This window comes from Trifolium pratense, linkage group LG6 (genome assembly GCF_020283565.1).
Source record: "Trifolium pratense cultivar HEN17-A07 linkage group LG6, ARS_RC_1.1, whole genome shotgun sequence".
Classification (NCBI taxonomy): domain Eukaryota; kingdom Viridiplantae; phylum Streptophyta; class Magnoliopsida; order Fabales; family Fabaceae; genus Trifolium; species Trifolium pratense.
Window position 1 is genome coordinate 23905779 of NC_060064.1, and position 144179 is coordinate 24049957.

Sequence of the window (144179 nt, forward strand, 5' to 3'; positions counted from 1 at the left end):
TTGACATGCTCCACTGGTGCTTTTTCTCTCAACTTTGTCACCAGCATAATCAGCATCACAAAATGCTTTTAACTCAAAATGTGATTTATTTTGGTACCAAAGACCAACATCTGGTGTACCAACTAGATATCTGAAGATCCTTTTTACTACAGTTAGGTGAGATTCCTTTGGTGATGTTTGAAATCTAGCACATAGACCTACTGAGAAGACAATGTCTGGTCTACTTGCAGTTAAATATAGGAGTGATCCAATCATTCCCCTATATTCCTTTTCAGATACATCTTTTCCCTTTTCATCTTTGTCCAAGCTTGTTGATGGATGCATTGGTGTTGACATTATCTTGGCCTCATTCATCTTATATTTCTTGAGAAGATCCTTTATATATTTTTCTTGACTGATGAAAATTCCATTTTCATGTTGCTTGACTTGCAAGCCAAGAAAGAAACTAAGTTCTCCCATCATGCTCATCTCAAATTCACTTTGCATAAGTTCAGAAAATTCTTCACATAACTTTTCATTAGTAGCACCAAATATAATATCATCAACATATACTTGTACAATAAGTAAATCATGTTTATCAATTTTTCTAAAAAGTGTAGTGTCAATTTTTCCTCTAGAAAAACCATTTTTAAGTAAGAATGAGCTTAATCTTTCATACAAGCTCTTGGAGCTTGTTTTAGTCCATAAAGAGCTTTGGTTAATTTAAAAACATGATTAGGTTTTTGTTGATCAATAAACCCAGGAGGTTGATGTACATAAACTTCTTCATTTAAAAAACCATTTAGAAAAGCACTTTTCACATCCATTTGAAAAAGTTTAAAACATTTATGTGAAGCATATGCAAGTAAAATTCTAATGGCTTCTAATCTAGCCACTGGAGCAAAAGTCTCATCATAATCAATACCTTCTTGTTGATTATATCCTTGAGCTACAAGTCTTGCTTTATTCCTTATTACCTTACCATTTTCATCAAGTTTGTTTCTGAAGACCCACCTTGTTCCAATGATTGAGTGATTTTGTGGAAGTGGTACTAGATTCCAAACTTCATTCTTTTCAAATTGCAGGAGTTCTTCTTTCATGGCTTCAGTCCAAGATTCATCAGTGATAGCTTCATTTATTGATCTTGGTTCTATCTGAGAGATCATTGCCAGATTATTCTCCTTGTTTAGTAAAGCTCTTCTAGTTCTTACACCATCTTCAGTATTTCCTATAATTTGTTCTGGTGGATGATAACCAACAGTTCTCCAAGTCTTTGGAGGTCCTTGAGCTGTAGGTTCTTGATTCTCATCATTTCTTTGTTCATTTCTTACTTCTTCCTCATCATTAAAGATATTGGTATATGATATATCTTCATATTCATCAAACTTGACATGCATGCTTTCTTCTAGAGCTTGTGTTTTCAAATTGTATATTCTATAAGCTTTTGAGGTTAGAGAGTAACCTAAGAATATTCCCTTATCTGATTTTGAATCAAACTTACCTAAGTTGTCTCTGATATTCAAAATATAACAATAACATCCAAAGATATGAAAGTAGGAAATATTTGGTTTAATTCCTTTCCAAAGTTCATAGGGTGTCTTATTTAAAATTTTTCTTATGGTAACCCTGTTCAAGATGTAGCAAGAAGTATTGATGGCTTCAGCCCAAAAATATTTTTCAACATTTGATTCATTTATCATAGTTCTTGCCATTTCTTGCAAAGTTCTATTTTTCCTTTCAACAACTCCATTTTGTTGAGGAGTTCTTGGACAAGAAAAATTATGAGATATACCATTATTGTTTAGGAATGACTCAAAGTGAGAGTTTTCAAATTCTCCTCCATGATCACTTCTTATAGAGACAATATTGGTACTTTTCTCATTTTGAACTTGTAAACAGAATGTTTTAAAAGCTTCAAAAGATTCATCTTTATGTTTTAAAAATAACACCCACGTAAACCTTGAAAAGTCATCAACTATGACAAAACCATAATTTTTGCCACCAAGACTAGTAGTTTTGACTGGTCCAAATAAATCTATGTGAAGTAGTTCAAGAGGTCTTTTTGTTGAAACAAAATCTTTAGGTTTAAAACTACTTTTAACTTGTTTACCTTTTGCACAAGATTCACATACTTTATCTAGGTCAAAATTAATGTCAGGTAAGCCTCTAACTAGATCAAGTTTAGAAAGTTTTGACATAGTCTTCATACTTATATGTCCAGCCCTTTTATGCCAAATCCATTTGTCTCTTTCAAGGGAAACAAAGCAGGATTCAGTAGGTAGTTCATCTAAGTATATGACATATACATTCTTTATTCTTGATCCATAGAAAAGAGTTTTGTCAGATTGTTTTATTTCACATGTATGAGATCTAAAAATAACTTCAAGGCCATTGTCACATAATTGACTAATGCTAATTAAGTTATGTTTAAGTCCTTCTACATAGTGAACATTTTCAATTTTTGCAAAGTTATTCTTACCAATAGTACCTTTACCTTTTATACTAGCTTTTTCATTGTTTCCAAAGGTAACTGTTCCTCCTTCCTTCTCTTCAAATGAGAGAAAGCTTTGTCTATCTCCTGTCATATGTCTTGAGCAACCACTGTCCAAGTACCAAGGCTTTTTCTTCATTGCTAGATGACATTCCTACATTTGAATTTAACAAATTCTTAGGTACCCATAATTTTTTGGGTCCTTGAAGGTTAGTACTCTTATAAGGCATCTTCTTATATTGATAAGATGATCTCTTATAAGGAGGTGTTGAATAAAAATTTCTTTTTAGATTGTTCTGAGAATGTTCTGATCTGTAGAGAGATTTCTTTTTAAAACAAAATGGTTCAAGATGTCCATCCTTGTGACAAAATGTGCATTTATATTTTTGAAATCTTTTTTCTTTATGAGGAACAAAAACATTTTCAATCAGTTTTTTATTTTGAAGAGGTTTGTATCCCAATCCATTTCTACTATATGAATTAACTTGTGATCCTAATATATTTTCAAAAGTTTCTGTGGTACTGACAAACTTAGTTAAGTCTTTTTCAAGTTTAGACACTTTTTGTTTTAAAATGATATTCTCTTTTTGAATCATAGAATATTCTTTCATTTTCTGATTGTCTCTAAGTTCTTTAATTTGCTTAGAGAGTCCTTCATGTGCAAGTTGCATATTTTTAATCATTTCCTTCATTATATTATTATCAGACTTATATTCATCTCTTTCTTTGGTTAACTTAGTGACTTCATCTCTAAGTTGACCATTTTTAGAATTTAGAATTTGAGAGTCATATAGAAGATTATCAAAGAGATGTTCAGTTTTTTGACATGATGAGCAAGGATCTAGAGTTACCTCTTCAATGTTTGCATTTGTCATGAGACACACATTAGCTTCTTGTTCTTCTTCTGCTTCTTGTACTTCATCCAACTCATCCCAGGTTACCATCATGGATTTGTAAGGAGAGTTCTTTTGTTTAGGACATTCATTCTTGTAGTGTCCAAATTGGTTACATCCATAGCATTGTATTTTGCTGATATCCACTTCTGGTTTAGGTCCATTTCTTCTTGGTGGAAAGTTCTTCTTAATCTGATTTCTTCTCATCATTAGCTTTTGTATCCTTCTAGATAAAAATGCTAACTCTTCTTCATCATCTTCTTGAAGAAACTTGTTGTCTTCCTCCACTGCTTCTTTGTTCTTAGAACGTTCTTTAGTCTGTGAGTCTAATGCAATCATCTTGTTTTTCATAGGTTTGTGTTCCTGAAGAATGGACTCATGAGCTTTTAAAGATCCAATGAGATCTTCTAATTTAACCTCAGTGAGATCTTTTGTTTTGACTCTGTGATTGCTGTTACTATGTGTCTCCAACTCTTTGGTAAACATCTAAGCACTTTTCTCACTCTTTCATGTATAGAGAATTTCTTCCCTAACGAGTTAAGTTCATTTATGATGATTGTGAATCTTCCATACATTTGATCAATTGATTCATCTTCCTTCATTTCAAATAGCTCAAATTTTCTAACACCAATGTCAATTCTTGTTTCCTTGACACGACTTGTACCTTCATGGTGAGTTTGGAGTGTTGTCCACATTTCTTTGGCCGTTTTGCATTCCATGATCCTGTCATATTCTTCCCTACACAAAGCACTTTTAATAAATAATTGAGCTTTAGTGTTTAGAAGTACCCTATCTGCTTCTTGAGTTGTCATTTCATCTTTTGTCTTTGGAGTAGTAGAGTCTTTTACTAATGGAGTGTAATCACCAACTTCAATCACTGTCCACATGTGTGTATCTTGTGATCTAAGAAATAGTTCCATCTTGTCTTTCCAATAGTAGTAGTCATCTCCTTCAAATAGTGGTGGCCTATGTGAAGATCCTCCCTCTGATATAAACTTTGCGCTTTTATTCATTACTTCCTTCCTGAATCTTTTCCTCTAGCACTTGTTAGATGCTCAACCTTAGAGGCAGAGCTCTGATGCCAATTGAAGTAGCAAAGTTTTTCACAAGAAAGGGGGGTTTGAATTGTGAACCTTTAAAAATTGTCCTTTTAAAAATTAGATATCAAAACATATGTTAGAATGATCTCAGAATAAATAGTATAAGTTAAGAGAATGATCTTAGAATGATCTCTGAGCTGCAAACAAAACAATAAGTGATTTGTGTGTGTTTGTGTTTGCATAAAATTGATATGAGTTTAAGGGAGAGAGAAGAGGCACAATAATTTTATCCTGGTTCACCCCTTAATAGTATGGGCTACTCCAGTCCCCACGCTCCTGTGAGATTGTCCACTAAGAGATTCTACCGATCTCAAGATACACTTCTTCTTTGATCTAATCCAAGATCACAATCTTCCAAGCTTCACTTGCTTGATCTACCTAAGTCTATCCTAGACTTTATGAGGTGTCACTCAATCAATAGTTACGTATTGAATTGAGCCAATCTTTTACAACTTTGATAATGGTTTGGATCTAAAGCTTTCTCACTTGAACTAAGTTAAAAAGCTAGTTACAATAAAATCTCTCTTTGTTCACTCAAAATGGATATTGATCCTAGTATGATATTACAATATATGGAGTGAAAGAGATCTTTAAAGAAGAGCTTAAAAAATCTTGTGTCACAAAGACAAGTAGATTGATTGTTGTAAATTGAACTCTTGCTCTTCAATGTTGCCAAAGCCTTCCTTTTATAGTTGAACCTTGAGTCTTCAGTTCCTTGGTCCCAAAGGAAGTTCTCCAACGGCTAGTTGATTCAAAATAGACAGCTCATGCTGAATTGTTGAGTGGATAAGCTCAAACTGATCTTTCTCAGAACGTTCTCCCTGCTGTTCTTCATATTTCCACTTAAAAGGGCCAAAATGACAGCTTGCAATGGGCTGTAGATAGTTGTTCATTGCTTCCTCACCAAGTATATCCGTTATAGATCATTTAGGCACGTTTTGGCCAGCTGTAGATGAGCTTGCAACTTCAAAAGCAAAGGACAGTCATTCTCAGCATCATTCTGAGATCGTTCTCCAATCTGGGCGATTTTTGCACTTGATCTTCAAATGTAGAATGATGCAGACCTGTGGCCAGCTGTAGTGTGAAGGGAATGCAGCTGTGATGTCCTTGCATAACTATTCACTTGTCCTTTCCATGTACTTCCTTTTCTTGATTAAGAATTAATCTCTTGGAGAATGTTCATTAAATAATGACATTGAAGGTACATGACAACTATGAGTTGAATGTGTGTTGTCTCATCCTTATTGGTCTATGTAATTCTTGTCCAAATATTCTTGATACACCTGATTAGATGATGCCTTGAGAAATTACCATGTTGCACATGCTTGATCATTAACTTTGTCCAAAGAGGAAAGTCACTTTCTTTCCAACTTATTCCTTGCCTTAAATGTTCATGAACTGTTGTGATCTTGTGAGTTAAAACCAAGATAAAGTGCTTCTTTGTCTTGTATATGGTTGACTTAATGATATAAGTGCTTTTGCATGTATTCTTGTTCATGAGGAGAATGTTGCACTTAAACCAGAGATCATTCTCAGACTGATCCTGAAGCTTCTCTTTTTGCCAAAACATAATGAATATCATTGAGATTAGAAGCTTAATTGTTCCTGACTAATTAAAACACTCAAGAGCACTTGTTAGATAACAATGAGATCAGAATTACATTTAAAATATAATTAAGATGTTTGTTATCTTTAAAACATCAAATTGGGATTTTGCATTTTGCCTCAACAATTATTGCTTGGCTCAGGATGCCAATTGCTTTTGTTATTTTTCTTAGGAGTATTCTTAGGAGTATCCCATGTTATTAGAAGTTGTAAAAGTGGGATTAGTGGTTTCCTATTTTCTAGTATTCTATTTGATTGCTTTTGTATTTAATCAATTTCAAGTCAATACATTAGTTTTAACTTTGCAGCAAATATTTTCTTATACATCTACAACAGAAAGCTACTGTTAAAATTTTAGACCTGCAACTACTATTATTAAAGAATAGTGTGTACTGTGTTGCATGTTAATGTCAGTAAATTGAAGCATATAAAGTGATGTCTTCCTGTTATGTTATAATGGTAAATTGAAGCATATAAAATGATGTCTTCCTGTAAAAAGGGATGTTGTTGTTGTTGTGGTGTAAGGTGGAAGATGAATTTTTTTGGTAAATACGGTGTGGAAGATGAATGTGGTGAGAGGAAAATATAGAATTAATTAATAAATGCAAGTGGCCAAGTGGGGGTGAGAAGTGGTGACACATCATTGACAGATCATTCGCTATAATTTCCGTGAGAAAATTTTCGCTAGAAGAAGCATTTCCCTTATGATAATAATAAGAACTGGTGCAATCATTTTAAAAACTTATGCAAAGAAGCCTGCTATGACAAAGATGGCGAGACAATGAAACGGCGACACAATTTGACAATGAGGTGGTGTGTGGCGGTGTATGGAGAAGAAGAGAGGAAAACCTCCGTCGTTGTAAAGAAAAACAAGCTCGTGTTTGTTGTAGCAGGCTTCATGTTGTTGTTATTTTTATTATTTTATTATTACAATTACTTATGCATGTTATTTGAAGTTTGATTCTTAACTGCTCATATGTATGAAAAAGTTCGGTTCTGAGAGATTAACTCACATGTTCCACGACAAAGATTAGTCACCAGTGTCGATAGTGAAAACTTCATACTTATAAAATAACACGTTGACAAAAAGAGTAACTAAAGAGCCTAATAAAAATATTTTGGAGGCATGAAATGATTAACTAAACATAAAATATAAATGTAGTAACAAAATTATATAAATATGCCGACCTTATTTTACAAGTGTAAATTGGAACCTAAAATGATCAATGATTTGGTCTTGAACAACAAAGACAAATAATGTTAATAGAAATAGAACTTAAATTGTATAAAAGTGATTTGGGTGGATGGGGGATGATGGGTTTGACACAGTTTCAAATAAGATTTATGATTTATGCGGGTTAAATTGTGTAGAGTAATGTACCGGTACTATTATTTTGATCAACTTTTAAAATATAATATATAAACGATGACATGGACAAAACTTACTTTCCTATTGGTTAAATCTTTTATAATACCAAATACATTAATTTTTGACGTGAGTACAGTAGAATTTTCCTTGTGTGGATTTGACAATTAATACTACAGCTGCTATTTCTAGCGAATTTTAATTTCGCGAAGCATCACGACAGTGTTACTTAAAATTCAGAAACTGCTTTACCATACACATGTGGGGTAGGTTTGAAAAGTCAAGCCAATGAAATTACAACATGTATTGTTCGTGATGGTTTCGGGACAAAATCTTTCGCTTTAACTAGCATTTCTCTTAATACTATTGATGAGATTTTATTCAATTGATAACATGCAAATTTATTTGCTCTCTCTCTCTCATAATGAGTAATTTGTTCGACTACACAAATATGGCTAGACGAAACGAAAAAACAGCGAGAGAATGAGGTGGTGCATGTCGGTGTGTGGAGAAAAGCGAGGAAAATTGCCGCAGTTGTAAATAAAAACAAGTCCGTATTTGTTGCAATAAGTTTCGTCGTTGGTGTTATTATTATTATTATTATTACTAATGTTGTTGCTGTTACTATTACTCTCAATATTGCTATTACTATAATTGTTATCGTTGCTCTTTGCATGTTGCATGTTGCTATATACTTTTATTTTATTATTATTATTATTATTATTATTATTGTTATTATTATTATTATTATTATTATTATTATTATTATTATTATTAGTGTCGGTATATTGGAAGCTATTGTTTGTTCATCGATATTTTAGATCTGCAATTACCATTATTAAAGAATAGTATGTAAATACTGAAACACATAAAAATTTGTCTTCTTGTTATGTTATCCTGTTGCTTGTGGCCTGTTCACTACATTTTTTCAATTATAACATTTTCAACTATTTTCTACTTTTCAATTCTAATATAAATTATGGACAAAACTTACATGCATTTCTATACATGCATTTCTTACTTTTCCTCTCACAAAGAGGTAGTTTTTTTTTTATTAAAAAATAATTTTCTTTTATTTTTTCAAAATGAAAAAACACAAATAACCACCTCTTTGTGAGTGGAAAAGTAAGAAATGCATGTATGGAAATGCATGTAAGTTTAGGAAGCAGAAGTTGACAACAGTTGACAACAAAAGAGGCTGAGGCTGGGGTCAGAGGAGAAATGTATGTTTTGTGAACCATCTTTATTTGTAATTGCTTTTCATTCAATGCAATTTGCTTTCCAATATTTTTCTTTTTCAATCCAAAGGGCATCACCACCCACTCATAGGTGCCTAAAGCACCAGGGCAACGAAATGCGGTTTTTGGCACATCATCTTCATCAATAAAGATTTGATTATAACCTGAATAGCCATCTAACATGCTTAAATATTCATGTCCTGCTGCTGAGTCAACTAGCATTTCGGCTACAGGCATGAATAATGTCTTCTACAAAAAGAAAGTTATAATTAAATTAAGGAGATATCTTTTATATTATAAGCTTGTATACACAACCAAACTAATTGTAATTAAAATTATGTGCAATAATTGATAAGCACCATAAATTTTAAAAGTATATCATATCAAAATTATTGTTGACTATATTATTCATCACGAAATATTTTTATGCCTTTCCTGATCAATGATTTTTTTCTACTGGATCATAAATTTAGAGAATAATTATCATGTGAGATTTGGAAAGTTATTATCACGTGTGATTTGGAAAGTTATTATCAAATTCAATTCTGCTAAATCAATTTTTTTTTGCAATACAACCAAACACAACCATAGTCATGTCACTAATCACATTCATTATTTTGATTTTAACATTGCAAATTTAATATTAACTGATGATCAATTGATACAATATGCACTAGCAGATATTAAGATGATGTTACGTAGTTGTGGGAAGAGTTTAAAAGATTATCCTCCAATGTCTAGAGCAGACACATCATTAGTTCCTGATATACAAAATAGTTTAATACACGATGAATTGAATTATAACAGACAATCATTAGTTGAGGAACATGTTAGATTGATGTCAACTATGACTTCAGAGCAACGTAAACTATATGACACAATCATGGCAAGAGCTAACGAAAACAAACCTGGTGTATTTTTTATTTATGGTTATGGCGGTACAGGGAAGACATTTATCTGGAGGGCCATGTCAGCCGCATTACGCTCAAAAGGTGAGATAGTTTTAACAGTTGCCTCAAGTGGGATCGTTGCATTGCTTATACCTGGCGGTAGAACAACACATTCAAGGTTTTGTATTCCTATAAATGTTGACGAGTTTTCAACATGTACCATAGTTTCTAAAAGCGCCCTTTGACGCTATTAATACAAAAAGCAAAGCTCATCATATGGGATGAAGCACCAATGATTAACAAACACTATTTCGAAACTGTTGATCGAACTTTAAAAGATATTCTCAAGTCTGTTGATGAAAAAATAAACACATTCCATTCGGTGGAAAAGTTGTTGTTTTTGGTGGAGATTTTAGACAAATTCTACCAGTAATACCCAAAGGTACAAGGTCATAAGTTGTTCATGCTACTATTAATTCTTCGGTTCTTTTGAATTTTTGTGAAGTTTTAACATTTAGTAAAAACATGAGGCTTCTCGGTGGTGCTTCGAGTGCAGACGTTGAACAACGAAGATTGTTTTATGAATGGGTTTTGGGTGTTGGCGATGGAGAAATTGGAGATGACAACGACGATGATTTAGAACTTGACATTCCATCAGATTTATTGATTCCAAATTCAGGTGATCCTCTTGCTTCTATCGTTGAAAGCACATATCCCCAACTTTTACAAAACATGAACGATATAACGTATTTCCAAAAGGACTAAACTTATGTACAGTGCTTTAGACACAGTTTTTACTGTGCTAGATACAAGGAGGTGGTTATTATTATTAAAAAACAGTTTTCCTTTATTTTTTTTAAATTAAAAAATGTAAATAACTAACTTTTTGTGAGAGGCACAGTAAAAACTGCACCTAAAGAAAAGTATATAAGTTTTGTCCTTTCCAAAATAGAGCTATACTAGCTCCTAAAAATTCAATATTTGACACAATAAATGATTATATGTTGGATTTAATTTCTGGTGAAGAAAAAACATATTTGAGTTATGATACTCCACTCACACAAAATGTAGACGGTCAAACAGTAGATGATGTTCATACTCCTGATTTTTTGAACACGATTTCTACGTCGGGACTTCCAAATCTCAAGTTGAGACTTAAAGTTGGAGTTCCAGTTATGCTATTAAGGAATTTGAATCAAAAATTAGAATTATGCAATGGAACAAGACTTATTATTACGAAATTGGGAAAATGTGCTCTTGAAGGAAAAATTATTTCAGGAAGTAATATTGGTGATCAGGTTTTCATACCTAGATTTTCTCTAACACCATCTAACGTGAGAATTCCTTTTAAATTTCAACGGAGACAATTTCCTATAATGATTTCTTTTGCGATGACTATTAATAAGAGTCAGGGACAATCTTTAAAGCATGTTGGGATATATCTTCTGTCGCCAGTGTTTTCACATGGTCAGTTGTATGTTGCAATTTCAAGAGTTACTTCTTGAAAATGATTAAAAATATTGATCATCGATGATAACGGTGAAGATACGACTAAGAATTCGAATGTGGTCTATAAGGAAGTCTTCCGTAATATAACATAATTTTCTTTGTATGAATATTTATCCAAAATTATTGTTGAACTATCGTTTAATGTTACTCAACTTTTTTCATATACCTTACATTATCGAAATTATCATATCTTATTTAATCATTATATATCTTACAACTAATCAGACCCGTGCACCGCACGAGTCGATGTTCTAGTTATAATAGAATAGACCAAAATTGTACCATATTGTGTATGTGAAAATGAATCTGTCATTAGCAACTGAGTAGTGTAATTGTCAGTCTCAAATATATTAGTAAGAGAAGAACCCATAAATTATAGTGGAAACGATACAGAGAAGATTAGCATCACTCATGCGCAAGGATGACACACACAAATCGAGAAAGGGAAGTAGTTACTGCTATTTCATCTTTTATCTCTGTTTTTATTTAATAATAATAAAAAAAAACCATAAAAATAGTAATAATAATCATAATAATAAGTCATTGTGAGCTTAACTCAGTTGACAGCAGGGACATTGCACTTTATGTACATGAGTCGGAGTTCGAACTCCGGATACCCCACTAATTCACCTTTAAGGTGAATTTTCAAGCCATTTGCATATTTTTTGTTGTTGGCTGCTTTTTTTTTTGTTTACAATGAGCTGGAGATTGAACTCATGACCTATAGCGTACTACCTAAACCCCTCATCACTAGAAGTTGTTGGCTACTTTGTATAAAAACAATGATTAAAATAAAAAAAATAAAAGTCTTAAGAAAAATAAAATGAAAATAATAGTTAAGAAATTCAAAAAAAAAAAAGAAAAAAAAAAGACCTCAATGGGATTTGAACCTGAAACCCAAAAAGTTATGAGCGTTTGTTGCCCATTTCCACTACCAAAGGGGCTACATAAATATATGAATGAAGATATGACCCAATGAATAGAGAAGTTTAATTAGATGAAGTGAAGGGTAAATTTGGAAATATTATATTCATTGTTTGTTAAATTCGGTCATTAAGCTTGTCTGATTAATATTAGTTTGTGCGCCGGTCACAATTTGAGTTGGGTCGTGACAACTTATTTAAATATATTCATATAAAATAAACTTTTAATCATGCTAACAATCGTTATTAGGTTCCTTAAAATGTCAGACTCAAACCTAAAAAATAATCTTATGACATTCTACAAGTCAGACTTAGTCCTTAAATTTTTTTGACATATTAGACTCAGACCTTGCTAATTCTACCTTGACCCAGCCTATTTCCACCCCTAAGCCTACCATATTACTGATGATACTTTAAAACACGATTCTTCAAAGTGTTGTTTTAATTATTAAAAAAAAAAATCTATATTTGAAACTAAAGTTTTCAATGCCACTAACCATTTACCAAAATAAAGTTATGACCTCCTTTCAAGTTTATCCACAGATCGACACAAGTCTTGGTTGATTTTCTTAGTTTGAAAATATCCAATCCATATTAAAGGTATGGCCCAAAAAAGATGTAATGTGATGTGATGCAAGCTCTGCAATTTGAGGTATGAACTCATGTGTGCATGGATCCGAAGACTTTACTTGCAAGTGGTGCTTCCTGCATGCACTCTACATTAATGCTTATATCTGCTTATTTTGGTGTATTTATTATTCTTTCAAGAAAGGGGACAGATTCAAGTGGGATAAGGTTTTATTTTTGGAATGATGAAATAAATTTATATGATGTTATTAGTAGTATTTTAGTATAGTTTTTAGTAGTTTTAGTAGCAATTGAAGACCAAATGCAAGCAAATACTTAGAGTTACGAATTTATTTGACCAAGAAGAAAAAAAAAAGGAAAATGCAAAAAAAAAAAGGGCAAAAAAATGAAGAAAAGCGTGTACATATCGTACCCACAATGGAAGTCATCGCAGCACGATACATTTGTTTTATTTTTGAAGAAAATCTGCAACAAATCAAGTCATCGTACCACGATAAGACCCATGGTGACCACTGACCACGATGTGGCTGTTCCATCGTGGCAACGATGGATAGGATGAGGCGCGATAAAAGCTCAAGCCTGATAAGAAAACTATAAATAGAGTCATCCTCATTCACAATTATTCATTCCAAAACATTCAGAGCAACAAGCAAGAGTTATGAGAACTCTATGGAGGAGGCAAGGAGGGCTAAGGAACTCCAAAGACATAAGGTTATTCTCCTTCTTATTGTCTTTAGTAGTTAAATACTTCTAGGTTAGGTCAAGTAAATGAATTCGCTTATGAATGTTTGAGTCCATGTAATTGATTCGAAAAAGATCATATTCAATTATTATTCAGTTATTATCTATTATTATCTTGTTTTAATGCTTTGTTCTTAATATTGATCACATTATAGAATGAACTCATAAGAATTAGTTGATCTCGTGACAACATACTAGATCCTGACAATAAGGATAATATAACTAACCAAGATTTAGGACCATTAAATTTAGTACCTAAGGTTAGGGGTTATTAGGATTAAGAATCACACATAGTTAAATTTTGCATGATTACAATTAGGCAAACAAGGTAGGGATAATACGTGACGACTTGTTAAGGTAGAAAACGTGACAAACAAGAGTTACCTTACCGGGGATTGACCATAGCTTCCTCACTTGCAATAGGGTAAGGAATAATAACTCTCAACTTATCTAAGAGAAATTCATCCGTGAGATAATAAAGGAATAGTAAGCATGTATAACGTCTGTTACCAAGCAGGAATAAGGGAGGAATTCGAAAGGAATTAACCACCCGTTCTCATTTATTCGCACATCTTTTATTTAATTGTTATTTACTTTTGATTGTCAAAACATTTTCAAACAAACAAAGCGAATGCAACACACTTTTATTTACTTATTTAATTGTCTAAATTTCTAAGCGAAACTAGTAGCTTTGACACGATTCTTGTGGATACAAACTCATTTTAAACACTAGAGTGTGAATTATTATTCGACGATAGATAATTGGTCCACCTTTTTAAGCCGAATAAGTGTAGTGTTTGAGGTTTGAATCTCAATTTTTGCGACGTTCCAACCTACCAACTGAGTTAAATTAACGAAAAATAATTTTATTGTAGATTTTAATTTGGTCTTTTATGTAATTTTTCCCTTAATTAACCTTGTAACGGTGTGTATTTTATCCAAATTTGCAAATTGTTCTTCTACCTGGAAAATGATCAACTATTTTTTGTATCTCTATGTGATGTTTCATTTTAGTATATGTAATATTAATATTTCTTTCAAAAAGGTCCCTATTCTAAAAAGTTGAAAGAGTTGAAGTGTAAGCTTGTTAAGTCAAATTATCACGGGACGGCCAAGCAACTAAACTAAGGTTTTAAATTTCAATATTGTGTTATCAGGTTTCAACGTGCATTTTTTTTATTTTCCCCTCTCTCGGTCGACCCTAATTTTCTTTTCTTCAAGTCTCCTTCTTCTTCCTTGAGTGGTGCATTTTATTTTCATCTCGTTTAATCTAAATAAATGATTTTCACATAATCAAGTTTTTGAGTTTTTCTTTTGTTGTGATTTTAGTCGTCTAAGTCCAGCAGTGTGTTGGTCGTCGTCCGATTGGTGCGGCGTTTTGGATTATCCGTCGTGTTACGATGTTTGTTTAGTTCATATTGAAAGATCAACTTCAATCAATTGCAGATTCAATCAATGATTTGGACGTCAACGTTGCAGATCCGGAAGCATGGACACTCTGGTGACTTTAATTTTATCATATTACTTGTATGCATTTTGCTGTTGTGTGCTATTAACTTGGATGATGTGAGTTTGTTCGCAGATTCATTCTTTTCGTTTTTAGCGAAATTGAATTTGTATTTACATCTGATGTATTCTATCAATTATTGGAATGAATGAACATCTTATTTTTAGTAAAAAAAAATTCAAAATTTTAGGGGAAATTTTTTTTAAGAAAACTAATTTAACTAGCTATAGATTTTTTTTTTATATAAGCAAACAATGAAGAAGGTTAACGAAGATTTTTTATTTTATAGACTTATTTGGGTTGGTCTAGTGGTATTGGTTTGGGACCTGAGAGTATATACCCTCCTTAAGGTCTGAGCTAATTTAGTTTCTTAAAAAAAAAAATTTATTTTATAAGTCTTGCGTTATTTTATTTTAAAAAGTTTTACCATTGAAAAAAAAGTATGCCTCTAAACATGCATGGGTTTGCTCTAGAGACTAGAAAGCCAATGAAGATATTTTTAAAAATATGTGATGCAAATCCATACAAAGACCAAATTTTAGCACTATCTTAAACAATATGTACTTGTAACACATTCCGTTTTATAATTGTTGGAGTAAGCCAAAAGCCAAAAAATTGCTTTAGGGATAATTAAACCCCCAAAACCTCTATTCACGATATTTAATATGTATGAGTTTCATCATTAGACTATATAAAACAAAAAAGATAAAGTCATTGAATTTGATCTAATGATAAGAAATTTGAGTAATATGCTAGATCTCTTGAGTTCGATCATCAGCTCTATTATAAAAAAATAGAAAAAATTGGTAAAAGATGGCAATTTATGATAGAAGCATACTAGCAAGAGCCTCGACACCTTAGAAGAGAAACATTGTCAAAATATTTGTAACATATTGGACAAAGTGACAAAAGTAAAGTAAAAAATAAACATAAAGGATCTATCAACAATGTTCCAACATTTGCATTATACTACCTCCATTCCAAATTGAGTGACACAGTTGACTATATTGCATTATTCATACACATTGTTTTAATCATATTTTTCTACTAATAAATAAAAATAAATATTAGTATATAAATGTTGTTGGATTCGTATTTTCAAAATATCAAATTTTTATAATTTTTATTATAATATAATTAAAAATATTAATCGTCAAAATTATGCATTGACATGCGTGAAAAAATCAATTGTGTCACTCAATTTGAAACGGAACAAGGATAATTAGGAGAACAATTTTCCATATACAACAAAATACGTTAGTCATTCTATAGAAAGAACAACTAAACTTTTATATTTAATGTTAGGGATACAGGACAAAATACATGTCGTTACGAGGTTAGTTATAGAAAGAATGATATTGTCCCTATCCTACCACTATCATATCCTATTCTTATCCGGTTTCTTATCATATCATATCCTAATCCTATCTTGCGTATCAAACGGACCCTAAACGTTTATGAAAAATGCCTAGTATCTCTAGTTAATAATGTTAGGGATATTTTAGAACGAATAACACACATATATATATATATATATATATATATATATATAAATTAGACAAAATGGTCCTTTATTAATATTATATGGAAGTTTTTTTTTTGGGGTCGGGGGAGGAAGTATTTAATTAGACGGATTTATTATTAGTAATATTATATTCCTTGAAATAGTATTTACTATAACCATGGTGTAAAGTCAAAAAGGAAAAGTATATTATTACAACCATAATGTAACTGTTAATTAATTAATTACATCTCTAAAGTTGGTTTCTTTTTGAACATTGACATTTGCCAACCGAGAAAAAACAGAAAACAAACGAAACCAACCAAGATACAGACAAGAAACAAATGCAAAATTTCAACCTTAATTGTCTCAACATGAAACCAACTTTTCCATTCCCTTCTTCCATTTTCCTGTTTGTTCCAACTCCTTATATCTTTCTCCCATCATTTCCATTTTCTCTCTAGCCTCTCATTCCCTCTGCTTCATCCTCTTGAATTCCAACCCATTATTGTTTCCTCCACAAAGATTTCATTTTTCTTCTTTTTCTAGCGTTTTCTCTTTCAAATATTATCTGGGTCACCTTTAGAATTTTCTGGGGTGCCCTTGTTTTCTTGTTTGTTTATCTTAGATTGTTTGTTGTTGTTTTTGACTTATAATAAAAACATGGGTGGCTGTTGCAGCCACGATGTTTCTGTTCGAGGCAGAGTGGAAAGTGAGGTTGATTCTGGAGATTATGAGGATTATGAGGATATTAATGATGTCATGTATGAAAATGATGGAGCAATTGTTAGGTTAAGAGGATTTTCTAAGTCTGTATCAATGTATACACAACAGGGTAAGAAAGGTGTTAACCAAGATTCAATGACTGTTTGGGAGGTAATTAATATTCTTAATCTTCATTTTTTTTTACTTTTTATGATTTAATTATTTCCAGTAATTTTTTCATTATTTTTATTTAATTATTTGGGATTTTTGTTCTATTTCAATTTCATTAATGTTGAATTTATAGGATAATATTTTTATTAGAGCATTGAATTTTTTCTTAATTATTAGTTCATGCAATTATGATTTGTTCATCATAGCTTTAATATTTATTTGCCTTTCAGATAAGGATTTGAAGAATTTATGAATTAGATCCTTCTTTTCACATTTGTTCATCATAGCTTTATTATTTATTTTGTAATTTTAGAAAATGTTCTATGGCAAATTGGCAATATTGGCCTTTATTTTAATATTATAGCATGATGAATTTTGTTAATTGATGGAATGAAACATGAGGCTATGACTATTAATGTTTGATATGCTATATTCTTCTCAGGACTATACCGGAGAACAAGGCGTGATCTTTTGCGGTGTGTTCGATGGTCATGGTCCTCTAGGACACAAAGTTTCGCAATTTATCCGTGACAATCTACCCTCAAAACTATCTGAAGCAATCAAAATGGCACAACAGAAGTCGTCCATGAAATACTATGATGCCAATGATGCAGATACCGAAACTTTCCACGATGCCTACAATGATAGTAACCGCCATAACAACATATCCCTTGCTTCATGGGAAGGATGTTTTCTGAAATCCTTCGATGAAATGGATGATCATCTTGCTCAGGAAGTTAACACTGATAGCTATTGCAGTGGTTGCACAGCTGTAACTCTAATTAAACAGGTATAACCATGTAACTAGATATTCACAATTACATAAGTTTCGTAATTATGATCACATCATGATTTTGATATTAGGGAGAATCATAGTTAAATGCAGCCTATCTAGCCTCGATCGCAGTCATAGACGCATCAAAAACATTGATGTCGCGACCCAAATCGCGCTCACAAACATTTTTTATAACTAGACTAATCGCTTTTACTCTATAAATTTCAGGGGGACCAGTTGATAGTCGGAAATTTGGGCGATTCTCGTGCAGTTCTTTGCATGAAGGATAGAGATCACCTTATTTCTGTTCAGCTTACCGTAGACTTGAAACCGGATATTCCAAGTAAGTATTGGTATTAGCATGAGTTCTCAAGTCTTATAAGCCTATAATAAATCTAAGTGTAAATTGGTTTTCATCTTCAATGTTTTTTAGGTGAAGCGTCAAGAATCTTTAACTGTGAAGGTAGAGTTTTCGCTGCAGAAGAAGAACCGGATGTATACAGAATATGGATGCCTGATGATGACTGTCCTGGACTAGCTATGTCAAGAGCCTTTGGAGACTTTTGCCTAAAAGATTATGGCCTCATTGCATCTCCAGATGTGTTTTATCGAAAAATTACCGAACAAGATGAATTTGTTGTTTTGGCAACTGATGGGGTAAGCATTATTAGAATCTCTACATTTGTATCCTTGATCTGTATTTCTAAGGTTGAAGTTTAACAATATTAGTAAGTTCGTAGTTATGTTAGTTTTCAGGATTTAAGCCCTTGCAATGCAACCTCTTTTTTAAAACACATTCGATGTTCCTTATCTCACCAACCTGTGTCATTTTCTTGACAGATATGGGATGTGCTGACAAACGATGAAGTAGTAAACATAGTTGCATCAGCGCCAAAAAAGTCAACAGCAGCAAAATTATTAGTAAAGCGCGCGGTTAGAGCCTGGAGATACAAGTATCCCGGCTCAAAGATCGACGATTGTGCAGCTATATGCTTATTTCTTGACGATCAACCCGTTCTGTCACATTCTCAATCCATGAATATGAGAAGAAGTCGAAATCATCGCAGCAAACACTCAGGAAGCAAGCACTCAAGATCACGTAGAAAAAGTGAAGATAATGAAACTGTGGCTGGAAAAGTTGGAGTTCAATTGGATGAAGAATGGAAAGCACTTGGAGGGTTAGCTAGAGCAAATTCAATATCAAAACTTCCAAGACTTGCTAGAAATATGAGTAAAAGACAATCATCTAAACGCCTTAATGGAAGTTAAGGCCTTTTGTTATAAGCTCTAATAAGTGGTAATATTTTTTGAGCTAAAAATTTGTATTAGGTGAAAGGAAAAAAAAAAAGGAGGCTGAAGAATTTAGAACTTATTATTAGTGTTGCCTTAAAAAGTGGAGTGAAAATATTTAGAACTAATCTAGTTTTACACTCAAACTTTTAGGGGATACCAAATATATTTGCTTATAGCTCAAATGATGTAATTGTTGTGCATGCCTTCTTATAAACTATATAAGACTATGAAAAGGGCTGCCATTAACTAATTATTTATCAAATAGCAATATTTATGGCTTATCTTTTTTTTTTGGTCAAATTTATGACTTATCTTTTATATAGATTGATTGATGGTTTACTTGGAAGGGTGATTTTCAAGATAAGTTCAAATAGCAATAATATGTGTGCTTGGATGAGATATCTAGAAATTTTAGAGAATTTAAATTTTTCGGAAATTTAAATGATCAATTGAATCTCTACATTTTTAAATGTTTTTGTTTGAATAGAGTAATAAAAATAAAAAACTATTGTTAGTATTTTTGGCTAATTTTATAAATTTTAAAAGTTGAGTCAAATTTGATAAAAACTCAAAGGGCCCGCCCGTTTTGCAACTAGGCTGATCGAGTTCACTTGCCACTTTTTCAGGTCGGGTTGAGGTTTTCGGCTTGATACCTTCAGGTGGCCCGTCTCATCTAACTTGCTTAAAAAATAGGCATTGGCGGGACGCGTTTTGCCCGCGGGCTTTTTTTTTTTTTACTTAAAATGAAAATTGGGTAATGCATTGAGGAGTTCAATTCACTATTTTTTTTTTCTTCTCTTTATTAATGAAAAATTGATCTTTTCCTCTTCCTTATATTACATGTATTCCGTATACTTCTAAAACTAGATTTCCTTACCTTTGAACCAAGTGGATTAGTTTAGTGTTTTAATGTGTATTTGTTTTCAGTTTTTGGTATTATAGTTAAGGTTTTTCGTTTACGTTGAAGTTCTATTATGCGTTGTTAAAAATATATTTAGCCGACTTCTTTAGTAATGCTTAATGATTTTGTAAATTATGTAGTAAATCAAACCGTAAAAAAAAATATTCGATAGATCGGCACGCCAACTCGCCAATAAACGGGACAAACTTGAATTTTGAGTTCGGACGCCTAAGTTGGCCAACCCCGCCCCACTTTTGGACGGGCTTAAACGGGGAGGAGCGGCCCACTTTGCCACCCCTAATGAATCAACTTTAATCACTCTTTCAAATCATAATCATTTTTAATGCTAATATGCAACGGACAAGTAATGAAGCAACTACAACAATTTATGCATTAGAGATAATGTGGTTACTTGCTACAGAGTTACTAGTTACTGGGGTTGCCTGCTATAGGCGCAGTTTTACGTAGTAGCCAATCTCAATCATTAAAAAGTGATTAGACGGCTACGATTTATTCAATACAGTTTCACACAGTTTTGATCTTAACTGTTTTTTTTTTATCGAACGGTCTATAACTATTACTGCGTTAATGCAGTAACTGCGTATAATCCGTTTCCCTTGCACCTTGATGTATACAAGCTAGTTTAACTCTTTTTTAATAAACTGCTAGTACATTAATCTAATACAACTAAGTGGCTTGAAAAAAACAAACAAAATAAACAATGTAGCTTGATGTAAATGTTGTCTAATCTTCATGATCCCAGATATCTTCTACACTCTTGAATGGCCCTTCACTCTGGTTCACAAACAGTTCTTCACCATCCAGAACTCTTCTCTGCATGTATCAATAACCAATGAAAGTGATGATTCACTCGAATAATGTGTTCCGATTAGTATTTTTCTACAATCGCAAATTGGTCCTCGAAATTTTACGATGTCGCACTGAATATATGATACTTCATATTGAACACGCATTAATGTGATTACACTATAAACTAACGTGCCTATGAAATTTAGGTCTCTTATGGACTAATTTGTCGGTAATTAATCCCTGGACAAACATAAATGTAAACACCGACAAATTTGTCTTTTGAGAGGACCTGAATTTCATACACAAGTTAGTCTCTAGTAGACTGACAATAATGTGGAATCAACATAAAATATAACATGTGGTTAACGTGTCACGTCATAGCTCTAATAGTAGAAATCAAGAGTTGGACCATTCTGAATGAATTTTACGATTTCAAATATCTATTTTTCTAATAATTTTTTCTACAAAACTAATGTGTTCCAATTGTCATGATGAGGTTGTCGAGGAGTGCTAGCAACACACTCTTTAATAAACACACTTTAACACACTCTTTTCTATTGGTTAAAATTTATATGGGTCCCATAAAAGTTATATGGGTCCATATTTTTTTGTGGGACCCATGTGAACTTCAACCAATAAAAGAGAGTGTGCTGAAGTGTGTTTGTTAAAGAGTGTGTTGCTAGCATTATTCTTGTCATGATTCATGAATACGTAATTGATGTTGCTATGGCATACCTGATCTGGTATGTTACTAAGGTTTTTGAAATCTTGTTGTGGAACTTCCCAATTGAAAACAGCAACATTCTCTCTGATCCTATTTGGATTGGTTGATTTAGGGATGACACTTGTCCCTCTCTGAATGGCCCATTTCACCAACACCTGCCCTGGACTCTTGTTCAATTTCTTGGCTATCCTATCAACCGTTTGATCATGGATCAAATCTCTCCCACCTTCTGCTGATCCCAGTGGTGAATAGGCCTAGATATAGCAGCAACTATAACATTAATTCCAATCAATATCCTCTATCACAATGTGACAAAACAATAAAGACTAATGAAGAAACAATCGTTAGTCGGTTCAGTGGTGATTGACGCTAAACTTAGTAGGGAGGACCACAGTTCGATCCCCCGCAACTGCGATCGGGAGGGGCCTGAAACCACTTGATACCTTCGAACCAGATTAGGCGGTCCAATGAACCAGATACTGGTGGTGAAAACAAAATAAAAAATAAAATAAATAATGACTAATGAAGAAAATTAAAATAGCATGTTGCTAAATCCACAACACGCGCATCAAGCCGCATTTGGCCGTGATCTTATCAAAGATCACACCACAACCATTGCCGCGGTTGTTATTTAAAACCTTGATGTTAATTACCGTAATATGGATGCCATTATTCTTGCAAGCCTCAAGCATCTTGTCATTTCTCCATCCAGGATGCATCTCCATCTATCACAAAACATCATATACACAAGTTAAGCAGAATTAAACAAGATTAATCATTAATGTAACTAATTAGTACTGAGGTACGAACACGTGTCAGACACCAGACACGCCTTCCGTCTGAAATATAATTTGACCTGGCATACAGAAGGCTTTATTTGAGCAATTTTGAGTAGCTTGTTAAGTTTAGTAAGAGTGAAGTTGCATATTCCAATGTCTTTGACAAGATTTTCCTGAACAAGCTTCTCCATTTCTCTCCAAACTCCTTCCATGTCAAGCTCCAAAACTTCTCCTGCTTTAGGAGGCCGGCTTGCCCCATCTTTCAGTTGAAATGGCCAGTGAACCTACATTATATATCTATTATTAGCCCCAATTTTTTTGTTCCCACATCAAACCATCACATCACATGCATCATGAATGAGAGAAGTGGAAAAAGAAAGTTTATTAATTACCAAGTAAAGATCAAGGTAGTCAAGTTGGAGTTCTTGAAGGGTTTTGTTGAGGGCAGGTCTTACCCTTTCAGGGGTCAAGTCAGTGCACCTAGAAGACATAAAATTTCACACCAAACAAAGTCAATTGAATCAACATTGAGTATAGGTTTTTTTTTATGATAATAAAAAATTGAATTATAAGGAGTGTTGGGATACTCAACCCTTACCGTTAAAGAGACCGCCATTAGTTTCTCCGAAGACAAACTAATGGGTCATTACACCAATCAACATAGAGTATAGGTATTAACATGTATCTATATATTATGTTACATTATTACCATATCTTGGAGGTGATAAATAGATCCTTCCTTTCAACTCCTGCTTGCATGGCTGATTGAAGTGCATGTCCAACCTATTCAGTTGTACATGTAAGAAGTGTTACATTAGTTATTAGTTATTTAATCAATTGAGTATATAGATTGTTATTTATATGCATTAATAGAGAGTAGTTTGTAAAGAGGTAGGTTCTCTTGGCAATGCCTGATTTTTATCTTATAGCTTATAATTTCATATGAAAAAAAGACTCGTTAGATAACATATTTCTCTCACGAGCTTATAGCTTATTTTGATAAGTTAATTCAATACCTATCACTTTTCTCTCAATTTTAACCCATCATCTTTTATCCTTTTTTTTTTGTCAAGTAGTCCGGTGACCAGAATTTCACCTCTTGAGGTGAATAAGTAGAAAATTCTGAGTTCGAACATTGGCCCCTATTGGCCCTGTATATTGCAATGTTAATTAAAAAAAATATGTTATTTTATATTTTTAAACTAATTCAATCATTAATTTTACCAAATACCACAAATTCATATAGCTAACTCATTCAATACAAATTGTAAACTAACTTGAAACATATTCGTTATAATCTTGTACCGGCCCGGAAATGCCACCTTTTCCTGGCTTTCCAAACAAAGCTCAAGTCCAGTCCATCTAATTTATTTTTTTGCCATTCCAGGATGGCCCAGGCCGCTATCCGAGTGCAATCGGCAAAAGCAAGTTTACCTTACTAGTTCTACTGTCAAAAGTAGGGGAAAGTGTCTGATCCTTTCGTTCAGGCGAGAGGCAGTTAATGCATTAATTCAGATTAATTTAAATTTATATCTAGACTCAACAAATTAAAAACTTATAGCAAACAGAGAGAGATCATCATATATAACATACCTCTTCTTGAACTCCATACTGAGCAGCAGTGTCAATGTGTCTGTAGCCATTCTGCATCAAAATAAATCATCAGAAATTTCATTTTCTACAAAAACTATATAATAGTCATTGATTCATGAATAATAATTATTATAATATAATGAAAATTAGTTACATCAACAATGGCTGTTTTCACAGAATCAATGGCTTGTGAACCAGATTTCCATGTCCCTAATCCAATAGCTGGTATACTATGTCCACTCAACAGATCAAATGACTGTGTCTTTGGTTCATGTGGCAACATAACTTTTTGCGCCATCTTTAATTAATTCAATGATTTCTTTCAACTGAAATTTTGTTAATTCATTTGTTTCTTGTGATTCATATTATGATATAATTATAACTAAAGACTTATTCTAGAATATGCGGACATGTAGGAGTTTATTGAGATACTTTACATCTAGAGATAGACATTAGACACGTTCATTCCCATTTTTGGCTCCGTGTTCTCTTCCTAATTATTTTTGTCTAATATATAAAATTGTACACATCAATTTCACCAAGTCATGAAACATTTCAGAAGTCTTTCTATGGTATACAAGTTGTTATGTTATTAAGACCCATCAAAATTAACAGTTTATGGGTTTTTATTAAATATCATTAATCTTGATCGGTCCCAATAATATATCAAATGATTTTCAATTTCTTTAAAATTATTAGCGATGATCTATATGATATAAATTTTCAATCCAACGATAAATTTTATAAAATTCGTATTCGTTATAATAATATTGCCAACTTATGCACCATAGAAGACTTGGTGAAGTATTCCATGTTAGACAAAACCTATTTTTTTAAGAACAAAAGTAGGCCTCGCAAACACCACTATTATTCCCCCACCTCTCCCTCTCGTATTTGGATCATCTCCTTCACTCTCCTTTGCATCTCTCTCTTTCCTCTCTATGTCTCTCTTAATATCAATCTCTCTTCAATAAAAAGTTTTAAAATAATAATGAGAGAGAGAGTGAGATTAACAGAGAAATAGAGAGGAAGGAGAGGATATAGTAAAGGAGATGATCCAATCTCCTCCCCCTCTCTCTCTCTCGATAAAACACTAACTCCAATTTTCTCAAAAATAATATAATCTCTCAATAAGAATCTAAATTGTTATCTAACTCTTCTTTTCTAATCTCTATATAGTTTTGTTACCTATCCAAAAAAAAAAAAAAAAGCGGAATTGTGGGTCAGAGGAAGAATGAAAAGAAAACAAGAAGCAAAGAGAAAAAAAAAGGGTAAAACACACTAACACTGGAGGCTACTTGCCGGAGCTTAGGTAACCTTGAACGGTCACCTTTAATCCTTGTTTGGAGGCCGGAGCTAGCATTGTTGATTCAATATAATTAGGTTTGTTATTTTGTACCAATACAATGTTGAACCGGTACAAGGTTCTCCTGAGAATCTTAAACCGGTGCACAAACCTGCATAAGCCGGTGCAAAACTCTTCGTCAAAAATTTGAAGGAATTTTGTACAGGTACATAATCATTTTATACCGATACAAGATAATCCTGGAATCTTTGTACCGGTGCATCTACTCAGATGAACAGGTAAAAAACTATTAGATACTTCTCGGTAAGATTTGGGAAGGCATTTGGGGATTGATCTTTCTCAGTAAGAGACTCTGGCATATCAGCAACTTTCTTCATATAGTGTGTATGAGATAAAACATCTTGCAATTGTTAAAGCTCTTCTCATTTTTAAGATCAACATTTAATTTAATGAAAATCTGTGTTAGAGTCACACTCACACCATATGGAAAAATGACTTTCTTGATTCCAGATGCAGCAATCGTCATCATATGTTGGATGATGATGTTAGGAAGGTTTAATTTTATACCTATGATTAGATGATACATAATCATCAAATCAAATTCATGCACTTTTCCTTTGACTCCCATTCTTGGAAAGATGTATGTGAATGATGTGAAAGATTACGTAATGTTCCTTTTTTTAGGAGAGATGCAAGCGGTTGAACTGATTTATTTCCTTCAGCAGTGAAAAGTTCTTGAATCAAATCATCTCTTTTGACTTGAGCTTTAGTATATCAGTTGTCTCCATACAACATGAACCCATCAGTAGGTAGTCTTATGATTTTTCCAATAATTTTTTGAGTTACTTTTACTTCAACTCCTTTGAGGTTCGACACTATGAGGTTCTTTTCATTATCAACCTTGGCATTGAAGTAAAAAGCTTGCACTAGCCTATGATACACAGTTTCTCTTATCCTAAAGAAGTGAGTCCAACCCCACTTTTCAGTGAGTTTCATGACTTTATTCCTCCATTCTTGAGATCTTTTTAGTAAAATATCCTTCCACTTGGAACAGGTTTGAGTGTCCAAACTCGATCAAACTATTCCTTGCTTGCTTGAAGGATCCCATTGGAGCAAAACACGAAGAGTACCTAATAGATACTAGTTCTACAATAAAAAGTGGTACCTATTTTATTTTTGTGGGTCCCATTTATAATGATGCATAGTTATTGGTGGAATGTGTTATTGGTGGGACCTATTTAAAACTTTTTAAGATATTTGGGTTGGAGGGATTGAGTAGTTATTTGTTACTACTATTAAAAAATTATAAATAAGCGATGTGTACACGTGGGGTCCAGTTAAGTACTAAAAAATGAGTATTTCCATTGTGGATGTTCTTATTATGTTTTTTAGTCTAGTGATGTACTTAGGCTTTTATGTAATCTTCTATGAAAAGATAGTTCTATTGACAAAAGGAGTTAAGACAGACCACTGGACTAAGTTGAAGAAAGCCTCAGAGCTAATGAATGATAATCAGAGTCGAGACATCCTGAGTCCGTACAATTTGATGACTGGAGTCAAAAGCATGAGTCAAACTTGTTTATTTTCTAGTGTAGGAAAGAACGCGTAGCTACACAACGGAGGAAAGACAGCCCGACTATTTTCTAGTGTAGTACAATACATGTTTCTTGCTTTCCATATGTGATAACAAAGCGCACATATTAGCTCCAAGCTTTCCATATGCGCGTGCAAGATAATGCCTTGTAGCCAGTCACTAAGAGTTTGGTTCTGAGATTCTTCAAATTTGACACTGAGCTGAGATGCAAACCACACTTGTTTAGCCAAGGTGCATCCTTGAAAAACATGACTGATGTCTTCGATTTGTTTTTTACATCTAGGGCCAAAAGGGCTATAGTTTATACCTCTGACATTGAGATTATTATGAATTGGGAGAGTGATAACTCCGTTATTTCACACTAAAAGTAACTAAATTTAAGCGTTTAAGGTGGATTTTTAGAGGTTTGACCCTTAGAAAAGGAGAAAATTACATGAGTATTGAAGTTACTTGAAAAGGAAGTAAGAAGGTAAATTTTTGGATAAAAAATCTTGAAATTTTTCACCAAACGGAAGAATATGTGCTTGGGGCGAAAATCTGAAGACCTGAATATGACTTGTTGCCGATTTGTTTGTCGGTTGGAAAGCATGACGATTAGAGTGAGTTTCGGAAAATCAGGGGAGAGATTAACCGAAATAGGAGAAGAGTGTTATAACGTGGTATTGCGGCAATGGTGATGACAACGTAAATCAACCATTTGTGTATCGGTACATAAACTTATGTTGTATAACGCAAACGCCTCTCTCATATTTTTATGAAATACACTTTGATCGACATGCTTCAGCCAAAGTGACAATCTAACCAACAACATATTCAAGTCACCCACTTCAAGGCCAATCAATTGGAGTGTTTTGCATTCATCAAACTTAAGTCATTTACCATAAACGCCATCATCAGAGAAATTATATGACTTGAAATCAATCATTCTTTCAAATTAAAATTACTTTCATATTTTCTTATTGTTTGATAACAGTGTTGCAATGAGCTTATCATCATCTTCTCACTTTTGAATAAGCTGCTAATTGAATAGGAATTATAAAGATTAATCCAATGTATATATAAACATTGGCAGAAAATTATAATATGGACCACCTACTGGCTACTGCATATGTCTGAATTACGATGACCTGTCCTGAATTGTCAAAAGCTACACAACTTCTATAAAATCACAAGAAGTACAAGTTAATGTTCATTTTTACTGTAATACTTGCTCATATCTCATCTGGCAACATTTCCACCAAACTTATAAGATTATCAAGGCATAGTGAATATGCAATTCAAAATGCTTAAACTTTGTAAGAGAATTTTTTTTTCAGACACAAATTTCTACACAGATATTAATGATAGTATGAATATGAGAACAGACATTGCACATTGTACAATCGTCCTTGGCAGATGAGGTTGTCTGTTACATGGGAAAATAAAGTGAACTCAACACACTACCTCTTGTTCCTACACTCCAAACCAGGAAACAAAATCCTGCACTTTATATTTTCACATGATCATTTTATCACACAAATTCAATAATATCTCACAAAACTCATCACAAGTCACAACACTCAAACTAATTGCTTTTTCTTCTTCATTGAATTGATCATGCACCATTTCTCACTTCTTTACTAATACACCACTAAATACCTTTTAAAACTAGATTAAATCAAAAGTTAACATCACAAACAAGCAAAAAAAACAACAAACATAATAGTGTTGCTGTTGTGACCACTATTTGAGGCTTAATTGCATATCAGATGGTGTATTGTTGTTGTATTTGCGGACAGAATAGCGATAAGCAGCAACTTTTTTCTTCCTAGAAGCAGAATTATCAACTGAGAGTACTATTATGCCTGCTTCTTTTGATGTGAATGAATTCTGAATTGCTTCTTCTGATGCATCAACTTTTCTTGCTTTTTCAACTTCAATAGTGTAGCTACTTTCTGCATTTGGTACAAATTCAGCACTGTATTCCAAATCCCAGCCTCCAACTACAATCTCCCACTTTATTATTGCACCACTCTAATCAACAAATACCAACTGATTAACAAAAAATATATAACTCATCTAGCAAATTGCTTTATAACTTCAAAAAATCTCGACACAATATTTTAAATGGTTAATGGCGCAGTTCACATATGTCGTTAACATAGTCTAATGAGGGAAAAGGATTTCCCACTGTAACAGCAGGACGTAGTAATAAATCTGAACTGTCGTATGTTGAGATTATTTTCACTAAAAAACACAGTTTTCAATTTAAACCGTCCAATCTAAGATCGATGACTGAGATTGAAAACTATCTATTAATTACTTGATCCGTCTAATGAGTGGTTAATGAGTATGATCATATCAAAATTGAATAACTCATTAATCACCTAATGGATTTTATTAACTAGAAATTTCAACGTTTTTAACTACAATTTCATGTGTTCGAACTTCATATAGATTGAAACACCTAATATCATGGTTAATCACATTCAAATGTGGTTAGTTAGTTAATAGTATAATCGTAGTTCACACACTAACCATTTAAAATGTTATCAAATTTTGGTATCCCAAAGTTCAAACTCAAAACCTTAAACTATAAGTAGACACTATAATCTCTCATTAGACACTATAAGTAGACACTATAAACCTTAAATTTTGGTAATTCATTGTTACCTCAATTCCTTCTATTTGTATGTTTACTTTTTCTCCTCCTTTAACAGTGAACTCAGAAGCTGTTTTTGGGGGACCATTTTGAAAATCATTAGGTCGACTCAATCCTCCATATTGAACAGGAATATTCTCAGGCCTTATAAATCTGAACAAAAAAAGACAACAACCTCAATTCAAACATAAAAACACAACAATAATAAAAGAAAAAATTTGAGGTGAAGAGTCATTTTCTTTGATACATTTTAGCAAAACTAAAGCCTGGAAAGGACAACTTGAACTTTAATTACAAATAAAGTTAATGACAAAACCACAAAAGAGTAAGTTCAGAATCTCAGAACCATTTTGAATTCCTTTTTTAGATAAAAGTTAACTTAAATTTTCTAAACTTGTATCTTTATCTTTACATATAGAAGAACATGAATATCATTGGTTTATTAAACTTACTTATAGAGTGTTTCTGCAGAATTTCCTTCTTTAGAGATCACAAACTTGCTCTTAGTTCTTTGAGTCAGAAATGGACTGAACATTGAATATACCATGCTGAAATACCATGGCACATTGATGAAAATCTGAAACCAACAAAATATAATAACATAAGCAAATAAACAACACCAAAATACAAAAGAATCCAATGTAATTACTTTTTCCCAAATAGTAAAGACAACATAAGCACACAACAAAAATTATTACATAACGATATAAACCAGATACATTAGTTATTCAATGATACCTTCCGAGCAACCATTTCAGGATAATTATCTTGAAACAAAGAAAGGATTTGATTTGAGACAGCCCTTAACTCTCTCTTAGGCATGTCCTTAAGATCAGTGATTTGAATCAAAGAATTAACACCACCAGGCTTAAAATGTAAAAGCTTGATTCCTTTCTCAAGAACTTGAACCCTCCACCTCAAAAACTTGTTCAACTTCTCTTCATCACCAAAAATCCTCTCATACATATCCTTATCTTTGAACATACCATAATGATTGTAACACACAGGGTGTCCCTCTCTATCAAAGCCATGAGTAAAAGCTACAACACCTTCAAGCTCTTTAAATCCCAAATCTTCATCCACAACATTTTCAGCACCAAATTCTTTTCTCCACACAAGACATTTCACAAGCATGTTGAATGCATCATTGACTTTAAAGTCTCTAGCTCTAAGGAACTTCAAAAGTAACACATCAGCAATATCATCACCATTAAGCAAAGAAACACCCCACATGGAAGCATTTTGGTTGGTTTGATCTGAAGATAAAAGCTTTTTCTTGAACTCTTGCAATGCTTTTTTCTCTGAAGATTTGAGATGGGAAATGTAATAAGTGTCTTCTTTGAAAGAAGAGGATGTGAAAGTTGCAGCTTCCATTAATGTTGTGACTATGGTTCTTTTGTGTTGTGGTTTAGGGGAAGGTTGATATTTTGGAGTTTGTATTAAGGGTGTGCTGAGGTATGACATGGAAGATGAAGAGTGATTTTCATCTTCCATTGATGGTGAATGAGGGATTTGAGAGAGACCCAGATGAAATTTTGGCATGATTTGGAAATGAGGTTGTTGATAATCAGAGAAAGTGCAGAGCTTTTTTTCTCTGTTTGTGTGATACAGTTGAAGTGAAGAGTGTGGTTAGGAGAGAGAAAAAGAGTAAAGAGACAAAGAAAAGAAGAAATAGAGGAAGGGGAGAAAAGACAAGACACACATGAAAACTATTATTGTTATTTTTTGCATTATTTAGTAAAATGGTACTTAACGATATTTTTGGTTTTAGGTTGTTCCCTTAAAAAAAATTCGAATAGGTTTCTTAAAGAAAAAAATATTTGAATAGGTTTCTTAAAAATATCTCCGTTAATCAGTTTGATCCCTAAAAAAATGTCTGAATATGACCAAACTGATTAACGAATATGTTTTTAAGGGACCTATTCAAACTTTTTTTCTTTAAGAGACCTATTCGGACCTTTTTTTTCTTTAAAGGATCAATCTAAAACCAAAAATATCTTTAAGGGACCATTTTACTAATTAAGTCTTATTTTTTTCTCTGTCGGGGAATTTGTGTCCCAACCGAATTTTCTCGGTATGCATCAACCAAAAATCGAATTTCTCACCATATGTTTAAGGCGACCAAAACACTTACCACTTGGACCAATTTATCATTGTTATTATTAAATGGGTTATGCTAACCGGTGCCTCCGGGGCACTGGTTAAGGAAACTAAAAAAGAAAATTTTTAAATTGAAAATAACACTTTTTAGACTTTCGAGACGTTGACTACACAAAGTTCAATGTCATATTACTATATTTGATTCCTTAAACAGTGCCCCGGGCACTGTTTAGCATTTTTCTTATTAAATTATTATCTAAATTATTACTGGTACTAGTATTAATTTTATATTATTGATGTAATAATGCAATGGTTTGAAAAAGTTGGCGTGTTGTCTTTTGCAGTTCAAGTTCAAGTCAAGCTCAAGGTGTGAAAGCAGATTTGAAACAGGTGAGAGAAAGTGACAGCATGTTTTTATAGGATTTAAATCCTCTCTAATTTTTTTCTTTATGATATCTCTAGTTTGTAAATGAGAAAGACCAAAAAAGATAATAATGTGTGTTTGGTTTCAATTCTACACGTCTTAGAATGAGTTTTATTTTAATCTTGAAAATGAAGAAAAAAAATATGTTTGGCTATTCTTTAAAATCAATTCTATGGTCAGTAGAATCAATTCTGATTGAAGTCACAATTTCTAGCTTTTATGATGGGAGAATTAATTCTACATTTATGACATACAAACTCCTCTATTATTTCCTTAATTGTCCTTTTTAATTTATTTTCAACGTTTTTTATTTCATCAACATCAATACTCCTGTCTTTCTTTTTTACCATCGAAAACTCTCTTCACTGCCCTCTATTGATTTTTTTTCATAAATATTGTGAATCAAACAAATCTCATATATGCAAGTTTTTTTGCTTTAAATTTATCATCAATTACTCCTTTCATTTCTAACTAGACTTTGACTCGTGCGATGCATGGGTTTTTTATTACGTCGTATATATAAAATTCAAATTAGTAAATGTAGAATTTACAAACAAACATTTAACACAATCACTTAAATCCAAAATCTTTCTCGGCTTAAATGTGAAAAATATTTCAATATATAAATAGCATAGTGTTATTATAATATTTTTTCCATACATACATTAACAATGTTGTTACCCAAATAATACAATAACCAAGTGTTTCAAACACTATTGTCAGAAAAAAAAAAAAAAAATAGTTTTATAAAGAATCTTCATGTGTGTGTGTGTTTTAAGGATATGATTTGTTAATTATATCTTTCGTCAATTATTGTTAGCTTTTTCAATATATTTTTTATATATATTTGAAAAACTAAAGTTTTTTTTAAAAAAAAGAAAGTTTGTTCTTTTTTTTATGATATGAAAGTTTGTTGCTTCCTTATTATATTCAGATTTAAACAGAATTTATTACCTATAATAATGTTCATTGAAGATTTAGATGAGGGTATAATAGGAAGATGAGGTGCAAAAATTCACTTTCTTAATTTTGTGTTATCATTATAACTGGAAACTTATACGAAAACGGAGGAGTACTATTAAAAATTGTAAATAAATCATATGTATGTGTATGCAAAAATGAAGAGATCCATGATCAAGTAGACAGATTGAATTAATTAATTAATTAGTATATGTTTAGATTGGGAAATGTTTCCCACGAGTCTGAAATTCATGTACAATGAAAATCACCACCTTTTTTTTTTTCGGCTTTTCACCACCAGTTGAATCTGGTTCGGGGGTTCCAGCCCCCTCCCGATCGCAGTTGTGGGGGATCGAACCGTGGTCCTCCCTACCAAGTTCAGCACCAATCACCACTGAACCAACTAACAATTGGTGAAAATCACCACCTTTGAATTGAACTTCATCATCCCCGTGTTTTAAATTTGGCTTAACTACACATTTAATCGCTTATGTTTATTTTAGGTTTAAATTTGGTATCTTGTATTTAAAAAGTATCAATTTGGTCTCTTACGTTTATTTTAGGTTTCAAGTTAGTCCTTTCTGTCAATTTTGTCGCTAACACCGTTTGAACAGTACACATGTCAGTGTGCCCAAGTGCCACGTGTCAATCCACATATGCAAATTGGCTATCACGTGTGACAAAATTGACGGAAATGACTAACTTGAAACCTAAAATAAACGTAATGGACCAAATTGATACTTTTTAAACTTAAGAGACCAAATTAAAACCTAAAATAAACGTAAGGACCAAATATGTAATTAACCCTTTAAATTTTTATCTTTCAATCAAAGCCTAGATTTCACGAAAGAGAATCCAATCTTGTTTAGATTAGGGGTAACATTATCAAAATTAGGTTCGAATCGAAATTTTGTCAAAATTGTGGCAAATTCATTGCGATCCTTACCATGTTTGGAATTGTGTCTCCTTTCTACAATCTTGTGTCCCAATGCACATCAACACAAAAGCTACAATGTTGATCTTCAAATTCATTGTGCGTCGGAGTATTTTTACGTGCAAACAAACAATAGCTTTGTCAAATTGTAAATTTATTTTTTTGACAGACAAAATGTAAATTTCTAACATTTTATACATTGACTGAACTATTATTTATAAACACGCTAAATTTGCAGTCAAATGACACTTAAAAAGAAATGGATGAAGTAACATTTTTGGCTTCGTAAAAAAAAATTGCCTTATCAGCTGAGCTAGGTCTTGAGGACAAGATATAGTTAGACTCGCGTACCTTACATATGTCTTTGATAACCTCCAAGTGAACTATACGAGATGAAGTTATTTGAATTTTTTTTGTCAAGTAATTAATAACTAAAAAATCGATCCTTAAGGTAAATAAATGAGGTGTCCGAGATTCGAACCACGACCTCTATAAATATAATGCGATGTCCCTACTAACTTAATTAAGTTCACGAGGACGAAGTTATTTTGATTTTATTTATGATTATATATTTATTTATTTTTACTCAATTTTTATTTATTTATTTTTTACAGAGAATTTTATTTACATTTATTAAAAGATAGTATACAATAATTGACTTACCATCAAGGGGACCATGCCCTCTACAGGATGGCATTTAATTATGTGGGCACCCTTTCCCCCAAATGCTCGGGGAACTCATTACTTTTATTTTAAAAATTTCCATTTTTATTTTGAAAGTGTAATAAAATTTTAACTCAAATATAAAATGTAATTTAACAAAAATATCCAATTTCCAAAATATAAAATCTAAATAAATTATGTCTAAAAGAAAAATCTAAATAAAATACAGTATCACATGATATTGCCACACCGCCACAAAACTTTTGCAAATTTTGTCGTTCCAAAATTAATTAAAGGAAGGGAACACAACCTATAGTTGTCGTATTTTGAGGGAGCAATTTCGTCCCATAATTTGGTTGGCATTATATAGCATGGTTATGCATAATTTCTTTATCATGGAGTTGAATTGCAGTTGATGCACATGTCACTTTCTAAGATAATTATTATATCATGGATTGGTGTTTAGATTTTAGGCGCTGGCTAGCATGGGAAAGGGTGGTAGGTCTCCCACTATGGGAAACTACCTTTTACCCTTAGATCATGAAGGTCTACCATAAACCATAATAAAGTGTCCATACCATATTTTATCCTCTTTCACCAAAATATTTTTTGTATCATTATCAAAATCATCTTTTAATTTATATATTATTATTAAATTAACTATATGTTATTATTGATTCAAAAAAACTATATGTTATTATTAAATTAATTTTTATATACCAAAATTTATTTTAATGTAATATATATTTTAATATGTTATTATTAAATTATATGTTATTATAAAACTATATGTTATTATTAAACTATATGTTATTATTAAATTTATTTTATATACCATATAATTAATTTAATAATAATATATAAATTAAAAGATGATTTTGGTAATGATAAAAAAATATTTTAGTGAAAGACGATATAATATGGTGTGAACACTTTATTATGACTTATGATAGACCTTCATGATCTAAGAGTAAAGGGTAGTTTCCCATGGTGGGAGACCTACCACCCTTTCCCATGCTAGCTAGCGCCTAGATTTTAAATGTCGAAGTTGGGGATATGGTCATGTTCAAGAAAAATAATGGGTTTGATATGTTAATCTGAATATGCTCTAGATAGTAGGTAGTTAAATGGATTGATCCACAAACTATAACAAAAGATGACTTTTATATTAATAATAAAAAAAATTAAAGGCAAAGAGCTTATTTCATTTATTGATACATATTTGAGTATCGATAAAAATGTCGAAACTAGTTAAAAGATGGAATGATCCTAATAAAACTATGAGCAACTTTATGGTTTATCTCTAATAAACTTAACATAAAAGTTCATAAGATTAGTAGTTAACAAATGTATACAATCGTTAATGATGGCTCCGAGATCTTAGACATAAGTTTTTTTCCTGTAAAACCTATCCACCACCTATTTGTTTACAATCCATATTCGTAATTTAAATAATTAACCAAATTAAGTAAATCAATTGACTGATAGCTTCACCGACTTCAACACCTAGAATAGGTGTATTCAGTTTGTCTTTGCTAACACAAACCAACCTTGATAATCTCTTATAAAAATACCAATTTTCACTTCGTTAAGAACATTTGAAAATGAAGCATCAACATTACATTTGTACCTACCTAAATTTGGTTTCGACCGTGTCAGAGACGGAGGGTCCAACAACATTGGGATGATTAACTTTCGTAGTTATTGAACATTCCTCCAACTCGTGAGCAAATTGATAGCTCTGTCACACAAAATCTGACTCGTTTCAGCAGTATGTTTCCAAACTATATTGTTTTGTCGCTTCCAAATACTCCATAGCATGACACTAAATAATTCTTGTGGTTTATCAAGATTTTGCATAATAGAAAATAGTTGTCTGCTATTATTAGAATTTGAGAGGCATATACTCAACCACAAAAGCTAGCTTGAGAGTTGAGGTTTGCACTACACTTATAAAGGCTATCTATGCCATATCTCTAGCCAATGTGGGACTTCTAACACACCCCCTCACGTCCAGAACTGAACAAGCTGGAACGTGGAATCAACAACAACGGGTGACCCAAATATGGGAGGTCTCCACAACAAACAACAAATGGATCTAGGATAGGCTCTGATACCATATTAGAATTTAGATGTCTATACTCAACCACAAAAGCTAGCTTGAGAGTTGAGGTTTGCACTATACTTATAAAAGCTATCTATGTCATATCTCTAGCTAATGTGAGACTTCTAACAGCTATAGTAGCAGTTGGATCGAAAAATTCTCTTTCCCTTCTTTCCAACACTCTTTTATCCTCCTAAATTTAAAATTTTGCCCTTGTAAATAAAGTTCGGAACATATTTTTCCAATTTTTCCTAGTTTAAATATCATTTTTAATGTCAAAAATAGTAGGAAAAATTCTTTCCAAACTTTATTCGTAAGGGCAAAAATATAAATCCATCAGGATAAAATAGTGTTGAGGGAGAGGGGAAGAGAATTTTTTCAGTAGGATCTAGTCTAGCCCTTCAAGGATCAAAGGCCATAGGCCTAAATGGGGTAAACTCAAATGTCAAATTCGACACGGAGGAGACTATCTAATAATAGTAGGTCATGCTAACTGAAGGGAGTAAGTTAACAAGATATAGTTTAATTTGTCTAAACAAATATTTTCAAAATATAAAATTTTCACAAATTTTAATAATAGATAATTAAGAATATTAGAAATCAAAGTTATACATTAAGGCAGAGAGTATAATTTACCGTCACATGTTTGAATTCACTACTGAAAGGTAAAACAAATTTTAATATTTAGCCAAAAATATATATTGGACAACTTTCTTTTACATAAATATATAATTTTTGTTAAAAAAAAAAAAAATTTAACCTCAATTCATTATTAAGCTCTTTTACATAAGTATATTATTTTAAGCTCAACTCATTATTAAGCATCATAATGGGCATGTCAATGAGTTTTGCACGTATATATCTGCATAATTACAGTCTTTCATATTTCACGATGACCTGAAATTATATCAAGGGTTGAACTTTTCTCACACCAAAACCATTTTGTCTTTTGATAGTATATTTTCAAGTAAAAACAGGTTTTATCTCCATAGCCCCAGTAGTTCGGCTCGGCCTATTTCCACACTTAGGTATCAGCAAAATCACAACCAAGAATCAAAATTTGGAAAACATGTCGCACCTTGAATTCTTAAAGCTTAAATTATTATAACAATACATATAATGATGATGGAATCACAGACAAAATCATCAAATGACAACGACAAGTAGGTTTCAAAAAACAAAAATCATCACATTTCTTTCACTACTATGATTCTCCATGTCACATGAATTGCACATTCTGCAACAAAGATTGTGAAATATCATTAGCCCAGGATTTGCACCAATATATCATTAACATCGCATCTTACGACCAAAACAAAGCAAATGAAAAAAAACATATGAAAATTACTTACATATTTTATTGAAGGCAACAATGTCACAACTCTGAACATACTCATTGATGGGCTCAACGGTAAGATAATCCTCAACCATGTTGTCAACAGAAACCAAATCATCGACAATAGTAAGCATGATTTGCAGTTTCTTGATACCGTATCCAACAGGAACAAGTTTGGCTATGACAGGAATAAACTAATATCAGAACCACAGAAGATAGCTAGTATAGATAAATAAAAACAAACAAATAAAATTAACAGTAAAGATGACAATAACTTCTCTACAAAACCAGGACTAGTGTTATATATTATTACACATTTGAAAAGAGCTTTTATTGTACTATTGAAAATGGACAGTTCTATGGTGCACAAGTGAGATGAGTGTTGTCTTATACACAAGTTTGTTTCCAAAATTGGATCACTAAATCCCACATCGGTGGAAAACAAATGTGTGAATGGTATAACACTATATTAGTTGTGCACCTTACTCCCTCCGTCCCAAAATAGACGACCCGGATGGAATAAAAACATGTCCCAAAACACTTGACCTACTCAACTTCCAATACAATACAAGTATTATACAACTATACTCTCTAATCAATACTACTTTCAATGCAATACGAGTATTTTACAACTATATTCTCTAAATCATTACTACTTTCACGATACTTTATAAGGCCATTTAAGCAAAAGTCCACATCTCTATTTAATTATTACACTTTTCTTAAACTGTGTAAAACGGTCAAACAGATCATCTAATATGGGACGAGGGAGGGAATATACAACAAACTGAAACTAGTCATTCAGAATCATATCATATATTATACAAAATATATCAGAATGAAAACAATCAACAATGTTCAAATATAAATATAAATAGACAGGAAAAAAAACGTAAAGAGAAAAATAACATACATGCACCCCAAAACAACCCTTCCAACTTAACAGATCTCACTGCTTCTTCAAGCTTTTTCATGTCGGTTTCATCATCCCATGGCTTCACATCCAACAAAACAGATGATTTTCCACCTGAAATTGTCAACAGAAAACCAATACCATAAATTGATATCCGACCAGATTTCAAATGATTGAATACATGATACGACAGAAACTTACTCTCTTTCTTTTTGCTAGATGCTTTCACGGCGGCTGCCCGTTCCGCAGCTGCCTTCTTCTCTTCCTCGGTCTCTTCACCAAACAAATCAACATCGTCATCATCATCATCCTCGGCTTCGGTGGCCTAATCAACATTATACAATTTTACAATCAGTCATAAATCAACCAACAACTAGAGTTAAAACTCTCTAAGACAAAAACATAACATCAACGACAATTTATCAAGTATCAATCAATCGTTTATAAAATACTTGCCTTTGTGTCAGCAGCCGGAGGAGTGGCAACAGCCTCTTCAGCAACAAGAGAAGATTCCACGGTAACACCAGATCCCTCACCAGAAACACCGCTAACAAAGACACAAAATTCACTTCAAATTATAAAGATATAAACAAAAATGAATGCATAAAGAATACACATAATTTGAACTACTAAATCATCATAAAACACCAAACATATTATAATTTTCAATATATAATAATAATTGACTTACGAAATTCTCAACAAAGCATCAATGTGCTTGTACCACCTAGCCACATTAACAAATTCAACTGATGGAACAGATGGCAAAGCTGAATAGACAGTGATATCATCCTTTGAAGCTTGGTAACTAGAAATCAAATCAAATCAAAAAACAATTTCATAAGAAACAAAAATAAATCAAATAAATTTTTTTAAAAAGTAACATAACATACCCAGTGATGTAACTGCGTGTAAGAAGGTACTCATTGAGCTTCTTCAAACCAGATTCAGATTTAAGGTTATAGAATGTGACTGCCATTTTTGTTTATTGAACTTCTACAAAACAATCATAACAATAACAATAACAATTACTTACAATACTAATAACCCAACAACATGAATAAACAAAAAATTCAATTTTTTCAACATTCAAATAAAACCCTACACATGCAGTTAAAACTAAAAGACAATACTTGCACGTTAACAGAACACAGTACACAAAAAAAAAAAAACAAAGAAAGTGAGTAAGAAGAAGAATAAGAGACCTTGTTAGGAAAGACAGTGAGATGGAGTTGCAGCGGCAGAGACGAGAAACAGAAAATAGGGTTCGAAAGTTGAGATTTTTTTAGAGAGACGTATTAATTAATTAATTAATTAATTGCTTCTTTTTTGGTTAATGGGCTTTGGTTTTTTTTTTTGAGTTTTACTTTTTTCCACCCCCTAAAAATCCCTACGCAACCCCTCACTTTTTAGGAAGTGGACTCCATTCGCACTCTGGTTTGAATTAGATAGAGGGGAGGTGAGGGAATATTTTTAATAAAGGGTAATTTTGGAAAAAACTCTCAAATATCTCAAATATTATATTATTTTTTTTTTAAACCCTAAGGATTTACAAAAAAAATAAATTTATTTGAGATATTTGAGAGTTTCTAAAAAAACAATATTTGAGAGAGTTTAAAAAAAAGAGTATATATAATATTTGAGAGAGTTTCTACAAAAATAAAAAATAAAAATAATTGAGATAAAGTTTCTACCAAAATTATCCTTTATTAAAAATATTATCTCACCTCCCCTCCCCTCCATCTGCTTCGAACCAAACCGACTCTAAGGGCCCGTTTGGCCTAGCTTTTTTTAGGAGTAGAAGCTCTTTTAATCATAAAGCTAGAAATAATAACTTTTTAACCAAAGTTAAAGTTGTTTGGTAAATTTTAATTTTTTTTGTAAAAAAATATTTAAAAGTTGTTATAATATGGTTAAAACTTAAAAGATATATTTGATAATATATTATTATATTTTTATTTTTATTTTTTGGTTTATAACCCTCTGGTTTCTAGGGGAAAGGGGCCTTAGTAGTTCATAGGTCGGCCGCGAGGTAAGTAAAGTCTGGCCAAGAAATTGTTCCACCCAGGAATCGAACCCGGGTTTTCCCGAAATCCGTCCTTTTTGGTGAAGCTCATTAACCACTTGAGCCTAGAAACTTTTTTTTTTTTTTACTATAGCTTTTAGAAATTGTTGTTTGGCCTAACTTCTTACTTTTAAGTAAAAAGAAGAGGAAAAAAAGTTAGGCCAAACGGACCCTAAGTAGCGAGTGACAATATTTTTTACTCAAACCCAATGTTTGCGCCCCCTTGCATGAAAAAATTATGAACCTTATAAAAATTTAGCCACTGTCCAATACCATATTTTATTTGGCCACTTGAGGGGTTACGACATTATCCATCAATCACAGACACACACTGTATAATTCTATAAATTGATTTTTTTTTAATCACTCGCAGTGTTACATTCGAAATCTTTGAGGTGAATGCTAATGTGTGCTGATTACGTTGCTTCACTTGGTCATCATGCTGACTTTTCTTGCAATATTTTTTATTCTACATCTCCTTTGTTATGTTACTTGACACTGATAGATGTACAAATATTTATGTTAGTCAATTGATTTCCGTTTAAAATTGTGTTAAAACTTTGTTGAGTTGCGAGGGCCGAGGGGAAGAGGAATCTGATGATCATCACATTAGGCTATAAGTGGTTTGAACACCACATCATCACCCAAAACTTTAAGACAATAGCTACACATATCATCTCACTTATATGTTGCTCAACACCTACTTTTTCATCTAATGTGAAACTTTTAACTCACTTGACAAATCGACAAACTGTATTTTCTGCTGTTTTCTGGGAGAGAGAGGGCAAAGCTTCTTGTTTTCCTTTTCTTGTATGAATAAACACAGCAAGCAACTGATGAAAGAACATGTAATTGTGATAGTATAGATAGCATTGAAGGTTAAAGTTTCAGCTTCGTCAGAAAAAATAAATAAATAAATTACACAAGTAAACAGATTTTGAAGTTGCTGTGCTGAAATATTACAAAGTTATGATTCCTAAGGAAAACAAGACCTGTGTTATAAGTTAAATGCATGTATCCAAATTTTGGCTTAAAAGGTTTAGAGGCAAACTAATGAAACTGAGTGAAAAATGTTGAAGTGAAAAATGTTCACAATTAAAAAACAGGAAGGAAAATTATGCATGTGCCTGTTCACAAAATTTTGGTTTCAAAGCTGAGTGCAATGTTCACAACAGAAAATCTGATCAGAGTTTCTTCATTTTTAAGAACTCCTACCTACAACTGAAAATCACCAGTTACCGTACTAAACTCAATTTATTCTCTCATTCCGATAAGACAAATGTGCTTTTTATCCGTTCAGATCCTGATCAGACTATGTAATGTTATGCTGCAATAAACCAAAGCATCTGCAACATGTCAGATTGAGATTGAACTGTAAGTTGGTTCGTACACTTAGGGAGGGCAATGCTTGTGAAACTTTTTGGTCGGAAAAAGGTAACATGATTGTTTGAAGAGTTTTGAGACTCCTCCTCATGGACTAAGCTGTCATTTTCAAGCTGATGCTAGAGAGATGCAATTCATGCGAGTATACGATGTTCTGTTTCTTTTTCCTTTTGTTTCCTTTCCACGCTGTAGTGATGGTTTAATGTGTAATTTTCCACCGTCACCACGAGCCTAAGTACGTGTTTATTCACGGTCGAGTAGTGGTAGATGCACGTACAATTCAAACTACAGTTTGTACCATCTTACACTTCACAGTGAAAGAACTCAAATCATGTGGTGGAAGTGATTGAACACAATTCCAAACTATGACTAATATTAAAAGTAGAGATGGCTTCTGTGGCGGCAATGCATTGAGACACAAGAAATTGGCATCTCGCCGAAGTTCCAATCAGACATGACAATTGTGGCTAGTTATCACAAAGTGATTGATGGATTGAACTTGGTGTAGAAAAGTTCATCTCTTGGCTTCACAGTTAAAGAGTCAAAGGACTTTTTGTCAGAAACTAGTTGTTGATACATGCACAACACATTCTTTATAAAAACCACAATGCATGTTTTCATTCAGCACAGTGACATCGCTCCGAGTATCTTCATAATCTTTAACAAAATTAATCTCAAACTTACTCTCTTTCAACTCTATTCCTAATGTCACATTTTATCATAACATGCATTATCAGCCATGGATAGGGATTAATGACCAAGCTTCATTGTTATCTTGTAAAATCCAATGATTTACCACCACTTGAAGTACAAGCAGAAATCCATTTCCTTCTATCCTGACTGGCTTTATCATCCATGTCATCACCCTCATCAACTGTTGACAAGGTTAGATGTTCAGATGAGGTGTGCTTCCTCACATTGCTTTGTAACTTGTGAAGAACCCTCCATGTCACACAATCAGGGATCACTCCATTCCTATTCATCTCTCTAACAATTTGGTAAGCTTCTCTTTTCAAACCTAAATTGCAAGCACAGTTGATCAGAATATTATAGCTATATATATTTGGAAAGACCCCAAAATCTACTAATTCATACAAGAAATGACAAGCCTCGTTAAATTTGCCAGAACCACATAGCCCTTTCAGAATGGCTGCATAAACAAAATTATCATGGATCCCTGAAGGCCATATAACACTCTGCCAAAAATTCTTTGCCTCTTCTATTTGATCACATTCACATAGGCCTTCTACCATAACTGTATAAGTGGTACTATCTGGAGTAATGCCGTCACCAGCCATGTTATTAAAAATCCTGAATGCATCATTTGGTCTTTTAAGTTTGTATAGGCATCTGATAAGAACATTATATGTTACAACACCAGGCTTCAAACCATTTTCAGGCATCACTTTATTGAACAGATCAAAAGCTTCATCGACTTTTTCAGCATCCAATAGACCTGAAATCAATGTAGTGAAGGTCACAACATCAGGTGCACAAAATTTACCCAATAACATGTCATCCAATACTTTTAAAGCTTCATCAACCCTCCCCATCTTGCAAAAACCATTGATAACTGTGTTGAGGGTAATCACATCGGTCTCACACTGGCTCTCAAGCATAAACACAAGCACATTCAAAAGCTCTGTTGGATTGTTCACAAGACAGAGAGCTCTCAAATAGATGTTGTAAATCCTAGTCTTGTCAACACCTTTCTTAGACAACATGAGTTTAAGAACTTCCCTTGCCTTGTCCACATCTAATACACGACACAGAGCTTCCACCAATACCATGTAAGTATGCTCGCACAGCGAGAATCCAAATTCAGCTCCTTCCTCTAACAACTGATAACCTCTCATACAATCACCATCCTTGCTTAGTCCATGTATGATAAAATTGTACGACACGTCACTCGGAATAAACCCTCTCTTCCTCATCAAATAAACAATCCTAGCTGCTCCATGATACCTTCCAACTTTGCAGAATGAATCAATCATCTGCCCATAAACCACCTCCCCCGACAAACTACTACCACACGGCATCTCTTCTGCAATCTCAAAAACTTCATTAAAAAACCCTTCTTTACACAAAGAATCAATCAAATTTGCAAAAGCAGCAACCTTCACACCCAACTCAACTTCCAAATTCATCCTCTCCCACAACTTGCACATCAACTCTCTCCCACTTTCCAAATCCCTCTCCCGAAGAAACCCGCGAATCAATACACTATAAGTCATCGAATTCGGCACTAAACCACTTTCAAGCATTTCATCAAACACCTTAATTGCATCCCTTATTCCACCAACTGAACAATACCCATTAATCAAAGTGGTATAAGTAACAACATTGGGACAATGCCCACGATTCTTCATGTCGAAAAACAATCTATGAGCATCAAACGGTCGATGAATCAAACAAAACTGGTCCATCAAACGGTTGTAGTTAACCAAAGAAGGAACAAAACCAGGTTTGGTTTGGATCAAGGATTTGACTAGAGTCCATGTTTGAAGTGGGGTTTTGGAACGGAGTAACCGAGCAAGGAGGAGGTTACATGTTCGGTGATCGGGAATTGAACCGGAGGAGAGGAAAAGGGAGAAACGTTGATGGGCTTCGGTGAAACGATTGGAGTCACAGAGAGTGTGGATGATGGTGGCAATGGTGTGTTGTGTTGGTTGAAATGAGAGAGATGAAGGAATGGTTGAAAATGGGAGAGTGAGTAGAATGAAGGGTTTGTGGGGAAGAATGAGAAAAGTGAGTAATTTTTTCTTCCATTGATAACATCTTGTTAAGGTTGTTGTTTGCATGGTCGGGAATACAAAGCGAAGACACCTCTGTCACTTGCATTACTATGTTTCATTTGAAGGCAAGTAAACTTATGATTTTTCATTAGTAGCAATAAATTGATTTTTTTTCTCCTGTACCCCTCTTTTTCTGCTAAATTTGAGTAATATCCCTGTTTTTAAAAAAATTTGCGTAATACCCCTATTTTGGAAGGAATGTTGCCGGAACAGTGTAAAGCACATGGCGGAAACGGGAAATGTGCCATGCAGGGGGTGATGGCGGAAACGGGAAACGTGCCATGCAGGGGTGATGGCGGAAACGGGAAATCCGCCATTGACCGGCCTAGATCAGCGCGCGTCAGTCCGCGTCAGTCCTTGCTGCAGTTTATGCAGTTTATGTTTTTTTTTTTTTGTCTTTTGCTGTTTTTTTTTTTTCGTTTACATTAAAAAAAAATACTTAAAAATGTTTTTTTTTTAAAAGAAATTAATAATAATAATTTATAAAAATAAAAATTATTATGATTGAAAATGATTAAGAAAATATAAAATTATTGTATCTGGTTTATTTTTCATATTATGTCAATATTTTATGTTTTATGTTTGTGTAATTCTATTAATGATGTAATCCTAAATTTACTAATTTTAGTTTATTTTTTGATATCGTATGAATGTGGACAATAATATGTGTTATTTAAAATATGATATTAATTTATTGATAACATAATAGAAACACGTACGGAAGAAATTACATTAAAAAAAATTACTTTTAATTTGAGGGTCCGGCTGCATTAGGACATTCATGACACTTATGACCCGGCACCCGACATAAGCCACAACGATTCTCTCTTTTTTCGAACTCGTCCATTTCAGTTCTAATACGAGAATTTTTTGGACGTCCTCTCTTAGTTCTTTTCATATCGAGGCGGGGGCAAACAACGTCACCTAAATAATCAGGCCACAAACCCTGGTTTCGAACTGCTGGGAAGGGTCTGTCATACACAGCAAATACAGTGGCAGCTTTGTAGACATCATCAATGAATGGTTCATAGGAAAGGTTAGCATGAGAACAAGCAGCAATAACATGCGAACAAGGCAAATGTAAAGCCTGGAACTTTCCACAGTCGCACATTTTTTCTTTCAACTCTACTTTAAAAATATCCATTGGTCGGCCTTCATGGGGATCCTCAGTTTCCTCCACTATAAATGTATAATTTTGCCGATCAAACTGGTTGACTACATGTGAGTTTGACTTATGCACTGCCTCTGAAATCCTTTCCTGACACGCTTCAGTATACTGTTGACCAGAAGCAAACACAGCTGCTGACTGCTTTCCTCGTGTTACAAAAAGTTTTGCCATCCTATAATATGTTGCTTGGACCAAAGCTGTGATTGGTAGCCCGCGGATATCCTTGAACACTGAGTTCATTGCCTCAGCCAGATTACTTGTCATGTGACCCCACCGGATACCTCCATCATATGCTTGCGTCCATTTTGGTTTCGGGAGATCATCAACCCACGCCAAAGCCGTTGGACTTTTTTTCGCAATCTTATGCCGCCAGTACATGAATGTAGGCTCGCTTGGTGCATACCCTATAGAGTCGAAAAAATATGTTTAATTTAATATAGTACGAGCAACTAAAATTGTATAAAACTTTACATAATTGTAGATATTTACCCATGTTAACAGCATATTTCCGAAGTTTTCTGTTTTTGATTGCCCTCATAAAGTTCTGCGCGATGTGTCGAATGCAATACACATGCGACGAAGAGTGGTTCCATCCATTTGAAGGGTTTTCAAAAGCACTTTTAATAGATGCATGCCTATCAAGGAGATCCAGCACACAATTTAGTTGCCGCTAATATTATGCTTGATCATATAGAGCCATCTGGGGTAATATATATATATATATATATATATTATCTTCTTTCTTTTATTATTTTTATACTAAACTCATACACTATTAAATCTCTAATATATATTTTTTAACCTCGCAGTTTATTTGGACTCCTTACGATATTTCTCAAACGTTGTATCCAGTGGACGTAGAATGTTGGTCGGCAACCACATATCTCATTAATTTTGGGATTGTTGAGTACCACCAAACTGACAGAGTCCGATTACAATTTGGACTTAATCATGTCGCAAGGGACGACGCGCAAATCATGGAACATTACCATGAGATAGACATGCGCAAAAATGTTCATGATTGGGCCGCCAAATTTCATGCTGAAATCCAACACTGGAATCATCGAAATATTCGTGCTCTACAAGGAGATCTTGCCGATGTTGTACCACTGATGCATTCAAACGAGTATTTGCATCAATATACAAGAGACTACATGCCATATGTCTCTGACAATTATTATTTGAACGACCCACGTCCACGTCCTGATATGCCGCCACAATATGCCAATAGCCCACATTCTTATACCCAACAACAACAACAATACACCAACATCCCATATACCCAACAACAACAACAACAACAAGAAACTTGTATCCCAGATCCACCACCATTCACCCAACAACAACATCCATTTACCCAACATACCATGTCATTTACTGAATCCGATTTTATGACCCCACAGCAACTAACGCGGAATTTCTTCGGATACGACCGCGCCGACTTCGAATCACCGGGAACTCGACAATTCAATGAGAATTACTCAAATTATTTTCCACCTGGTGAATTCACACAACCCCAACAAACCCAACAAGTCTCTCAAGATTTACCGTGGACAGAATTATCAGGCAATTATTTAAACTCAACGTGGACTCAAGGTCAAGGTTCAACGTCGGCTTTCGGTCAACCCGCTCCACGCAATGAAGGTATAAATTTTCTTGGAGTTCCAGATAATAATCCAAACGAGGACGGCGGTGATGTAGAAATATTTGGAGTTGGACTTCGTGCTCGTACTCGTCCCCCTTGTGGCACCGGTGGATGCCTATAGTGTTTTAGTTTGTATTATTAGTACTATTGTAATAAAAAATATTTCGCAATATATATTAAGTTTGTATCATAATATTTTATTGTGTTAAATTATATTAAGTTTTTTTAATAATAATTTTAAGATTTAAAAAAAAAAGAGTTTTTTTTTTAATGTAAACGAAAAAAAAACAGCAAAAGACAAAAAAAAAAAACATAAACTGCATAAACAGCAGCAAGGACTGACGCGGACTGACGCGCGCGCTGATCTAGGCCGGTCAATGGCGGATTTCCCGTTTCCGCCATCACCCCTGCATGGCACGTTTCCCGTTTCCGCCATCACCCCCTGCATGGCACATTTCCCGTTTCCGCCATGTGCTTTACACGGTTCCGGCAACATTCCTTCCAAAATAGGGGTATTACGCAAATTTTTTTAAAAACAAGGGTATTTACTCAAATTTAGCAGAAAAAGAGGGGTACAGGAGAAAAAAAATCCAATAAATTGGGAATATAATCTATATAACAATATATAAAAAGGATGGGTGAGTTTGGGATGGACTTTTCAACATACCTATTTTACCCTTGACTTAGTTTCACAACTTCCATTAACTAATCAATTTAAAAAAATAAAATATAAATTCAAATCATAAAAATGTGAATAAGTGGCAAATAGGTTGCCAATACATGGATGATTACCAACTTAATACTACATCTATACTATATAAAAAGAGAATACAAATATTTTTTGTGTCAATTTTTCATAATACCAACAATATCCTTATTTTTTTAGCAATAAAAATCTTTTATTAACAAACTCATCATAACATAAAATATTTTTTTAGACATAAGTTAGACACAGGCAGACGCGGAACACGCCTGTCTGGCCCGCTAGTTAAACATAATGCGAGAAGTATGAGATGAAACTGCTCTTGCTAAAGCATGAGCGTTACCATACTCCGAATGGTTTGTCTTTGGAACTATTGATGTCGTCCACCATCGTCTTGCAATCCGGTTCAAAAATCACATTTCGATAGTCAAGCATCCACATGATGCCTTGTTGTAGCGACCAAGCCTCTGCTGGTGTCATAATATGAGTTGACATTGTTGTGATGAATTGTCCTTCATTGCGCATACAAGCTCTCATCCTAGTTTTCTTTTTCGGCAAAAAATTTGGCAGCATCAATGTTACATTTCACATAATCTGCTGGCGGTGAATATCAAATAGCATGCTGCACTTGAGTTGTAGCTGTCGATGTCCTACTGTAACCATCTTGTGTGCATTGCCACGCACGAGCACTCCTTGTGCTTGAGCAATGACCTGGTCTGATGTCTGGTTCTTGCCTTCCCAAAGTTGCAAATTCCGTTTATACCACATACTCCATGTTGTCATAGCAAAACTCACCCGTTGGCATTGATCAAGATTGCTCCAAAGCTTGACAAAAAAAGTCCTTAAAGTCTGCCACTTGCTTCATAATATTTCCAAGCTTATTTCACAAATTTATCTTTCTCCAACAAGTTTCATTGTCAACACAAGATAGAAAAATATGTCAATTATCCTCAAGATAGTCATTACAAACTACACGATTGGATTGACAATCAACCCCCTTACATAATGATTTTTGTCTATTTGGAAGAAAATTCTCCTAAGCCTCCACATAAAATATTTTACCATGTTGTGTCAAAAAATAATGTTTTACCAATTGAGTCCTCCACTAACCATGTATCATGCTGGTTGGTGATTACTAGGAGTTGTTATATATGGATTTCTCTCATCTCTAAGCCACATACTATTCCAAATTGGTACTAAAGATTCATCACAAAGTGTCCACCGATAACCTTCTTTCAACACTATTAAGGGAGACTAGAGTTTACACCATACATAACTAGAATTATGTCCTAAGGATGATGAGGATCCCAAAAAATTTCCCTTTGAAACGCGACACCATAACATCTATTAAATAACTAATATATTTAGTTTATATTATAAATCCGTATATCAGCTATTTAGTCGGAAAAAAATAGTGAATTATTTTTTATAAGAAAGACAAGATGGAATATAAGAGAAAAATTTATTTTTTAGATACATTAAAAAAATGATTTTTCTCTCTTATATTAAAATCAAATAGAGTAAATAAAAGAAATGAAATGGTGATTTTACCTATTCTTACCATATTAATTATCGGTATATTTTTACTGTAATAATAAATATAAAGTGAATGTATATGTAAAAATAAAGTGAAGAGTGATCAATCTGGTAAGAGTTTTGGTTCCCTTAAGTATGTGGTCAAGAGTTCGATTTATGAATCATGCATATGAAAAAAAATTCGGCGGAAAGGAGAGAACATTCATCTTGTGTGCCCCACGAACAATGAAAAATAACCAATTAATTGGGGACAAATTTTTTTTTACAAATTTAATTATGGACAAAAAAGATGGATATCTATGTTTTTAATTAAAAAAAAATCAAGAAAAATAAGATGCACCCTATAATTTCAATTCAAGAGGCTCAGAGTCAGACTCTCCTGGTTGAGTTAATGGACTTTCTATCTATTACCCGTTGTGATGTATGAGTAGTGTTTGGAATAAATTGTAAGATGACAGCAAATCATCATAATTTTTTATTTTTTTTACCCTTCAAATTATAGTGACTTGTCCTAAATTTGTCAAGGGGTGGAAAGGATGAACTTTGGCCCCTCCCTCCCACCCCTAATGTTGTATATACTATATATTTAAAGTTGTTATTTTACACATAATTATTATTAATAGACTATAATTTTTATGTATAATTATAGTGTAAATTAATTCTGATAAATAAATCAATGTAAAATAATTTTATATCGGTATAATTTGATTCCTATTTATATAAATTACAATTAAATTTTATGTAATATTTATTAAAAAAATGGTCAGCCCCCCGTTTGGTTAGTTTCAGGATCCGTCCCTGTGTGTCCCATAAGTTTCCCGACGGAGATTAGTCATCACTAACAACGATGAAAAATTCGTCCTAATATCATGGTAAAAAAAAATATATAATAAATATTTTTGGTATAATATCCATGTCAACGACAAATACACCATATCATATATGAAAGAGGAGTGCTAGCAACACACTCTTTAACAAACACACTCTAACACACTCTTTTCTATTGGTTAAAATTTATATGGGTCCCATAAAAGTTATATGGGTCCACATTTTTTATGGGACCCATGTGAATTTCAACCAATAAAAGAAAGTGTGTTGGAGTGTGTTTGTTAAAGAGTGTGTTGCTAGCATTATTCTATATGAAAACATATATAGATGGGTTGAGCAGAAAAAACACAACTCCATCTCTTTCTAATTCTATAGCATCCTTAATTTTATGTAAGTAGATGCTTCATGCTTATTAAGACCTCAAAAGAAGAAAAACCAAAGTACATAATTAAGACAGCAAAATAATACTTATCTCAAATGCATAGTAGCATATATAGCATAGCATGATCAATTAATAATGTAACACATAAATATTGTACTCAACTATAGCATCATTTGTCTTGGATGAAAACCAATGAGTTCTAAGCTGAGCATATCCTCTAGCAAATCTGAAAAGACCACTTCCACCAATTATAGGCATTTCCCTAACCTTGTCATAAACAGGGTTCCTCCCCAAAATAGTGATGGTGCTACCATTGTACTTCCCTTCAATGATAGCAAAATTCATGGCCATGATAAGGTCTACCTCACTTTGTGATGTTGATGCATAGAATCCTTGTGCTTTTCCAACCAACTTAGAGCTTAATTGAGGTCCTAAGGTTAAAGGGTTCTCAATCATGTTAACTAAACCAAAGGCAGTGGTTGAGTTTTTCAAAGGTGGTGGAACAATTACCATTGAAGAAGGGTTGTTTCCACTAACTATGTCATGCCAATAGAACTTTAAATGGCTTAGCTTCTCTTGTTTATTTTCTAAATTTAATTCTTTGAGGTCTAATGAATGCACGAAATTGTTGTTGTCTTGTTTTGCTTTGATTAAAGATGTAAAGGGAGTAGTGAAGAGGAGAAAGAGGATGGAGAATTGGATGAACATGTTGGTTGTGGAGGAATGTGATTCTTTTGTGATGTATTTTAACATTGATGATTGATCTATGATGAATGGAAGGAACCAAATAAAATAAAATCATGAGTAGTGTGGGTGTGGTGTAATCATTCATAGGTTAGAAAGAATTTGTATCTGACATAGGCTTTTGCACCTTTTTTAGGTAAAATGTCCACTCTTATCAAATTGGACAAAGGAATCCTATCTCATCAATGGTAACCGGGGCTAATGCTACGGTGGACTACCTTCACAAGTGGTTTATCGTGGATAAGTGATCTACCGAATATGAATTTTACAAAATTTACTATTGGATTGAAAGTTTATATCGTATAGATCATCCATAAATTTTTTAATTTTTTTTTAAAATCATTTGATGTGTTATTGAGACCCATCAAAATTTACGGTATTTAATAAACTGTTAATCTTGATGTGTCTCAATAACATATCAAATGATTTTTAATTTTTCTAAATTTTTCTATGGATGATTTATATGATCTAAAATTTCAATCCAACGATGAATTTTGTAAAATTTGTATTCGTTATAATGTTATTCGTGACTGGTCCACCATGGACCACTTGATGAAATGGTCATATTAAAATTTACCTGGTAACTTGTGTAGTTCTTTTTTAAATTGCGATAGTTAAGATAAATTTTATTTCAAACTCAACACACACATAAATATGTCATAATTGTTCTCTTGAAAATTTCAATACTCCATAGGGTATTTTAAAATATGAAAGATCAAAATAAACTTTATAAATATACATAAGTAAGCAAAGTCTATGGTGCACAAGTCTCGCATCATGCACAAGTCATCGATAACAAATACAAATTTTATAAAATCTACTGTTTGATTGAAAATTTATATCGTACAAATTATCCATAATTTTTTTAAAAAAATTTGAAAATAATTCGATATGTTATTGAGACCCATCAAAATTAACGGTTTATGGATTTTATTGAATACCGTTAATTTTGATGGATCTCAATAACATATCAAATGATTTTCAAAAAAATTTATGGATGATCTAAACGATATAAATTTTCCATCCAACGATAAATTTTGTAAAATTCGTATTCGTTATGAAAATATCAAAAACTTATGCATCATGCACCACTTAATCAAGTGGTGCATGTTAGACAAAGTCTTGTTATAATATTATTCATGACTTGTGCACCATGCAACACTTATGGTCTGTTTGTTTTATGTAAAGAAAGTGAGAGGAAAGAAAATTACGCAAATCGATGCATAAACTTGGACAAAAGATAGTTTAAATTCATGCATTGATCTGCAAAATTTTTTTTCCTTCTATTTTTCTTCCATAGAACCAAACGGACCTTTAAACTACTCCTTCATACTCCTCCCTCCGTCCCAAAATAATTATCGCCTTTAGAGTATTAAATAAATGATTAGATATACATACCCTGAACTTATGTGTTAGGCCTCTTTACATAAAAAGAGAGAAAGGATGTACGTCTTATCATATATCAAGTGTGTGAAATGAAGGTACAATGAAAAATAGTGCGTGTGTGTGTGTTCTTTTGCATGTTGGTTGATGAGGTGTGGCGTGGTGCAGTGGATGAGACAAAAAGAGGGAGAGTTGTTGGTATGTGCAGAGATGTAGTGGCTCAAGATCACATATATGTTGTGTTGTGTTGTGTGGGAAGAAATGGAAAATAGACCATATACAAGGAAAGACCACTTGGCATCATACTTAAACTAGCTCTTTTTTGTTTTTGTGTGTGTTTTAAATTAAATTGCTAAAAAAAATGGTTAAGTAATTTATTTTATTTTCTTAAAATTAAAGCATCATTTTTTCGTAATTTATAGAGACTAATCATTCAGAGTTATGGAAATCAATTTAAGAGGTTAATTTTTTCTGATTTTTTTTTCTTTATGCCCCAAATGTGTATCGAACTATGAACCAAATAGATTTTTTTTTTTACGAATATGAACCAAATAGTTGAATGACATAAAATATTTATCATTTATGTTGCATGTTGCTAGTAGATGAATTTTTTTTTTTTGTTTAATAATTTAATGGCTAGACTTGACTCACATTATAAGTGTGTGAAGAAGTGAAGAATATGAAGTTTGTACTTTAATTCCTTCAATAATGTTTTTAGTAAGTAACTATCATTTGACTCGTACGGAATGATAAACTGAATATATTAATCAAAGAAAGAAAGATAAAACAAATAATATAAGAGGATTATTCTAATTTGGAACAAAAATCATATTCTTTATTGTATACTACTAACATTTTTCTGTAGGAATTTATGGTGGAAAAATAAGATTGGAAATTGGACCCCGATGAAAGGATATTCAGTTAAAGGGCTCAGGTGGAGTTTGATGACCATTTTGATAGGGGTGATCGTATCCGAACCAATCCAAAAGTAAAATCGCAAATCGAACCAAACCAAACCGAAAATCGCAAAAACCGCATTTGGTTTGGATGTATTTGGATGGCTTTCTTACTGAACCGCAAACCGCAAAACTGCAAACCGCAAAAACCGCAAAAACCGCGGATAACCGCAAAAACCGCATTAAGTTACTATTATATATTTATATTCCAATATCGTAAAAGAAAATATATTTATATTCCAATATACATGCCCAATTACCAAGTCAGTCGACCAAATTAATCGAACTTCAAGTTGTTTTTATTTTTTGTACTGAAATTTTATTTTGGTGTTGTAATGTTATTTTAAATAAACAAATTTTATCGGTACCGTGATGTTATTTTAAAAATTCAATTTTTTTATATATTTAAAATTGTAAGTTATTATAATGTTATTTTGGATAAATAATTTTTGTTGGTACTACAATGTTATTTTGGAACTTCAATTTTTTATTTTTTTTTTATGCTTAAAATTGTTCGGTACAATCGTTATGTTTTAAACCGCACCAACCGAACCGATCCAAACCGCATTGGTTTGGTTTGGATGACTTTTTAAAAATCAACCGAACCAAACCGAACCGCATGCATTTTTATCTCGCGGTTAGGATGACTTTTATGCTCAAAACCGAACCAAACCGCATCGCGATCACCACTACATTTTGACATAAAGCTATGTTGAAGGAGTCTCTTTTCGAATATTAAGATTCCAACTAAGGATAATCTGAAACTAATATCTACTATTTTAAAAATTGAACCTGTATCGATTGAATGGATAATCGATCTGAATAATTTCTAAAAAATTAGAGGGATTAGATCGTAACTGTATTAAATTTAAATAATAATATTTAAAAATAATAATATTTAATATGAAAAAAGGGTAGGAAAGTCACATAATTTTATATGTTTGAAGGCTTATTGTAGAAACAATATAAGAACACACTATATATTTTGTCAAAATAAAAATACTATATAAATAGTACCCCGTATGAATTACTTAAAAAAAAATCCTTACCGTGTCAAACAAAAAATAAGAATCAATCGTTAGTTGGTTCAGTGGTGATTGACGCTGAACTTGGTAGGGAGGACCGCGGTTCGATTTCCCACAACTACGATTCGGAGGGGACTGGAACCACTTGATGTCAAAACTGACCTCCGAACCAGATTCAACCGGTGGTGAAAAACCAAAATAAAAAAGAGAAGAAATCCTTATTAATAGTCTAAATTATTCTTTTGTTCATTAACTAAATTGTTGGTTTGATTTTGATTCCTTAACTAATTTTGTTCCTCTTATGTCTTTGTCAGTCAAGTTAGTCCATTCCGTTAATTTTTTAACCTAAAATGTATAACATAGATTAAAATTGCTGGTGGCGATGTACAGAAAAAATAAAATTGTTGGTGGTCCACCATATACCTCAACAATTTTTTTAATTTTCTTTCATAATTTTTTTTTTTACAATGGAACAGATAATCAAACTTATAATCTCATGCATATTACCCAAATTTCTCACCACTAAACCAAACTCGGTGGTTTTTTTTTTATTTTAATTTTAACCATTTGATCTTCTTTCAAGAAAAAGACCATTAGATTTTGGAGGTCTACTCGACCTTAACAATACATCATCACCAACTAATTTTATACTGTTTCTTCATCTTCTTCCCTACCTTCTTCCTCATCTTCATCTCTATGAACTTCATCAAAAAGTCATGCACTAGAATAATATATTAATTTTAATTTACAAATTATTTGAAATGATAATATTTCAAATATGAAAATTAATATTTGAGTTTGAATTATTATTTTTAAATAGGCCAATTAAATGTATGGTGCATTATGGTGAGTGTCATGTGTACTGTGTACATGAGCAATAAATAAAGCTTAGAAAATAATCTTAAAATATATAGTATATAGATATTGATATAAATTAAATATTCCATAATTTTTAAATATATAGTATATAATAGCTATTTTTTAAAAAAATAGCTATTATATAATAGCTTTATAAAAAAAAACTATTATCCATATATAGTTTATTTTCTAATTAATTGTGAATCTCCTTGCTCCATCACTTTATTTCTCAAAACACTACCTCGATAACTCCTCGGATGAAGATGTTTGGATCACAAAGAAGGTAAATAAATATTTAATGGTATATGTTATTAGTAGTGCAAATTGCCAAATAGGTTTATTTTCTAACTCTAATGCTAATATGAGCTAGATCATAAATAGATCTATTTTCTTTTTGATGAAAATTGGTATTGTTTAATTAAATACTATAGTCTCCCTCCTATTTTGTTAAAATATAGACATTAAGCGAATGATTGGTAACGTCAGAAAATAATTGACTTACGTCTCACAATTTCAATTACATGTTACTTTAACCTATTTGGTGTCCATTTAGATCTCGATAAAAAAAACATTTACTCAATTTCAAGATTTTTAATTGGGCGGAGATCGATTCTCCCCAACTCCACCATACACCACCAAATCAAGGACTGATTTGCCCTCCATAACTAGGTGGTAAACATTATTGGCTGCTTCTCATATTTCCTTCACCCATATTAACTATCATTCTGCCCTACACCATCAGGCCGTCGATTATTTTGCCCTATATATCTAATTTGAAAAGGTTATTGATTCTCCTCACTCCGTCACTTTACTTCTCATCAATTCTACCTCGATAACACCTCGATTGAAGATGTTTGGATCGCAAAGAAGGTAAATAAATAAATATTTAATGATATATTTTATTAGTAATGCAAATTAAATTGCTAAATAGGTCTACGTACTTTCTAGCTCCAATCCAATGTTAAGCTGAGCTAGATCGTAAATATATCTATTTTTTGTTGTTGATGAAATTGATATTGTTTTATTAAATATTAGGCTAAATTGCACTTTTGGCCCCTTAAGTTTCAGAAACTTGCAATTTTGACCCCTTATGTTTCAAAATAGCACTTTTGACCCCCTAAATTTCAAAAAGTTGCGATTTTGACCCCTTATGTTTTAAAATAGCATTTTTGGCCCCCTAAGTTTCAGAAAGTTGCAATTTTGACCCCCTATGTTTCAAAATAGCACTTTTGACCCTCTATCTTTACCCTTTTTGCAAAAAGTCAATTTTGACCAAGTCAAAGTTGATGTGGCATAATAATATATAAACCTGTTAAGCATAAACTGCAGAGGCAAAATAACATAATTAAAATGACATAACAAGTCAAACTTATTACATATAAGAAATTACATTCAAAATAGAAGTTCAAGACACTTTTCTAAATCAAAATGACATAACAAATCAAGTCATTACATATAAGAAGTCATTACATAATCAAAATAACATAATCAAAATGACATAATAAAAAGCACGAAGGGTTTCCAATTTCCATTGTTTCCTATTTTTGGATTTGGGATTAGGGTTTTTTTTTTACGTATAGTGAGAAATCCTTTTGAATAAACGTCACGAAGGATTAGGTTAATTATTTAGGATTTGAGATTATATATGTGTTAGTGAAAAAATAAAATTAATGCACGTGACTTCTTCCTTTTATTTTTTTATTCTTAGTTTTTTTAATTATAAGATGACAAAAAAATGCTGATGTGGCAGCTGAGTCACTTAAGTGACTTGCCACATCAACTTTGACTCGATCAAAATTGATCTTTTGCAAAAGGGGTAAAGATAGGGGGTCAAAAGTGCTATTTTGAAACATAGGTGGCCAAAATCGCAACTACTGAAACTTAGGGGGGCCAAAATTGCTATTTTGAAACATAGGGGGACAAAATCGCAACTTTCTGAAACTTAAGGGGCTAGAAGTGCTATTTTGAAACATAAGGGACCAAAATTACAAGTTTCTGAAACTTAGGGAGCCAAAACTGCAATTTAACCTAAATATTATTACAGTCTCCCTCCTACTATTATCAATGTCATATTTTGTTAAATACACACACATTAAGTGTATACTTGGTAATGTTGAGATATTGTTGACTTGCGTGTTACAATTTCAATCCCATATATGTTACTTTAACTACCAAGATAAAAATTTGGGAGTCCCCTCCTAAAGCTTTAAAGAGCATTCTTCTGTCTGATGCTTTAAGGATGGTCCACCCTAGAACTTAGTTTTCTTTTGTCTTTTTTCTTTTTAGCCAATGTACCAAAAAAAAACTTTAACCTATCTGATGTTCATTTAGATGTCAACCAAAAAACATTTACTCAATATTGAAATCAATTATCACCTGAAGAAGATGCTTAAAACTTTTGAATTTGGGTGTGATTAATTCTCCCCACCTCCACTATACACCTCCAGATCGTCGACTATTTTGCCCTCCATAACTAGTTGATAAAAGTTAGTTATTGGTGGCTTCTCATATTTCCTGCACCCATATAACTATCATTCTCCCTACCTCCACCTTATACCACCAGATAGACATGACAATATAACCCATAACCGTGGGTACCTGTCCGTCCGACCTCGATTTTGATGGGGAAAAATCTAATTGACTGAGTTTGGGTTTTCCCGATTTTAAAAGACATGTGTGGGGTGGGTAATCGGACCATTGATACCCACCTTGAACTCATCCCGCTTATATCTAATTACATTTTACCTCTCTCAAACTATATATAAACCCTTAAATAAAGTCTTAAACTATTCATCTCTTTGTTTTTATTTTTAAGTTCAGTATTAAACAACGTTGTTTTTCCTATATACATTCTTTGTTTAAAAAAAATCATATTGTCGAAACAAATTAGTTTTCGACTTTTGCCCCTTTTTCAATAAAAGAAAGTACCAAAACTCAACCAAAATTCATATAGAGGTGTGGTAGAATGAGGATATCCGAACCCCGTTGGATATGAGTTTGGGGTTTTACTTTTCACCCCCGTTAAAAATTGAGACGAATTATGGGATACCCGAACTTTATAGGTACGAGCTTGAGAAATGCAATATACGTCTCCGCCTCATTGTCATGCCTACCACCAGATCGTCGACTGTTTTGTCCTATATAACTAATTTGTAAAGGTTATTGGTTAGTTCTCATACTTGTTTCACTCATACTACACTATGATTCTTCTCACTATGCCATTTTACTTCTCATCAGTTCTACCTCGATAACACTCCTCTTGCATCTCATCAACTTTACGTCAACATTTTTTTTCTTCTTATTTAGCTCGTAAAGAAAGTAAATTTAATATTTAATTATATATTAATATACTATTAGTCGTACAAATTACTACCAAATAGGTTTGGATTTGGATCCTCTCCTTCACTCTCCTCTCAATCTCTCTTCATCCTCTATATCTCTCTCTTAATCTCACTCTCTCTCACTATTATTTTAAAACTTTTTATTTAAGAGAGAGATTAAAATTAAGAGAGAAATAGAGAGGATTGAGAGAAATGGAGAGGGGAGTGAATGAGAGGATCGAATCATAATAGGTTTACCCATATAATCATTAGAGTCTTCCTCTTACTCCTACTTGCCAATGTCACCTCACCTTTTGTCATCTATTTATTACTCAATTTTACTTTACCGTAAAAAAAATCTATTTATTACTCAGTTTTATTAAATAAATTAATTTTATCAAACAGTATAGCATAGCTGCATTACCATTGACCATTGTGGCAAATGCAAAGAAAAGAAACTAATAACGAATTGTTCTAACTCATAAGAGAATTTATGTGATCAAAAAAGGTTGATCATTCACATTTAATTTACATATGAAACAATTTTAGGAAAAAATTTATTTAAAAAGAAAGAATTCATCTTTGAGACTTCATTTTTTTTTCTTTTCAATAGAGATTATTAACCTTTAAATAGCTGTGTATATGCCCAATGCCCATAAACATTTTTCATAGAGTAAGGGTGTCTTAAGGTTATTATAGTAGCTAATAAGTTATAAGTTTGTTTAGTTCAAGAAAAGTTATAAGTTTGTTTAGTTCAAGAAAAGTTATAAGTTTGTTTGATAAAATTAGAGGTGTTTGGTAATAAATTTATTTTACTAGCTTATATTTTTTTTTTTTTTTTTTTTTTTTTTTTTTTTTTTTTTTTTCAGATGCTATTTTAAATAGCGTTTGAGTTTATTTATAGCTTATAGTTTTTTATCTTTTATTCCAATTTTAATTTTATTATTTTAATTTATTTATTTTTTTTAATAAAAAAATTACGCACTCATGTAAAATAATCATACACTTTTATGTCATTTTATGATTGCAAAAACTAAATTAAAGGTGTTTGGTAACACAAATAAGCTAGATTATAGCTTATTATAGTAGCTTATAAGTTTGTTTCATAAAATTAAAGGTGTTTATTAAAACGTTTTTTTACTACTAACTTATAACTTTTTTTCATATGTTATTTCAATTAACGCAAGAGTTTATAACGAGTAATTAAGAAATAAAAAAATATTGTTGCAAAAAAGAATTATAAAAATAAAACCGCTCCCTCCTTTTCTCTGTACTACTCTGTGTTGCTTCGTCTTCAGTGTTGTGTTGGTCACTCACCCTTTCATTCTCCGTTCAAACTCTCTCTCACACACACACACATTTTCCCCTCTTCTGGTAAGTTCTCTCTCTCTCTCTCTCTCTCTCTCTCTCTCTCTCATTTTCTTCTGTTTTCACCAAATCACTGTTCATGATCATAAGAAAAACATGAACTTTTTAAGTCAAGTTTTGAAATTTTCATGTCATTTCATAGATTTTAGGCTTTTAACCTAAACCCTTTTGAATAAAGTTTAAAACTTTGATGTTTATTATTACTTTTTTATGTTCATGTTACTGAATACTGATCATCATTTAGTGCTTGCCAGTTATGATCTTTTGATTTTGATTCTAAGTTTGTAAGGGTTTGTGTTTTACTGTTTCTTCTTTCTTATTTCTTTCTTCTCTTTGAAATGTGGTCCAATCAATGGTTAATTTTTTTCTGTTCTAGGAAAATGATTCCTTGTAGGTTTTTAAAGTAGCATTGCTATTTTAGGTAAAAAAATTTGTTTTTCATTTAATAGCTCTTTAAGATAAGATAATGTACTCAACGCGATTTTGGAACAAGTGCTTAAGTAGAGTATTTTGTATTCATCTTTTTCACAAAAACATTTGTGTGAAGAAAGAAATTTGTCTTTTCATTTGAAAAGAAGAAAAATAGGAAGAAAATTTATGTTTTGTTAGCCAAACCAAACCAAACCCAGATTTTTACTTTTTGATTTCGATGAAGCGTAATCGGAATATTAACAAGTTAGGTTTGTTTGTGATTTCAGTTTTTGCCATAGATTGTCAATGAAGTACTAACAGTTTTGTTGTTCTTATGATAGGATCATGAATAGGAAGAAAACACCAATTTCTTCTCTGACTGGGAATCAGCTTTATTCTCCTAGTCCAAATCTATCCTTTGGAAGGAATTTGACAAAGAATGAACTTGGTGGTGTCGTATTTGGGTGCAAGAATATGACGATTAACGAATGTTTGAACAAACAATTATTTGGTAAGTCATTTTTCATGTGATTGTTTTTCTTTTGATTAATAGCATGTGTGGTTTTCGTTAGTATGAATCTAAGAACACTTAGGGGGTTGTGTAGCTCAACTGTTTGAGTTAAGGGTTAAAGGAGTTAAGGAGTTAAAGGTCTCTCTCAGGTTTAAGTCCCTGTGAAGGTGAAAAATATTAAGATTAACAACTAATTACTACCTTTGGCCATTTCAAGAAAATAAAAAGATCACTTACATTACAAAGCATTTTGAAATTGATTGTGTTATTCACTCTAAATAACATGGAAACACTTATAAAGTTAGATACTTAGATCTTTACCTGAACATGATTACATGATGCTTGCATTTTGTTTTTTATGCCACAAGGTTATTGGTATTGGTTACGCAGTTTTTCACTTTTTAGGCATTTTGGTTAGGGTCGTGAACTCTAACTTATGGAACTTTTATTTGTTTCAACAGGCTTACCTGCTGTACACTACTCTTATGTGAAGAACATTCATCCTGGGTTGCCTCTCTTCCTGTTTAACTATAGTGACAGGACGCTTCATGGAATTTTTGAGGCGGCGGGTGATGGAAGAATGTATATTGACCGCTATGCATGGACCAATGACGGTTCAGATGTAACACAATTTCCGGCTCAGGTAAAACTTTCTTGTTGGAACTATGGATTATTATTCATTACTCATGAAAAGGAACTTATGTGTATATGCTTTTGTTTTTAATTTTCAAGGTGCGTGTTCGACTGCAATTACACTGCCGGCCACTAACTGAAGAAAAGTTTAAGCATATAATTGCCGAGAACTACTACATGCATAACCATTTCTGGTTTGAACTCGACCATGGACAAACAAGCCGGCTGATTGCCTTGCTGAAACCCTTGGCAATCGCCCCTGCTAGGTCTGCCAAACCCTTGGCATTCGCCCCTGCTAATTCTGGGCCTGCTAATTTTGTTCCGCAGAATACAAATCAAGCAACTGTATCCCTACCTCTTCCATGGCATGATCCTTCTTGGAAATCTAAAACCTTTAAAATGCCTGAATCAGAGTTAGAGGAGCATCATTCTACCCGCTCAAGTATGATATCAGGTTCCAATGACAGTGATTTATTAGATGAATGCTTTAAGCCATTGGATACCCGTTCGACTGATAAGGAGGAAGCAGCACCAAATGAGAAGGACCTCGTATGGATGAAACTAAAGGAATTGGCTGTTGCTCGTGAAAATCAGAATCTAAGTTGGGATACCAATGTAACTGATACTCCTTATCCGGATGAAAATCAGAATCTAAGTTGGGATAACAATGTAACTGATACTCCTTATGCGGATGAGAATTGGTCTGAAGGAAAGAATTCAGAGGAAAAAGAGGAGAATCCTAGTTCTCCATTACAGAAGGAGAGTTCCAGTTATCCATCTGAGAAGGAGGAGAATTCTAGCTCTCCATTTGAGCATCAATTCGACATAGCTCAGGTGGTTGAGAATGTTCATTAACTGTCATTATATGTAAACTAATATTTTTTTTTTTTTTTTACAAGCAACTAACTTGTGATGTATTTATATTCTATAGTTGGTGCAAGAGATAAAAGCGCTGACAGATTTCAAAACAACGCAAGCTGAAAAAAATAATTACCTGGAGCAAAAGCTGGTAATATCAAGAGGCAGAATTATCTGGTTATTGAAGTGCACTTTGTGAATTTAATCGCACTTGTTGTGAATATGCCTTTTCTCATATCACTATTGGCTTGTTTTTGTTTTCCATTCAGATAGAAGCAGAATTGCAAATTAAGCTTCTGAAAGACCGATGTGCGCTGTTGGAATCTACACTTGATACTCATCCGACAAATGTTGAGGAGAAAGTAACCAGTCCAACTGCTGAGCTGCATTTAGATGCCAAAGATTCATTTTTTTTAATAGGCGGCTCATATGGAGAATCGTCTATAGCAGACATGGATATGTTTTGTACTTCTCAGAATGTAATCAAATCTCTCAAGCCTATGAACTGTCTCCGATCATATGCTTCAGTTGTAGAGTTCAATGGTCAGATTTATGTTTTTGGTGGTGGAGATGACCGTGTTTGGTTTGACTCAGGTATGAGATCTTACTATGGTTTTGAATTTGTTAATTTTACAATGAGATAAAGTTTCTGTTAACCATTTTTGGCTTATGTTTGTAGTTGAATCATACAACCCAATTTCTGATAACTGGACCTTGTGTCCGTCTATGAACCGAAAGAAAGGGAGCTTGTCTGGTGCTGCTTTGAACGATAAAATATTTGCTGTTGGAGGTGGCAATGGTGTTGAGTCCTTCTCAGAAGTCGAGATGCTTGATTTTGACATTGGGCGGTGGATCCCCACACGTTCAATGCTAGACAAGGTAAAATGAGTCTTTCAAATGGTAAATATTCATTGCTTGATTGAGATCTGGGCGGTATAATTACGGATAACCAAAAACAAAGGGAGAGTTTATGTGATTGTTTTAGGTGTAAGCTTCTTACCATGAAAACTGGATTAATTGTATTACATGCTGCTTTTCATTTACATTTTACTTCATCTGTTTTTATTTTTATATTTTTCACAAGACGTGTAGCTAAGGTCTAGGATGTTATGGGAAATTTTATATATGCTTGCATCAAGTAACACAATCAAGCTTATTGCCTTTAGTACTTCTGTGTGAGTGAATCACTTCTAGGATGTGAACTAACAGCTCTGCCTAACTGATGTCTGTTCTTCTCAGTCACATTATAGAATAAATAAAATAATCATTTGGATAATTTCTTTGAAAAGCATACAAAATTGTTGAAGTTAATGCTTGAATGCTCTTCATATTTCCAGAGATTTGCTCTTGCGGCAGTGGAACTCAATGGTGCAATTTACGCTACCGGTGGATATGATGGAAATTACTATTTAAAGTGAGCTTTATAACTTGATTTCTGTTTAATTGATTCGTATATTGTTAAAAAAAAATATTCTGTAAACATGGTTAATCTAAAAATGATTTTATGTCTTACTTTTATATAATTGGATGTATTTTACTACGAAGCACAAACACTCTTCGGATTAGGCGTGTCTCAGTGTCGGACACGCGTCACCGACACATAAGATTACATTGAATTATGTTATTTTCTCAAATTATTATCGTTGTCGACGCGTTAGTGTTCGTGTCTGGTGTCTGTGTCTGTATTCATGCTTCATAGGTATTAATGGCCAAGCTTATGGTACACAAGTGAGACACGTCTTGCACCGTGCACAAATTTGTTTTCACCATTGGATCAATAAGTCTCACCATTGGATCAAATGAGGTGTGATGTTACATTGATCCAATGGTGGAAAACAAATTCTTGTATGGTACAAGACTTATTTACTTGTTCTTATTAGACAAAGCCGTATTTTATTTATTTATATTTGTACATTTGTACTAATATGAGTGACTCTTCTACATAAATGCAGGTCTGCGGAAAGATTTGATCCTAGGGAACATGCTTGGTCCAAAATAGCAAACATGAATACAAACCGGGGCTGTCATGCAATGGTTGTTCTAAATGAAAAATTGTGAGTTCGACATCGTTGCTTCTTCTTGATTGCCTTTAATATTGACATAGTAGCAACGAGGAATTGCACAAGTGTCCTTGGGATGTTTTGCAATATGTTGTCAGAGCCGTCCCTAAGATTTTTGGTGCCCTATTTTTTCTATGGAAAATACTAACCGTCCCTAAGGCAATCGTTAAGAAACCAAAAGTAGTAAAGTTGTCTTGAAATTTGTGTACTAAACTTTTTTAAAATGTAATGTAAAATTGACTACTTTTGAGTTCCTTAACTACTTTTGAGCATGACCCTTTTTTTATAACCTTTTGAAATGACGGTGACTTAAATTTATCTGTTCAAGGGTTTCTATTTTATAGTGAATCAAATTTAGGTTGGGATAATTTATAGTGAATCAAATTTAGGTTATGACTTTTTATTAGATATATGCATAGCTGGGACAATTTATCAAATTTGATAGGGTTTTGTTTCTCTAAGTCTGACCTTTTATTTTTTTTAATTTTAATACACACACACTTACTAAGAAAATAAATAATTTGTGTCCATAAAAATTTGGAGCCCTTTGCGGTCTCCTCCTGTACACCCTTCGGACTGCCCCTGTGTGTAACACTTAACTCTACTTATATCTTTGTATTATTAGTCTGAAAATCTATATATGCAGTAAGGTTCATTTGGTAAATCTTTGAATTTGAGTTGAGTTAGAATCGACTTGTAAAGGTGACATATGTCTCTCACTTATACAATGTGAGACTCTCAACACACTCCATCATGCACAAGACTCAATATATTGTGCATTACTTGAGTGGTTTGATAGAGGGTCTCCTATCTGATCTTGGATACGCTATGAAATCAGCTTGTAAGGTGAGAGATGCCTCCCACTTATAAACACATTTCGGGTCATATTCAATGTTAGACTCTCAACAATAGGTATTAACATGGTAAACTTGTATATAGATAAAACTACCGTTATTTCTAGTTAGAGACTTACCTTTCTTATTCTGTAATGTTCTGTTCTTGATTGAAATCTGAAGCATGCTTTACTTAAACTTCTTCATTCCGCTTATAGGTATACATTAGGCGGATTTGATGGAGAAACAATGGTTTCAAGTGTTGAAGTCTTTGATCCTCGTCTCGAGAAATGGATGGTGGAGAAAACAACAATGAATCATGCTAGGGGGTATTTTGCTGCTGCAGTTGTGAAAGATTCCATCTATGTGATTGGAGGTGTTAATGGTTGTCAGACTATGGTTGATACTGTGAGTAAATCTATTAACATTAGTCTTTTGCCTTTGAGGATACACATAGTATTAGTCTCACTCTCACAGACTCTCACCTTCATATTTTATATATGCACACAGGTCGAGAATTACGAGGAAGGTAAAGGATGGAAGGAAGTTTATACATCGCCAAACACGAAGAGGTGTTTCATGTCAGCTATTCCATGCAGTCATTAATGACAATGTTGTTCCATGATCGCAGCCGTGCTATTGTTTTTGTAAAATGTAGGATCGAGATACATTTGTCTGAATGCGCTTTTGATAGATCAATGGCTATTTTTTTTTAAGGTTTTGTGTAGGATAGCACAACTGCTACTCACTCTCAGGGGCCATGTATAATTAACAGGCCTAGTCATATAAAACATCAGTCTGATTAATTACTTTATTCTGTTAGAAATTAGAAAAAATATTGATTATCTATATCAAGCTTGAGCCAATATTGAAATGATTATGGACCTAATTTTTTTTCATATGAGTTGAGTATTCCATTTATTTTTTTTATGATTATGAAGTTTCCAAGTAATACAAATTCACATTTTTTTTTCACCCTGAGTTCTGAATTTTCTTATCTATTGAACTCCTAAAATTTCTTATTCCTTGCATAATGCAGGTACGATATTTTAAAACTTGTGCACATCTTTCACTTGAGGTTGTATTAAAACAATTACTAATGACTTATCTCTATGACCATAACTTAGTTGATAAAGACATTGCGTTATATACGTAGGGGTTCGGGACTTGAACCCTGGACACTCCACTTAACCAGAATTTTTTTTAATGACTTTTATCAAAATATATATATATATATATATATATATATATATATATATATATATATATATATATATATATATATATATATATATATTTTACTAAAATTTAAAATAATTTGATATCTTATTGAAATTCATCAAAAATTAATGTCTTGTGTTTTTATTAAATGTCTTATGCTTTTTCATGAAATATTGTTAATATTGGTTGAGTAGATATCTGATCGTTTTAGATTTTATTAAAATTTTATTAAAATAATATATATGATATAAATTTGGCTTAAATATGTGATTGATCCCTGCAATTATAACACATTTTGGTATTAGTCCCTGTAAAATTTTTTGTTTGATTTTGGTCCTTGCATTTTGAAAAAAAATTGCTTTTAGTCCTTGCTGTGAGTTAGACGTTAAAAAAAAATGTTAAAACTAACGATGTGCCACGTGGCCCAATCATTTCATGCCACGTGGCCCATTTAAGTCATTTTAAGTTATACTATTTTTAACAAATGTTTTCTAACCGTAACAAAAAAAAAAACAAATGTTTTCTAATCTATTTTAAAATTGATATTTATTTTTTATTAAATATATTAACTATAAAAAATTAAATAAAAGAATTCCCTAGATTCACGGCAAGTCAACTTCACCATCACTGCAATAGTTTCATCATCATCGTGTATCTACCATGGCCAACCCACTTCATCTTCTCCATCAATACCACCTAACTTCATTTTATTCCCCAACACACAAGCACCACAAAACGAAAATTTCGCCATCACCAACACCATAGAACCTTCACAAATTCTGCAGTTATATTTTTGAACAAAACTTCAACAAGCTTCCCAAAAGGAAAAAATGTTCCAAATCGAGCTTCCCAAAACATAAACACGAACACAAAAGCTAAATCGAACATGAGTGATTTGTGGGCTGTTTTAAAAATTGAATCTTTCTTTGATTGAACTGCTACAACGTTTTCAACAAGGTTTCGTTTGGTGGCTACTTTTCCTGTGATGGTGTTTTTGGAAAGAATTTCACAACGATAGTTTTGATTCGAAGTTGAAAATCCGGTCCGCGTGAAACAGTGCATTTCAGGGATGAGGGGCGGAGATGTTACGGGAGGCGGTGAGACGGACTTGAACCAAAGGGAACGAAAGATAAAGGACCAAACTGTTACAAAAAAATAAGATAAAGGATTTGTAATGTAATTTTGCCAAAATTACACTACAAGTCCTTTATCTTATTTTTTTGTAACACTTTGGTCCTTTATCTTTTTTTTGTAACATTTTGGTCCTTTATCTTTTATTTGTAACACTTTAGTCCTTTATTTTTTTTATTTGTAACATTTTAGTCCTTTTTTTTGTAACAGTTTGGTCCTTTATCTTTTTTTATTTGTAACACTTTGGTCCTTTATTTTTTATAAATAAATAAGATAAGGACCAAAGTGTTACAAAAAAAAAAGATAAAGGACCAAATTGTTACAAAAAAAAGATAAAGGACCAAACTGTTACAAAAAAATAAGATAAATGACCTGTAATGTAATTTTGCCTAATAATAATAATAATTAAAACAGGATTGATATTTATTTTATTTTATTTATAACAAAAAATCATTTTAGTGTGGGCCACGTGACACTCCTTTTAGTTTATTTTTTTTTTATTTTTTTTTTAACTTCAAACTAACGGAGGGACTTAAAACAATTTTTTTATAAAGTGTAAGGACTAAAACCAAGCAAAAATAACTGTAGGGACTAATATCAAAATCTGTTATAATTATAAGGACTATTAACATATTTAAGCCTATAAATTTTTAATTCAACGATAAAGATATAAAGTTTATATTTGTTAAATGGTCATGTTAACATGTGTCCTAAAAGTATATGTTAAGTTATCTAAAATTAGAAATTTACATTGATATAAAAAAATTTATTGTTTCAAAAGTAATAATGTACAAGTTCAAGTAGAGGAGGGAATAGGCCAGACCGGCCTACATGGCCTTAAGGCCTAGCCTACATAGGCTCAGGCCAAAGGCTTTTTTATAAGCCTATTTAGTTAAATAGGTCAGACTGCAGGCTATTAAAAAAATATTTTAGCCTACTAGGCCGGCCTATTTAAGTTAATATGAATAATATTTTTATTACTATTATTATTTATATATTAAAAATTTTACTTTGATTAAATTATAAATTTATTAACTTTTTAGTAGTTTAAGCTTATTAATCTACATTAGTTTCTCACATATATATATATATATATACTCCCTCCGTCCCATATTATAAGCAAAAAAAATCACTTTTTCATGTCCCAAATTATAAGCAAAAAAAACTAACTTTTATCATTTTCAAAATAAACTTTTACTTAATTTACTCTCTCTCTTCTTTTCCCCATAATCAATAACCAATAAAAACTGTTTTTACATCTTCCCATGAAACTTATTTCAACAAACACACAAAAAGTCAACCTTGAAATTATCATATTTTACTTTTCTTAATAAGTGTGAAATTTTTTTTTTTGCCTATATTATGGGACGGAGTATATATATATATATATATATATATATATATATATATATATATATATATATATATATATATATTATTATAAAATTGTAATATGATAACAATATATAGTCAAAATCTCTAAGTCCATATCTTTAGAGCATCGACATTCTAAGTCCCAACTCGCAAACTTAGCTGACCAATCCAACACATTCATTACCTTCCCTTAGTATATGGAGAAGGAAATCCGTCCAAGCAAGAGATCAGAGCTTCCCGATGAGAGAAAACATAGTCGCATGAGAGTGAAAATCAATATTATAAGACCATGAGAGTGAAAAGCAAGAGATATGTGAATGCAAAATTAGCAATTTTTGCATACATATAAGTTGGTTTTCCTTGTTTCTATGTAGTCACTAAAAATTTAACAATTCAACAAAAATATCTAAATAGTAGTTATATTATGCCGAGATACAGTGATGTTAAATGCCAAAGCATCATGAGACCCAAAAGAGTCAAATTTCAGAGTTGCTAATTCCTCTTTTATATGCATCTGCATCATTAATCATCACCACAAGAGGAAAAAGTATTAGAACAAAAGTGAGAGACAATACTAGATGAATACACATTATACCTACTAAAATTAAATGACCAAATTTAGACACCAAATAACCTGAATCCCTGTAACAATATATGCAATGTAAGGTCAGCACACAAATATACATCTATAACGCCGAAATTGTGTTACTGTAAGCAAATTCAGGACTTCTGGTATAACTTTGTATGCAACATGTTGGACCAAGTTTCAAATGTGAGGGAAGTTGGTAAAGAAATAAACACAAGTGTGAACTAATTTTCCGGTGGTATATATTCTACCGAAAGATATATTTTTCAGTAATGTATTTTCTACTGAAAAATATCTTTTACTAGTGTTATTTTGTATGATTGAGCAATACGGGAAAGAAGAGCAATTCACGACATCTTTTGGACCTTGAACAAACCTGTTGGGTCACGAAAGGACAGCTGGGGGATTATCCATGTTAGGCTCGGAGCAATCATACAAGTGAGTTGGACACCACATAACCTTAAGTCATTAGGTTTATGGGTCCTCTCACTTATAAAATACTCAACCTCCACTTTTCCAAGCAATGTGGGACTTAACTCACCTCACACTTGCCACAACAATGCTCAGGTCCTATCTGTTTCAATTCAATTCGATCAACTTCCAGTCTGTTCCGCTACATAAAGACTCTGGCTATATATGTTTCGTTAGCATGAAAAATATTCAGTCTAATGCAGCCAAAGATACAACCCCCGAAGGAAAAATGAAATAAGAAAAGGAAATAAGAAAAGGAGAAAGCTCGCTAAGTTGAAAAACCCGAAAGGGCGGCTTAGGCAATAGAGAGCGTCCCGGTGGACCGAAAACCTGAAAAGGCGGTCCAGGCAAAAATTAGGGGCATCAAAAAAGGAAATATAATCCCGGTGGACTGAAAACTCGAAAGAGCGGTCTAGGCAAAAGTTAGGGATGTTCAAAAAGTATAGAAGGGGTAAAATGAGCTGAAGCAAAGGGCAAATCCTCTCCATCCTTTCAAGATGATCAAGTAAACCCTGTAAAACATCAGCAATTGGTCAAAGGCAGGTGTAATTGTATTCGCTTGTCGCCTAATAGACTTCACCTCAAAGTCAAAACGTAAAGACAACATACATCTAATCTTATTAATAATAATGTTAAACTCAGACACACCGGTGTACACTCCATGAATGGCATCTGCTACACATTTGGCATCAGTTTCAAAAATTACATTGGAGAGTCCTCTTTGTTCCACTTGTTTCATTGCTTCATATAAAGCTAGTGCCTCTCCTTCAATGATAGAAACTGTTCTCTGTATCCAAGAGCTCCCTGCTAGCACAAACCTTCCCATGTTATCTCTTATGCACTAGCCTGCCGTTGTTTTCCCATTCTCATGATAAAACCCCGTGTCAACATTGCATTTGTACCACCCTTGAGCTAGTCGTTGCCACTGTGTTATTTGTTGCTGCTGTTCTGCTTGAACATTGCTGTTTCGGGCCACTTGGACAGCATCCCATTCACTCCATAAACACATTGCCTTCACACCTAACTGTTGTCCCGTTTCTTTTGTTTGGTTCCAAACCGCGCTATTGTGATTGTTCCGCAACACCCACATTAGCATTGCAACATTTCTGGCCGTGTTCTTGTTCGTCTCGCTGCATATGTGCATAATGCACTCTCTTGTCGTGGTAAAACTCTGCATATGCTGTGAAATAATCGGTGTTAAGCCTGCTGCCTGCCATGCGCTTCTGCTGTCGTTACAGTCGAAAAAACTATGCCTCTCGGTTTCAATTTCGTGCTCACATATAGGACAGGTATCAATTGAAAATAAATGAGATTGTACTCCAGGTATCAATTAGTTGCATGTTTAATTATGACTAGAACTAGTAGTGATACACAGTTGCTCCGTGCAATTAATCGCAGATGAATAAAATAAAAGATTCTATATGTAGCCTGGGCACAGAAGAAGGCTGAGCGTGAGCATATCTTGCACCAGCAGTTCGAAGAGAAACAAAAGGAACAAGTCTTGAAATATAAGGTAACTTTTTTACTACTCCTATATTTAACCATCCATTTTCTCTTCAGTTGTCTTAGAGTATCATCATTTAACTTCCAGGGGTCAAACGTTTATGTGAAGACTTCACTCTAAGAAGAAGGACTCCTCATCGATGGATGAAAGAGCTAAGAAAACTTATGTAAGTGTATTAAGTGGACGTCACATAACTTTGATTTTTATTTGATTTGCTTCAAATAATGTATTTAAGTTTCATATTGTTTAATGTTGTTATGATCTTTTGATAATTGTAATATTGTTAAGTTAGTATGTGTGGACATGCAATGCACATTTTTGGTATAAAAACTTTATTTATGTGTTCTCTCAACTATTATCATGCTCATTGTGTTAGGTATCTAGGGAGTTTGTGTTGAAGGTTTGTTTGATATGGTTAGGTTTATATTTTGGCTAGTAAATTTAATTTATACTTGAGATTGTGGACTTTTTGTTAGTTATCTAATGTTAATTTTTTTCAGGGATCATGACACTTGCTTAAACAAATGTGTTAGGCAATGTCTGCTTCCACAATTAAACCACTTGATAAAACCTCTCACTTCTCTGCATAGAGCCATTCCCCATTGTAAAATGTTCTTCCAACATAAAGTAATTTTTTGAGTGTTCATATTTGCTTAAATCTATTTCTTAGAACTGCTTAGTACTTGATTGTTTTGTTGCTTAATCTTTAATTATTTATACTATTTATTTTATTGTCTGATATACAACTTACAAGTAGTGGTAGATTGAAATATCAATGATGTGTTTGCAAATTTGAAAAGGAATCATTTCAAGAGAAGGTAAAACATGTCTCCCAAGTAGGGGAGGCATCTGGTAGTGGCACCAAAGAGGTTGACGCTGCAACTCGGTTAAAATTATGGGCCGAATCTGCTGGGTTAAGAACCGGGGACTTCTCTATGGTGTCGGCGACATGTCCAAGCATTACAAGCCAGGTGTTTCCTCTCTGACCCAAGCATATAGTACTCAGGTTGCAACTAATTCCTCTGCTGAGATAGCTGCACAGATGGAAGCAGTTCTGCAGAGAGCAAATGCTGCAGAGGATGATGCTCGATTTGCACGGGAGGAAAGTCAAAGAGCAAATCAGCGCACAAAGAATTTAGAGAGACAAGTGAAGAAATTGGCGCAAAGTGTTTCTTTCTTATAGTGAAGTTTCAGTACAAACTTACTATTTTAAACTTCTTAACATATGCAAATTTAGACATGATTGAAAAACTCTATTATTAATACGTAGTATATCAATAACTCTAATGATCATTTTACAATTTTCTTAGATGTGATTAACTTTGTCGCTTGAAATCACGATATCAATTTCTTACCACTGACCTAACATATTACGAAGGAGGATAACATGTACAAAAAAGGTTAAAAAAGCATTTTGCAACATAAGGAGTTAAACAAACAACATAAAAGCATTCATGATCCTCCGTGCAAAATCTATACGTTGCTGTGATACAAAAAAACAATATGAAACAAATATTACTATAAGGGTTCAAATATTTTGTATAAGATAATCAAAGAAAGTTTGAAAGGATACGAAATGGTTTACCACTAACGTCAGTTACAACAAGAAACAAGGAAATAAAAAAGAATGTTAAATAAACAAACTTAATATTTTCAGCCATAATTTTTTTTACAAAGCTTGCTATAGATAGCAATTTATTGATCAGTTTATGTTGTAAAAGTTCTGAGTTTTGTTTATTTGTTTAAATAAATATTTTTGGCACTTATAGATCTTCAATAAACCATTTTATAATTAATAATTATAATTATAAAATGTGTTGTTGTTAATCAATTTGCCTATTTAGCTAGCTCAATAGCAATAGGGAAACATTATATTATTATTTTTCTATAGCATTTCATGACAGATAGGGGCAAAAAATAGAAAGTGCAAAATGTGTTTTTCATCCTTCAAATATTAGCGAATTTTTTAAGTTCTAGTCCTTGAAGAAAAAAAACGTCTGTTTTATCCTGTAAAATTTAAACCCATTGATTTTCGTCCCTCATTAATCTTGTCATTATATTAGACTGTGACATATGGTTTGGCTGACACCGTGTTCAAGAGAGCCTGACTAGGCAAGGTTTTGATGAATCATCATAAATAAATTATTTTAATTAATTTTGTTAGGGACTAAAACAAAAATGAGAAAAAAAATTGTTTCATTCATCTCTTCAACCCAATTTTTATCTATCTTCATCTTCATCAACTCAATATTCATCCATCTTCAACCTAAAACCCAGAATTTCATCAATAAAAAATCTCATATTCATAAAAAAACTATTTAAAAAAATTTATATATATATATATATATATATATATATATATATATATATATATATAGGGGTTTTCTAACTTAGACCCTAGTTAGGTCTAAGTTAGCAAGGTGCACCTTTTCAATTGGACCAAAATACCATTCTTTTAATTTTTGAAAGAATAGAGCAACAGGGGCATTTCTGTAATTTTACATAAAAAAAAAAATAATGACACGCGCCCCCACCTTCTTAAAAATTAATAGACGTGGATCCAGTGTCGCGCGCGTACGGAAGGACCATGGTTACAGACCGTTGATTTCCATCAGACAGCCAAGATGTGATCTCATTAAGGCTGTCTGATTGATCAGACAGCCCAGATCATCCTACCATCCTGTCTGCGCCACACTAGATTATAAGCTGGAGAGAGAAAATTTTACTTTTGAAAAAGGCAGCCACGTGTCAGCATATGACTGGGTCTGCGTGATTTTTTCCATTTTATGCTTTAAACTCGATTATTTCGTCGTAAATTAATTTTTTATTTTTTAATTTTTATACCAAAATTCATAATTTTTTTTTCTCTACAAATAGAGACTTGGTTCGTTTGATTTGGACACCGAAAAAAAAACGCGATTTTTCACTACTTTAAACTCGATTATTTCGTCGTAAATTAATTTTTTATTTTTTATACCAAAATTCATAATTTTTTTTTCTCTACAAATAGAGACTTGGTTCGTTTGATTTGGACACCGAAAAAAAAACGCGATTTTTCACTACTTTAAACTCGATTATTTCGTCGTAAATTAATTTTTTATTTTTTATTTTTTATACCAAAATTCATAATTTTTTTTTTCCTACAAATAGAGACTTGGTTCGTTTGATTTGGACACCGAAATCCTTCTGAAACCATTTATCTGGTACAATGGTTTCAGAGAGTTGTAATCTGAAACCATTTTGCTGGTAGAATGGTTTCAGTAAGTTGATTACTAGTTATTTGCTTCTGAAACCATTTAGCTTGTAGAATGGTTGCACATAGTTGTATTCTGAAACCATTTTACTGGTAGAATGGTTTCAGTGAGTAATTTATTAATTGTGTTTGCTTCTGAAACCATTTATCTGGTACAATGGTTTCAGAGAGTTGTAATCTGAAACCATTTTGCTGGTAGAATGGTTTCAGTGAGTTGATTATTAGTTATTTGCTTCTGAAACCATTTAGCTTGTAGAATGGTTGCACATAGTTGTATTCTGAAACCATTTTACTGGTAGAATGGTTTCAGTGAGTAATTTATTAATTGTGTTTGCTTCTGAAACCATTTATCTGGTACAATGGTTTCAGAGAGTTGTAATCTGAAACCATTTTGCTGGTAGAATGGTTTCAGTAAGTTGATTATTAGTTATTTGCTTCTGAAACCATTTAGCTTGTAGAATGGTTGCACATAGTTGTATTCTGAAACCATTTTACTGGTAGAATGGTTTCAGTGAGTAATTTATTAATTGTGTTTGCTTCTGAAACCATTTATCTGGTACAATGGTTTCAGAGAGTTGTAATCTGAAACCATTTTGCTGGTAGAATGGTTTCAGTAAGTTGATTATTAGTTATTTGCTTCTGAAACCATTTAGCTTGTAGAATGGTTGCACATAGTTGTATTCTGAAACCATTTTACTGGTAGAATGGTTTCAGTGAGTAATTTATTAATTGTGTTTGCTTCTGAAACCATTTATCTGGTAGAATGGTTTCAGAGAGTTGTAATCTGAAACCATTTTGCTGGTAAAATGGTTTCAGTAAGTTGATTATTAGTTATTTGATGAGATTAAGGTAGTGAAAAATTGGGTTTTTTTTTTCTGTGTCCAAATCAAACGAACCAAGTCTCTATTTGTAGAGAAAAAAAAATTATGAATTTTGGTATAAAAAATAAAAAATAAAAAATTAATTTACGACGAAATAATCGAGTTTAAAGTAGTGAAAAATTGCGTTTTTTTTTCGGTGTCCAAATCAAACAAACCAAGTCTCTATTTGTAGAGAAAAAAAAATTATGAATTTTGGTATAAAAATTAAAAAATAAAAAATTAATTTACGACGAAATAATCGAGTTTAAAGTATAAAATGAAAAAAATCACGCAGACCCAATAATAGCGTGACACGTGGCTGCCTTTTTCAAAAGCAAAGTTTCTCTCTCCTCCCATCCTCCACCCACGCGCGCCTGTCGGCGCGTGTGGTGCACGCGCGTGAATTTTGGCCTGTAATCGCGTGACACGTGTCCTGGGGGGGGAAAAAGAAGTGGGGGGCGCGTGTAAAATTGCAGAAAATTACAGAAATGCCCCTGTTGCTCTATTCTTCCAAAAAATTAAAAAATGGGTATTTTTGTCCAACTCAAAAGGTGCACCTTGCTAATTTAGACCCAACTGGGTCTAAATTAGCAGCCCCCATATATATATATATATATATATATATATATATATATATATATATATATATATATATATATATATATATATATATATATATATATATATATATATATGATAATTACACTTAATGGATGACAACAAGATGTGCCGCTATCAATCCCTTAAACCTATTTTAAGGTCTTTCTTGTCTTAGATTGTGACTTCATCCCTTTGCCCCAAATTTTATATTAACAAAAGAAAAAGAAAAGAAAAATATAATTATTATTTGAAATTGAAGTACCAGATCAACATTGGTCTCCACTTAATCAATATTCTAAAATGATCCTCATAATTATTAAATGTTAATATCAAGGTTTCGCTACCTCTCTATAATATTACATTTTGTAAGAATAGTTATTATTTTAATTTTTTCTACAAAAAATAGATATTTTTAGTCCTCAAAATAGTCCTAATAAAATGTAAATAGAGACTAAAAATAAATATTTTTTAAAAAATTAATTCTAAAAGCTCTTAATTTTCTAGAGACTAAAACATACTACTACATTATAAAAACTTAATTGTCTATTAGTAAACGTTTTCCCATGTATGACACATGATAGATAATTAGTTTTCGTCTCTAGTTATAAGACTATGTTTGACCACTACACGCACGCTAATGTATAATTTTGACCACTAATATATTTAATTGTTTATTAGTAAAAATTATAAAAACTTAATATTTTGAAAATACTCATCAAAACAAATTGGACAAGATCTTACTTGCTAATATTTACACTTATATATTATTAAAAAAATACGATCAAAACAAAGTAAATGAATAATACATTTTTGTCAAACAGAATCTTATAATTAGGAACAGAGGTAGTAGGAGATATTCAAGAATAACTGTGTTGGGTTGGATTTTCCATACATGCAATTCAAGAACAGCATATAACCTTTGAATGGAGAGGAATTTAGCACGAATTAGAGAGGGATTGGAGAGGATTAGGGCTGAAACTTAACTTACCTTGAAGCTTGAGGTGTGAGGGACTTAATTATGTACGTGCTTGCATCTGAAATTTATGAAGTAAAAGAATTGATTCTTAGAGAAAGAAAGAACAGAGCACGATTGGGAGAGGTAAAAGGAGTATTTGATGAGTTTGACTTACTACCCTTAATTAGCAAACAAGACCTAAGGAACACCTCAGAAAAAAGAGTGAAAAGAGTGTGAGGAATTAATGAAGCCTCTGACTTGTGTTTCTCAGAAAAATGAAAATGACTTGAGGTCTTGGTGTTGGTATAAGGACATGGCAGGGTGGGGACTAAATTTTGAATAAAGAGTTCTCATTGGTTCTATTCTATTTTACATTATTTCTGTTACTAAAAAGTCTCTGATTGTATAATTCTACTGGTTAAGAAAATGGGGATGTTGTTACAAAGGATGCTGATTGTGATTTCTTTTTTTTGCATAAATTCATATGTTCCAAAATGCATTGGTGAAACATGTAAATGTGCTCCTTAATCCCTAATGATAAAATGCAAAACAATAGTAGCATATATTGATATTATAACCTCAAGCGATCGATGAAGTTAAATCTCATCTAGGACAATTTATTTCCATATATAAGACCCTATAATTTTTCAGCTAATACTGTATATATTTGTGTCTTCCTGAATCATGAATTCAGTTTTCATCTATAAGATGGCTCAGGCTATAATCAAGTTTTACTATTTTGGATTTTTTGGACAGAGAGATATTTTCTCAAAATTTTATGTTCAATATTTTGTGCATGGTGAATATCTTTAGAATCATCATGTTTTCGGCTTATACATGAACTATAATTTAAAGTTATTGTCGATGAAATTTTGAAGGATAAAATCTACTTGATTGTGAATGTGTTATTATTAATTTTTATATATGATGAGGTTTTGTCTCATGTACTGAAATCTCGTGACCTATAAGCTACAGAATTGTTGTATAATTTTGTGCCTGCCCAATGGTTTCCACTGAATAGGCTTTTGGTTAATTTCCAATTCATATGAACACTACGGTTTGATGATATTTTATTGACTTTGGTAATAGTTTTCATTGAACTGATAGTTATGGAACATGTACAAGCCCTCTTGTTGAATCATGTTGTTTCACGTTATTTTATTTTGTGAACCTTAAATAGTGATTCTGGACACATATATGAATTTTTTTATATTGTTCCGATTGCAAACATGCACTCACCAATTACCATATGGTATTTTATATTAATTTATTTGAGAATTATTTAATGGTAAATTCTTCGGTACACATATTACGTGGATATGTACCGGTACACCGCTGAGGTGGTTAACAAGTGGCAAACATTTAATGCAGATTTTATTTCTATATTAAATTTTCTATTTTAAGCACTACCTTTTAATATTTGCAAATATATCCTTTACATAAATATAATCATCAATCATGTTCCACAATAAATCAAGACATGCATCAAATCTTTGAACCTAGTTTTTTTTTTTACAAGATTCAAATATTTTTATTCATAAATTATCAAAATTAAATGTGTTTCCTTCAATTTTTTTACCGTTTGATTAAAATGTGCGTCCTTATGTATCCTTCAAATATTTTAATTCATGGGTCATTAAAATGTGTAGCCTTATGTATCCTTCAAATTATTTTTTAATTTATTAGTTTATAAAATTTATTATTTATTTATCGTTTAACCATACATTTACTTTTTTTGTACAAAAAAAAACTTATAATTTTTAATGTATATCTATTTTATTGTAATACGGTTAATTTTTAGTGATTCGTAATATTTTATAGGATTAAATAATTTTTTAGTCTCTGTAAAATTATTAAATTTAATTTTCAGCTTCATAAAAAAATATCATATTTTCATCCCTACTAAACTTTTATGCATGCAATTTTAGTGATGTTGTTAAGTTGATTATCATTCTTTTGCAAATATGTATAGAGCATTATAAAAAGTTTGTCCAAAAATAAGGAGCTCAAAATTTGAATTTTATGTCAAAATATTCATTACTTTTATCTTGATATTTTGATGTAAAAATGTCATATTTAATTCATAGTCATTTTGAAAAATGCTAAAGTTTTGCGAATGAACTTTTTATATTGTTCTATCCTAGACATGCTTGATTATCGAAATTTAAATTCATGAGTTATTGTAGGTCTAATTAGGCAATATTGAATGACTTGATTGAAAAAATTTGAATTTCTTAATGAAAGTAAGTATAATTAGCTAGGTTTACATATGAACTATGTTTACAAGAGTATTGAAGGGTTTGACCTAGAAATTTGTATTTCTTTAGTCATAATCAACATTATTAGTTGAGACTTAGCAATGATTTCATATGAATTAACTTTCTTAAGTCATAGTTAATCTAATTAGTTGAGGCTTAATTGTATGATCACCGAAGGCTTCGAAAATATGTACATTACGTGAATAAAACAAGTTTCGAGCCATGCATCAAAGATATTTCAAGAAGACTAAGCGGGCGCACCAATTTAGTTTGGTCAATTTAGTTCCTTGGTTCTTACCGATAGAATTGGTAGAGACTTAATAATTTTGCTCCTGGTAATTAGGTTTTTTGAGTAACTGTTAATCAAACTAGTTAATATCGAGCCTTTATATTGCCAAAAATTTGAATTCTATGTGTCTCATTCCAATTAAGTGGAATTGAATTATTTGAGATAAAATTTGATTTTCTTAGTCACCATCGGTAGAATTATTTTTTTGAAAAATCACAATCAGTAGAATTTGTTGAGACTTAATTGTCCTTTCAAAAATAAGTTATTCCAAACATGCACTTAAAAGGTCGTAATTTTGTAAAGATTAAAAATTTATTCAATAAAAAAAAGTTAAATAAAAATTAACCCGACATATTTAAACCATTGATCATATTTTTTTTTTTTTGGGTTGCCCCATTGATCATACATTGACAAACCATAATACATACCAACAAGACAAATCATAATTTTTTTAAATAAACCTGTTTGTTGCCATAAAAATAAAATAAGGTGAACACTCCGGTACACATATTATGTGGACATGTATCGGTACACCGTTGATATGTATAATTATAATTGGTCCACTTATAATGATAATTTAACATGTCATTTCAAACTTATTTAAACATGAGTTTTCTAAATTACTATCTTAATTTACAAAAATTTTAAAATGACACCAAGAGGAATAATTGTAATTTAGAAATCTTAAAACATGTTTCAGTAATTTCAAAAAAAGATCAAAACATATTTCTTTCTCTCTTTCTCTCTCTCTCTCTCTCTCTCTCGTGTTCTATCTTCTTTGTTCTATGTTCTTCAATTTTTGCTTCATCCCGGCGGCGCCGTCTCTCTCCACGGAATGTTTCTTCTTCCATCATCTTCCACTACCGAAATAATGCTTTTAGGAATATTTTTTTTTGTCTCTCTTCTCTGCTCTTTAGTTTTTTATTTGTAGGTTTTATCTTTCACGGACGAAATAATGTTTTTTAGGGTTTTTCTTGTCTTTCTTCCCTGTTCTTTAATCTTCTATTTTTAGGGTTTTTCAACATTTGGGGAAATTGGACTTTTCTCTCTTCTTTTTTTGTTTGTTTTTGTTTTTGATAATCTACTTTTCTCTCTTGTTAGTTTCACTTGGTTTTGTAAAGGGAAGCTTCGTTGCATCACATGCTCTCACCAAAATCACGTGTGTTTAACATAGAACCACACTCGTGTTGCCGCTATAACCTGACTTCTCGTTGTGATCTGCTTCCTCTCACTCAGGTACATCCATCGTCACGCCGCTGCCGCCACCAACCTTGCGTGAGTATTCAAAATTATGTGTAGAATTACATGTAGCTACATCATTAAAATTTTGTTTTATCTTAAGTGGGTTATGACTATGAGATAGCTTATCAAATTTGTAATGGTTGAATCAATGAATCTGTTTACTATTTTGTTGCAGAAAGTTATGATACGATGCAAATGTCATCCTTGATTCTTCTTTTATCTTTGTCATGCTTTTTAATGTTTTGGGACATCCTATAGTTTTTCATTGAATCAGTGATCCCCTTTTCCGCTGCTTGATGGACTGTGAAATTCACATCTTTCACAATCTGAAATGCAAAGAAGCAAATATTTATGTTAATAAAGATGATTCTGTCGGTTTCAATTTTAAATTTTTTTTTTATAAATGGACAGTTTCAACTTATTGTTGTCTTGAATGTTCATAATAGATCCTTATGTCATAAACATGTTTAGAAGGCTAGTATTTTGAAGAAAATCAAATTGAAAGATGTTAATTTTTGTTTAGAAAGGTATAGTATTTTTGAAGAAAATCGAAGTTGAAAGATCTTCTAGTTTTTTGCTTATCGTGTGCGACGGCGGAATGAAGTTAAGGATGTTGTTTTAGGTTTACGGTCTTTCAATTTCCATTTTTTATTTTAACAATATAAAATAAAAGATTACTATAAAATAATAACAAACAGGTTTATTTTATGGTGAATTCTTCGGTACACATATTACGTGGATATGTACCGGTACACCGCTGAGGTGGTTAACAAGTGGCAAACATTTAATGCAGATTATTTAATTATTATATTCTCAATTTTGGGTGCAATGTTTTGTGGAAAATTTGTTACCTATTAATAACAAAAATCTCCAAGATTTTATTTTATTTCATAATAAGTCGATTTGATATATATATTTTTTTTTATTTATGGAATAAAATTATGATTTCACATGTATTCCCAATTTTTTTATATATTCGGTACAAGAATATTTGAGTGTTTTTAAAATTATATTCTTGATTGATTTTGGGAAAGAGACTAATTTGTGAAATCTTTAAATATTTGGTGTTGATTAAATATGAGAATTATATGACATTTGAGCCTAAAATGTTATTTAAGAATTTTTTTTTTTCAAAATTCTAACACTTGTGAATTACTTTGTTAAAGTGTTGTAATTGAGAATTTATTTCAGGCTCAATTAAGTTAATTATGACACCAAATATTATCTATATATTGTCTTGTTGTTATTGGCATGCTCAATTATAAAATATTATTGAAATAATTGTTTTAGGCAATTTTGAGACAATTGGAAAGTATGTGAGCCTTGGCAATTTGTTGTTTTAGTTTTGTTGGTTAAACTGGAAACCACAATCATGCCACTGGTTTTGAACTATATTTTGAGTGGTGTTCTTCCATGTATGTCGATTAATGAAATTGTTGACCATTTTGCATTTTATGTATAGTTTCAGTTTGTCTCAAGTTCAAGATTTTATTGGTCTTCTTTTGTTCTGTTAATCGACTGGTGCTTATGGCCAAACCACTTGAAAGTTTGTTTTCAAGGATTAATTTTTGTTTGAGGTTGATCCGGGATAGGATCAAGTATTGTGCATTAGGCTATGTATATGCCAGATTTGTATGATAATTATGTGATGATAATTTTTTATTTTGATGGTTTTTTTTTTCTTTGGTTGATGATTTGCTTGCTAATTGGTGTTTGCCACTTTTTCTTTTGAGAATACTGCTCAATTATGAAATATTAATAGAGAAATTTTTGAGCAATTATTAAGGTAATTGAAAATTATATTATCCTTGTATTGGTTTATTATAAGAGTCTTTTATCATGATATAATGGTTTGACGTTGATTTGTGGATGTTCGAGGTGACACCGTCAAAAAGCTTTTGATATAGTCGTAAAGTCATCAATCAAAGGTTATTGACTCTATTTGCAAGGATGAAAGTCACATTTTTTGGAGGTTAGTGTTGCAACTATTTATCCTCTTGTGACTTACTGTATTATATAATTGCACATAAGGAGAAATTCGTTTTCAATATTATCTACTCCTTTTGAAATAATAATTGTGCAATTATATATGAAAGTGTTATTATTTTTCAGAATATTCTAATATTAGAAACTCTCTACATAATCATTAATTTTTTTTGTTATATACTCCATTTTTTAAAATTTTATTCTATTGAGTGGGAGTATTTTAAGTTCAATATTTTGAAAGTTATATTCTGGATAAAATGCAATATGTTATTCTTTTTAAAACTTTTTAAAATGGATTGCAATTCTCCTTGTATAATGTGAGTAGTGGACATGCCGATTTGTGTGACATTACTTGACATGTTTATTGTGTGATAGAGAAAATAGTTGAATATTTGTTTAAATATTTGAAAAATCATGGATTGACAATTCAACTATAATTCTCTATCAAGTAGGAGAGTTTTACATGTCAACTATTTATAAATGTTTATAGAGACTTAAATTGAGAAAATACAGTCCTATGTTATTTATAAAGGTTCAGGACTATTTATTTTATATCTTCAATCGATTAAAATTGAAGTCTCTTATTTTCCGCTTCCTAAATTATTTAATTATTATATTATATGAGTTGACTGTTTCACAGTAATGAGCTTTCTCCCCAAATAATATATGGTGATATTCTTATACAATTTACCGCATTGAATGGATTAAAACATATTGAGAATGTAAACTAAAATAATTTAGTGACCAGTCTAGATGCATTTAAATGATGCATATTTTTACTGAGTCGTATTTTGACAAGAGATATTGATTCCTATGCAAGAGATTTCATGCTTTGGTATAAACCGTTACCATCAAAGTGGGACCGCTTATATTATTGATTTGATGAAATTTTCTTTGTAGTTTGAGGAATGTTATTTAAATATTGATTCCTATACAAGAGATTTTGTGTGTTAGTATAGGCCGTTACCATCAAAGTGGGACCGCTTATGTTGATTGATGAAATTTTCTTTGTAGTTTGAGAAATGTTTTTAATTGTGACACATGATTTTCTGTCCAAAGGTGATTATTATATGTTATAATTAAAAATTGATTTGAGATGAAGTTATTGGAGAATGTATTGAACGGAGGAATTTGCCTGCCAAAAGGTGACAACTTCCAAAGGTGATTGTACTATTATACTGGCCTCGTTGTGATAGCTTCTTGATTTTGAGCTATATCTTGTCTATATAATATTTAACTTATTTGAGGTTTTGACTGAGGTTTTGACCTTAGTTTGTGCATTCTGCCCAAAGGTGATTGCACTATTATATTGGCCTTGTTATGATAATCTTAATACATTTTGGTTTTGATTCAATAATGAATTTCTCCACATATAATTGTTACGTTTCCATTGAAATGTTGAACATCTTAAAATTATAAGAAATGGAAGCAAGATTTGAAATTTTGTTTAAAAATTGTGAAGGAACATTTGGGTAAGTGGGAGAGACCTGATAAGTTAATGTAACTGAGTGTTACACTGATTTTGTTAAAATTTTATATAAGTTGATTTCTTAATCAAGAGACTTAGATCCGTTGTTTTCATGAGTACATTGCAAACACGTACACTGTGAGTTCTTTTAATATGTTTGATTAGTGGGAGATAACTAATATTGTTTTGATGTATTTGATTAGTGGGAGTTTGAATTTTATATTAACTCCTTTATAATGTTCAAATTATTTTTATCAAATATAAATAAATAAAGTTATTCACTCTCATCTGTCACTGCTGGTTTGGTTTAAACTGAGCTTGTGTAATTTTGTGAATGTGTGGTTTTACAAAGTATGGGTATATATTTACTCACATGTTCCTTTTCCTTTCTTCAACTGGAAGTTTTGGTTATTGTTATAACCATGTATTATGGTCTTATAGAGATACATATCAAAGATTTATCTACATATATATAATTCAAGTTTTCATATGCATATTAACAAATATTGTTTGGGTTTTTAGTCAAAATTGATTCAAGATATAATTTATGCAAGATGTTGTGCCTTGCTGTATGTGAAAACTTTAAGCTCGGTGTTATTTTGGATCACTATGCCGGTGATTAACACTATTTTGGAGTTGAGGCATTACATAAAATTATTATAGCTCAGTGTTATTTTGGATCACTATGCCGGTGATCAACACTATTTTGGAGCTGAGGCATTACATAAATAAATTAAAGCTCAGTGTTATTTTGGATCACTTATGCCGGTGATCAACACTATTTTGGAGCCGAGGCATTATGTGTAAACATAAATAAATTAAGCTCAGTGTTAACGGAATCACTTAACCGGTGATCAACACTATTTTGGAGCTAAGGTATTATGGTATCTTAAGAACCATGTAATTTATCTGGCTTTGATGCATTTGAGAGAAATTATGTCTAAAATTGGAGCTCGATGTTGATTAGATCATTATACCGCGGTAGTCAACATTGTTTTGGAGCTTGGACTTGTGGTATCTTATGGATCATAGAATTTCTCTGGCTTTAAGGCATTTGAGGGAAATTGAGGACTGACGAAGAAAATGATAGTATGATTTGGATCACAGACATATCATTTTCTCGCTACACTCTACACAGATGACTAGTCGACGGAGTTGGTGGTATTTGTAACCATGGAAGGGAGTTGTATCAATAAGGATATAATTATCGCTATTATTCGATATCATTTAACTTTTGTTGGATGAAGTCTTAATTAGATGTTGCATCTTGGGATCATTGTGGCCACGTTAATAAATATGTTATCAACCCGAGAGTCGTTTTCAAAGTACTTTCTTCAAATTAAATATACACAATTGATTTTGTCCAAGTGGGAGAATGTTATAATATTTTTTAATATTCTATGGACTGCAATCAATTGTGAGTTTTGGTTTTAATAAAAACGGGTTGATGTTGTTGTGATCCATTTGATGATGTTGCCCAATAATGGGCTTCTGGACACTAATTCTGATTTGTGTAGAAACAAAGTGTAGGCCCAACTTCTAGTGTACATGATGAGCCGTATGGCTAGGGTTGTATCTTATAAATAGATAGGCTAGGTCCCCTTTGCCGTCACTCTGACTAATAAGCTTGTCTAAGGTTTGCCCCATTGAGAACCTCAGATCCCGAGCATGTGATCAGGCAAAGGAAGACCTTGTCTGATTCTTCCGGTAATGATTGATTATGATTCATCTTATCAAGTAAGTGTGTTCTAATTTCATATAATATATCGATCTCTAATTATTTAATTCTTACATTCACATCTATCAATTTTACCTAATTAATTTATAATTATCAATATTTCATACTCTCAATTTTGGTAACCCTTACAATGCGCTTATAGCATTTCATTAATTAGAATATGTTCTATTCAATACGGTACATCAACCAAAATTTACAGACTAGCTAGTTGAATAGACGGTTGCGTTAATTAAACTATGAGCAACTGTAAGATTAATTCAATTGATCTTATGTTCCTGACAACAAAAGAACAACAAGATCAATAAACCAAATGCGGAAAATAGGAACTTAAACAATTACCTCCAGCCATTGTTACAGTGTTGTGAATGCACAGTCTTTGAGTCTTCTAAGCTCTTACTCTCAACTATATAGATGGTGTATATATTTCTGAATAATGGAATGAAAGCAAGCTTAGGGACCAAAGACTATATTATATATGCTTGATTCTACCATCAAGAATAAACAAGCCATTACCACCCAATTAATTGTCTTTAATCTTATGACTAATTAGCAACCAAAACTTTCATAACCTATGGACCATTAAAAGTGAGGTTTTATTAACAATAATTTATAAAGTAAAACCGACAAATTATTACATTCTCCCACTTGGTCCATAGGATCTAATAATTGACCTAAATAAGTCAACAAGTACCTTCCTTAAGAAACAAACATGCGAATCATAGTGATAGTTCCTCTAAAAGCGAGTATTATCATCTATGTATTACAACATATTTAATTGCTCAAGTATATACTTAATGTGGTAACAATAAAACTTAATGAATAAACCATATGTTTATTCTTGGTCCAAAATAAAATATATTTTCTCAAAACTAAAGTGCGCATGAATATGAGAAAATTATATAATATATAAAAGTTTTATTAATAAACTGAATGTATACAATCATAAGGTGGAACCAAACTTAAATATAACTTAATGAATAAACTCATAACATTTATGTTTATTCAAGTTCCAAACTTCAACGATATTTCTCAAAATCTAATTTTGTACGTACACCTTAGAACTTATAACATGAGAAAATATCATATAGAGTTTCATAAACCAAAAATCGTTCTTACAACGAAAACCAAATATAGGAACCAAGTCCTATTTTTCTACACGGTCCTTAAATTTTGACGGTGGCATGCCTTTAGTCAAAGGATCGGCAATCATCAATTCAGTACTAATATGATCAATAATAATTATTTGATCCTTAATGCGCTCTCTTACGGCTAAATACTTAATGTCGATATACTTAATTCGACTTCTACTTTTGTTATTCTTAGCCATAAAATCGCAGCTGAATTGTCACAGTGTATCTTTAGTGGTCTAAAAATTGAGTTTACAATTTTAAACCCAAAATGAAACTCTTCATTCATACACCATGTGATGTAGTCTCAAACAAAATACAAACTAACAAAATACGAACTTAGCTTCCATTGTGGAAGTTACGGTCAAGGTCTGCTTTGCGCTTTTCAAGAAACAAACTTCACTGGCTAACATGAAAATGTAACTGGATGCTTATTTTCTTAAGTCAACGCAATCCGCAATCTCTAAATTAGAGTAACCTTTGACCTCTAAAATTTCAGTTCGCATATACATATACATAAACATGTAGTCTTTGGTTCGCATATATGGATTACTCTAATATCTGTTTCACATTCCGATTGCAAATGCAATGTCAGGCCGTGTGCGAACCTGATCATACATTAGGCTTCCATCAGTGGAAGCATATGGAATATTAAGCATTTGTTCCCTCTTAAATTATTCTTAGGGAATTAGCTCAAATTAAACTTATCACCCTTCACAATGGGAGCCATACTCTATGAACAATCTTTCATCCAAAATCTCTCTAAAACTTTATTGATATATAGGTTTCTTGTGATAGACCTATTAACTCCTCGAGATCTATCTCTATGGATCTTGATGTCAATGACATAAGATGCATCACCCATTTCATTGACATCAAGATCCATCACCCATATCCTTCATATCAAAATTTTTAGAGAGGAATTATTTCACCTCATGTAGAAACTTTAACATTGGTAGCAAGTAAAATGTCATCCACATATAAAATAAGAAAACAAATTTTACTCCCACTAACCTTCTGGTATATACATTGATCCATGTGATTTTCAACAAATCCAAATGAAGAAATTATCCCGTGAAATTTAAGATACCATTGATGGGATGCTTGTTTCAAACCATATATGGATTTCTTAAGCTTGCAAACCAAGTGCTCACCATCATTAGAGAAGAAACCTTCAGGTTGTTTTATATAAACCTCCTCCTCCACTACTAAGAAAGACTTTTTCACATCCATTTGGTGCAACTCAAGGTCAAAATATGCAACCAATGCCAGGATGACACGGAGAAAATCCTTCTTAGATACAGGAGAAAAAGTCTCTATGTAATCTATTCTCTCCTTTTGAGTAAATCCCTTAGCAACGAGTCTAGCCTTGTATCTCTTAATGTTACCTAATGAATCCCTTTTGGTATTAAATACCCATTTACAACCAATGACCTTCATCCCATTAGGTAGCTCTACAAGATCTCAAACACCGTTGTTTTTCATGGAATTCATCTCATCTTTCATGGCATCATACCACAAATTTGACTCTTTGCAACTCATGGCTTATGAAAAGTTTTTAGGATCATTCTCAACTCCAATGTTATAGTCAGATTCTTGTAGATACACAATGTAATCACTAGAAATAGCTGATTTTCTTGTCCTAGTAGACCTTCTTAATGTTGGATCAATATTTTCTTATGGATTATGTTGTTCAACTAATTGCTCATCATTTTCATGAATTTGATGATCAATTTGATCTATTGGAATATCAACATTTTGTGGAATCTCAATGATTGGTGGTTGATCAACATCCATTTGAACTTGAGGGATATTGTGAACAACAATCAATCTATCACTCGAAACTGAAGGTTGGGACTCTATATGATCATGCACATAAACTATGTTCCTGATTTAATCACTCCCACTAATCAAGTGATCTTCAAGAAACTTTGCATTTCTTGACTCCACAATCCTAGTTGTGTGAGATGGACAATAAAATATATAACCTTTAGACCTTTCGGCATATCCAATGAAATACCCACTAATGGTCCTCGGGTCCAGTTTCTTCTCTTGTGGGTTATAAATCCTAACCTTAGACGAACATCCCTAAACGTGCATGTCGCAAAATCAGTTTCCAACCTTTAAATGATTCAAAAGGTGTCTTTGGGACAGCCTTGGATGGAACCCGATTGAGAATATACACACCCGTCTTTAGTGCTTTATTCCACAAGGATTTAGGAAGATTAGAGTTTCTAACCATACTCTGCACCATGTCCAATAAAATTCGGTTTCTTCTTTCTGCAACGTCATTTTGGTTCGGAGAACCGGGCATGGTATATTGGGTAACAATCCCATGTTCTTGAAGAAACTTAGCATATGGACCAGGTGCTTGTCCATTTTCAGTGTATCTACCATAGTATTCACCACCCCGATCAGATCTCACAATTTTTATTTGCTTTCCACATTGGTTCTCAACTTCTACCTTAAAGGCTTTGAAGGCATCCAATGCTTCATTTTTATTATGAAGCAAATAAATATTCATATATCGTGAGTAATCATCTATGAAGGTGATAAAATATTTCTGACCATGTGCATCCATACCTGGACAACATATGTATGAATTATTTCTAATATGCTTGAACTTCTATTAGCACCCTTCTTGGAAACATTGGTCTGCTTTCCCTTAATGCAGTCAACACAAGTTTCAAAGTCAGCAAAATCTAGAGTATTAAGTACCCCATATTTTACTAGCCTTTTAATTCTCTCTATAGAGATATGTTCTAATCTCCGATGCCATAACATAGAAGAATTATAGTTAATATTACACCGCTTAATGCCAATTTGAACATGCATTGAACTATAAATGGATTCATTTTGTAAATTAATACCATAAAGACCATCAGACAATATACCATTCCCCACACGTTCCGAATTATAAAATAATTCAAATGACGTGTCTTTAACATGAAAGGAATATCCAAAAGGTACAAGTCTAGAAACTGAAATCAAGTTTCGTGAGAAACTTGGTACATAAAAGGTCCTTTCTAATTTCAAAACAAAACCATTATTCAGAATTAAATGCAAGTTCCAATAGCCTCCACATGTGAGCCCATCCTGCTTCCTGATAGGACAGTTCACTTACTTCCTACTAGCTTCCTTAAGTCTTGCATACCTTGCAAGGAGTTTGCTATATGGATTGTTGATCCAGAATCAATCCACCAGGTGTTTATATTAACATTAGCCATATTAGATTAATAACTAACAAGAGAGAATGAATTACCTTTGAGCTCAGAAACTTTATGTTTGATATCAGAATAAACAATAGATTTATAAGCTAAAAAATTCCAAAGACTCATGTCAAAAATTTTGAGACATATATATTATCTGTAATGTATGTATTACCAATGCAAACATACCTCAAAATAAATCTTGTAACATAAAATTACCTGCGGGCTAAATTTTAATGTGATAAAATTTATTTAAATTTCACGATAGAATTTTCAAATTACATACACAACAACATACTTTACGTGCATAAAATAATTTGTTTTTCTATCCAAAATTATACTTTATGATAAAACTATCAAATTATGTACCAATTCATAATTCCTGCGGGTAAGTTATGAAAATAATTTGACATTCTATCCTAATTAATCATACAAATATAGCAAAAATTCCTGTAGGATAAGATTCACTATACCACATATGATTAATCACAATGTTATGTCTAATTCCTTATGTGACCATAAGAAAACCTTAAAAAATAATTTTAATTAATTAAGGGTGCTGTGGCTAATCCAAAATCAATTAAAATTATAAAAGTCACTAGACATAACAACTGAATTATATGAGAGAATAAATTTGTGTATATCATGATGATAAAATCTTCATATACAATTGTAAAATTAAAATATAATTGAACCCATATGCAATTGTACAGCTAAAACATAATAAAATTCTCATATACAATTGCATAACTAAAACATAATAAAATTCTCATATGTAATTGTATTACTAAAATAGAATATTATCTATCTGATTTATTTATGCATAAACTCATTCCAAAATAGTAAAGCATAATTACTTAATTAATCAGAAAACGGAATATTTATAATATAAAAATTAAATAAGACAACAATTTACCAAATATTGTTACATGTTCCAGTGGTCAGGAAACTAACCTTATTTTGCAAAGAACCTGTGTTCGAGTCCCTGAATGTATTTTGCTGTATCATTTTACTCCAAATTTGCATGCAGCGATCATATATATTATTAATGGAGCAATATAAACAGAATGAACATGTAGCCAAATGGTAAAGAGATGTAGCTATTATAAGGGGAGCACAGGTTCAATTCCCAGCTACAAACAAAACAACTTTTTTTTTTTTTTTTTTTTTTTTTGCAGTCACTGTTCATCTTCAACCTTGAGCGGGTTAATTTGACCCGGTTTTAAAAACCCGCAAATCCGAATCGAAACCCGATGGTTTCAGGTCAATTTAAACATGGAAAATAACAATCATTACCCCTTAAAAACCTTACAAATTATTTCCAACACAATTGCAATTTTAATTTTGACTAAAAGGGTTTAAAACAAAATACCCAAAACTTAAAATCTCAAACTTGGAAACAATTCTTGATATCCTGGGCACTATTTCGAATGACTCAAATAACATAAAGCTTAGAAACTCAATGAAACGAAAATTTCTCATAATATTTTGCAATAACAATGCTTTAAACTTAAATTAAAATGAAATCTTCAAATTTTACCGAAAATGGAAAAATTGGAACAATGAGCAAGGCAGAGGCAGAAAGGCTCTGATACCAAATGTAAGATTAATTCAATTGATCTTATGTTCCTGACAACAAAAGAACAACAAGATCAATAAACCAAATGCGGAAAATAGGAACTTAAACAATTACCTCCAGCCATTGTTACAGTGTTGTGAATGCACAGTCTTTGAGTCTTCTAAGCTCTTACTCTCAACTATATAGATGGTGTATATATTTCTGAATAATGGAATGAAAGCAAGCTTAGGGACCAAAGACTATATTATATATGCTTGATTCTACCATCAAGAATAAACAAGCCATTACCACCCAATTAATTGTCTTTAATCTTATGACTAATTAGCAACCAAAACTTTCATAACCTATGGACCATTAAAAGTGAGGTTTTATTAACAATAATTTATAAAGTAAAACCGACAAATTATTACAGCAACTCCATTTGTTTGTCGTGTAACAAACTCAACACAAAAGTTACTATAAAATTGAGATAAAGACTCTTACAATGTGTGTGATTATATTACCAAATTCAGTAGCATCATGTGTACGTGTATGAAACCCGTCTATTACTTTTTTTGAACTGAGCTCAAAATCAATCTCACTAGTATATGTTAGTTAAAAAGTATTATTGTCTGTCCCATGAGTTTAGCTCAGTTGGTAGGACATTGTATTATATATGTAGGAGGTCAGAGTTCGAACTCCGATCATCTCACTTATCCACCTTAAGGGTGAATTTTTTAGCCACCAGACTATTTGACAAAAAAAATTACTATTATCTATCACAAATTTATTAGTTAAAAGATAAATATGCATTTCATTAATGTATCTCTTGAATATCTACAAAAATTTGAAGAAAACTATAATACAATAATTTACCATGAAAACTATGCATTTCATATAATTTACTCCGTAAATAATATTTTGGGAATTTTTGTACCAAATATATATATATATATATATGTTGGGAATTTTTTTGTCATGGCTCATGTATTTGCAAATTTAGAAAAAAAAATATTAAATAAATTGATTTTTATACGCAAATATATATATTTGATAATAAACTTTTAAATATTTTAGTACTATAATGTCTACTTTAATATGTACCAATGTGACGTGAAAGCCTATCTATGTTTTTGTAGAATTCAAAAAAAGAAAATTGAACTATTTTCTTGTGTTTTTTATTTCAATTTAAATTTTTGTTGTTTTTTTCATTGTTTGCCCCTATATATAATAAAAGGGTATATATATTAAATAATAATGAAAGGTTGCCCTTATCCATTGAGCCAGCTAAACAGACAAATATGAAAAATTGGTTATCTATGATACATTTAATAATGATTCTAATTCTAAGAAGTTTTGTTGAAGATCTATAAAGTGCAAATAATTGAAACAAATAAACAAGACATAATACTTTTACTACATATATAATACATAAAGTGACCAATATATACATTTGCAAACTTTGGAGAAAAAATATGGCTGAAATTTTTAAATTTGTTTATTTAATAATCCTCTTTATTTCCTTATTTCTTGTCATAATTGACGTAACTGGTAAACAAATTTTGTACTCTTTTGAACTTTCTAATTTATATTTATATCTTATACAAAAATATAACTCACCTCTTTCAATAATTTTTTTTATTACAGCAACAAGGACCTTGATAAGTTGCAAGGAGAATATTGATTGTTCCAAGTGGTTTTGTATATATCCTTTGGTTCCAAAATGCATTTCTTTTAAATGTAAGTGTGGATTATAAGTAAACTCGATCGATTGTAAAAGATTCATATTGTAATTTCAATGGACGGAGTTAAAAATTTTATTTGAGATATTATTCTCTTTAGTTGATGTACTCTACCGTGGAAAAGAATTTACTCAAAAAAACAATATGGAAGTAGTTGAAATAATATTATATTTTATTTATACACCAGAAGCTTTACTTTGAAACATCGAAATAGGTGTACATGAATGAATTTATGAATGGTAAAATGGGTCAATATTATGCCCTTGTCACCAACATGTAAAAAATTAATCGATATTTTTATTACGACCATAAAACCGTGCAATTACGGCCTATTAGATTCAACATATAATGAAGACATTGACTATGTAGAAGGAGTTGATAATGAAGACTCTGACTATATGTTCCTTCAAATAGCATTAATCTTCTTAGCTATTAGATTATTTAACAAAAAATAATTGAGACAATTAATTTGACTTCAACCACGCTTTAGAGAATCGATTTACTTATAGTGCAATAGTTACTATATATATAGAGATAATAAGAGAAAAACTCTATTATAAATAACAGTAATTTTAATGACCATTTTATAATTATCTCAGATGAAATTTTAACTTCTTATTTTAAGATTACAATATTAATTTTTTACGACATTTACATTTAAAAGAAATACATTTTGGAAGCAAAGGAGGTACACATAAAAACCGAGGACAGTCATAATCATCCCTGCACTTTTGCTCCCGCATTTCTGTAGTATAAAAAAACAACAAACTAAATATTACTAAAAAGGGTCATGCTAAACAGTGCTCTGGGGGCACTAGTTAAGCATACTAAAAAAAGAAACAAATGAAAAAGTTAATAATGAGAGAGAATAACTTTTTACATATTAAAGCATTGAATGCACAATTTACGAGATGAAATTTCCATATTTATATCCTTAACTAGTGCCCCGGGGGCACTGTTTAGCATTTTCCTACTAAAAATAGTAAATGTATAAGATAAACATGAAAGTTCGAAATGATATGAATGGTTACCTGTAATGTTAGCTACAACAAGGAATAAAGGAATAAATAGGATTAATAAATAAACAAACTTAATAATTTCACCCATATATATTTTGTTTGCCTAAACTTGCAACAAAATATATAGAACTGTATGATCCATAAAAATATAGAAATGTATTGATCACTCTATGTTGTAATATTAATAATATGTTTTACAACATATTATTATTAATAATATGTTTTGTTAGGTATAAATGCTACGTTCATTGCTCTGATCCCCAAAACGGATAGCCCTCAACGGTTGAACGATTTTCGGCCTATTTCGCTTGTGGGATGCCTTTATAAAATTTTGGCGAAGGTTTTAGCTAATAGGTTGCGGCAAGTGATTGGAAGTGTAATATCTGAGTCCCAGACTGCGTTTGTGAAGAATAGACAAATTCTTGATGGTATCCTAATTGCAAACGAGATAGTTGATGAGGCGCGTAAGTATAAAAAGGACCTTATGTTATTCAAGGTGGATTTTGAGAAAGCTTATGATTCGGTGGATTGGGGGTACCTTGACGACGTCATGGGGAGAATGTCGTTTCCAACGTTGTGGAGAAAGTGGATTAGGGAGTGTGTTTGTACGGCTACAGCTTCTGTGTTAGTTAATGGTAGTCCGACCGATGAATTTTCTCTTCGTCGAGGTCTTCGACAGGGTGATCCGCTCTCTCCTTTCCTTTTTCTTTTGGCGGCAGAGGGTCTCAATGTGCTTATGGAAGCAATGGTAGCGCGTAATTTGTTTACGGGATATAGTATTGGTGGACAGGAGTCGATTAGGGTGTCTCATCTTCAGTTCGCTGATGATACTCTCTTGTTGGGGGTTAGAAGTTGGGCAAATGTTAGGGCTCTTCGGGCTGTTTTAGTGCTGTTTGAGACTATGTCGGGGTTGAAAGTCAATTTTAATAAGAGCTTATTGGTTGGCGTTAATATTTCTGATTCTTGGTTAAGGGAAGCTGCGTCTGTCCTGTGTTGTAAAGTGGGAAAGATTCCTTTCCTTTACCTGGGTCTTCAGATTGGGGGGGATCCGCGGCGTTTGATGTTTTGGGAACCGGTGTTGTCTCGCATAAAGAATAGATTGTCTGGGTGGAAAAGTCGCTTCTTGTCGTTTGGTGGTCGTCTGGTTCTGTTAAAGTCTGTCTTGACATCTTTACCTGTCTATGCTCTTTCTTTCTTCAAAGTTCCCTCAGGTATCATTTCCTCTATTGAATCTCTTTTCATTAAATTTTTTTGGGGGGGTTGTGAGGATTCTAGGAAAATTTCTTGGGTTAGTTGGAAAGACATTTGTTTACGTAAGGAGTCTGGAGGTTTGGGGGTTAGACAGTTGCGCGAGTTCAACCTTGCGTTGTTGGGAAAGTGGTGTTGGAGGATGTTGGTGGACAGAGAGGGCCTGTGGTTTAGAGTTTTGGCAGCTCGGTATGGGTTTGAGGAGGGTAGACTTTGTGAGGGTGGTCAGCGAGGTTCGGTGTGGTGGAGGGAGATAGCGCGTATTAGAGAGGGTGAGGGTGAGTTAGGTGGTAGGTGGTTTAGGGAGCATGTTGTGAAGAGGGTGGGGGATGGCTCAGATACTCTTTTCTGGACCGATCCTTGGCTGGATGAGATCTCGTTGAGGGAGCGGTTTGGTCGCCTTTTTGCGTTGGCTGAGACCAAATCGTGCTCAGTCGCGGAGATGTTTGCTTTAGGGTGGGGGACAGATGGAGAGGCGTGGGTGTGGCGGAGGAGGTTGAGGGCGTGGGAGGAGGAGTTGTTGAGGGAGTGTCAACTTTTCCTTCTTGACATTTCTTTGCAGGATCAGACTTCGGACAGGTGGCAGTGGAGCCCAGATCCTGACACAGGTTATACTGTTGCGGGAGGTTATCAGATCTTGACTCATCAGGCTTCAGTTGCTTTACATGATGCGGAAAACCTTATATGGCACCCTCAGGTCCCGTTGAAGGTTTCCATTTTTGCGTGGCGTTTATTGCGGGATAGGCTGCCCACGAGAGCCAACCTAGTCAGTCGTGGTGTTTTGTCTTCTACCGCTGATGCTTGTGTTTTTGGCTGTGGAGTGACTGAGTCGGCCCATCATTTATTTTTATCTTGTAGCACTGTTGGCTCTTTATGGGATTTGGTCCGTGCGTGGGTTGGCATTTCACCGATGGATTTTACTACTTTGCGCGATCATTTTGTCCAGTTCACAGTTTCCGCAGGTGCATCTCGAGCTCGACGGTCTTTTCTGCAGCTTCTTTGGCTAGTTTGTGTTTGGGTGATATGGACAGAGAGAAATCATCGTTTGTTCAAGGGCTCAACAGACACACCTCATCTCTTGTTGGATAAGATCAAGCTATTCTCCTTTAGGTGGTTGAAGTCGACGAGCATTACGTTAGCTTCGAACTACCATAGCTGGTGGTCTGATCCATTGTTGTGTTTGGGTCTTGTATGATTTTATTATGATTGCATCTCTTTGACTCTATTGTAAATTTTTTAGTCTACTTCGGTACGTCTTGTGCTGGGGAGGCTATTTGTGTTAATATATTCCATTTTGGCTTCTTCAAAAAAAATAATATGTTTTGTTTATTTGTTTCAACCTTTTGCACTTCTAAGATCTTTAAGAAAACTTCTTAGAATTAGAGTCATTTTTAAATGTTTCATAGATAATCAATTTTTCATGTTTGCCTGTTTAGCTTGCTCAATCGATGAAGGCAACCTTTCATTAATTTCCATTTTTAATGTCTAGCCTTTTATGATATATATGTATATTTTATTTGTGTAAATTATGACTTTAGGGAATCTAAATCATGTATTTTATTTGTGTAAATTTTTTTTAGATATTCAATTAATTACGCCACTGCACACCCTCCTCTCAATTAAGCATGGCCGTGTACAGAACTTTCAGGCCTAAGTTGAAAATTTTAAAAACAAATAATAAATATTTTAAAGTTTTGATATTATATATATAAATTATTAATTTTTTAGCTTTTTCATGAAATTTTACCGCTATTTCCATTTTAAAAACCAATTTTTTGGTGGACTCAAAGCTAATGCAAATCCACTCCCCTATGTAATTTTTTAAATAAGTGATAAGGACTCTTAAATGAGCTATAGCTATATCTAAATATATTTAGATATATTTTAACCGTATAGGAGAATTATCAACATTAAGCTCATGAACAATTTTACAAGTGAGTTGGACAACACACTTTAACTCAAAACTTTAAGGTGTTAGGTTTATGGGTCCTCCCACTTATAAATTGTTCAGCCTCCACTTTTCTAAGCAATATGTGACTTAACTCACTCACACTTGCCACAACATAGTCGACCTTTAATTTTTATTTTCTATGGTAATATACTACTCCCTCCGTCCCAAATTAAGTGAGCCAATTTGACTACGAGCACTATTTACATATTTAACTTTGACCTTATTTTTCTACTAATAAATAAAAACAAATATTAGCATATAAGATGTTAATTCATCTCGGAGAGTATTTTCAAAATATCAAATTTTTATAATTTTTATTATTATACAATTAAAAATATTAATGGTCAAAATTATGCATTGGCATGCGTACAACAATCAACTGGTTCACTTTTTTTGGAACGGAGGAAATATTCCCTCCGCTCCTTTCCAACTACTCAAACTATTCAATGTAAAACTTCTTAAATGAGTAGTCACTTTAACACAAGACAATCAACCATTAAAGTGAGTACTCACTTTAACACAACAGAAATTTGTCAAAAAAAAAAAAGCTTGTAATAGAAATTTGTCAAAAACAAACATATATGTACTTTTACAACATCAAGTGATCAATACATTTCTTTCTATTACAAGCTGGTTTTTTTTTTGACAAATTTCTATTACAAGCTTAGAAGAAAAAAAATGGCTGAAATTATTAAATTTATTCATTTAATGATACTCTTTGTTTTTTTTATTTCTTGTTGTAACTGACCACTACAAGAATTTTGGGAATTTCCTAGAAAAGTTTTCGAGAAAAATTGATTCATCCCAAAATCCAAGTGTTTCCGAGGAAATATTCGTAGGAAACCAGTTGTCAGCGAAACGCGTTTTCCCAGAATTCATTTTCGAAGAAAATTTAGTCGAAAAACAGTTTTGACCGAGTCAGAGCACTTTCCTAAAAAGTTTTCATCGGTAAACGCCCCATGTGATAAGCACGCGCCAGGAATTCTCTCCGGTGTAGTTTCAAGGCATGTGACTATTCTGCACACACTGTGTGGAGAATTAATTTTACAGTTGAGCACTCATTAATTATATGGATGAGGAGAATTAATTTACTAATAAGTTGTATACAAACACACAAAAAACGTGTTTCAGCACCTCACACAAAAGATTTTCCTCTACAATTTCATTAATCATTACCTCATATCACAGAGAAATTTTACACTACAAATTTAGCATGTTTCCTAGGACTTATTTCGTCGGTAACTAGCATAATTCTTGTAGTGGACATTGCTCGTAAGAAATTTTCATATCCTTATGAACTTTCTTTGTTTATCTCATACAAAATAATTCACCACTTTAATAATATTTTTGTTTCTTATTTATTTATTTATTTATTTTACAATATTCTTTTTTATATATTGTAGAAAGTGCAGGGATAAGGTGCAACGTTGATAAAGACTGTTCCCGGTTTTTGTGTGCACATCCTTTGGTTGCAAAATGCACTTCTTATCAATGTAAATGTCGTTTGTTATATTCTTCTTTGATCTTAAAGGAAGAAGTTAAAATTTGATCTAAAATAGTTATAAAATTACAATTATTAGAACTATTGTTACTAATAATATTACTTATTTTCTTTCATACCCATAGTTGATTTACAGTTTTGTTGTGATTAACAATTCGGTTCAGTTAACCAGTTAACTGAACAATAAGTACGGTTCAAAATTCAGTTTGGCTAAAAATCATAACAGTTTGGTTCAATTTTTTTGAACCACTATTATGATTCAGTTCGGTTCGGTTGGTTCTTTGACCGAACTGAACCATGAAGAGTCCTAATTATAATATATTAATATGCAATTGTTAGTATCTTCTATTTTCTTAGTTATATTACCCTTAAATTTAAAATATTTAACAATAATACCTAAAATGATTCTGGCCTCCTATTTAATTTTCAAACCCATTTTATATATTCTATTAACATTTTGTTGTATATGTGATTGACTATTTTGTCTTTTTCTGCTAATTTTTTGTTATTTTCCTTTTATTAAATTTTTTTTTTGTCACTATTAAATTAGCGGATTTTTTGTTTTTGTCTTATAAAAAATCACATGATTTTATCCCTAAAAAAATTTCTGTTTTATATTTAGTTCTTAATAGACTAAAAATAGAAAGAGAGGAAGAAACGGGAAAGGAGAGGAATATGAAGATAAATTACAAAATGTGAATGGTTAAAAATATGAAGATAGCTCTAAAAAAATATGAAGACAAATTTTTTTTAAAAGAACTAAATTGACACATCTAAATTGGCACCAGAGATAAATATGAAGATAAATTAAGAGAATCAAGTTTTAGTACACTATACCAGATTATTTTTGGGTTACAACTTGAAGCTTCTAGTGTCATATGTTTGATTCGTGCTATCACATGAGTTTTGAAACATTAGAGATTTTAATATTATATTTATAATGAAAACATAAAAATTGTTAATTGCAACATAAAAATAATTATATAAAAAACGTTTAGAATTTTTATACATTTAAGCAAATAAAAATATGTTAAGTATTCAACATTTTAAAATAGTTAGTATATATGTGTCAAAAAAAAAATAGTTAGTATATAATATTTAAAGTTGCATTTGCGCCCACACTATTTAACAAAGATTGAAAATAAGATATTTATTATTATTGATCGAGTACTATGGGTATGTAAGAAAATAAATTCTATTATTTTTAATGGCCTTTTATAATTATTCTAGATAAGGTCTTTTATAATTATTCTAGATAAAATTTTAACTTCATACTTTGATAGGACGACATTCACATTTGAAATCACAACATTTTGAATACAAGGGAAGTTTACACAAATAGTTAATACAATCATAATCGTCAAAACACTTTCTCCCGTACGTTGTTGCCCCCCACACTCCTGTCATATAGGAAAAAAACAAATATTATTAAAAGTAGTGAATTATTTTCTCCGTTCTAAAATATAAGAAAAATCTGGTCAAACAAATTGTATTTAGTCTAAATTTTTAGCCAATTAAGTCAATTTTCTTTGACCAATTTTTTCTTATATTTTAGGACGGACGTAGTATTTTGCACAAGATAAAACATAAATGTACATCTATTTAGTTGATGTACTCTACAGTGGAAAAGAATTTACTCAAAAAAATAATATGGAAGTAGTTGAAATAATATTATATTTTATTTATACACCAGAAGCTTTGCTTTGAAACATCGAAATAGGTGTACATGAATGAATTTATGAATGGTAAAATGGGTCAATATTGTGCCCTTGTCACCAACATGTAAAAAATTAATCGATATTTTTATTACGACCATAAAACCGTGCAATTACGCCTTATTAGATTCAACGGATAATGAAGACATTGAGGATGTAGAGGAGTTGATAATGAAGACTCTGACTATGTTCCTTCAAATAGCATTAATCTTCTTAGCTATTAGATTACTTAACAAAAAATAATTGAGACAATTAATTTGACTTCAACCACGCTTTAGAGAATCGATTTATTTATAGTGCAAGAGAAAAACTCTATTATAAATAACAGTAATTTTAATGACCATTTTATAATTATCTCAGATGAAATTTTAACTTCTTATTTTAAGATAACAATATTAATTTTTTATGATATTTACATTTAAAAGAAATACATTTTTGGAAGCAAAGGAGGTACACATAAAAATCGAGGACAATCATAATCATCCCTGCACTTTTGCCTCCGCATTTCTGTAGTATAAAAAAACAACAAATTAAATATTACTAAAATTAGTAAATGTATAAGATAAACATGAAAGTTCGAAATGATATGAATGGTTACCTGTAATGTTAGCTACAACAAGGAATAAAGGAATAAATAGGATTAATAAATAAACAAACTTAATAATTTCACCCATATATATTTTGTTTGCCTAAACTTGCAACAAAATATAGAACTGTATGATCCATAAAAATATAGAAATGTATTGATCACTCTATGTTGTAATATTAATAATATATGTTTTGTTTATTTGTTTCAACCTTTTGCACTTCTAAGATCTTTAAAAACTGTTCTGGGCTGAGCTTAGAAGCTCGGTACACAAGCCAACGAGCTTGTGTAGTCGAGCTGACCCTTACCCACCGGGCACACCATAAATGCTCGGGATACCAACGGCTACTTCTCCATGGCTTCTGTAACGTCTAGACACCGGAATGATGAGCATTAACTGCACATCATGGCTCCTTAGCCGTTTTCCGGCAGCCACTTGATGGCCATTAATGCCATCAAGGGCCTTGGCCCAACGCTGGGGGCTATATATATGTGTCTCCACTTCATTTGCAAGGTACGCATTTTTAGCCAAGAAAACCTTCTCAAACACAAACTGACTTGAGCGTCGGAGTGCCTGCAGGTACACAACCCCCCTCCGCTTTAACAGCGGTCTCAACGCTCTCAACCACCGCAAACGCCGGCGAAGTCACACTCTTCTGGTCTACACGATCAGTGGCGCCGTCTGTGGAATCATAGTTTAAAGTTGCATTTGCTCCCACACTATTTAACAAAGATTGAAAATAAGATATTTATTATTATTGATCGAGTACTATGGGCATGTAAGAAAATAAATTCTATTATTTTTAATGGCCTTTTATAATTATTCTAGACTAGATAAGGTCTTTTATAATTATTCTAGATAAAATTTTAACTTCATACTTTGATAGGACGATATTCACATTTGAAATCACAACATTTTGAATACAAGGAAGGTTTACACAAATAGTTAATACAATCATAATCATCAAAACACTTTCTCCCGTACTTTGTTGCCCCCACACTCCTGTCATATTGGGAAAAAAAAAACAAATATTATTAAAAGTAGTGAATTATTTCCTCCGTTCTAAAATATAAGAAAAATCTGGTCAAACAAATTTGATGTATTTAGTCTAAATTTTTAGTCAATTAAGTCAATTTTCTTTGACCAATTTTTCCTTATATTTTAGGACGGACGTAGTATTTTGCATAAGATAAAACATAAATATTACAAGGAGTACAATAATTGTTTACCTGTAATGTCTGCTACAATAAGAAATAAGAAAATAAATTGGATCAATAAACGAACAAACTTAATAATTTTAACCATATTTATTCGCCTATATGTCCAACAAATAAAAATGTATTGATGAATTTATGTTGTAAAAGTACTATGTTTTGTTTATTTTGTTTCAATCTTTTGCACTTCTAGATCTTCAAGAAAACTTCTTAAAAATGTCTCATATTTGCCTATTTAGCTAGCTCAATCGACAAGAGCAACCTATTTTCTTTTTATTTAATATATTAATATCTACCCTTTTATTATATATGGGGGCAGAAAATAAAAACAACAAAATGTTATTTTAAAAGGAAACAAAAAGCACAAGAAAATAGTTCAATTTTATTTTTTGAAAAAAATAATTTTCTATAAAAACATAAATAGGCTTTCACGTCATTATCACCCTATCCTTTAAAAGTTTTTTTCTTGTAACCCTAAATTCTCTCACGCGCCATGCGAAATTCTAAAAATACTCCTTTTCGCGAATTAACTAGAGAATCCAATTCGTTACATAGGTAGCGAGTGGATAAAAATATCCAAATACACCAATTTTTTTATATTTCACCCCCTCCAGAGAACTCCCTGACAATTTTTAAATTTTTTTGTCATCCGCTACTTAAGTAACAAAAGACTCTGCAAAGAGAAAAATAGGAATTAAATTGCAACTTGAAATTTCAATAGGAATAATTTTATTCATTTTATTACAAAAAAAAAAAGAAGGCAAATTTACATTAGACATAAAAAAATACATTAAAAAGTCCTTTTGGAGTAAAAGTAAATTTGGATGGATGCCTCTTAGTTACTCATAACGATTCTAATATGTCCCAAAAAGTCTCTCACTTCATGAAAGAACATGAATGAGTATATTATGACTAACTAATAAAAGATAATGTGGCTTTTTATTCATGAAATTACGAAGCCACTATGTTTAGTCTAATGATGAGGAGTTTGAGTAGTACGTTATAGGTTCTGAGTTCAATTCTCATCTCATTGTAAACAAAAAAAAAAAATTACAAAAAATCAAACTAAACAAACTAAAACCAAAAGAAAGCAAAAAACAGAATAAAAGAGAAGACTTGTGCAGCTATATGACATCAATAAGAACCAAAATAGTAAAATTTATTTATGTTTGAGACCCAATAAATATAATCATTTTTCCCCAACAAAACAAATACTAATAAATTTATTAAAAATTTCAACCTCTAATTTCTTTTTGACAAATGGATAATTTGTTTTTATTGGTACATAAATCATAAATGGATAATTTGTTTGTTATTTTACAAATATAAAATTCATTTTTTTCATTTTTATTATTATCTCACTAGTCTCAAACACTTGTACACCTTCATAGCTACACACACCTTCAAGATTCAAACTTTGATTCCAATTTGCAATTTCAAGACAACCCAGAAACGATTTCAGCTCAACTCAACAATCTTTGCATCATTTCAAATTCTGGGTCACTATGAATTTCAAAAACAAAGATGATTTCTGGGTATTTTACATGAACCATCATTCAAAACCATCAACAAGAAAATGGCACTTCATAGGAACACTCTTCAGCATTATTTTCTTTCTCTTCTCAATAATCTTCAATTGGTTGTTATTGTTTCTTGTTCCTTTATCTTTTTATGGATTTGCTATGTATAGTCATTTGTTCATTGAAGGGAATTTTCCTGCAACTATTGGTTACCCTTTTTGGTCTCTTTATTGTGATTTGAAGTTGTTTTGGTTTATGGTTACTGGAAATTTGGATAGAGAGATGAAAAGACTTGGGAAGAGACCCGTGTTACAATTGTTCTGATTTTTTATGTAAGTTTTCTTCAACTTTGCCTTTGAATTTGATTTCTGTTCAATTATTTGTTTATTTATTAAAAAAATGAATATAAATTTGTAATTTTTAATGCATGTATGTTTAAAAAAACAATTTTTGAGGTAGTGTTTTTTGAGTGGATAATTTGTGTAGTTTGGTATGGTTCAGTAGCCTAATGACTAGACTCACCGTAAGTGTGGAGAAGTGGAAAATTTGGGGTTGGAACTCTGACCCCTCCAATAATATCCTTAGTAGCTACCAATTGAGCTACCCTTACGGGACAATTTTGATAACTTGTTTGAGCATGATGATTCTGCTAAAATATTGTAGCTTAAACGAGTGTTTGATATTGCAACTGGATGGATGAGTGATTATGGTTTGACCATGAATGAGGCTGATAAGAATTAGATCACTGTGGTATAAATTAAGTAGTTTAGATAACTTATTTGAGCATGATGATCCTGCAAAAATATTATAGCTTAATGAGTGTGAGAGTGTGTGATAATTCAACTGGATATAGGATGAGTGGTTTTTGTTAAGGCCGTGAACGAGGTTGATAAGAATTAGATGATTGTGTTACATTTTCTTGATATTCTGTGAAAGAAATTTAAAGTTTGATCTTTCTACTAGACTAGAGTTTCATTATTCTATTATGTCTTTGAAATATTGCGAATGAGAAATCAATTTGAATTTTCGAGCAAAAGACAAAATATTTATCTTATTAGTATATATACCTATTGGAAACTTGTAAATATCTAGTTGAATAAAACAAACATCAGAGCTGCTAAATTGCCAATTTGATCATCTATAATGTGGTTTTGTTGCTTATTAATTTTTAGTATTATTTTTTTTTGAAGAAGCTAAATTAGCCCACTCAAATTGGCGCCAGAGAGAATCGAACCTCAGACCTCATTTTGATGTTCTTGGAATTCATGATTTCTTGTAAGATATGTTTGAAAGGAACCTCCATTTTCATTCCCAATCTTAGCAATATTGTTCATATTAATCTCTACACTAGAAATTCATGAACAAGAATTTGCAACCTGTTTTGGATCGGTAGTGTCAGTCCCTTACAAATGATATTTCGAGAATTTTTCTACGTATTTCTTTACCACAAGGATTGATATGAAAAACTTATCAAGGCTAAGAATGAAAATGATAGATTATCATAAACCTTTCACTTTACCCCTTTATTCATTTTTGTAAGCGTTATACAAATACAAACTATTAACTCAAAAATATAAATTTAAACCTTCATTTTCAGATTTTGTCTGCAAAAACCTAAAAAAATAAGTAGAGTAATTGGAGAGTTATTCTGCAAGCATGTTGTTTATTTAATTTCTTCTTGAAGATGTTGTAGTCCTGCATTTTTTCTATGCAATGAATTATGTTTTCTATTAAGAAGGAAAGAAAATCGTCTACAATAGTAGGATATTCTGCTGAAACTGGACATTAGATTTGATATTCTTCGGTCTCGTTATTCATATCTTTAGAAATTATTGAATGTCACCAATTGTTCATTTTCGCCATGGAATGAGGTCTAAGTTTGTGATTAACTGTTTTAAATGTTTGCCATTGAGCTTGATAATTTATGACACTGATGTTTCTTTTCTTTTTTTCTTTCAGTTTCGTCGGCTGTTCTTCTCCCAAATTCGAAGTTTGTCTAGAGAAATTATTTTTGAATGTGTAAGTTTTCTATCTAGAGTTTTGAATATACTTAGATTTTCACAAGATTATGGACTGATATGACGTTTATGGTAAGTTGCAGAAAATGACTGACACTATTTTGTTCTTACAGGGGCAGTATATATGCAGTCTCGATTTCGACAATATTATTTGAATCATGAAAGTGCAAATACATTCATTCAAAGTCTAAAGTGGGAAAAATTATTGAAGATTATTCTTTGTATATTTAGAAAGCAATTTTGGTTAAGGGCTATGTGATGATTAAAAAATATATATACTATTGATAATATATATACACAGGGAAATGTTGAAAGTACCTAGCAATTTTGTCAATTATTGGTTTTAACTAAAAAATGTGCTTTGATCATGAAAGTTTTGTAGTTAACTTGTGTTTGTTACAAATTGTGACAAATTTATTAATCATAGATGTGTTTGTTAATCATCATTCATTTAAAACTATTTTGAGTCACCTCATCAATAGACCACACCCTACTTTGCTGTTCCATTTAAATGTGGTGGTTTGGTCACATATAAAGGTGGGTACACTTTAAACGGACGTGGATCCTATGCAGTAAAAAATACACTACAGTCATGCAGTCACTCATTGTAGGCATTAGATTAAACTTTAAACAAATAAATAATATATTTTAATAAAATTGAACTGCTGAGATTAACCTGCAGTCAAATAGTGATTGCCGGGAATCCATTTCCCACTTTAAACACATCTGCCAAAAGAAACACATGCTTTGTTGATTCAAAATTGTACCATGCTTATGAATTTACCTATTTGATCCATGAAAACATGAATTTTGTGCTGTCAAATTTCAATCCAAGGGTCTATATTGTATTGACTGCATGACTGTACTGTTTTCTGACTGCTCCTACTCCCAATTTTATACATGTTATAACCCGGATTTGGATTCCCCGCAGTCAAAAAGTGACTGCAGGTGAATCACAGCCATTAGATCAGATAAATATATTTTAATATATTTTGTAGTGTTAAATCAGGACCATCTGATTTCAATCAAATGGTATATAAGAAACTGACTGCATGAATGCACCCTTCTCTGACTGCATGGGATCTACATCCGCTATAACCCTACAATTCTCTTGTACTTGTCACTTGACACATGATTATCAACATGTGTGAAGAAGAAATGAGAACATGCATGACAAAGTTTGCTTGAAAGTGTATTGGTAGTACCAGAATTACTTATTTAATAAATAGACTAAAAGTACTACTAAGCTAGAAAATATAGGCTAAATGAAAGAGTTTTCCCCCTTCGAGTAAATTCACTCTACTCAAATTTGGTTGGATAAAATAAAAAAATAAAATCTCTCTTCTTTGCCCAATATTTTATGAAGAAAGAAAAGTTACATGTGAACAACGAAGAATTCAATCAACATATATTTGATCATGTCGTTTAACAACTTTCATAATGCTTAAAATACCCAAAAAATCACCTCTTTTACTGTTTTATTTGATCATTTCCATATCCTAAAGTTGTAAACCAAAACTAATTAACAAGAAAAAACAAAATGGAAATAAATCATAGAAAGCTATATATTATTATAAATATCTATTCCGTTATAAAGATGCCAAAAAAACTAGTTAAGTTCTACATTTCAGTATGTGATTACACTACACATTAAGGGCAACATCCCATTATCCCAATATCAGGATCTCATTCACTGTTGCAACCCTCAACTATCTCTGAACCAAGCTTGAACAAATGCTTCTCATAAAATATCCACTTTGACTATGCGATCAAAGCTCACTGCGGCACCCATGTGTAACTCAATTTGATGTAAAATTCACATTTCCTGAGCTCAAAGATACCTAGAGCAATGAAACAAAATAATCATCACTAATCATCGTTCCTTGAGAATGATGGCAATGGCACTGCACCTTGTGGACGAAGGATGACATTGGAAGAACAAGAAGCCACTTCAACAATTTATAGTAGTGCATATGGAATGTGAGGGAGAAATCATCTGAGAAATATAGTCCGTTTTTGTCGACCATCTCAACCAAAACTGTTCCTGAGGTCCTTACCCCCACAGTTGGCAGCTTAATTCGATGTTTACCAGGTAGAGAATAGGTCTGGTTCTGCTTTATTGTTCTATCTCCTTGGTAATTACCAGGGACAAGCAAGGTTGTCTGATGAGTTCACAGCATGAAAAGGGAAAGAAAAAAAGCCTTGTAAACTGAGTGTACGATAGGTGAATTAGTGATCCAAAGTAATTTGGTTGAGAACTTACAGTGACATGGTATGGTCCTTGATTGCCAGATGGGTATCTGTAATTATCTACAATCTCAAATTCCACCCAAAAACTCTTGCCTTCCTCATCACGGAATGCCCTAGAAGGATGAGTAACGTAGATGCCTTCACGACCGTACCGATTTCCAACATTATTTCTTCCTTGGTTAGGCAATCTCCATGCCTAAAACATTGATATAATAAATTTAGCAAAAGACGGACAAGTTTAGAAGATATCCTACCTTGAGGGGATGGTGAGGAGAGGGAGTTGAGAAGCAGAGGACGTTGCCATTCATTGTTGAGACAATCAGATCAAGATCATCCCCACCATCTACATTGTCTGCCAAGACCATACTATATCTGCATAAAAAATGACTCATTCATATAACTTCTGGAAAAATAGGACGGAAAGAAAATTCATGAAAGCATGAAACAAAGGTTAAAAAGAGTAGAGAATTTCTTACGATGTTTCACCAATGTCAACAACATCAGCACAGCCTGTAGGTCCATCAATGAGGTACAAATAACCATCAAACGAAGTGGTCACTATAGTCAATCCTTTCTTCTTTTCCTTTTGTTTACTTAAATCAACTAGAAGAACTTGATTCATCACTCTTCCATGAGTTATAAATGGATACCGTCCAATAGATGATCCATCCCTTCCATCAAGAACATGAATCTTCCCTGATATTGTTGGCACAACAAGCTCAGTATGGCCATCACCGTCAACATCGCCAATAGTTGGAGCCTGTGGAAAATTAATTTAGATGACATTGACAAGCCAAATTTTAAACAGGAAAATATTTCAAACACCTTGCATAAAAAGTGTTATATAAAGTGATATTTCAAATATGCATTCTATCGTCGGAAAAGAGGAGTCCGTGTCTTAACAATTTGGGAACAAACAAAATTAAAAATGTAAAAGTGACAGCTCAAAAGAATATAGAGACCATGATAGAAAGTGTTTCAATGACCAATGCAAAATGGGGATTCTATCTCTTACAGAAATCTGATGGCATATGGGAAACATAAAGCTATTCTTCATTCTTCCTTTATCTAAGAGTCATGTATGCTTCATTTTCACTAGTATACATTACAGTCTCTGACTTCTCCGTTCATCCTAAAAATATCTTGTTGGGAGCGCCGCATTGGATGTGATATGGCTTGAAAATATGTTTAATAAGTAAAAGATATATTTCATCTTACATGCCAATTGTGTAGGACTGAGTCAGTTTCAGCCCAAATTCTAAGATGGTGTTAGAGTTTGTCATAAACCCATGGGCCACCCACTATCAGGGTCACTTGGGCCACACACCCTAGATGTTAAGTCCTGAGTGTGACGGAAGGTGTGTTGAGAATCTCATTTTAGATTTAACATGGCCTGAAAAAGTGTTCATAAATGAAAGGCATCCCTAATCTTACAAATCAATTTTCTAGGATTTGGGTCAAGTCCACCCCAAATTCTAAGATATCCCATAAAACCAAATTAAAAATGCTATTAAACATAGACATTGTCTTCTCCACAATCAATATTCAACAGGACAACAAAAAATGCACGCAATCATGCTACACTCATTGACATGCTAAGGAAGATTGAGATAGTACGTTACATGTGGAATGAGACTTTTCAGATGCTTTTCCCATATCAAATCTCCTTTTGGGGTCCATACAACAACATTTCCATGTGTATCAGCGGTAACTAGCTCAATTTTCCCATCATCATTAACATCAGCTGCAACAACTCCTCCTTGAATCTCGGCCATTTCAAGAGGGAACTTTTCTCTAATTTTACCTATTTGAGAAAGAAAAAAAAAAACTATTAGCATTAACAAAACAAGGAATATATGCACACACACATATATATACATGTATGTACACTATGCTGAAAGAATAGTTAGCCACCCCTGAAATTGAATCATATTTAACAGCCCCTAATTATGCTTAAATAAAAAAGAAGTCCCAAATTTTAAGATTTCAGAGCCAATACATGTCCACCCTTGCAATGCAAAACTTGACTGTCAAGAAACGGCAATAAACAAAGCAGAAAGGAGCAAAAATAAAATTCAAATAGGACCACAGAAAAGAAATACTTCTGCTTTGTATTGATAATAATGAAACTTGTAAATAGGAAGAATCCTCGATACAAAACAGTACATTGTAATGGATGGAGATGAATCTCCTTGTAAGATGAATATAAGTAAATGATACTCCACAATAAGAGTATCCCCTCTGAGATTGGAACCACCCCAATACTCAGCCCCACAGTTTCCACAATACACACATCTTGCTCTCTCTCTCTCTAGCTTGTCATGATTCCCTCATCCCCTCTTCTTGATCATGTGAACTATTTAGTCATATAACTTATTTTCACCCTCACACAGTACTAATGGTCCTATCCTTAATAGTGGACCTATCAAACTCAAATATTAGACACGAGTCATGACAGACATCTTTCAAGGGAGAATCTACTACAGAGGAAAATAAGTAAGATTAACATATATCAGAGTTATCAATTGCCTGTGGTGGCTGCCATCAAATAGCATTTTTGGGTCGCAGCCATCAAAGTCAAAATGGTGTAATCGTGGCAACTATGGTTAACAGTGGCTGAAAAGCCAGATTTCCCATCAATTTGAGTTTTTGAACCAATTTCCATTTTTGGGAGTCTCTGATTTCTCAGAAAAGGTTTTGCTTCAGAAACAATAGGTTTGAAATTGAAACCCTTCTTCAATTATTCACCTAAAGAAGTTATCTGTTGTTTAAACTCTGTTGTCTGACCTAGCGACCCAATGCTTGCTGGCATCACATTTGTTACAACTTACCAGCCAACGCTGATATTTTATGGCTGCCGACCCACTGCTTACAGGGTCCTTGTCCTATTCATTCTATTTCCTTTACTGCCCTGGTTTCTTCTTTTACCATGTTCTGATCTCTCTTTTCACTTTACACTTCACATGTTCAAATTCTTTCCTATTGTGTACTGTATTGTACAAATTAGTTTGTATCTTTGATATAGCTGCCATCCTGCTATAACATTTCTGGGCTGGTTGTGCTACTATATGGGATTGTCAACTACGAAATTTCATGTGGTTGGATCATATTATTCTCTGAACAAGCGCACCTCTTCAAAAGTTTCTTTGACAATCGAGCCTACGAATTTCAACCAAGACGAGAGAAAGCAGAAAATTCATCAGCTTCATCTTGGAAGCATATAGGAGTTAAACACATGTTAGAATTAACGGATAAGAATTGCTAAAAAGTGGTTGGTTGCATTTAGTATAATGACTCTTTTTAAAAGAATTGAAAGCATATTATGATATATGATCATATAACAATTCAATCACATTTCATTCATCTTTAGAAACATTTTATATCTTGTGAAATTTGTCTTTATTTATTGAAAAACAAAGATTATAACTGCAACAGCAAGTAAAATTACATCAGAATTGCACAATTTTGGATATTGAAACAAAACATAAGAAAATTACAATATCCTTAGCCAACAAATCAAGAGAAAATAACTCATACAAAACCCCTAAAGAAATAGAGTACCTGAGAACTAAGCAATCGCTCAGCGTCTTTTATGTAACTCAAGCAATCGTTCGAGAGTTTCTAAAGACCATGTTTTGTCATTTTGGGCATAGACCTTTTGATTCCGAGAGTCGATTATTATACTGATATTGCCAAACCTATATATTTGATGGCCGTTGTGCATTCTACCAGGTTTAAGTTTGAAAAGTAAACCATGATCTTGAGCATAGGCCTCAATGAGTTCTTTCATGCTCATTTCATTCGCACCATCGACTTTGACAGCATCGACCAAGCTTGCAGCTGCCTGTTGTTGAGAAGAGGCTGCTGCTGTCTTCTCCTTCAGAACAGGTTGCACCACCTCCATACCTTCAATAGCCTGATTCATCATATCAAGACCACATTTGAGCTTGTATAGAATACTTTGATTTGCCAAAAGTTCTTTTGGAATAAGTTCTTTCCAGCCCAAATACCAGTTTGTAACTTCACCAAAGTTAGGATTTGAGCACAACCAATGATATAAAACTTTAAGCCACTTCTCAAAGAAGATCTCCATCATGTCAACCATCAGATCAATTGGAATAGCCGAAGCCCAGTTAATTACCCAATAAAATTGATCAAGATTCTGACTTGCCGGGTTCACTTGGAATTTGTCATCTTTCAAGACAGCCTTCAGCTTCGGTACAATAAAATGGTGCATTAATTGCTGCCACCTATCAGCATCAAATACAGTCTTCCAAGGGGACAATATAGCATATACGGAACCATCACTCGGGTGCCATGAATCAAGAACAATACTCAGTTTGGAACGAATCGTCTGGTGGATATCCTTCAACTTGTTCCCTAGCAGAGGTAGCCATGGATGCACCCATGTGTGGATAGGAATCGTCTCGCGACGTGGCTCCCAAGCATCTACGGCACTTGATAATTTTGGCATGACTATGTTGTCTAATATAAAAGCAAAAACCGAAGAAGGAAGCAATTTTTCCCAAGACTCCAAAAACCGTAGCATCGGCTCAGGATCGCGTGCTTGCCATGTATTGACACAAGATATTCTAACAGCCGGCAATACAGCATCAGAAACCAAATCAGCATAAGGTGATGATATGTTAATGTCCCATATATCACAACAATCATCTTCTTGAAGCAATGTCTTCCATTGTGAAACCAATTCCAAACCATGAGATGGATTTCGAAGAGGATCCCATCCTTGGAACACTCTGATAAACAAAGGCAAGGCATATGAGCAAACAATACATGACAAGTTAACCAACTTATAGTCCTCATCAGCATATCTTTTGTGAATGTCCCTCAAACATTGAGCAAGGGAATCCAATGTTAATGTTCCTAAGGTCTTTTCTTCTTCGACACGGTCCAGAACACTTTTTATCTTCTCATAATTATCCAGCTGCTTATTTTGAAATACTACCTCATCTTCCAAATTCTCTTTTTCACTTTTCAAGCTAAATGCTATATCCCTCTCATTCCTCAAATCTCTATCAATCTCTTGGAAGTCAACCTCGGCCGACCGAACTATTAGTCCTATGTAATACTGAAGTTCAGGCATTGGGAAATCTCTTTCCTTTGCTTTCTCCTCAGCATTCAAATCACACAAATTTGTATACACTCTTACCTCTGGCCCCCTCATATCATAAATCTTCTGAATGACTTGTTCTTGCTTGTTCGCCAAGAAATCCGCAGCAGTTACATACACATCCTCTTCTTTCTTCTTCTTGTGGTTTAACAATGCACGTTCTCTCTTCCTTCCAACTATAGGTTGAAAGCCTCCTCCCGGTTCGCACTTTTTCTCCGTCTGCAAAATCGGAGTTTCCTTCGATTCGTAAGATCCAAGACCAGAAAACTTAGGCCTCAATATGACCTCAATATGATTCAGCATACCTTGCTCATTCTTGCCAAGACCACCTCCTTTATAACCCATCTTCTCCATCAACTTCATTCCGCATCCCTTCGTATGCCTCTCGAAATCGCCAAGTTTTCTTCGCTTTGTATTAGAACAGTAATGATGATCTTCAGAATCAGAATCATCATTGAAAGTGTACATTGAGATGTACATAGACATGGAAAGGGTAAAGGAAAAGTGAGAACGGTGTCTGAACGTAGATGGTTGACGGTGGCGCTGAAACTGAGATAAACCTAAAATACTTATTATGTTAGGGTTACACAATTGATATTTATAATGCTCTGCCTCTCTATTTTTAACAAACCATCGATGTGGGACTTTTAGTTATACTATCTTTTCTTTATTAAGTTATACTATATACTGTCTATTATATTATGTTTCAATCTAAATTTACTAATAAAATTATAGAAAAAAATAAGATAAATACAACAAAAAGGTTATGCATAATCTACCCATAAAAATAGGAACAAAACATAAAAAAATTATAGAAAGTTAGTCAATAAAAAAATTATAGAAATAATAAGATGGGGTACAACAAAAATAATATATATGAATCACCACCTTACCCAAAAAAAAGAATATAAATGAATCTATGCATAAAAATAAGAAAAAAAAATTATCAAAAACGAAAACAAAAAAATAAAAAGATTCTTTACCAAATTTCTTTCTATAGAAAATTAAGTCAATAAAAAAATAATTATAGAAAGAAGATAGACAAAATAAAATGAATATGCATAAAAATAAAATTAATTACTATCAAATTTACTAAATTACCCTAAATATTTCTAATTAAATTTCTAATTTTTTATTAAAAATATCAACGGGACCATTATTTGTCATACATAAAAAATTTGATAAATATTTGTCATTGATAATTATAACTAAATTTATTCATTTACAATAGTTTTAGTGTAGGATTAGAAAAGTTAAGTCAAAAACGATAAATTCTACCTGAAGTTAGAGTTAGGATTAGTTTAGGCACATGTGACAACTTGCGAAGCAATTAAGCCTTAAGGGTAAGGATACCTAAGTATAAACGAAAAAGTGGAACCAACTAGTGTAACACCCAAACCCCTTAACGCGTATTTATTGAATATAAATAAATAAAACACTTAAGAAAATTCTAGGCGTCACATGTTAATAATACAAACCACGGCATAATTTAAATCAATCATGCTAGCACAGCGGAAATTAAAAAGCGATACTTATCATAGTGCTTATCATACAACAGTTATAATTGTTCACACAATATCCTTAGGCTCTAGGCCATATCAACAAAGGATATTATGTTTACAACCCAAAAGATTAGGAATAGCAAGGTTAAATATGCCATCACGGGCTTAATACAATTCAAACGAATAACCCGACCCGGTAAAACCTAATCAGAGCAATTCTATACAACCCATCAAAATGATATATATAACATATATCTAAGGAGTAGTCTACGCTAACTCCTCACCAAAAAGTGTGCTACACCAAGCACGAGCAACGCCCTCTAACTCTGATCGGAATCCTCAACCTGAGAACCTGAACCCCCAACGGTCCAGCACATAACACAAAGCATGAGAGTTAGATCACATAATCAAAATACAAGTGCAAGTAAAAGGGTACTTAAACACTTCTTCTATAATCATGCATATATCATACATTCGTCCATATCCATCAACAATCTACCATTCCATTATAAGTACATAAAGACATATAACCGAATACTCACACAATCAATTATCACAATTATCCAAGTATGTGTCACATATCACTTATCACATAAATGTACACATATCCTAATGCATTCTAATGCGTCAACTTCATGCAATGTCACCCTAGACATATCTAATGCATGTGGTACCGTTTCGTCTTTATTAGAGTATCTCACCTCTAATATTCGTCTTTATCGGATAAATATAATCCGATATCCGTCTTTATTGGAATATCCAATATACAACAACAAAATTCATGAATGCATGTATATGTTTTTCATGAATTCACCAACAATTATTTAGCATAAAGCTCGTCATTTACTATGTGGAACACTATCCAACATACGTCATTATTAAGATTAACAAAACCTTAATATTCGTCATTTACAACATCATACATGATTAACAATCAATATATGCATCAACAATCATCAACAAGCATCAACAAGCATCAACAATCATCAACAATCATGTAAGAATAAGACACTGATTCGAAACTACATGCAAAGGAAGATCGCAGATGAAAAACTGGTGCAAACTGCAGTATTTACGCCTGGGGCGAAAATATTTACGCCCGGGGCGGAACTTTACGCCTGAGGCGCAGAAAAACCTGAAAGGTTGGCTGCTCACTGATCTGCCGTTTCAGGCGGAAATTATTGCGTTTTAGGCGGAAAAATATGCGTTTTCTACACAAAAACGCCCAAAAATCCCATTTTTCATGTTATAAATCCCAAAAGAGTTTGTATTCAAGCTCAACAAACATAGATAAACACAAAAGGACAGTTCATTTCTCAGATCTACGCCATAAACATCGAAAAAGTAAAGATTGACACTTTTTCATCAAAACTCTCAAGAACACAAAGTTCTTGAGTTTAATCCATTAGAAAACTCGTTTTAACCATTATTTCCGTTCATTAATCATGTTACAAGCATGTTAAGCATATTAAGAACCTTAGGAACGATTTCCATCAAGAAAATCCATTCCAATCTAAAACGAAAATGGGGTGGAGGAAGTTCGGGTAAGGAGAAATCGACATTCTCCCCTTCCTCGAATCACCCACGACTATGGAACCTACTCTCATACCTGGATTCGAAGAAAACTCGAAGATTTGATCTTGATTCTCCTCACTTTCCCTTGCCCTAGCTCTTGAGCTCTCTTCTCTCTCCAACTTGTCAAGAACAAGAACAAATGAAATGTTCCCTCATGACTTGGCCATATGGCCGCCCCACTCATGTTCACAAGGCCCATTGGGCCTCAAGCCCAATTGGCTTGGCCCAATAACACGATACTCTCACTACTCGCTTAATAACTAAAGTATCCGATAAATAACTCTAATTATTAACTTAATTAAAATGCCACGTTAAATAAAATATTTTAACACATTAAAATTATTAATATGAAAATTGGGTCGTTACAACTCTACCCTCCTTAAAGAATTTTCGCCCTCGAAAATTACCTGGAAATAACTCTGGATACGAACTCATCATCTTGCTCTCCAATTCCCAAGTCGCATTCTCACCAGCGGGTCCTCCCCATACCACCTTCACCGAGGCGATATCCTTATTTCTCAACCTCTTCACTTCTCTACCTTCGATCCTCAAAGGCACAACTTCGACCGTTAAGTCATCCCTCACTTGAACATCATCCGATTCAATCACATGTGACGGATCTCTTACATACTTCCTCAATTGTGACACGTGAAACACATCGTGCAAATTCGCCAATGATGGCGGTAAAGCAATCCTATACGCCACTTTCCCCACTCTTTTCAAAATCTGATAAGGACCAATAAACTTCGACGTTAACTTCCTCGATTTCAAAGCACGTCCAATTCCGGTAGTCGATGTAACTCTTAAGAAAACATGATCACCTTCTTGAAATTCAATGTCCTTCCTCCTCTTGTCGTGATAACTCTTTTGACGACTCTGAGACGCTTTCATCTTCTCTCGAATCATTCTAATCTTTTCCGTAGTCTCTTGCACAATCTCCGGACCAAGAATCATACTCTCTCTGGATTCAAACCAACAAAGCGGTGTTCTACACCTCCTTCCATACAAAGCTTCAAAAGGTGCCATTCCAATACTTGAATGAAAACTATTGTTGTACGTGAACTCGATCAACGGCAAACACGAATCCCAACTTACTCCTTGCTCCAAAACACAAGCTCTCAACAAATCTTCCAAAGATTGTATCGTCCTTTCCGATTGGCCATCCGTTTGAGGATGATAAGCCGAACTCAACCTCAATTTAGTCCCTAAAGCCTCTTGTAAACTTTCCCAAAATCTCGAAGTAAACCTCGGATCTCGATCCGAAACAATACTCGACGGAATACCGTGCAACTTCACAATTTGCTCCACATAGATCTCGGCCAACTTAGGCACCAAGGTACCTTTCTTAATAGCAATAAAATGCGCACACTTCGTCAAACGATCTACTACCACCCAAATCACTTCATAACCTTTCGTAGTCTTGGGTAAACCTCCCACAAAATCCATCGCAATACTATCCCACTTCCATTCCGGGATAAACAAAGGTTGCAACAAACCAGACGGTTTCTGATGCTCAATCTTCGACTTCTGACAAACTAGACAAGCATAAACAAACTCGGAAATTTGCCTCTTCATTCCTGGCCACCAAAATAACTTCTTCAAATCTTGATACATCTTGGTTACTCCAGGATGAATACTCATTCCACTCCTATGACCTTCTTCCAAAATCATCTTCTTTATCTCGGGCACATCGGGCACGCACACTCTTCCATGAAATCTCACAACTCCATTCTCGTCAACTTTGAAATTAGCTTCTTTTCCTTCCTCAACTACTATTGCCAACTTCTCCATTAACTTCTTATCCGTCTTTTGACATTCTTTGATATTTTCTAGAAAAGGATTCGTCAACTTCAACATTCCCAATTTAACACTCTTAGGAGTCACTTCACATACTAGACTCAAGTCTCGGAATTCTTCAATCAACTCTAACTCTTTCACCATTAGTGATGACATGTGCAACGATTTCCTACTCAACGCATCGGCCACCACATTAGCTTTTCCGGGGTGATAACTCAAATCAAAGTCATAGTCCTTCAAAAATTCGAGCCATCTTCTTTGTCTCATATTCAGCTCCTTCTGATCGAATAGATACTTCAAACTCTTGTGATCACTAAAGACTTCAAACTTCGATCCATACAAGTAATGCCTCCACACCTTTAATGAAAACACAACTGCGGCTAACTCAAGATCGTGTGTCGGATAGTTCCTCTCGTGAACCCTCAGTTGTCTCGACGCATACGCTACAACTTGACGTTTCTGCATAAGCACACCTCCTAGTCCCATCTTCGAAGCATCACAATACACGACGAAAGATTCCTTAGCATCCGGTAAAATCAACACAGGCGCGGTAGTCAACCTCTTCTTAAGCTCTTGAAAACTTTCTTCACACTTCACATCCCAAACAAACGCTTGATCCTTCCGAGTCAACTGCGTCAAAGGCAAAGCCAACTTCGAAAATCCTTCAATGAATCTCCTATAATAACCAGCCAATCCAAGAAAACTTCTTATCTCAAAAACAGACTCTGGCGTTCCCCATTGCAATACGGCATCAACTTTCGCTGGGTCAACCGCTATTCCTCCGCTTGAAATCACATGACCAAGAAAACTTACTTCTTTCAACCAAAACTCACACTTCGACAATTTGGCATACAACTTCTTCTCTTTCAAAATTTGCAAAACAATCCGCAAATGCTCCTTATGTTCCTCTTCGGACTTTGAGTAAACTAAAATATCATCGATGAATACCACTACAAACTTATCCAAGAATGAATGAAAAATCCTATTCATGTACTCCATAAAAACACCAGGTGCATTGGTCACACCAAAAGGCATCACCGAATATTCATAATGACCATACCTCGTCCTAAAAGCAGTCTTTGGTATATCCTCCGTTTTCACTCTAATTTGATGGTATCCGGATCTCAAATCAATCTTACTAAATACGCAAGCTCCAACCAATTGATCCATTAAGTCATCTATCCTCGGAAGTGGATACTTGTTCTTGATCGTCACTTTGTTCAACTGCCGGTAGTCAATACACAACCTCATACTCCCTTCTTTCTTCTTAACCAACAACACAGGTGCACCCCACGGCGATACACTAGGTCGAATAAACTTCTTCTCAAGTAGTTCTTCTAGTTGCTTCTTCAACTCATTCAACTCTGACGCTGACATTCTATACGGTGCCATAGATATCGGGCTAGTACCAGGTACCAAATCGATCGTAAACTCTACTTCTCTCTTCGGCGGTACATCTGACACGTCTTCCGGAAATACATCGGGAAATTCACAAACAACCGGTAACTCTTCCACCTTAACTTCACCTTCCATCTTCAAGGATGCAAACAACGCATACACCTCTACAGGTTCCTTCAACGACTCTACTACTTCCTTCTTACTCATCAAATGCAAACTCTCCTCCGGTTTAGGAAATACAACGGTCTTCTCGCAACAATTGATATGGACTCGATTAAATATCAACCAGTTCATACCAAAGATAACATCTATTCCACTAAGTTGGATACACACTAGGTCCATTCCAAAGTGTCTACCAAACACGGTTACGGGACAGTCACGACATACGAGACGGGTAGTTACAGAACCGTTAGCAGGAGTTTCTATTTCCATACGACCAGACATTTCAGACACAGGTATACTAAGACGCTTCATGCAATCAACGGATATAAAAGAATGTGTTGCTCCCGTATCAATAATCGCAATTAAAGGAGTGTTATAGATAAAACACGTACCTCTAATGAGATTATCCCCCTGATCCGCATCATCTCCACTCAAAGCAAACACCTTCCCCATAGTCTTCTTCGGCTTCTTGCACATAGGACTTTTGTGACCCTCTTCACCACAATTGAAGCAAGTCACCTTCACTAGACAAACATCGGATCTATGTCCCCACTTTCCACAATTGAAACACTTGTCTCCTTTCCCTGGGCATTCATAAAACTTATGGCCCACTTCTCCACACCTATAGCACTGACCGCTACCTCTCTTCTTTCCACCACTAGACTCAACAACCTTCTTCCCCTTGTCACCATAAGGCTTCCCACGGTCTTGACCTTTTCCTCTTTTGTCACTCATGGCCTTGTAGTAATTAGTCTTGGCCTTTCCATCATCATCACAAATACGGCACTTATCCACCAAAGTTGCAAAGTCTCGGATTTGAGAAAATCCGATAAGATGCTTGATATCTGGGCGCAACCCACTTTCGAACTTGACACACTTAGCCTCCTCAGCGTCCACGGTGTTGTAGTGTGGACTAAACGCACAAAGTTCTTCAAACTTCACGGAATACTCTGCCACAGACATGTTCCCTTGCTTGAGTTCCATGAACTCCACCACTTTCTTGTTCCTAATATCAGCCGGAAAGTACTTCCTCAAGAACTCTCCCTTGAACATCTCCCAAGTGATTACCACACCACCAATTCCCATCCTCAGCTTAGCATTCTTCCACCACTTGTTAGCTTCCTCACGAAGTACATAAGTACCCAAGGTCAACTTACTCTCCTCGGTACACCTCATAGCCTCAAAGACAATCTCAACTTCCTCTACCCACTTGACAGCAGCATCTGGAGCATAGCCTCCAGTGAAAAGTGTCGGATTATGCCTCATGAATCTCTCTAACCTCATCTCATCTTCCCTCCCGGGTTGATGATCCCTAGCCACGATGTTGGTCAAAGTAGCTATCGCATCTGCCATCTGATTGTTAGCCCTAGCCGCCATGATCCTGAACAACCAATCAATCCAGGAACAGACTTAGAAAGGTAATATCAACAGTGTTATCTCTACACAAGTTGAATATATGGGCAACTAATCCTAATTGGTTCCACATGAACCGACTTGCTCTGATACCACTATTGTAACACCCAAACCCCTTAACGCGTATTTATTGAATATAAATAAATAAAACACTTAAGAAAATTCTAGGCGTCACATGTTAATAATACAAACCACGGCATAATTTAAATCAATCATGCTAGCACAGCGGAAATTAAAAAGCGATACTTATCATAGTGCTTATCATACAACAGTTATAATTGTTCACACAATATCCTTAGGCTCTAGGCCATATCAACAAAGGATATTATGTTTACAACCCAAAAGATTAGGAATAGCAAGGTTAAATATGCCATCACGGGCTTAATACAATTCAAACGAATAACCCGACCCGGTAAAACCTAATCAGAGCAATTCTATACAACCCATCAAAATGATATATATAACATATATCTAAGGAGTAGTCTACGCTAACTCCTCACCAAAAAGTGTGCTACACCAAGCACGAGCAACGCCCTCTAACTCTGATCGGAATCCTCAACCTGAGAACCTGAACCCCCAACGGTCCAGCACATAACACAAAGCATGAGAGTTAGATCACATAATCAAAATACAAGTGCAAGTAAAAGGGTACTTAAACACTTCTTCTATAATCATGCATATATCATACATTCGTCCATATCCATCAACAATCTACCATTCCATTATAAGTACATAAAGACATATAACCGAATACTCACACAATCAATTATCACAATTATCCAAGTATGTGTCACATATCACTTATCACATAAATGTACACATATCCTAATGCATTCTAATGCGTCAACTTCATGCAATGTCACCCTAGACATATCTAATGCATGTGGTACCGTTTCGTCTTTATTAGAGTATCTCACCTCTAATATTCGTCTTTATCGGATAAATATAATCCGATATCCGTCTTTATTGGAATATCCAATATACAACAACAAAATTCATGAATGCATGTATATGTTTTTCATGAATTCACCAACAATTATTTAGCATAAAGCTCGTCATTTACTATGTGGAACACTATCCAACATACGTCATTATTAAGATTAACAAAACCTTAATATTCGTCATTTACAACATCATACATGATTAACAATCAATATATGCATCAACAATCATCAACAAGCATCAACAAGCATCAACAATCATCAACAATCATGTAAGAATAAGACACTGATTCGAAACTACATGCAAAGGAAGATCGCAGATGAAAAACTGGTGCAAACTGCAGTATTTACGCCTGGGGCGGAAATATTTACGCCCAGGGCGGAACTTTACGCCTGAGGCGCAGATTTTTACGCCTGAGGCGCAGAAAAACCTGAAAGGTTGGCTGCTCACTGATCTGCCGTTTCAGGCGGAAATTATTGCGTTTTAGGCGGAAAAATATGCGTTTTCTACACAAAAACGCCCAAAAATCCCATTTTTCATGTTATAAATCCCAAAAGAGTTTGTATTCAAGCTCAACAAACATAGATAAACACAAAAGGACAGTTCATTTCTCAGATCTACGCCATAAACATCGAAAAAGTAAAGATTGACACTTTTTCATCAAAACTCTCAAGAACACAAAGTTCTTGAGTTTAATCCATTAGAAAACTCGTTTTAACCATTATTTCCGTTCATTAATCATGTTACAAGCATGTTAAGCATATTAAGAACCTTAGGAACGATTTCCATCAAGAAAATCCATTCCAATCTAAAACGAAAATGGGGTGGAGGAAGTTCGGGTAAGGAGAAATCGACATTCTCCCCTTCCTCGAATCACCCACGACTATGGAACCTACTCTCATACCTGGATTCGAAGAAAACTCGAAGATTTGATCTTGATTCTCCTCACTTTCCCTTGCCCTAGCTCTTGAGCTCTCTTCTCTCTCCAACTTGTCAAGAACAAGAACAAATGAAATGTTCCCTCATGACTTGGCCATATGGCCGCCCCACTCATGTTCACAAGGCCCATTGGGCCTCAAGCCCAATTGGCTTGGCCCAATAACACGATACTCTCACTACTCGCTTAATAACTAAAGTATCCGATAAATAACTCTAATTATTAACTTAATTAAAATGCCACGTTAAATAAAATATTTTAACACATTAAAATTATTAATATGAAAATTGGGTCGTTACAACTAGGGCGAGAATACATATAAGCAGTAGAGGTAACCTTAGCTAGGCTCTAACCAGTTTGTAATATAAATAGGGAACGAGTGCTTCTAAATCTATTTTATAAGACTAATCCTGATAGAGGCGAACAAAGGAAATTAACCACCAAGCAGGAGTAAGGGAGGGATTTGAAAACACTTAACCACTCCGTGTGGACACACACGCACCATTTTACTTTTATAGTCATTTACTTTCCTGCAATTTACTTTTACCCGCACAACTATCTGTAAACAACAAAGCGAATGCAAAACTATCTAAATTCCTAAACGAAACTAGTAATTTTGGCACAATCCCTGTGAAGAACGATAACTTATCACTTTATTACTTGGTTGCGATTCTGTGCACTTGTAGAGCCACCACCACCCAGCTTTTTTTAGAGCTTATGTAATCATCTTATGCAATTTTTATATATTATTATAAGTTTGTCAATGTAGTTTATGATAAAATAGCTTAAAAAATTACAATTTTCACTAGTGTGGACTTATAAAATAACATAAAACCTAATTTATATTGCATAAGCTTTAAAAAAAACTGGACCAAACAAGCCCTTAGTTTCTTAAAGCACTAGTTAGTGTTTTTCTTATTTTAATACGAAGCTACTACTTGTTTTTTAAGAAAGAAATAATACAAGGCTAATTTCTTATTGGGCAAGAAATATGAATGGCAAAGATATTTCTTGTTTGAGAATCAATTTTATTCATATATTAATTTGGCTTGAGTTACACGTTTTTCTTCTTTTTTTCCTATCTTAAGTCAAAATTTTATGTTGCTATTTATTGAATATTTGTGTCCACTTAAGACTTTCTCATACTACAATTTAGTAATCCTAATTAATAGCTATTGCGGTGCCACAGTTTTTATGACTTGGTACTTTATTTTAGAGCATGAGACATGTACATATGTATGTGGAAATAGTGCTGCAAATAGATCATGTGGGGAACGGTTTTGAATAACATATATACTGTCTTATATCAAAAGAGAGATACATGTATACTTGTATACATATAGCTTTCTTTTACGAATGGATCGAAAACCAGAAATTTGTTAAAATAATTTTCACCAAATGCCTCGGTTATGTAACTTGTTGATATTCTCTTTGATTTGATAACCTCGATATATTTATCATTGAGAAGAACCAATTGTCTTTAAGGGAGTTGCGCAATATTGCGAATAATTCATTAGTTCAGCATGAAAACACGCCTTCGGTTTTAGTTTCCAACCATCCATAACAACAAGGAGCAAATTTAGTATGAACCAAAAACCAAGTTAGCGAATCACAAACGATAAATAAGATAAGAGAAAATGAGACATGCACTGACAACATAATTATTTTACACTGTCATTCAATACCAACCATATATTTTGTTAAATCACTCCACTACACCTCACTCTAATGATATGACATATGACGTGGATCAATAATTGATTCATATTGAACGTTAGTGTAAAAATATTTTAATGTCCATTAAACTCATAAGATAAAGGAGAAGAAGACAATGATATTTGTTTATCCAATTCGATCTAATATTTAATGAGATACGATTTGGTGAGGTAGCAATTCTTCATTTCACTAATCAAAAAGTTTCAATACAAATATATTACAAAAGAAATTATAAGCATTAGCATTCAATACTAATTCTACCATTTTCCAAATTTTTTACGCGTGACCAAGAGATCCAACGAAATACGTTTCCCAAGATGTTTATAATGTGTTTTCCAACTCGAAAATATGCTAAAAACACTAAAAAATAACCCATAGCGCAAGATGGCTATCTTATCTTGTACTTCAAGAAATATCTTTGTCATCCATATTTCTTGCCAAACAAGAAATTAGCCTTGTATTATTTCTTTCTTAAAAAACAAGTAGCTTCATATTAACACTTCAATATTTTATGTGGCATTTTTAGGTTCTATATCTTAATGTTCGGTTTGAAAGGAAAGATGTCATTCAAGAAGAGAGAAGAGTAAGGTACATTACATTCCATTGATTAGTTTTATTTTGTGATAAACTTGATGTTATCATTGTACTTTGCAATCTTTTTAATTCTTCCAAAATAATGTTTTAGTCTTAGGAGATCTAACAGGCATAGGGTGCAATGATTTTAAATTTGTGGTTCCTAATATTTTCATAGTCACACAGAACTCTACTAAATACTAACTTCACTGGAAACTTCATTGTTATGTCATTAAATATTTATTGCTTAAAGAGTTTCACTTGGATTTCATATATTAAATTTATCTGTTTATTCTCTCTTCATGAATCATGTATTAGTCCCATTTGGTTTATTTAAATAGATATCAATAGACATGCTACAAAACTCATCAAAAAGCTACTGATCCAAATTATCTAATTCATTCAACTTTAATTTCTCTTCTGTTCAAATTATATAATGGTAAGGATATTATTTTTGTGTGCAGCATCTTTTGATATATTTTCACCTACAAATTTGCATTGAAATATTCGTATATTATGTTTTCCATCACATATTCTTCAATTCTAAATTCTTGTACCATTATTATTATAGATGTAAAGAATGCATGGTTAGAGAGATTCCAATGACATCAACAACTGCAACAAAAGTGTAACAATCAGGAGAAAAATATAAAGAAGGCATTATTATACATGTATGTTATAATTTAAGGTATTCTAGCATCACAAAACTTTTCTGAGTTATGCACACTAACCTATTGAAATTGTTGAAACATAATCTCTCTAATAACATAGGATAATAAACTTGTTTAGCATTGACATTCATAACAAAATCTTACCTGTCCAGAACACTAGCGTGTCCATGACTTTTTCCTCTCGGCTACAAACTCGGACAACAGAGCAATTCAACTTCAAGGCTCCTAAATTTCAGAACTCTAGAGCATTGCTCGGAATATTCTTGTTAGTAGAGAGGTCAAAACCAACGATTTGTAAGGGTAATCTAAATTCTAAACCATAAAATTAATAGCATTTGACTGACCAAAACTACAATTCGAACCAATCTGTAGGCAATGATGAGATCTTCTTTTGCAATCCTACTCATTTTCCCACGTGCCTTACAAATTTACAAAAATACCCTTGTCCGCTATTCAAGTAGCAGATACACCCCAAAAATACCCTACCAAATTTGTTTTTTATAACGTTCACTACTTAAGTAGTGGAAGGGTAAAAATGGAAACATGTAGGGCGCGCGAGAAGCAGGTAGGGAGGCAAAAGAAATATCGGCAATGTGGTGTGATTAGCTTGAAACATAATTTAAAAAAAAAATGCAGAACACACAAAAAAGTTCATGATCCACTAACCTTTAACTAGTGTTGGGGAGGGTGATCAATCCATGTCTGCAATCAAATAGCATAATTGACAACCAAAATTAGATAGACGATGGTTACATAATTGACAACAATAACATGCAAATGATAAAGAAGAAACCAATTACCTTAGAACAAAGACTCATACATTCAGAAGCCACTCTTTGGCTTTGTTTGCGTGTTTGCACGGTGGGGGAAGAGAAGACTTTGGAGGGAGAGAAACAGAGGAAAAAATAGAGAAATTTTTCACAATTTTTTTGAGAGAGTACTTTTATAGAGAATGATAAATAAATGCTTATGATTAATATATTTTGAATTTTATGAATATTATAACAACATAATTTAAATATGAAGACAAGATGAATACAGTTTAAGAATGCATAAAAACACTCCAAAACCCCTCTCCAATACAGGTTTTAAGTTCCACCAAATTAAGAGTTATGAAGAAAACTAAACCTTCCAAACTCCCCCTTCCAAACACTCCTCTATTCCTTCCACATATTTCTTCCTCTTTTTTTCCTTCAAAACTCTACCCTCTCACCCCCAATGTCAATATCAACATTACGTTAGTAGGCTTGAATTATTCAACAAAACAAATATTTAGGCTTTTGAATGAAGTAATTGATAGAAAACTTATCAGAATCATGAAAGATGAAACATGAGGCAGAATCCACATCAATCATGGGGAGTCGAACGACGTTTGACGTTTCTTACATAGGCCACAAGCCCACAACACCGACCATGGATGGCAGAAGGTTATCAATGCAAAATCAAATGGGGATAACAATCAGAGATGGCAAACACAAAGCAGAGATGAAAATCAGAGACAAAGGGCAAAGATGTAAGATGATAATATGTAGCTTGACATGTATTATCATAGTTATTTTTTCTTAAGGTGCATGTTAAAATGCTCCATATATATATATATATATATATATATATATATATATATATATATATATATATATATATATATATATATATATATATATATATATAATGTAGTAACAAAAAAAACTAACATTTCATGAAAAATATCTAAACAGCAATTTATTTCAGCCTAATGCATAACTTACAATGTAGACCACTTGTAGGTGCTAGTTTTGACTAGCAAAGGATAAATGATTAATCTTTATTAACATTGAAATAATATACTTGTTTTTCTTTACAAAGAGGTACTAGTTCATATTTTGGTCCTCCATACCTTTGGATTGGACTAACATTTTCAAACAAACATTCTAAGCTAATACAAACTTTCAATGTAAAAGAATTAGATTTTGGTGTTCTGTAAAATGGGGCAACAAAATCAAAATTTTTTACATCTCCGGTGCCTATAAAATTGTCCAAATCAAGAAAGACATATTGTACTAAGCCATCATCCAAACTCATCCTCAACCACAACTTACAATTACTTATAATATTATGGAGTTTGATTTTACATGGTATACTAACCGGTAGTCCTGAAACAAAGGGGAAAGGATGTAGAGAGTCATTATTGGAAATGCTTAGTTCCGCCTTTAGATGTTTCACTGTTCCATGAAACACAAACTTCTTCAAGGAGAAGAGCTTGAGACATCTATCAAACTGAAGTGAACACTCATGTAATAACTTACCAAGTTCAACTACAAAATTGGATGGCAAAACCGATCTTTCTTTAAGGATAGATTCAACGCATGAATATATAGAAGTCAATCTCTTGAATGTAAGATTGACACAAATGGTTTCCAATTTACATAACCTGAGGGCATAAGTCACTAATATAAGCTCCAACATATTCAATTCTTCTTCCGCAGAAAAACCTACAAACGTACTCATCAATTCTTTAATCCTCCTATCAAGCTTTCCCAATTTGAATTCCAATTCTCCCATTCCATGAGAACGGGAACCTTTTGCTGGCAACAAGTGCTCCCACACTTCTACAAGCAATATTATTATCCGGATATACAGTAATGCAAATGCCAAAGCATCATGAGACCCTAAAGAGTCAAATTTCATAGTTGATAATTCCTCCTTCAAACACCTGCAACATTAAATGATTAAAAAAAAGAGAGCCAATATTAGATGCTAATATAATATATATAATGCCAAAATTGTGTTTTGTAAGCAAATTCCGGACATCTGGTATAACTTATATGCAACATATACAAAAATAATTAATATTGGATGAATCAAATTGAACTAAATGCCAAGGCACAAATGTTAATGAAGCAAATACTACAATTTATTACCTCAACGACCTTAACACTTCATTTGTAAGACCTGTCTCTATCGTTTGCCACATATCAGGGCACTTTGCAAGAATGAAGTTTACGAACTTTGTAACTTCACTATACTCTGATTGATGTTGTTCTACCTGATAGCTGGGTAGCTCTTTTTGTTCCTTCATGATTTGTGATCCAACTTCTGAATCAATGATCCCATTGCTAGCACAATTTGGAGTATCACCTTCAATTAAAGGCAATTGTTGTTCCCCTTCACCGTGGCTAATATTTGGGGCAGAATAGCTTGGAGGTCTGCTTTTCTCACAGAGGTATGCCAAAAGGGCATCCTTATCCATGATATCACTAAAAGCATAATAAATTCTGTCTAGCAATGTAACTGCATAAGAAAACAACACTGGTGGTATAACGCCTAAATATTCATTAAATAGCGGGGCAGATATAGAAATGATTAAAAGTGCAGCTATCCTTGCACTCTTAAATTCATCATTTCCTTCAAAAGCTGCTTCTACCTGTTAAGAGCAACGTCAAAATTAATTAGTGTCACTCCTTCTAAAGACTCTAGCTATATTTGTTTCATTGGCATGCAAAACATTCAGCATGTTACATGTGATTATACTATATACACTGCACAAGCGCACCTCTTCAAAAGTTTCCTTGACGATATAGCCTACAAATTTCTTGTGATTTCGACCAAGATGAGAGAACGCAGAAAATACATCAGCTTCATCCTGTAAGCATAGTAGTTATAGACTTATAGTTAAACACAGGTGACAAATAACAGTTACGAATTGCTAGAAAGTTGTATTTAGTATCATGGCTCTGTCATTTCAAAAGAAAGTAAGATTAGGAAGCATGTATTTGATAAAGCAAAAAACTATATTTTGCTTGAAATGAGGAAGATAGGGATATGACCAAAAACTTCCCTATGACTTTTGTTCAAAGGTGTGTCCAGTGTCCGACGCGTGTCGGCTGTATCTGACACCGACATGACACTGACACATATGATTACATTTAATTAATTCATTTTGACAAATTATTACCAGTGCCGACGTGGTAGAGCAGTGCCTGGTGCCCGTGTCTGTTAGCAGTTAGAATAAAGGGGAGTTTGTTAGGATTGGAGTTAAGAAGTTAATTAGGGGTTAGTTAGTTGTTAAGGTTGTTACAATTTCTGTTTCAATTGCTATTTGAGTCAGTGCAAGGTTATTATATTCATTATAAACCTTTTGGAATTGTTTCTTTTCTTTGAATCCTATTATCCCATTCAATTGATAGTACAGAAATATATTCAAAGAATTCTTCTTTTCTCAATTTTGTTCATTAATATATTTATTCTAGTTAGAATCATTCTCTTTTTAATTCATTTCTGCCCAGTTTTAGGAATTCATTCCAATTACCGAAAGAAAGGTTCCTAACAGTGCTAGTGTTTCATAGCATAGTGCAAAGCATACCTGCAGATAACTGTCTAAATTTTCCATAAGTCTGTCAATAGATGATTTGAACATAGCCAGATCATTTAGCTTCACTATTTTAAGTATTTTCCTTTCAGCACATCTTACTTCCCTACAGTTGTCCACTAGAGCACCGAGAAACTGCAAAATGAATTAAACATTAGCAGAATATATGAGTAACAAATTGCCACTAAGACAAGGAAAAAGTAACGGCGTTATGGGAAACAAATATATATTAAAATAGATTAAGTATTCCACTTAGAAAAGCCCACTCAATGACCATAACTCGTCTCAATAAAATCTGATCATCCATTTCATTCTGTTCACCGGTTCTATTTATGAAAAGTTTTATCTTAACTTTAGGGACATCCAAGATATTTTTAAGTTGAAGAATAAAGTCTGCAACTAAGTGAAATTTAATATCTATTGTTTTTGGAAAAGACACAACAGTCCCTGGTATTACATTTGATTACCAGTAATAAAATATGTTTTTTCTGTCTAATTTGAGCTTCTCAGATGCTAAAACACATTTATTTATGTTTATCATGCTTCAATTTCCCATCGATCTCAAACATGATACTAGTAACTTTTTGGCTTTCATCAAGAAAAATTTCTGTGCACCCCAGTAGTCATTCTTTACTTTCCAAAAGCAATTTTTTCAACCCTAGTGATCAAGCATTCTCAAATCTAGTAAGATGACTTATTCACCATATTGAAACCCAAACAACTGTAAATAATATATTCATCTTCCAGGAATACAACCACACCACAAGCAGAACTCATTAACCACATGAACCTTCCAACCCCATTTTGGTCCCAAAAACCTTCTAATTAAGAAAACAAAAAGAAACATAAGAGTCTGATCATTAAATCTCCAAACATAGACGGGAAGGACAAATGTAACTGATAACAATAAGGAGGATCTTGCAGATTCAAACAGAAGAAAAATTACTGACACTAATTATATTCTGGACATGGAGAAAACTGACTAATGAAGGATCAGAAAGGTACCATGTGCAAGTGCTTTTCCTGAAGCTTTAGACAGCCATTAATTGCCATATGATGCATGGTTTCTAAAGCTTGTAACCGAACCACCACAGAATCATCATTCAACATATCCATTAACAAGTCTAAGGCTTCACGAGCAAACTCAACAGAGAGGACTGTCAGTGTGTGTAAAGACTGGCATGCAGACTTCCGCACCTACAGGTAAAGCAGAGACACATTGTAATTTTCATATAATCAAACAAGGAATTAGTCTTGAAATTAAGGCAGTTAGTTACAGTCAACTTATAGTGTATAGAAAGAGCAATATATTGCTATGATATATTGCAAAAATTACCTCAAAAAACTCCTCCTCAAGCCCATGAACTAGTGCACCAGCAACACTAGTTGCCAACGTCACAAATTGTTCAGAGGTGCTCTGATCCATAGCTTCCATTTGCTTTTCATTTCTTAAAACTCTCTTTGATAAGCTTTGCAAAAGAAAATCCTTAGATACTATTTCCATCTTTGCAAGGCCGTTAAAGGCTTCAACTCTGACCTTCATGCTCATGTCTCTCACCATAGAACAAAGCTACATGCACATGAAGTGAATATGTTATGCCATATGTGATATTAAGAGGACCAGTAAGTAAACAACTGTTAGAAATGCCTGAAAACTCAAATAGATACTCAACACCAAAAAGTATTGACATGAATTCCACGAAACCATGTGCAGCCCACAATATAACAAATATACCTTAGCAAATACTTCATTGCACCAATATGCCTTCATGTCTGCATTAGAAGCTGATAACATCAGACCCCAAGAAGCTACCTGAAATACAACTCACGTCATTCAAACAACTACTCTACCATCAACTCTTCAAATACTGTTCTGCTTGCACAAGTAGCTCAAAAAGCAGAATATTAATCATTCAGCATTGACTTAACTCAAAAAGTATACAACATATAATGAGAAAAATACGAACGTGTGTAATTTCACATTTTAAACAGGACAACAACGACATTATAATATCACTTGTTAAGCAATGTTTTAAATTGTGATTTTTTAATATAAATTACAAATAAATACATGCAATGAGGCTTTCTAAACCTTGAGGCTTGATTGCAGTTTTGAATCACAGTTAATACCTTGATGCTAAGTATATTTTCAAAGACCTAAATCAAGATAGATTTAGGTATAAAAAAGATTTTTTCAACGAAACCAATTACAGTGTACAAATCGTCAACAGAAAGAACATCACGTGTGTGCTCAAACCTCAAACTCTTCACATTTAATTTTTTTTTTTAAGTTTTGTCATTTAATGTTTATAAAAACCTCAACAATTCTTAGAATTTAATAGATTTATACTATACCAATTATGTTCCATTCAACAGAAGAGGAAATAAAAAGATATACTTATTTTCTTTTTTTGTCAAGTAGCCCAGTGGCTAAAAATTCCACCCTTAAGGTGAATAGGCGGGGTGTCTGGGATTTGGACACTGGCCTTTGCATATCTAATGTGATGTCCTTCCTTACTAACTGAGTTAAACTCACGGGGGTACAGATATAACTATTCAATAGTCTCATTAAGAAACATAATAGATAATACAAAAATTTAAATTGACTTCTTTGAAAGGAATACTTGACTTCCAAAAAGAAAATACATTTTCATCATTTGGTAAATATTTCGTACACACATTGGAGTCTTTTTGATTACCACACACATTAGAGTCTGAAACTGTATAAACTATTTCAATAAAAAAAAAACTCAATTAAACGTTGATCCTATAAGTACCTAATGTATAAGTTATTTTTATAACAAAATAATAAGAACAAACTATTTTCCTAAGCTATCTTGAAGAGCTTATTGGAATAAGCTGAAAACGAATAATTGACATGTCATAACTTGTTTCCATAAGCTTTGTCAAAGAGTCTCGCAAGTAATGTTAAAGATTGAATCAGAAGTAAGAGAGAGAGATGATCTTACAACACGAACAGCAGAGATTCTAACACAATCTTCCATATCAGTAAGAAGCTGAAGAGCACGTTGATAACAACCTTTCACCATACTAACATCATTGAAATCTCCACGTTCGCTCAAACCAACAAGCCCTTCCAACGAAGCAGCTCTCACATAAGGATAAGGATCCTTCGTAAACCCTAACAACACCGTAAACAACAATGCGGGTCGGACCTTGAACAAATAACCCGCATTCTTCAGCATCCATATCCGACCGGGAATGGAAGGTCCAAAACACAGAGAAACAAAGCGTCCATCATCGAGTTCGAACGAGTCAGGGAAACTCAGTTCTGAAATTGACGCGAGTGAATCGACGGCGAGGCGAGTAGGGGATTCGGTGGCGGTGAGGAGTGAGTCGAGAGCGAGTTGAGAAAAGGAAGGATGGTGAATTGCGAGGTCGGTTAGGAGGTTGAGAGTGTGGTGAGTGAGTTGTGAGGAACGAGTTAGGGTTTGGAGGATTGAGGAAAGGGTGGGTTTTGGAGTTGAAGGGTTTATGAGAAGGGACCTTATGGAAGATAGTGTGTGAAGAGTGAGAGGTTGTTCGGAATTGGATTGGAGTTGGGGAGTATCGTCCATTGCCGTGGGTGAACGGCGGTTGAGAAAATATACGAGGTGATGATGGTGGTGAAATTGGTTCAATTTTTAATAAAAAAATTCCCGGTTTTTTTTTTAAAACAATATTTTTAGATGAGAGAATTAGAAATTGATAATAGGATTTGAAATTTTAAATAATTCATTCAAAAACAAAAATTAAATAATTTAATTTAGGCTACACATCTGGTCTTTTATGTTTATTTTGTTTCAAGTTAATCTTCTATGTTTAAAAATTTTAAGTTGGTCCCTAAAGTTTCTAAAATTTAAATTAGTTAGTCCTTCAAGTTTATTATGTTTCTATAAAGATTTCTAAGCAATTTAAATCATTCTATTTGAGTTATCAGATGTATGTTTGAATAGAGTAAAAGAAAATTTTTGGGTCAAATTTTAAAAATAGGGATCAATTTGCAATTATTTTCAAAAATAATTAAAGGACCAACTTGAAAATTTTTAGGGACCAATTTGTAATTTTAAAAAAATAAAATATGGGTCAATTTGTAAATTTTGAAACATAAGAGAGAAAAGAATTTTAAATCATTTGAAATTCCTTGAATCTAGTTTGGACAAAATTAATACTTCATGAGTTTCTATAATTTTGAAAATTCTCCAAATTAATCATCCAAAGAATAGAATTTGGATAGAACAATTTGAATCCCTCAAAAAAATTACTTTACCTCAAAATATTCTTCCATTCAAACGCACACTTAAATTCCACTATACTCCACAATGAGAATATATCTCAAAACTATATTTTAAATATTTATTTACTCCACCAAGGCTTAGTACATGTGTGGTTTTGTCATCTCATTTATCGACTTTTGACGGTGGTTCTGTAAGTGCACAGAATCGCTACCAAGTAATAAAGTGATAAGTTTATCGTTCTCCACAGGGATTGTGCCAAAATTACTAGTTTCGCTTATGAATATGGGTAGTAGTCTTCGCTTTGTTTGTTTGAAAGGTATCTTTGCGGGTAATAGTAAATGACAGGAAATTAAAGACAAAAATTAAATGATAGGAAAAAAAAATGGTGTGTGTCCACGCGGGGTGGTTAAGTGTGGTCGGATCCCTCTCTTACTTCTGTTTGGTGGTTATTCTCTTATTTCCCTCTATCAGGAATTAGACTAGTAAAAATAGGTTCAGAAACAATCGTTCCCTATTTCTATTACAAACTGTTCAAAGCCTAGTTAGTGGTTATCCTTAATCTATTTAAGTATCATCGCCCCAGGTTCCATTTTTTTGTTAGAAACGTTGGTATCATTACCTTAGTGGCTCCATGTGTCATAAGCTGTCATGTGTACCTCTAACTAGTCCTAACTTTGTCTCAGGTAGAAATTATCGTTCGTTCTAACCCTATACTAAGACCTCAGATACTGAATTTAATGGTCTCATCTTGGCAATAACACACCGTTCTTCGTTTGGGATTACTAGCTTCATTTCCTATGTGATTTCCACTAGGTCCTTAGATTTTATTCTAATGTGATCAATATTAAAATAAATATAAAACCAGACGATAAAAGAGTTTGAAAGTAGAAACAATTGAACATATACCCAAATTATACAAAACCAAGCATTCGTAAGGAAGTTCCTCGACTCCACCTAGCCTAGGAAAAATAAATTACAAAGACAGAAAGAAAAGAACCTTATTGGCCTTGGAGTTCCTTGGCCTCATCCTTAGAGTTCTCCTAACTTTGAGTTAATATTCAAAGTACTGAATATTTTGGAATTTCTCGGGATGAATAATAGTGGAGGGGGAAGCCTCTATTTATAGTTTTTCAGCTGGGTTCTGGACTTTTCTGCGCATCCATCGCACCCATCGTGGCCACGATGGCGTGTATTTTCGCCTCATTGTGGCCACGATGGATCATATCGTGGTACGATGGAATATCTTCTCAGGATTTTCTACGTTCTTTTCAAGTCATCATTGTGCCACAATGACAAGTCATCGTGGTACGATTGAAAAGATTTGTTGCAGATTTTCTTCAATTTAACCACCTTCTTATCGTGCCACGCTGGGATTCATCGTGGGTACGATGGCTGCGCTGTTTTATTACGTTTTTGCCCTTTTTTTGCTATTTTTTTTCCACTTTTCTTACTTTTGGACCAAGTAACTTCACTTTTCCAGGTATTTGCTTGCTTTTGGGCTTCAACTGCTATTAAAACTACCTAAAGTACTACTAAAAACATCATATAATTGACTGTCATCAACCTTAAAGGTGAAATTTATAGTCACTAGATTATTTGACAAAAAAAAAAGTAATTAATGATTAGAGTTTGAAATAATTTTTCTTTATTGATAGTGGGAAATTATATAATGGGAGAGTGTATATATAAAAGAGAATGTTAACATGTATTCTTAGACAGATATATTAAGAAGATAAATGTGGTAAAATTTTATTGAAATTTGTATATTCAATTCTTTAAACATTAAATATTATGTATCTTTAAATGTTTAACATGTGTCATTAGGACAATTGAATGACAATTGATAAAGTAATTTATCTTTCAATTATTAATGTACTAATATTTGTTTTAAAATAGTCTAAGGGCTCGTTTGATGCGCCGGATACGAGAGAAGTTATTATACATAAGTGTAATCCTTATGCATGGTACATAAGTCAATAACATCCATTAGATTGAGCATCCACATGTAATAATCCTAGCCAATCTCAACTCACACACTCACACCTAATCTCACACCCCCCAAATTTCTCACGTACCCCCAAATTACTCGCGCACCCCCAAATTTCTCGTGCACCCTCCAATTTCTCGCGCACCCCCAAATTTCTAGCGCACCCCCCAAAATTTTTCACGCACCCCCAGATGACTTGTGCGCCCAATTTTTTTTTAACCCCCCATATTTCAAGCCTAAACCATTTTGCTGTGGGAATGGTTTCAAAAATATACACTCCAAAACCATTAAGTGCATAAGATGGTTTTGAAGTACAACCTATAATTAGAATCATAATTGTTTTTTTTTTTGTACAATTATAATCATTATTTAAAACCAGTTAAATGGTTTCAGATAGTTATACACTAAAACCATTTGTATTGTAAAATGGTTTTATGTGTGTTTTTATGGTTTCAAAAATTCTGGAAACCATTATGCTGGTTAAATGGTTTCAGATAGTTATACACTGAAACCATTTGTATTGTAAAATGGTTTTATGTGTGTTTTTATGGTTTTAAAAATTCTGGAAACCATTATGTTGGTTAAATGGTTTCAGATAGTTATACACTGAAACCATTTGTATTGTAAAATGGTTTTATGTGTGTTTATATGGTTTTAAAAATTCTGGAAACCATTATGTTGGTTAAATGGTTTCAAATCACAATTATTGTTTGTATTCTAATTATAGGGTTGTACTCTAAAACCATCTTATACACTTAATGGTTTTGGAGTGCATATCTCTAAAACCATTCCCACAACAAAATGGTTTAGGCTAGAAATGTGGAGGGGACCAAAAAAATAAAATTGGGGGGCAAAAGTCATATTGGGGGTGTGCGAGAAATTTTGGGGGTGCATGAGAAATTTGGGGGTGCATGAGAAATTTGGGGGTGCACAAGTAATTTGGGGGGTGCATGAGAAATTTGGGGGTGTGCTAGTAATTTGGGGGGTGCACAAGTAATTTGGGGGGTGCACTAAGTAACTTATGCATGGTGCATAAGGATAGCTTATGTATAATAATCAATCCCGCCGGATACAGAGATAGGATAGTATAAAATTAACCTATTCTATTTAAATTCTTTGTTTGGTGCACCAATAGGAAAAAATAAACTTACCCTATTTCTAATCCTATTATATTGTGTCTTTGTTATTTTAATCCTTGTTTTAAGCTGGGTTACCAACCGGATAACATATATGCGTGTTGCACTCCTTAGAAACCCCTGTTCGACTCCCGCTCAACACAACCTAATCCCTCTGTCCCAAAATATAAGGGAAAATTGGTCAAAAAAAATTGATGTATTTGGTTAAAAATTTGGACTAGATACATCAATTTTGTTTGACCAATTTTTCCTTATATTTTGGGACGAAGAGAGTATGTCGTTTTCTTCAATTTTAATTCTAATTTCAAATCGATTTATACTGTCCATATTCCCAGTCGCTACTATTCATCGCTACTTATACATAGTAATAGTCTCTATTTTTATTTTATTTTGACGTAACTACTAACTACAATCCATCTTTGTTCCAACTACAATTGTTGCAATTAACAATTGTATTCATATTCAAAATCGTTTTGTTTTTTCTCCCATGAAGATTACTGCTATGGTTGTGATTGAAAAGGGAAGGCAATACAACAACACATCGACTTCGATTTTTTTTTTTGCCTGATTTTGCAATGTAATTGAAAAGTTTGTGTTTTCTTTTTGGTACATAAGTTTGTGTTTTTTTGGCAGTGTCAATGATATTTTTATTTTTTACAATTATATGAAATTATTTAATTACTTATTTTTTTCAAAAATAAAATAATGTTTTCCGCTTTCTTATCCTGTGTGCACCAAACACATGATAGGATAGTGGTTATCATGTCATTATCATATCCTATCGTTCTCCAACTTATTATCCTATCATGTTGCTATCTTATCCGGCGCACCAAACGAACTCTAATAGTTAGAAATTCACCACATAGAATAAATAAACCAAAAATCTCAGATTTAAATTATAACTTTTACATATAACATACTCCCTACTCCCAATATATAAGACATACCTTGACTAAATGTACTATTCATTTATCTTGTTTTGGTCGTGTTTGTTGAATAGCATATATATGTAAATATTAGCATATGAGATCTTGTTTGATTTGTTTTCATGAATATTTTCAAAATATCAAATTTTTATAATTTTTACAAGCAGACAATTAAAAATATTAGTGATCAAAATTCTGTATTAGAATACGTATAGTAGTCAACTCGGTCTTATATTTTGTGACGATATAACTGTACTTCCGCCGAAGACAATGGAAGTAATAGTTTTTGAGTTTAATTGTTGTGCACTGTCGGTGTAAAGATTCTTTACACATACATTCAACGATACGTTGCCACATCATTACATGAATGTGACACATCATGTATTTTTAAATATCATACATGATGTGTCAGTATATGATTGGATGCATGTGTAAAACAATTTTACACTGACGGTGCATATAAATTAAATTCATAGTTTTTTAAGTTCGTTGCAGCACTCTACTCATAAATATCTTCAATTTTATATTATGATAATATTGAATGCGAAATAGTACTTGTTATAACTTATAATCTGTAAAAGGTGTCATAAACAGAACATACTGTGTTATAATAATTAATCATGAAATAGAGATAATATTTTTAAATTTTAAACTCTTATTTTATTCTCATAATTCTAAAATGGGTAAGAATAAAAACGTTTTATATTATATAAAAAAGTAGGCTTAAATGCACTTTTGATCCCCTATTTTTTAAAAAATGAAGTTTTGGTCCCCTATTTTAAAAACCAACTTTTTAGTCCCCCAATTTTAATTTTTTTTGAGTTTTGATCCCCCATTCTATTTTAAGGCTAATTTTGTTGATGTGGCAAAGCCACTAATGCATATCAACGTCCACGTGGACAAATTTAAATTCCATGTCATTATTTGTTTTTAATTCAATAAAACTTATTTTATAAAATAATTTAATTATTAAAATTATAGTATTTTTTAAAAAGAAATCAATCAAAAAATCATTCAAAAACATCAAAAATCACACCAAACAATCCATAGCTCCCATTATCATCATCCACTTATCCGGTTATCCTTACTCTTCTTACCAACCCAGAAAACAAAATAATCACGTTTCATCATCATATCATCATCGTAAACTCATTAAAATAAAAAATCCCAAAATTCACAACCTCTAATTTATTAAACCTAACAAAAAACAAACAATCACAACATGGACATGATCCTCTTTGATTCAAATCAAACAATTGCATATTGAAAGCAAGTTTTGTGTATCAAGAACCTCCAACTTTCATCATCATCCAACTTTATATAAAATCAATCTAGAATTAAACTTCAAACTTAAAACAATTTCCGGGTTTTCATTCAAATTTATCCAAAGTCATAGATAGTTTAAAAAGTATGAGTAATTTCTATTGAAACACAAAATCATCTCTAATTTCTATTCGTTTTTAAAAAATCCAAAAATTGTTGAGTTTGAAGGGAAACCATAGGATTGGTGAAATCCATAAGGAAGGATTCTCTCCGACGATGAATAAAATTCTAGTAGTTGAAGGTTTGATAATTAGGGTTTCAGATTTCATATTTTATAAGATTTAACAATTATTATTTCAGTGAATATATAATTCTAATAATTAAAATATTTTATAAATAAAGTTTTATTGAATTTAAAAATATATAATAATGATATGGATATTAAATTTGTCCACATGAATGTTGCCACATCATTAGTTACAAGGCCACATCAACAAAATTAACCTCAAAATAGGATGGGGGATCAAAACTAAAAAAAAAATGAAAATAGGGGGACTAAAAAACTGGTTTTTAAAATTGGGGGACCAAAACTTCATTTTTAAAAAAATAGGGGGACCAAAAGTGCATTTAAGCCAAAAAAGTATATAGATTATTTTATTCTCATAATTCTAAAATGGGTAAGAAGAAAAAACGTTTTATATAATAGTATATAGATCCACAAAGAGGCGTTGGTGTGTTCATATTGGAATTCTAGCAACCACCAATTTACATGCTTACAGGCTTACAGCAAAAGGAGTTGGCAAACCATCACTCCCAACCTTGTTTGTTGCTATTAATTATTATGTTGTCGCTTGGGAATTTAGGGTCAATGTCACTCACTTCACTTCATTTTATTAATATTAATCTAATATACATAGCCGATTAACTTCATTGTTAATGTCTCATATCCGATGTGAAATGATTTGAACATATGTTTATAAGTAATTAATTTTAGAGTGGTATTAGATTTTTTTTGAAAATTTATTGTACCGCCCGCTATATATTAAGTTAATGGGTGTTACTTAAAAACAATTTTTATCTTGCAATATGGATTTTATAGGAATGAGTTAGATCTACTCTCAATTCTAAAGAGATACGATGATATAAAGAGCAATATTATTTGAATAATTTTTTTACTTTTTTTTTATTGGGCAAAAACAATAAAAAGAGAGAAAATAAGAATACAATGTGAATATACGAGAGAAAATGTCAAAAAACTACTCTAAAAAATCGTTCAAATAACATTAATTGCTAGACAATTACTTCTACCAAACTTGAATAACATAGCAGGAGTTCACACTCAAAATGCAACTCTTAGCTCCATTCTTATGGTTTGGACTTTGGAGTTAGTTATAAAGTGACAAATTCTACAAACCATTTGAGAAAACACCAAATGATTGTTATCACTCGTTTCTTATGATTTAATTGTTTTTGTTAATGGTCATCATTGTGATAGTGTGCCTCATCTTATCTGTTGGATTCCTACTATAGATATTTATGTATTGGTTATGGTTTTAAGGGATTTTAAAATATTTTTATGATAATTTTATTTTATGATATGGAAATCAAGATTTTTATCAAATCTAAATAAATTTTGTGGTATATTAAACTAAGATTTTTTCAGAGTAAGGAAATCTATGATATTCGATTGAGATTTCTCTTCAAAAATCGTATACAATTTTCAATAGATTCATTCGGAGGATTTTTGTGAGATTTTTTAGTTGAAAATACATATACTTCATTTGGTTTCAAATATATAAACAAAAAAATAAATTTTCACATTCATTGAATAATTTATGAAGAGTTTAATTGATATACACCGACCGTGTAAAATAGTTTTACACCATCGTCCAATAAACAACCATCATTTTGCCATGTCATATCAAGAAAGTGGGGTGAATTGGAGTGATGTGGCGGAAAACATGGTTGGTATTGGTTGATAGTGTAAAATTATTTTACACCGTCGGTGCATATCAATTAAATCCATTTATGAATCTGCTCTATAATATAGATCAAATTCATAGACTATTCGATAAATCTAAAAAATGATTTGTTACTTATATTTCAAACCGAAAATTAAGAATACTATATTAATTCAACAATCTCACTCAAACTCTCAGATCAAGATTCTCTACAGTGAAATAACACACAGTTTTAATACAGTTTTAATCTTGGTCACTGATTATGTTAGAACATTTGTTGGGGGACTGCTGCAAATACTCGAACAAGAAGATGATGAAGACGGACATGATGATGGTGCACATAAATTACAAAGCGTGTGTATCACACTGAGCTTTAGGTTCGATTC

At 32.8% G+C, this 144179-nt stretch overlaps 12 protein-coding genes, 5 long non-coding RNA genes, 1 other non-coding gene and 2 pseudogenes across 21 annotated transcripts; 9 read left to right on the forward strand and 11 right to left on the reverse strand.

Annotated features, from left to right (window-relative positions):
• The first annotated feature begins 9306 nt into the window (after nt 1–9306).
• On the forward strand, nt 9307–11067 carry LOC123888564 (annotated as a pseudogene).
• Nucleotides 11068–11428: 361 nt separating this feature from the next.
• LOC123893306 lies at nt 11429–11528 on the forward strand. The gene has a single exon (XR_006803416.1). It is a non-coding gene; the product is annotated as a U6 spliceosomal RNA (small nuclear RNA).
• Nucleotides 11529–16554: 5026 nt separating this feature from the next.
• LOC123888562 (probable protein phosphatase 2C 65) lies at nt 16555–19556 on the forward strand. Its single transcript, XM_045937642.1, has 5 exons — nt 16555–17207; nt 17650–17997; nt 18211–18325; nt 18416–18639; nt 18823–19556. Exons 1-5 carry the CDS (start codon nt 16995–16997, stop codon nt 19249–19251), a joined length of 1329 nt encoding a protein of 442 aa, XP_045793598.1. The 5' UTR covers nt 16555–16994; the 3' UTR covers nt 19252–19556.
• Nucleotides 19557–20876: 1320 nt separating this feature from the next.
• On the reverse strand, nt 20877–24395 carry LOC123888567 (annotated as a pseudogene).
• Nucleotides 24396–28435: 4040 nt separating this feature from the next.
• Nucleotides 28436–31291, reverse strand: LOC123888563 (patellin-6-like). The gene is made up of 4 exons (XM_045937643.1): nt 30362–31291; nt 30076–30200; nt 29635–29776; nt 28436–28995 (listed from the first exon to the last, which is right to left on the reverse strand). Exons 1-4 carry the CDS (start codon nt 31163–31165, stop codon nt 28705–28707), a joined length of 1362 nt encoding a protein of 453 aa, XP_045793599.1. The 5' UTR covers nt 31166–31291; the 3' UTR covers nt 28436–28704.
• A 6548-nt stretch (nt 31292–37839) lies between these two features.
• LOC123888565 (elongation factor 1-delta-like) lies at nt 37840–40344 on the reverse strand. Its single transcript, XM_045937644.1, has 8 exons — nt 40263–40344; nt 39951–40053; nt 39749–39865; nt 39514–39604; nt 39259–39382; nt 39058–39171; nt 38161–38322; nt 37840–38045 (listed from the first exon to the last, which is right to left on the reverse strand). Coding segments are annotated over exons 2-8 (696 nt in total). The 5' UTR covers nt 40037–40053; nt 40263–40344; the 3' UTR covers nt 37840–38043.
• Nucleotides 40345–41201: 857 nt separating this feature from the next.
• Nucleotides 41202–45365, reverse strand: LOC123888560 (pentatricopeptide repeat-containing protein At3g18020-like). The gene has a single exon (XM_045937639.1). It carries the CDS (start codon nt 45304–45306, stop codon nt 43276–43278), a length of 2031 nt encoding a protein of 676 aa, XP_045793595.1. The 5' UTR covers nt 45307–45365; the 3' UTR covers nt 41202–43275.
• A 683-nt stretch (nt 45366–46048) lies between these two features.
• LOC123891946 lies at nt 46049–47050 on the reverse strand. The gene is made up of 2 exons (XM_045941808.1): nt 46958–47050; nt 46049–46872 (listed from the first exon to the last, which is right to left on the reverse strand). The coding sequence occupies exons 1-2, from the start codon at nt 47004–47006 to the stop codon at nt 46049–46051; spliced, it is 873 nt and encodes a 290-aa protein (XP_045797764.1). The 5' UTR covers nt 47007–47050.
• A 4598-nt stretch (nt 47051–51648) lies between these two features.
• On the reverse strand, nt 51649–52384 carry LOC123888566 (dirigent protein 19-like). Its single transcript, XM_045937645.1, has one exon. It carries the CDS (start codon nt 52313–52315, stop codon nt 51692–51694), a length of 624 nt encoding a protein of 207 aa, XP_045793601.1. The 5' UTR covers nt 52316–52384; the 3' UTR covers nt 51649–51691.
• A 9588-nt stretch (nt 52385–61972) lies between these two features.
• Nucleotides 61973–67421, forward strand: LOC123888561 (ring canal kelch homolog). The gene is made up of 10 exons (XM_045937641.1): nt 61973–62138; nt 62600–62781; nt 62871–63605; nt 63703–63780; nt 63899–64223; nt 64309–64508; nt 64967–65043; nt 65582–65683; nt 66741–66930; nt 67033–67421. The coding sequence occupies exons 1-10, from the start codon at nt 61973–61975 to the stop codon at nt 67126–67128; spliced, it is 2151 nt and encodes a 716-aa protein (XP_045793597.1). The 3' UTR covers nt 67129–67421.
• A 6817-nt stretch (nt 67422–74238) lies between these two features.
• On the reverse strand, nt 74239–78906 carry LOC123888570. Of its 3 annotated transcripts, none has more exons than XR_006802196.1 (3): nt 78656–78906; nt 78511–78556; nt 74239–75075 (listed from the first exon to the last, which is right to left on the reverse strand). It is a non-coding gene; the product is annotated as an uncharacterized LOC123888570 (long non-coding RNA). The 3 variants fall into 3 exon arrangements; XR_006802197.1 differs by having other exon boundaries at nt 78653–78906; XR_006802195.1 differs by having other exon boundaries at nt 78511–78906.
• Nucleotides 78907–94736: 15830 nt separating this feature from the next.
• On the forward strand, nt 94737–95275 carry LOC123888569. The gene is made up of 2 exons (XR_006802194.1): nt 94737–94903; nt 95000–95275. It is a non-coding gene; the product is annotated as an uncharacterized LOC123888569 (long non-coding RNA).
• Nucleotides 95276–96095: 820 nt separating this feature from the next.
• Nucleotides 96096–98556, forward strand: LOC123891947. Its single transcript, XM_045941809.1, has 3 exons — nt 96096–96120; nt 96344–97257; nt 97432–98556. Exons 1-3 carry the CDS (start codon nt 96096–96098, stop codon nt 98554–98556), a joined length of 2064 nt encoding a protein of 687 aa, XP_045797765.1.
• Nucleotides 98557–99700: 1144 nt separating this feature from the next.
• Nucleotides 99701–100929, forward strand: LOC123888571. The gene is made up of 2 exons (XR_006802198.1): nt 99701–100361; nt 100716–100929. It is a non-coding gene; the product is annotated as an uncharacterized LOC123888571 (long non-coding RNA).
• A 4723-nt stretch (nt 100930–105652) lies between these two features.
• Nucleotides 105653–108201, forward strand: LOC123890211. 2 transcript variants are annotated; one of them, XM_045939776.1, is made up of 3 exons: nt 105653–106181; nt 107809–107868; nt 107981–108201. In XM_045939776.1, the coding sequence occupies exon 1, from the start codon at nt 105835–105837 to the stop codon at nt 106171–106173; it is 339 nt and encodes a 112-aa protein (XP_045795732.1). In that variant the 5' UTR covers nt 105653–105834; the 3' UTR covers nt 106174–106181; nt 107809–107868; nt 107981–108201. The 2 variants fall into 2 exon arrangements, with proteins under 2 accessions (XP_045795732.1, XP_045795733.1); XM_045939777.1 differs by having other exon boundaries at nt 107987–108201.
• A 1207-nt stretch (nt 108202–109408) lies between these two features.
• LOC123893251 (protein DEFECTIVE IN EXINE FORMATION 1-like) lies at nt 109409–113798 on the reverse strand. The gene is given in 7 exon segments (XM_045943182.1): nt 109409–109795; nt 109798–110029; nt 110131–110313; nt 110372–110489; nt 110594–110877; nt 111740–111921; nt 113679–113798. Coding segments are annotated over 6 exon segments (1029 nt in total). The 5' UTR covers nt 111893–111921; nt 113679–113798; the 3' UTR covers nt 109409–109736.
• On the reverse strand, nt 113698–115734 carry LOC123891948 (septin and tuftelin-interacting protein 1 homolog 1-like). Its single transcript, XM_045941810.1, has one exon. The coding sequence runs from the start codon at nt 115732–115734 to the stop codon at nt 113698–113700; it is 2037 nt and encodes a 678-aa protein (XP_045797766.1).
• Nucleotides 115735–127211: 11477 nt separating this feature from the next.
• LOC123890523 lies at nt 127212–129499 on the forward strand. The gene is made up of 3 exons (XR_006802846.1): nt 127212–127278; nt 127835–127951; nt 129258–129499. It is a non-coding gene; the product is annotated as an uncharacterized LOC123890523 (long non-coding RNA).
• Nucleotides 127743–128992, reverse strand: LOC123890524. The gene is made up of 4 exons (XR_006802847.1): nt 128735–128992; nt 128601–128636; nt 128079–128174; nt 127743–127878 (listed from the first exon to the last, which is right to left on the reverse strand). It is a non-coding gene; the product is annotated as an uncharacterized LOC123890524 (long non-coding RNA).
• Nucleotides 129500–129686: 187 nt separating the features above from the next.
• On the reverse strand, nt 129687–135955 carry LOC123892730 (protein SIEL-like). The gene is made up of 8 exons (XM_045942585.1): nt 135252–135955; nt 134018–134095; nt 133619–133852; nt 133288–133479; nt 132277–132417; nt 131467–131556; nt 130835–131337; nt 129687–130626 (listed from the first exon to the last, which is right to left on the reverse strand). Exons 1-8 carry the CDS (start codon nt 135858–135860, stop codon nt 129732–129734), a joined length of 2742 nt encoding a protein of 913 aa, XP_045798541.1. The 5' UTR covers nt 135861–135955; the 3' UTR covers nt 129687–129731.
• Between the last annotated feature and the right edge of the window lie 8224 nt (nt 135956–144179).

Excerpts from the sequence above, each read along its gene's own strand:
- LOC123888562 (XM_045937642.1), top strand. The coding sequence starts at position 16,995 with ATGGGTGGCTGTTGCAGCCACGATGTTTCTGTTCGAGGCAGAGTGGAA. Across the intron at positions 17,998-18,210 it reads CTGTAACTCTAATTAAACAG|GGGGACCAGTTGATAGTCGG; the intron begins GTATAACCATGT and ends TATAAATTTCAG. Across the intron at positions 18,326-18,415 it reads CTTGAAACCGGATATTCCAA|GTGAAGCGTCAAGAATCTTT; the intron begins GTAAGTATTGGT and ends AATGTTTTTTAG.
- LOC123888563 (XM_045937643.1), bottom strand. The coding sequence starts at position 31,165 with ATGCCAAAATTTCATCTGGGTCTCTCTCAAATCCCTCATTCACCATCA. Across the intron at positions 30,201-30,361 it reads CTGAAATGGTTGCTCGGAAG|ATTTTCATCAATGTGCCATG; the intron begins GTATCATTGAAT and ends TGTTGGTTTCAG. Across the intron at positions 28,996-29,634 it reads TACAAATAGAAGGAATTGAG|AGTGGTGCAATAATAAAGTG; the intron begins GTAACAATGAAT and ends TTTGTTGATTAG.
- LOC123888565 (XM_045937644.1), bottom strand. The coding sequence starts at position 40,036 with ATGGCAGTCACATTCTATAACCTTAAATCTGAATCTGGTTTGAAGAAG. Across the intron at positions 39,383-39,513 it reads CTCCGGCTGCTGACACAAAG|GCCACCGAAGCCGAGGATGA; the intron begins GCAAGTATTTTA and ends AATGTTGATTAG. Across the intron at positions 39,172-39,258 it reads ATCTAGCAAAAAGAAAGAGA|GTGGAAAATCATCTGTTTTG; the intron begins GTAAGTTTCTGT and ends TGACAATTTCAG.
- LOC123888560 (XM_045937639.1), bottom strand. The coding sequence starts at position 45,306 with ATGCAAACAACAACCTTAACAAGATGTTATCAATGGAAGAAAAAATTA.
- LOC123891946 (XM_045941808.1), bottom strand. The coding sequence starts at position 47,006 with ATGAGGGCAATCAAAAACAGAAAACTTCGGAAATATGCTGTTAACATG. Across the intron at positions 46,873-46,957 it reads GAAATATGCTGTTAACATGG|GGTATGCACCAAGCGAGCCT; the intron begins GTAAATATCTAC and ends TCGACTCTATAG.
- LOC123888566 (XM_045937645.1), bottom strand. The coding sequence starts at position 52,315 with ATGTTAAAATACATCACAAAAGAATCACATTCCTCCACAACCAACATG.
- LOC123888561 (XM_045937641.1), top strand. The coding sequence starts at position 61,973 with ATGAATAGGAAGAAAACACCAATTTCTTCTCTGACTGGGAATCAGCTT. Across the intron at positions 63,781-63,898 it reads ATTACCTGGAGCAAAAGCTG|ATAGAAGCAGAATTGCAAAT; the intron begins GTAATATCAAGA and ends TTTTCCATTCAG. Across the intron at positions 65,044-65,581 it reads GATGGAAATTACTATTTAAA|GTCTGCGGAAAGATTTGATC; the intron begins GTGAGCTTTATA and ends ACATAAATGCAG.
- LOC123891947 (XM_045941809.1), top strand. The coding sequence starts at position 96,096 with ATGAAAGTTCGAAATGATATGAATG. Across the intron at positions 96,121-96,343 it reads AGTTCGAAATGATATGAATG|GTATAAATGCTACGTTCATT; the intron begins GTTACCTGTAAT and ends ATGTTTTGTTAG. Across the intron at positions 97,258-97,431 it reads TGTCGTTTGGTGGTCGTCTG|GAGTCTGGAGGTTTGGGGGT; the intron begins GTTCTGTTAAAG and ends TGTTTACGTAAG.
- LOC123890211 (XM_045939776.1), top strand. The coding sequence starts at position 105,835 with ATGAATTTCAAAAACAAAGATGATTTCTGGGTATTTTACATGAACCAT.
- LOC123891948 (XM_045941810.1), bottom strand. The coding sequence starts at position 115,734 with ATGTCTATGTACATCTCAATGTACACTTTCAATGATGATTCTGATTCT.
- LOC123892730 (XM_045942585.1), bottom strand. The coding sequence starts at position 135,860 with ATGGACGATACTCCCCAACTCCAATCCAATTCCGAACAACCTCTCACT. Across the intron at positions 134,096-135,251 it reads GAATCTCTGCTGTTCGTGTT|GTAGCTTCTTGGGGTCTGAT; the intron begins GTAAGATCATCT and ends GTTGTATTTCAG. Across the intron at positions 133,480-133,618 it reads TTGAGGAGGAGTTTTTTGAG|GTGCGGAAGTCTGCATGCCA; the intron begins GTAATTTTTGCA and ends CTTTACCTGTAG.